This window comes from Jaculus jaculus, chromosome 1 (genome assembly GCF_020740685.1).
Source record: "Jaculus jaculus isolate mJacJac1 chromosome 1, mJacJac1.mat.Y.cur, whole genome shotgun sequence".
Taxonomy (NCBI): domain Eukaryota; kingdom Metazoa; phylum Chordata; class Mammalia; order Rodentia; family Dipodidae; genus Jaculus; species Jaculus jaculus.
Genome location: NC_059102.1, coordinates 91,103,863 through 91,248,041, shown reverse-complemented (window position 1 = coordinate 91,248,041; position 144,179 = coordinate 91,103,863).

Sequence of the window (144,179 nt, the reverse complement as noted above, 5' to 3'; positions counted from 1 at the left end):
TAGGCTTATCTGGAATTCACTATGTAGTCCAGGTTAGCCTTAAAATCAAAGTGATCCTCTTACCTCAGCCTCCTGAGGGTTGGGATTAGAGGTGTGGACCCACTGCACCTGGTGCTATCATTTTTAATGGTATTTTCATTATACTTAGATTTAGTGGAGTCTTTCCCCATCTCTTCCATTCATCCATCTCCTTGCCCACCATTCTCATTTAAATCTTTCCATCTCTAACATTTTCCCCTTTCCCTCTATGTTCTATTATCCTCCTCACCACTCTCACTTGAAGCCTTTTTCCTCCCCTTTCACAGGCCCCTTTCTACTTTCCTGATGTCTATACATAAGCCTCCATATGAATACATGTAGATAAAAATGAGAAACTAAGATGTGCATATGAGAGAACATGTGATTTGTGTTGTTCTAAGCTTGATATTTTCCAGTTCCATCCATTTTCTAGCAAACTTCACAAGTATCTCTTAAATATAGCTATATATATATATATATATATATATATATATATATATAATATTTGTATTTGAAGTATAGTCACTTATTCATTTCTTTTATGTGTATTCTTAACTTTAAGCAAGAATATTAAATTTAATTTCTAAATATTAAATTTAAATATTCTGTACACCAGTATTCATCAGTTACTTATGTCACAAATACTTCACCATCTCTTTCTATACTTAATACTATTTCTCACAGACCTGAAATTGTAATTTTAATGATGTCCAATGTGTGTTTCTTCTATATTTCCTACTTTTTTTGTGGTTTTTCAAGGTAGGTCTCACTCTAGCCCAGGCTGACCTGGAATTCACTATGGAGTCTCAGGGTGGCCTTGATCTCACGGTGATCCTCCTACCTCTGCTTCCCAGGTGCTAGGATTAAAGGCATGTGCCACCACGCCTGGCTTATATACTACTATTTTATATAACTAACAAATCCTTCCCTAATTTATTTTTGTGAAGTGTTTTGGCTGATTTCTTTTTTATTATTATTAATTTACTTTTATTACAATTTCCATAATTGTACACAATAATCCATGGTAATTCCTTCCCTTCCCCCAATTTCCCCTTTGAAACTCCACTCTCTCTCATATCCCCACCCTCTCTCAATCAGTCTGTCTTTTATTTTGATGTCATAATCTTTTCTTTCTACCATAATGGTATTGTGTAGGTAGTGTCAGGCACTAAAAGGCCATGGCTATTCAGGCTATTTTGTGTCTGGAGGAGCACATTGTGAGGAATCTTACCCTTCTTTTGTCTCTTACATTCTTTCCGCCATCTGTTCCGCAATGGACCCTGATCCTTGGAAAATGTAATAGAGATATTTCAGTGCTGAGCATTCACTGCCATCTGAAAAGAGAAGCTTCTCTAACCAAAAGTGAGAGTAGAATTAAGATATGTGTATGAACATTATAAGAAGTGTTTACTGGGCTGTTTGGTAAGCATAGAATATACATTTAGCCAGACACCAGCAGATGTTACACCCCTAGGGCTGATGACTATACCTGTTGCAGATTTTCAGTATCAGGGATGTATTCCCTATTCCCTCCCATTGAAGTTTTTATGTTGTCATAGCTTTAAGATCTAGTTGAGTTGTTTTCTTGTATGATGCAAAAGTATCACTGCCAGAATCCTTCCCAATGATTGTCAAGACCTTGACATATGCATGGGTGATGGGAAACAAAAATTATTTTCTTTAATTTAATTTTTTTCAATTAGTGTTTTTTAAAGATATATAAAAGTGCTCTGTTATATGTAGGCAGTCCCTAACTTGTGGTTGTTTAACTTAAAAATGTTAAACTCCTAATAATGCAAAGCAATCCATTTTTCAGTAGAAAATATACTTTAATTTTAATCTTGACTCCTGTGGGATCTATAATGAGCAGCACCAGAGAAGCACAACTCCCAGTCTTTCAGGTGTCCGAGGGTGAGACATTGTGCTGCTATTGTGTGTATTTATGTAGGTTTGATTTAATATTCATTTTAGGATGGATTTACCTGGACAATATCCAACCAAAAGCCTAGGAACATCTGTATAAAATTCTCTACAATGGGCTGGAGAGATGGCTTAGCAGTTAAGTGTTTTCCTGTGAAGCCTAAGGACTCTGGTTTGAGGCTCAATTCCCCAGAACCCAGGTTAGCCAGATGCACAAGGGGGCGCATGCATCTGGAGTTCCTTTGCAGTGGCTGGAGGCCCTGGAGCACCCATTCTCTGTCTCTCTCTGCCTCTTTCTCTCTCTCTCTCTCTGTCATTCTCAAATAAATAAATTTAAAAAAAATTAAAAATTCTCTACAAATGACCATAAAATTGCAATAAAAAGCTTTATATTGTGATTTGAATGTGAAATGTATCACACAGTGTCATGTATTTGTGACAAGGACTCATACTTAATTCCCATATGGAGCAGCTTTTGGGAGATTGAGGCTTGCTGGAAGAGCTATGGCATTGGGATGGGCCTTAGGGTTTTATTATCCATCCCCTTTGCCAGTGCTAGCTACCTCACTCTTGCTGATAATGTTCCAAGTTATCATACCCAGATATCTGTCTATACCATACCTTTCCCTCCATGATGAAACTTCCCATCAAAACAGAGGAAAAATGGTTGAACCTGAAACAGATCATTCTCAGTGAACTTACCCAATCACGGAAAAAAGTCACCACATAGTCTCATTCATCTACAGCACCTAAGCTGAATCTACCTAAGATGCCTTACATACCCAGCAAGCATCTGGTGGACTAGACAATAGGTGTGGAGGGAGGAGAGGTCAACGAAGGAGGGGGGCACAAATCTAGACCCATATGGCAATGGTACCATAAAATTCTACTTCCTAAAAGGCAGACCAAATGGCTGAACCTTCACAAGGCCCTTAGGGGGAACACCTGAACCACAAGACACTGGAGAGGGTATGATGAAGACTGACTTAAATCTTCTAGGCTTCCCTCCCTCCCTCTCCCTTTCCCTCCCTCTTTCTCTCTCCCTCCCTCCCTCCCTTCCCCCCCCCTCTCTCTCTCCTCTATAACTCTTTTATATTAGTTATCTTTCTCCTCCTTTTCTTAGTGGGCACTGACCTGTAACTTCCAGTACCAGCATGTGGCTATCATCCACACTGAGCTTTTGATCAGAGAGACCTACAAGGTTTCCTAAAAGAAAGACAGATTTATGTCAGAGTACTTGATGACCCACCAAAGGTTAGTGGTAGGACCCTACTGCTGAAGACACCTTATGTGACCCACACATAAAATGGAATGGCATGGCTGGAAGCTAGAAAAGAGTCAGTCCCCAGTCAGTGCATCTAGTGCCAGAAGGTGCTACATGGGTGACTGGGGGAAAATGACCAATATCTGTCCAAGCAACTCATGGTCTAACCTACTTAGCTGCAAATAATCTGTTGTGATGCCCACACAACTGCAATAGTGGCACACAGCCTTGGTGGGGAACCAAGTGCTCTTAATTCAGCTAACTGATCCTCTCAGTGGTACAGGACTCATAGCTGGAGCTGGGAAACAAGTCAGAACTATATCCAAGCATAAGCCCACTGTCCATTATCAAGCTACCACCAATCGTGGGCTGCAAGGGGGCCTACACCTACTAAATTCTCTATAAAAAAAGTTAGGGTTAGGGCTGGAGAGATGGCTTAGCGGTTAAGCGCTTGCCTGTGAAGCCTAAGGACCCCGGTTCGAGGCTCGGTTCCCCAGGTCCCACGTTAGCCAGATGCACAAGGGGGCGCACGCGTCTGGAGTTCGTTTGCAGAGGCTGGAAGCCCTGGCGTGCCCATTCTCTCTCTCTCCCTCTATCTGTCTTTCTCTCTGTGTCTGTCGCTCTCAAATAAATAAATAAATATTTTTTTTAAAAAAAAAAAGTTAGGGTTATCTCATTTGTCCTGGTGCTAACTTACTCTCCCTTGGAGAATCTGCTTCTCTTTTTCAGATAGATGTAGATCCTAAGGAGAGAGCTACCCCATCAGACCTCAAAAGGGCCCCAGCTGAAACTAAAAAAAATTGGCGAAACAAGCAAGGGTGCAGTTTTCCTGGATAATCAGGTACCAGCACAAGGGGAAGGAGATCAACACAGAGAAAAATCAACTCCTACCAAATCAGAGAGCCAGAGACCCAGAGGCCCCCATCCCCTCATCACTGAAGCAGACCACAAATGAACACAACATGGCTCAAGGAAATTTTGTGGAAGAGGGGGCGGAAAGAATGTCAGAGCCAAATGTTGGTCCTGATATGCAGAGACATTTATCCTACCCATAACTGTGGGCTAACTCCACAATGCATGACCCATACACCTCAACAAGGAGGGGCTAAGGGAAGGGGGTAGATCACGGCTGAGCCTAATAATGGTACCAAACTGACTGTATTTGCTGAATACAAAACTAATTAATAAAAAAATTAAAAAAAAAACAACAACAAAAACCTGTTAAGATGAAACAAACCATTTCCTTCCATAAGCTATTTTGTATCAGAATTTTTATCTTAGAAACAACAAAGTAATTGTTGCAATTTAAACCTGAGGCATAAGAGAATAGGCATGTTTCTCTGTTTTCCTTTTGTTATTATTGCTGCTATTAATATTATTATTATTGTTTCTAGAGTATTTATTGTATCGTTCACTGGAACTCACTGTGTATACTGGGCTTGCATTCAGGGCTATTATTCTGCCTCACCATTCCTAGTGCTTGGATTACAGCATGATTTATCATGTCTTGCTTTTTCTTTAATTTATCTATTTTGCCCCATTTCATTTTATTTGTTTTGCAAATGGTGAATCCCCTTTGTTCTCTAAGCAAAAAACATGTCAAGTTAACAAACAGTCTACACTGTATGTCAGTGAACCAAACCTACATTGGCTGTGTCTTTGGCATAGCTGTCATGGTGATGAGAACTTTAGAACAAGGGATAACTTACTGAAATTTAAGTAAAGATAACTCTTCAGCTCAAAAAGTGACTAGTGCTAAAATATATCTGGAATTTTTGGCTACTTCAATGGCACTTTATGGCTGTAATATAACTGTTACATATTGCTGTTTATTTTTATAGATATTCTTATATGATTTTTCTAATTCCAAAATTAATTCAAGATCATTTAAGCTGAAATTTAGCCAACATGTAAATTCCTATTATTCTGAAGTAACTTATATTAACATTTGGTATATGTTATTTAAGAATTTGCCAATATATGTCTAAATATGTATATTTTTCATGATACAATATGGTCATATTCATTTAACGAAAGGAAATACATATGTGTATGTAACCTATATTTGATTTTAATGGATGCTGTTGTTTTATAATAATTTTTATAATTTATAATTTTAGTTATTAGCAACCTTGAAAATGAAAACTTTAGCACTATAAGTCAATAAGAGATAAACCAAAGATACATTTTTCTTCTTAGTAAACACGTGAAGATAGATAATTTTTTAATATTTTATTCTTATTTATTTGAGAAAGAAATAGAGGGGAGAAAAAGACAGAGACCAAGCTGACCAAGACCTCTAGCCATTGCAAACAAACTCCAGATGCATATGCCACCATATGCATATAGTTTGCAAGGGTTCTGGGGAATCAAATCTGGGTCGTTAGGCTTCACAGGCAAACACCTTAATTGCCAAACCATCTCTTCAGCCCAGAGATAGATAATTTTTTAATCACTCTTTCAATAGTTTACAACCCAAATACAGGCTCAGAAATTTCTAGCTAAGTCAAATATTCTATCACTTAATAAAAGTACTTTTTCTATGAGTGTCTTTCTTCTTTGGTTTAGAAATGACTCTGGTAAATAGAGCTTCCTTAACAGTAAGATCATACTAAAGCCTGTCTGAAATGGTGATAGCATATCCCACAGATAGGAATAATTTGATATGTATTAAGATATGTGTTTCCTGCTCATATTTGTAAATAAAGGAGTCTGCTATAGAATAATACATAAAATATAGTTGTACTTTTCCTGATGATGAAATGCTATGCCAATTTTATTGGGGTATAACAGGATTGAGCATCTAGAAATAGGACCTCTCCATTTTCTCTTGCTTTGTTTATCTAGATATATAGATATCTGTAGATCTTTAGATGGGGAGGCTATACAATTTTTTATATTGAATAACAATGTTGAAAAATTCTAATATCATGTTAATTCATTATAAAAAGTTTGCTAATAGTAGTTTCATTTTGTTTTTTAAGATTTTAATTAAGACAAAATTTCTTAAGGTGATATCATATATACATTATATTTACAAAGTATGTATATACTTAATATATGTGTATTATAAAATAATTGTAAATTTATAGTGTTACTTTTTCAGTGGATCAATTTTGAATATAGTGAGGTAACAGATTCACAAAGAAATATGAAAGCAATAACTTTTAAAATTAAAGTGTGTATTTTTTCTCAGGAAAATACCTTATTAAAAATAGAATGCTCCCAGCACTTGGGAGGCAGAGAAAGAAGGATCACCATGAGTTTGAGGCCACCTGAGATTACATAGTGAATTCCAGGTCAGCCTGAGCTACAAAGAGACCCTGCCTTGAAAAAAAAAAAAAGTATACATATTATGGGCTAGAGAAAAATGGATCAGTGGCTTAACTTACTTGTTTTGCACACCTACTCAATGTAGTTAAGATTCCTAGCACCTAAGTAAAAATTCAAGCAAGGTGGTGTTTGCTAAATATTCTTCAAATATTTATTAAGCATCCAATACATACATAGGAATGTGTGCTTTGAGGTTAGAAATTCTGAATGAATAAAACACAATTGGCAATCATTAAGGGATCACTATCAAGTTTGTGTAAAATTCAGTGATAGAGACAGGTAGCTATTATTGAATCATTAAGATAGGTGTCTCCATTCATTTGTATGTGAACAACAGACCTCCCTTTTACATGGTCCAGGTTCTTACATAAAGTTGCATATACATATGGAGAGTTTATTTATTTTGTAAAGGTGCAGAGAATAGTGCAGTTTATTTAGGTAAAAGTTGAATGAGTCAACGGGTGCAATAGTGGCATGTCTGTCATGGTGGAAACCAACTGCCCTCTAATTGGACTTGAGGCCTGCGGGCATATATCCCTGATACTGAAAACTTAAAACAGGGGTAGTCATGAGCCCTAGGGCTATAACATCTGCTGCTGTCTGGATAAATGTATATACTTGCTTATCAAACTTCCCAGTAAGTGCTTCTCTTAATGTTCCGACCCTTATATTAATGCTACTCTCTTTTGGTAGAGAATCTTCTCTTTTCAGATGGCAGTGACCTTGGGATGACTCAGAAGGCATCATGATGCTGGAAGAAGTGACAGGAGTGCTCAGTACTGTCACAACTCCATCACACCTTCCAAGGCTCAGAGTCTAATGTGGAAGAGGTGGCAGAAAGAATGTAAGAGCCAAAGAAAGGGTAGAACTCCTTACAATGTGCTCCTCCCAGACACAAAATGGCCTGGATATCCATGACCTCACAGTGCCTGACACTACATACGCAAGACCATCATAAGAGGAGGAAAAGATCATGACATCAAAATAAAAGAGAGACTGATTGAGATGGGGAGACGATATGATGGAGAATGGAATTTTCAAGGGGAAAGTGGGGAGAGAGAAGATATTACCATGGGACATTTTTTATAATCATGGAAGTTGTTAACAAAAATTTGAAATAAAAATAAAAAATAAATTAATAAAAATATCAAAACTGAAAAAAAAGAAATCACTAAAGCTAAGGTTCTCTCAAAATACAGTATGTACCTATTCAAAGAGTTCATTATCATAATAAATGAGCTGACCTGTGACCATGATACAGTAAGGCATGTACTGAATTTGAGCCCTGCCTTTGGATTCTGTGCTAGGATTCTCCCCAGATACTTGAGTGCAAGCTATTGGTTCACATGATTATGGAGGATAAGAAGCCCCGTGACCTGCCATTTAAAAAATGGTAATGCAAGTGTGCCAGTTGTGTAGTTTGAAGACCTAAGAGCTGGAATGTTGGTGCCATAGATTTGGGTCTAGATCAGAAAATGGAGAACCAGGAATGCTGATGGCAGGAGGCAATTTATGTTCTGCCTGAAGCAGACAAGCACGAGCCCTGAGACTACCTTTCCCCACTTTGTGTAACATTCATGTGCACAAGTGACAAGATGATGCCCATATACACTGTTGAGCATGGACCTTTTGCTCAGGCTGCCAAATCAATTAATTGATTAATTGTTACTTTCCTAGAGGAACATTCTCATATATGCTCACAAATGGTTTTGTGACACAAACAGATATCCCTAGTCCAATTAAATTGACAAGAAAAATTAACACTCACAAGGACACAGTCATTACATTATCAACACACCTACATTTTTCTCAGTCTGATAAAACCTGCTTTTTTTTTTTACTCTTCTACAAAAAGTGTTTTTATCAAATTATAGATTTATATTATAAATCAAGTATGTAGTTTTTACTCTGGCTCTTTTATGCCCTAGTGTACCATTCTATAGGAAAACAAAACAGAACAAAGTATCTCCGACCTACATTTCATTTCCTCATATTCCAAACCAATTTTTCAACTCTGTCACTTCAGAATCTAATTTCCTGATACTTTCTCTCATCTAACAGATAGAGTATCTTCAAAGCAAAAACTAAAAGCAAACATGCATATGTATTCAAATAATAGAGAGCAGCTTGACCTCACAGTACTTAGTGTGTGTGTGTGTGTGTGTGTGTGTGTGTGTGTGTGTATACATAGATTAACACTGAGTAATGTTCATGATTGACTGATGTGTCTAGGAAAAAACTTTAAAATTCAGGAGAATAATAAGTTTTGTATTTCACACTTGAGAATAGGTTACTTTGTTTCTCACATGTAGGGGCGGCACATTCTGATCTTTGTAGTTCTAAGAATCTCTGAAGGTGTAAATTAAATCTTCTTTCAAGTTTTTATTGCTCTACATTTTTTCAGCTAGAAAGCTCAAGGAGAATTTAATCTATTTCCTTCATGGTCCACATAGTTTCCAGAGCTCAAAATTACAACAGAGCTCTGATCATGTTGTGCTAATCTTTACAATCTTTCAATGTATCCATTTAAAGGTAAATTTAATGTAAATTATTTAAGACATTTGTGATGGTATGAATGTAAAATGTTCCCCATAGAGACTATGTTCTGGAATACATAACCCCCAGTTAGTGGAGCTATCTGGTAAGTATGATGGTTAAGTTCTGTTGTTAACTTGATCTGATCAGAAAGCCACAGGCATTCCTCTTGGGTGGGACTCTGAGGTTGCTTCCAGGAAAGACTGATTGAAGGAAGTGGTCTTTCCTCCAGAGTGAGCCTATCTCCCAATGTGGGTGGCACTCCTAGTGGTGGGCTTTATGTAAGGAAGCCTTGAGGAAAAAGGGCCTCCTTTCTCCCACCTGGCTGCTGGTGCTGCTTGCTGTTCAGTGCCTACAGTTGCTAGTGTATCTATTCTGTTCTATTATCCTGTCATGGCATTGGAACAAGGTTTCCTCAGCCTTCCAGTGTGCACTGAAGACCTTCAGCTCTCCAGGAGGCCTTCAGACTTTCAGTGCTGGATTGGAATTGCTGAGGCATAGACTGCTATTGTTGGAGTGTTGTGAGCTAATCCAGTAAATTCCCTTGTTAATGCAATTCATTTAATCAGTTCTGTTCCCCTATAGAACTAATAAGGTAATGTTGTGGAATATATAGGAAGTGGAGGTTTGCTGGAGGAAGTATGTTATTGGTGGTTCAGCCCTTAAAGTGTAATGGCCAAGCCATGCTTTCTCATTTGATTTCCTCCAGTGCTAATATTACTAATGTGACCCAGGCTTCCTGTTTAGGATTTCCATGCCCTCCCTACCATAAAGGACTCTGCCCTCTGGAACTGTAAGCCAAAATGAACTCTTCTTATTAAACCTGTTTCTGGTCAGCTGTTTTGTCCCATCAATGAAAAAGTAACTGATACATTGCTTCTTTCATTCTGAATTTGTCCCATTTATTTCCCCTGTCTAATTTCCATACATGCTCTGACCATTTTCACTAGAGTTATCCAAAAGTGTGCCAGCTTCTTGCTCACTTCCCTTCTTTGTAAGTATTTGCTTTCTGTGAAAAGAACTACAGTATTTTGTATCCATGAAATATATTCAATTTTTTGAGTTTGAACTCTCTTAATTTTGTTTAGCCCACATCTGCAAAATATAAGCTGAGTTTGAAATAAATGAATATTCCCTTTCCAAAGGCTGCACATGGCTTCATATATTTTCATTGCAATAATGTGTTTCTTTTTTATTGCTGCTCAAACAAATGACCTCAAATTCAATGGCTTTACAATAACTCACATTTATTACTATAGTTCTGGAGGCAGCAGTCTGAAATGGGTTCTACTGTGCCAAAATCAACAAGTGACCTGAGCTGTGTTTTGCTAGGGGTTATGGTAGGTTCAGAATATATTTTCTTATCTTTTAGAGTTCACATGTATTTTCTACTTCTGAATCCATCATACCCCTGCAAAGCCAGCGTTGCAGCACCTGTGCATGGCTCTTTGACCCAGACCTTCTGCTTCTTTGCTCACTGTTTCTGTTAGGACACAGTTGTTTCCATTTGACAAAGATTTTTGTGATTATGTTCAGGTCAACCAGCTAATGAAGAACTGTGTTTCCCTCACAAGGATTCAGACACATGGGATTATTATTCAGCTTGCCACTTATAGTATTGACTGAATATTTTTTTCTTTTAAAGTATTTTTCTCCTTCGCTCAACAGTAAAGAATACACAGATCTCTGAGAGCTGCATTCATACTTGGGATTCCTTTGATAATTACTGATTTGTGAGCCAAAGCTCAGATTTATCAGTGAAAATCTCTGGAGATAAGACCTAGAAAACTGAATCATAACAGTTTCTGAAATACCTATTATAGAAAATAGATGGTAAAGTATGAAAAGTCACTATTATAGAAATGAGAGACTAATTCTTATAATTTTTATGAAAATCATAAAGTAATGGATAAATGTCAGAAATTTTTCTCAGAGTCTACTTTTTTTTTGAATGTGAAATGTCCTTTACCAGGTTCATGTGTGTGAATGCTTAGACTCTAGCTGGAAGTGTGGGTTTAGAACGTTCTGGAACCTTTTGGACATGGACCTATCTGACAGACATTTGCCACTAGGGGTAGCCATAGGGGTATAGCCAAGCCTCACTTTCGTCCTGGGCTCTCTGCATTCTGCCTGGCACCACGTGAGAAGTTGCTGTCGCTCATGCTTCTGCTGTCATGAAATCTTCCATGCTCTCCCTGCCAGCATGGACTGAAATGGTGAGACTAATTAGTCCTCCCCACCTTAAACTGCTGTAATTAAAGTAACAGAACATTACTACTGAGACTGTTTTCTTTTTTCAGGATAAATCTGTCATTCAAAGGATTTTGTAATTGGGTTGTGGAAAGAACATGAAAGATTTGGAAACTTCAGCTGGCAAAAATTGGATGATATCAGTTAACAGAACTTTCTAATGGAAATACACAAGACCAGAATTCCAATAGAAACATAAATGTGGACAGTGAAGGCTCAGCTCACAAGGATTCAAAAGAGAGCAAGGAATCTATAGGGAACTAGGTAAGAGGCCATTCATGTTAATGATAACATGTATCTGCCTTTATTCTGCCAGTGTACTTAAAAATGGAGGTAGACTAAATATAAAAGTAGTGGGCTAATTAACTTTGCAGAGAAAATTTCAAGATAGCATAATCAGACTGTGGTATGGTTCTTGCTGGCCTATTTTAGTCAGATTTATTGTAAGATTTGGAAGACAAAGGCAGAACAGATGTGAAAAATGTTCAGTGATGAAAAAAGGAGTATAAGCATGTACATGTTGCAGACAAGTCAGTTGTGGGCATATAGGCTATAACTGCTAAAGATTTCACTGCCAGGTGGGGTGTGGTGGTGCATGCCTTTAATCCTACCAGCACTTGGGAGGCAGAGGTAGGAGGATTACCATGTGTTCAAGGCCACCCTAAGACTACATGGTGGATTTCAGGTCATCCTGGGCTAGAATGAGACACTACCTTAAAAAACACAACAAAACAACAACAACAAAATATAATTTACTGCCATTGAAAAGAAATCTTAAGGATGGAGAGAAGGGTGAGCACTTAGGCACTTGTCTGTGAAGCCTAAGGACCCTGGTTCAAGGCTTGATTCCCCAGTACACACGTAAGCCAAATGCAAAAGGTGGCGCATGCACCTAGAGTTCATTTGCAGTGGCTAGAGGCCCTGATGTGCCCATTCTCTCTCTCTCTCTCTCTCTGCCTCTTTCTCTCTGTGTGTATTGCTCTGAAATAAATAAATAAACGTAAACAAAAAAATTATGAAACAAGTCAGATTTTACAATGGGACAAAAGGTAGGGTAACTTGGTTTTAAGACCCTATCCAACATTGTTTTGAGTAGAGAAAGCCTATAGGAAGTGAGTGGAAGGGACTAGTGGGGGACAGGGAAAAGGGAGGCAAGGAAGAGAGAAGGATATACAAAACTAAATACAGCATGAAATAGTCCTATAGAAATTTACTTTTATTAGTTAATTAGAAGATATATCTCTTGAGACTGGAGAGATTGTTTAGTAGTGAAGGTGCTTGCCTATGAAGCCTAAAGACCCAGGTTCTATTCCACAGAACCCATGAAAGCCAGATACGCACGGTGGTGCACCAGTCTGGAGTTTGTTTGCAGTGGCTAGAGTTCCCTGGCACACTGATTCTCTCTCTCTCTCCCTCTAATAAATAAATAAGTAAATAATTTTTAAAAAGCTGAAAAAGATTAACTCTGGAAAAGAGAAAGAGAAAGAGAAAGATTTTTGGACAGAAGTACACTTCTGGGTGTCGAAATCTTTACTGTAAAACCATAGTAGTTTGCTGGTAAATTACAGTACCAGATTTAGATTGTCACCCCATAGTGTGAACTGTTGGTAATTCAGGTCCATGAGATACCCCCCCCAAAAAAAAATTCAGGCCATTTCCAAGATAACTGATTACCCACTAGAACTGGATGGTAAGATCCTATTCCTGAACATATACAGGTTGCAGTCACTTGACATTGAGACATCAAGCTGGAACTAAGGTAGAAGCCAGTTCACTTCTGGCTAGGTCTCATAGTGCTAGAAAGTACTATGTGAGCTACTGGAAAATGAAAGTTATGAACAATGTGAATGAATTATTGATCCTACAACATACCAAATAAATTGGCCAGGAAAGATGTACCCATGGTGAAATAAATGACACTTAGTTTATAATGCCAATCACCTGCTCTCTTATTGACTACAAGGCATACTCAATGGGATAGAACTCATGCCTGGCACTGAGAACTTACTCAGAAACCTATGGCTTTGAAGGCCATAGACCCTAGAAGGAAGTTATCACTGTTTTTTTTTGTTTGTTTGTTTGTTTGTTTTTGGCTAAGTGGAGATGCTATAGCCATCAAAAAGCCTTTTAAGTGGGTCTAAAGAGATGGCTTAGTGATTAAGTCACTTGCTTGCAAAGCCAAAAGACCCAGGTTTGATTCCCCATGTAAACCAGATGCACAAGGTGGTGCATACATCTGGAGTTTGTTTGCCCTGGCATGCCTATTTTCTTTCTCTCTCTCTCTCTCTCTCTCTCTCTCTCTCTCTCTCTCTCTCTCTCTCTTGACCTCATTCTCTCTCTCTCAAATAAATAAATAGAATATTTAAAAAGAAACATTTGGAGAAAATGTTTGCTTTTTTAAAGAAAAGCCTTCCAAATATATATTTTTTATTGCCTTTTATCAATGTGCTCCCACTTTTGGTTAGAGAATCTGCTCTTTACAGATGGTTGGAAAGCACTCCACACTTAAAGAAGACTTCTAACTCACTCTCCAAAGCTCAGGGAACACTGCAGAAGAGAGAATGGAAATAATGTACAGAGTGGGAAGGAATATCATGAGGTATTTCCCTCCCTATAGAAACTGACTAGTGTATTCATAATCAGACAGTGACTGTGGATGCCCTCATGGAGGATGACTCAGTTGAATGGGAGTGAGGAAATGGGGCAAAAGAGGATAAGCCAATGGGAATATGGCCAATTTATAGTATGTTCATATAGTAAAGTCCCCAATGAAGCTTTTTTTAACAAAGTAAAAAATATGCCAGGTACACACCTTTAATCCCAGCACTTGGGAGGCAGAGGTAGGAGGATTGCCATGGGTTGGAGGCCACCCTGAGACTACATAGTGAATTCCAGTTCAGCCTTAGCTAGAGTGAGACCTCGGAAAAAAAGTTACAAACAAAAAATTGTCTAGATCATTCTGCTTAAACACAGCTACCTGGGGATGTATTTAACCTGTGCCTCAGACATTCATGCACTCCAGATCCATTGCAGTCATGGCCCAAGTGGACCTAGTTATATAACAAGAAGGAAGCATAGCTAGGAATTGTCCACATGTTGTTGATTTTACATGTATAATGAAAGTTATGGGTCATTGGGTCTTGCACCAAGATTCCAGAGAAAAGCCATGTAGTATTGGATTCCCTAAAGGAGTGAAAGTAAAGTGTGACTTCTAATACAGACCTAAATATATTGGAGAGGTCAGGAACTTGGAATGCATGCCAAGGGAACGGTACTGAGAGGATTTGAAGAGAACTCCAAAAGACATCATTTATGCCTCTGCTAGCAGGGCTGTAGGAGTGAGGTCTACCAAGTTTCTTGAGCTCACGATAGTCTCCTGAACCAAGAATGCTAAAAATGGAGCAACAGTGTTGGATGTTTGCCCTGATAGGTTGACATGGTCTTACTTGGATTGAATTTCCCTTGCTGTCCTCAAATTCCTCTCTTTTGGAAGGGAAATATTTATTCTGTGCCATTGTATATTAGAATAATGTAACCTGCATTTATTTATTTAATTACTTAGTTACTATTTATTTATTTATTTATTTTTAATTTAATTTATTAGTTTTCTTTTCAGTAAATACAGGCAGTTTGGTACCATTATTTAGGTTCATCTGTGATCTACCCCCTCCCATTAGACCCTCCTTGTTATTGAAAATGGGTCATGCATTGTGGAGTTAGCCTCCAGTTATTAGTATGATAAATGTCTCTGAAAATCATGACCTAACATGTAACTCTGACATTCTTTCCGCCCCCTCTTCCGCAAGATTTCCCTGAGCCATGTTGGGTTCATTTTTGGTCTGCTTCAGTGCTGAGGTGTTGGGGGCCTCTGAGGCTCTGGCTCTCTGATTTGGTAGGAGTTGATTTTTCTCTGCATTGATCTCCTTCCCCTTTGTGCTGGTATCCAGTTCACAGGAAAACATCACCCTTGCTTATTTCGCCAGTTGTCCTTAGTTTCAGTTGGGCCCCTTCCGAGGTACGTTGGGGCAGCTCTCTTCTTAGGATCTGCATCTATCTGGAAAAGAGAAGCAGATTCTCCAACGGAGAGTAAGTTAGCACCCAGAAAATTGAGATAACACTTACTTTTTTGATAGACAGTTTGATAGGTGTAGGCCCTCTTATACCCCATGATTGATGGTAGCTTGATATTGTAGAGTGGGCTTGTGTTTGGGTATGGTTCTGACTTGTTTCCCACCTCCAGCTAAGGGTCTAGTACCACTGAGTGGATCAGTTAGCCAAATCAAGAGCAATTGACTCCTCACCATGGCTGTGTACCACTATTGCACTTGTGTGGGTAACACATCCGGTTAATTGTTGCTACTTAGGTTAAACAATGTGTTGCTTGGACAGATCTTGGTCACTTCCCCCAGTCGCCTATGTAGCGCCTTCTGGCTCTAGACACGCTGACTGTCTGGGGACTGACTCTCTCCTGGCTTCCAGCCATGTCATTCCATTTTATGTGTCAGCTGCGTATGGAGTCTTCAGCAATAGGGTCTTACCACTGGCCTTTGGTGGGTCATCAATTACTCTGACAGAAGTCTGTCATTGTTTTGGGAAACCTTGTAGGTTTCTCTGATCAAAAGCTCATTGTGGATTGTAGGCCCAAGCTGGAAGTGGGGGTTACAGGTCAGGGTCCACTAAGAAATTGAGGAAAAAGATAACTAATATACAAGAGTTTGAGAGGAGAGAGATAGAGGGGAGAGGGGGAAAGGGAGGGAAGGAAGATGTAGGAGATTTAGGTCAGTCTTGATCCTACCCTCTCCAGTGTCTTGTGGTTCAGGTGTTTCCTGTAAGGGACTAGTGAAGGTTCAGTCATTGGGTCTGTCTTTTAGGAAGTAGAATTTTATGGTACCATTGCCGTTTGGGTCCGGATTACTGTTTTCCACCCTTTGATTCCCTCCCCGCACTCCCATCCATCTTATTGTCTAGTCCATGAGGTACTTGCTGGGTATGTAAGGCATCTTGGGCAAATTCAGGTTAGGTGTTGCAGATGAGTGAGACTATGTGTCGATTTTTTTTCTGTGATTGGGTAAGTTCGCTGAGAATGATCTGTTCCAGATTCAACCATTTTTCCTCAAATGTCTTTATGTCGTTTTTTCTTACTGCTGCATAGAATTCCATTGTGTAGATATACCACATCTTTGTTATCCATTCTTCTGATGATGGACATCTGGCTTGATTCCAGCTTTTAGCTATTACGAATTGAGCTGCTACAAACATGGTTGAGCAAATCTCTCTGGCTTTTGGTTTGAAGGATTTAGGGTACATGCCCAGTAATGGTATAACTGGGTCTGTTGGTATTTCTATAGTCAGCTTTTTCAGGAGTCTCCATATTGCTTTCCAAAGTGGTTGTACCATCCTGCATTCCCACCAACAGTGAATGAGTGTCCCTGCTTCTCCACATCCTCGCCAGCATTTATTTTCATTTGACCTTTTGATGTTGGCTATCCTTATTGGGGTAAGGTGGAATCTCATAGTTGTTTTAATTTGCATTTCTCTGATGATTAGGGATGATGAAAATTTTCTTAGGTGTGTGTTTGCCATTTGTATCTCTTCCTCTGTGAATTGCCTGTTTAACTCTGTGCCCCATTTTGTGAGTGGGGTATTTGTATTCTTATTGTTTAGACTTTTGAGTTCTTTGAAATTCTAGAGATAAGGCCTCTATCAGTTGGATAACCTGCAAATATTTTCTCCCACTCTGTGGGTATTCTATTGGCTTTGTTTATTATATGCTTATCTGTAAAGAAACTCTTCAGCTTCATATGATCCCAATGGTTGAGTGACTGTTTAAGAACTTGAGCCACTGGGGTTTTATTCAGGAAGTCTTTTTCCATTCCTATATCATGGAAAGTACTTCCTAAATTTTCTTCCAGTAGTTTTCAAGTTTCTGGTCTTATGTTGAGGTCTTTGATCCATTTGGATTTGAGTGTTGTGCATGGTGAAATGTGTGGATCAAGTTTTAGTTTCCTGCATGTGGTTATCCAGTTTGTCCAGCACCATTTGTTGAAGATGCTATCTTTTTTCCAGTCTATATTGTTTGGGCCTTTGTCAAATATCAAGTAGCTATAGTTGCTTGGCCCAAAATCCGGGTCCTCAAGTCTATTCCATTGGTCTCTACTCCTGTTTTTATGCCAGTACCATGCTGTTTTTATTACTATGGCTTTGTAGTATAACTTTATATCGGGTATGGTGATGCCACCAGAGGTATTTCTTTTGCTGAGGATATGTTTGGATATGCAAGGCCTTCTGCCTTTCCATATGAAATTTGAGATCATTTTTTCTATGTCTGTGAAGAACATTGTAGGGATTTTAATTGGAATTGCGTTAAATCTATATATTTCCTTTGGTAGGATTGTCATCTTCACAATGTTAATTCTGCCTATCCAGGAGCATGGGAGGTCTTTCCATCTTCTCAAGTCCTCCTCAATTTCTTTTTTGAGAGTTTTTATATTTTCGTTGTATAGATCTTTTACTTCCTTGGTTAACGTTATTCCAAGGTATTTTATTTTATTTTTTGCTATTGAAAATGGGACTATGTCCTTTATTTCTTTTTCTGTGTCTTTGTCATTTGCATACAGAAATGCTTCCGATTTTTGTGCATTGATTTTGTATCCTGCTACTTTGCTATAGGAGTTAATCACCTTCAGGAGTTTTGGGATGGAGTCTCTCGGGTCTCTTACATATACAATCATGTCATCATTGAATAGAGCTAACTTAACTTCTTCCTTTCCAACTTGTATCCCTTTTATTTCCTTCTCCTGCCTTATTGCTTGGGCTAGGACTTCCAGAACTATATTGAAAAGCAGAGGTGAGAGAGGACATCCCTGTCTTGTTCCTGATCTCAATGGGAATTCCTCCAGTCTCTCTCCATTAAGAATTATTTGGGCCTTTGGAACTTTGTATATTGCCTTTATTATATTAAGATGTGAACCGGCCATGCCGATTCTCTCCAATGTTTTGATCATGAAGTGATGTTGTATCTTGTCAAAGGCCTTCTCTGCATCTATCGAAATGATCATGTGATTTTTATGTTTAAGCTTGTTTATGTGGTGTATTACATTGACAGATTTTCGTATGTTGAACCACCCTTGTGTTCCTGGGATAAATCCCACTTGGTCAAGGTGGATAATGCTTTTGATGTGTTGTTGGATTCGGTTTGCGAGAATTTTGTTGAGGATCTTTGCATCTATGTTCATTAGGGAAATAGGCCGATAGTTTTCTTTTCTTGTGGCGTCTCTGCCTGGTTTTGGGATTAGGGTGATACTAGCTTCATAGAAGGAGTTGGGTAGTTTTCCCTGTTCTTCAATTGTGTGGCACAGTTTTAGGAAGATTGGTTTGAGTTCTTCCATGAAGGTTTGATAAAATTCGGCTGGGAATCCATCTGGTCCTGGACTCTTCTTTTTTGGGAGGTTTTTTATTACTTTTTCAATCTCCATGAGTGTGATGGGTTCATTGAGGTGGTTGATCTGCTCTGAGTTTAGCTTTGGTAGATGATATGCATCCAGGAATTTATCCATCTCCTCCATATTTTCCAGTTTTGTGGAGTAGAGGTTTTTGAAATAAGTCCTGATGATTCTGCCGATTTCACTGATGTCTGTTGTAATCTCTCCTTTTTCATTTTGAATTTTGTTAATTTGGAGTCTCTCCTTTTTTTGCTTGATCAAATTGGCCAGAGGTTTGTCAATCTTGTTTATTTTTTCAAAGAACCAGCTCTTTGTTTTGTCAATTGCCTTAATTGTTTCCTTGGTTTCCAATTCATTAATTTCTGCTCTGATTTTAATTATTTCCTTCCTTCTGGAGCTCTTTGGGTTGGATTTTTCTTGTTTTTCCAATGCCTTTAGGTGGATGGTTAAGCTATTGATTTGGGATTTTTCTGTCTTTTTTTTTTTTTTTGGTTTTTTGAGGTAGGGTCTCACTCTGGCCCAGGCTGACCTGGAATTCACTATGTAGTCTCAGGGTGGCCTCGAACTCGTGGCGATCCTCCTACCTCTGCCTCCCGAGTGCTGGGATTAAAGGCGTGCGCCACCACGCCCGGCTCTTTTCTGTCTTTTTTATGAAGGCATTGAGTGCTATGAATTTTCCCCTGAGGACTGCCTTCATTGTGTCCCACAAGTTTTGGTATGATGTGTTCTCATTGTCATTCAATTCCAGGAATTTTGCAATTTCATTTTTTATTTCATCCACTATCCATTTATTGTTTAAGAGTGTGCTATTCAGTTTCCAGTTGCTGTTGGGGCTCTTCTTGGTTTTTTTGTTGTTGATTTCTAGGAATATAGCGTTGTGATCTGATATCATGCAGGGAATTATGTCGATTTTCCTAAATATGTGGAGGCTATCTTTGTGACCCAGTATATGGTCTATTTTAGAGAATGTTCCATGGGCTGCTGAGAAGAATGTGTAGTCTGTGGATTTGGGGTGGAAAGTTCTGTAGATGTCTGTTAGGTCTAAGTGCTCTATGGTTTTGTTGAGCTCTCTTACTTCCCTGTTGAGCTTCTGTTTGGATGATCTGTCTATTACTGATAATGGTGTGTTAAAGTCCCCAGCTATGATGGTGTTGGTGGTTATTTCTGTTTTATTGTCAAGTAGGTTTTGTTTTATGAACTGCGGTGCCCCTGTGTTTGGTGCATACAGATTTATGATTGTAATATCCTCTTGATGGATTGTTCCCTTTACAAGTAGGAAGTAGCCTTCTTTGTCTTTTTTGATTGTTTTTGGTTTGAAGTCAACTTTATCTGATATTAATATAGCTACACCTGCTTGTTTCTTATTCCCATTTGCTTGGAATATTGTTTTCCACCCTTTCACCCTGAGGAGGTTTCTGTCTTTAGTGGTAAGGTGGGTTTCTTGAAGGCAGCAGATTGAGGGGTCTAATTTTTTGATCCACCCTGTTAGCCTGTGTCTCTTGATGGGTGAATTAAGGCCATTAATGTTTAGGGTGATGACTGAGAGATTTGATTTGACCCCTGTCATTTTGTGGTGGTAGAGGTGTGTTGGCATTTCCATGGAATTTTTTTTTTTTTTTTTTTGTATCTACTCTGGGTTTGATTGCTGTGATCTTCTTCTTGTAGGCATTTGTGTTTGGTTATTTGTTTCTTCTCTGTGGAGAATTTCCTGGAGTACTTTCTGTAGGTTTGGTTTTGTGTTCATATAATTGTAAAGCTGAGTTTTATCATGGAAAGTTTTCCTTTCACCATCTATTATAAGGGAGACTTTTGCTGGGTAGAGTAGTTTAGGTTGAAAGCCACAGTTTCTTAGAGTTTGGAGAGTATCATTCCAGGCCTTTCTAGCTTTCAGGGTTTCCATTGAGAAGTCTGAAGTAATTTTGATGGGGTTTCCTTTGAAAGTGGTATGCTGTTTTTCCCTAGCTGCTTTTAGGATTTTTTCCTTGGTGTCAATGTTTAGAGTCTTAATGATAATATGCCTTTGGGAGTTTCTCCTTTGGTCTAGTTGGTTAGGAGTTCTGTTTGCTTCTTGAATCTTGATGGGCCTTTCTTTTAAGAGACGGGGGAAGTTTTCTTCAATTATTGTGTTAAATATGTTCTCCATGCCTTTGGTCTGAAATTCTTCTCCTTCTGGTATTCCAATGATTCTGATATTAGGACGTTTATGTGTATCAGTTACTATTTATTTATTAGGAATTCCGAGTTAAGAGTTTGTCTTGAGTCAGAAATCATGGTCTCTGAAGACTGTTTGGACTATTGAAGCCTATGGGGACTTTCAAATTGGACTGAATGCATTTTGTATTATTAAATAGTCATGAGCTTGTGGGGACTAGCATTGGAATTCCATGGTTTGACCATGAAATGTCCCCTACAAGCTTGTGCTTTCCAGCTAGTAGAACTGTTTGGGGAAATTTTAGAAACTTTTGGATAGTGGACCTCCCTGGAAGACACAGACCACTAGGAATACAGCCCAATTTCACTTTAACCCTGTGTTTCTTTTTCCTAATTAGTACCATGTTAGAAGCCACTGCTCTCATGCTTCTGCCACAGTAAATTCTGTCATGCCTTCCCCACCATGATGGACTGAATCTTTGAGCCCAAACAAACCCTTCTTCCCTTAAATTGCTTTTGTCAGGTATTTTGTCACATTGCTATGAAAAGTAACTACAAAGTCAAATTTCTTTTCTGATTTCTCCGACTCAGAGATGGTCTGATGCTTCTCTCTGAAACTGCTTTAAATGAGGTTTTCTCAGTTCTTTTGTGATAATAGAACATGTTGTTCAAAGAACAGCTGGCAGCTGGCAATGAGAGCACATTTAGTATCCACCACAGCACAGAAATGAATGCCATATTCTTCTGGGGAGACCCTTGGGCAATTACCAACATGGTAGAGTTATTGAAGTATAACTGCTTTCAACCAACATAATAATCTATATGCCTTAATGTTCCTCACTGGTTTGGCTGAGATTTGGTCATATCTGAATTAGAATCCGAATTACATCTTGTCTAATCTTTACTTCCTCTTTTCTTCCACATGGAAAGACCTTCATAATCTGAATTCTCCCTCTATTCAGTCCAGTTTTTCCCACATAATGTTTCATGAGCATTATCTTCCTCCTGTCCTATCTTCATGCCTGTTTCAAAGAGGCACCATAATAATATATTTTCCTACCTGAATATTCCATTCTACTTTCCACACTAACTAATCTGACTCTTCTGTTAATATCTGAATTCTGTTTCATACTGGATCTGTTTCATGAATGTGATTTGTGGGTTTGAACAGGGCTCTGTGCTCAATGATACCATGTGTTTCTGAAGCCATCTAGAAATTGCAATTGATTTTTAAACAAAGAGCCATACATTTTCATTTGAATAGTCTTGTACCATTGCAAACATTTTCTTGTGTAAATCTTAAGTGATAGTCTTTTCTTCTGTCTTATAAATAACTTTTTCCATCGAATCACTCATTTTATATTGGTTTCCAGTTTCCAGTAACATCTCATTTGTGTTAAAGATATATTCGTCTATTCCTGACTATGGGAAGAGTGTCTCCACTTCTCATCTTCTAACCAGCAAATAAACCTGATCACATTTGAGTCACTGTTTATTCACATAAAATTTTCCAGTAAATACACAAATATTTTATGAACAAACATAACAATATCCCTTTAAGGAGATTAGTAGAAACATAACTCTAATGTGCTAATGACATAACATTATTTATACTCAGTAGCTCAAGGGTTCTTCCACTCCATCTTATGAAAACTGTAATTTTCTAAATAGTAAAACTGAAGTGTTTTCCAACTTAAACATTCATTTCCCTTTAAAAGTTTATTTAAAATACATTTTCAGTAACTCAAAATTCTGTCCAAACCTTCATAATTTCCTTTCCAAAAGGGTTTACTATTTTTTATGGAAATAATAGGACAAGCTAATTAATCTAATAATCTTAAATAACAACATAAATATCTACGAACATGTACTATAGCAATTGTTCATTATATGCAATCTAATTTATTATTTATAAATATTCTATTAATGTATAGCTGTTAATTCCCCACGGAAGTGAGTTATGGTGTAGAGAGTTTTAACAATTAGGAGAGACTTGGGAGATGAGACTCAGGTCTAAGTCTAAATCACCATACCTTTACCTGTGACATAATGGTTATCTAATAATCACTTAGCAAAAGGAATATCTCCTAAGAACTTCCCAACAAAGGAAAACATCTTGAAGCTATGCAGTGGAATTCGCAGGTGTGAGGAAGTAAGACATTCTTATGCCATATATTTCAAAGAGAGGCATAAATTAATTGGGTAAGAGATGTTTTCTACTTCAGACCATCAAAAGAACTACATTTTCCCCTTGTGCTCCACACTGCTTGAGACTTATCTACTGAAGACAGACATAATCTGAACAAATGGCCATAGCTTCCACAGCTGATATGCAGAGATGGCTGGAATTTAAAATAGTCAATGCAGATTGTGCTACAGGAAGCGTCTAAAGCACAAATTAGCCGGTCTATTATGTCAAAGATAGCTAAAGTAGCATGTCTGGAGTTGCATAGTATTCATCATGCTTTCCATAAAACACATTTTAGAAACCTTTTGGAGGATTAAAGAAAGCAACCATTCCTACTACTACCAAACTTTGGGGAGGAGTAATATGACTTGTTAATGGGCCTTGCACATTCCAATTTTTAAGTAGGACAAGCCTCTGACAAAAGCAAGCCCTTCTTCCCGTGTCCTCCAGTGGGATTAATTATGCTGCAGCACCTCCCAAAGGCACACTTCCTTAATCAACTATGTTTTAGCAGAAGGCAGCTTCTGGTCACTTATTGCTACCACCAAAAATTACATTCTTTTTCCCGGATCCTATAAAGCAATACCTAAAACTAAGTCAGAATGTGCATTTTTGAAATGAGATGGAATTAGATAAATACAGATCAGGATGATAATCATTCTTTCTTTAAAACATGCTGTGGTTGGCATAGTGGCAGTGAAACCTCACCAAGGTTGTTTCAAGTGTCTTGTTTTTTTTAGATTTATTATGTAAAGTATCTCCAAATTGAATTATTTTTTGAATAATAATGGAAAACAACGAATAATTTTGTTTGATTATATAAAGTATATATTTATAACTTTTTCATTTTTTAAATTTTTTGATGTTTATTGATCTTCAGGAAGAAAAGATTAGAGATGGGCTGTGGGTCCCTGGGTCCTTGGTTTCCCCCTAAGGTGTCCAGCCAACCGCGGAGAGTAAAGCTTTGCATGTGAGGAAAGAAAGAACCATTTTCGGGAGACAGTCTCTGTGAACAGCTCGGTTTAATCAATAGGGCAATGGGTTTATAAGCAGTTGAGGGTCGTAAGGGGACTAGATGTACAAAGTTGTTTACTGAGGCATATGAGGACATACATTCCAGGAAAAAAAATGGCAGGGAGAAGGTATAGTGTACAGGGTATGGGCTATGCAAAAGTTGATGGATGATACCATGTAAGGAGTTTCCTAGGCAACTGGCCAAAGGTCACAGGGCAAAGCCTAAGTTCAGGTGTGCCAAGGGGCTTGGAGAGGGAATGGCCTCCTGTAGCCCAGGACTCCTTAGCCTTGCCTGGAAGCTCAGGCTCATCTACTGAATGCTCCAGCCTGTGCCTGGAAGTCGCTGACAATGCTGAAAGGGAAAAAAGAAAGAAGAGAAGAGGAGAGAGAGAGTGGGCATGTTAGAGACTCTTGTCAATGCAAGTAAACCCTAGACATACATCAATTTGTGCATCTGGTTTTGCATGATCAGTGGGGAATTGAACCTGGGCTAGCAGGCTTCATAAGCAAGCACCTTTAACCAATGAGACATCTTTCCAATCTTGAATTATTTTTTGAGGTAGGGTCTCACTCTCTCTAAGACTAACCTGGAATTCACTATGTAGTCTTAGGGTGGCCTTGAACTCATGGCAATAATCCTACCTCAGCTTCCCAAGTGGTGGGATCAATGGTGTTTGCCACCACACCTGGTCCCTTTGAAATATTTTTGATTCAGTTAAGCAATACACCTATCTAGTGAGTGACAGAGGTTGATTGTAGCCTCTATGAGAATTGAAGATAGTCATCATAGATGCTGAGTAAGTTCTCTACCACTGAAATACTTTTCCACACTTTTAATTCATATTTTTAAATTTTCATTTACTTATTTAATTTTTGGCTATCATACAAAAAGTGAGTTTCATCCTCTCAGCTTCATGCATACACTTTGGTTTCATTTATTTCCCTACATTACTGCCCTCCTCTGTGCCTCTACCTCATTCCACCTTCTCTCACATTTTCTCCCAGAAATTACAACCTTCTGTCTCACTATTATACTATTATAGGTATTCTGTCACCCTATTTCATCACTTCTCATGATCCCATATTCATATGTAAAGCATAAATCTATGATCCACATATGCAAGAGAACATTTGGTATTTTCTTTCAGAGCCTGGTTGATTTGCTTAATGATTTCTAATTGGATTCACTTTCCTGAAAATGTCATGATTTTGTTTTTCTTTACAGCTGAATGACACTTTATTATGTGTGTGTACATTTTCTTTATATATCCCTCTTTTACATAGTACAGCTATACACATCATGTATAACTTCAGTTATATGCCCAAGAGTAGTATACTTGGGTCATTTAGTAGTTCTCTTTTCTATTATATATGGAACTTCAATACTGATCTCCATAGTGACTTCTCGAGTTTATACACCCACAAATAGCAAATAAGGGTTCTTCTTCCCCACATCCTTGTCAGCCTTTGTTGTTATTGGTTTATTTGATGTTAGGCAACCATCTTGACTTGGTGAGATAGAATCTGAAAGCAGTTTCAACATGCCTTTCCCTGGTGCCTAAGGGTGTTGAGTATTTTTTTCCATTATTTATTGGCCATTTGTATTTATCTATTGAGAACTACTTATTCAGTTCATCAGCAGTATATTGTTAGGAGAGGGCTTATGGCTATTATATCCAGTTTCCCTTTGCCAGTGTTTGGAGCACTCCCCTGTTCCTGTTGTCCAGCTGATGGTGGTGGTGGGGTGGTATCTACCCTCTGTTCATACCATTATTACCCTCTGCCATCATGGAGCTTCCCCTTGAGTCTGTAAGCCAAAATAAATCCTTTTTTTTCCCCACAAGCTGTTCTTGGTTGGTGATTTCTGCCAGCAATGGGAACCTGACTGCAACCGATCCCTAATATAATTTGAAGTCAGATATTGTGATGTCTGCAGCTTTATTCTTTCTGTTAAGGATTTATGTAGCCATTCAGGGCCTTTTGTGCTTCCAGGTGAATTTAAAGATTTTTTTTTTTCCAAGTGAAGAATGCCATTGGGATTTTATAGCAATTACATCATAAATTCCAGCTTTGAAGAGATTGTTCACTTTTCCATCCTCTCAAAACTAGAAGCAAGAAATATTTTTCTGAGCAAATTAAACCCTTTATAGTCCAGAGACTATAAGATTAGAATTAAGATACTCTTGAGAAATACTGTTAAGAATTGAGTAGATGCTTAAGTTAGTCTAAATGTCAAAGATCTTGGGTACTATTTTCCTGGGATAAACTATGTCCAGGGGTGTATTCAACAAGTGAAGATATGCACATTTAGACACCATCAAAGCCTTCCCCTGGTAACATGCCTCTCCTAGAAAGTTCTGTTAATAAAATAAAATATAATTTTAAATATAGGAAATACACTCAAGGACTGAACTAAAAGTGAAAATGAAAGTTTCAGGTGTTCTAGCCAGTGCCCCCCTTGCCAGAGATCAGCTCATTCTCTTGCTGCTGTATGCTACCAACTTTGGCAAGAAGTAATGCTCATTATCCTCCTGAGACAATGTTTTCTTTTTTTTTTCTTTTCTTTTCTTTTCTTTTCTTTTCTTTTCTTTTCTTTTCTTTTCTTTTTCTTTTTTTTTTTTTGCCATCATCAAGCTTTTCCTCAAGCCTAGAAGCCAAAATAAATCATCTTGTCCTATTAGCAGGTTTTTTATCAGGTGTTGTGTCCCATCAATACAGAGGTAACTATGACAGAAAATTGGTACCAGAGGAGTGAAAATACAGTAACATGGTGTTTGGTCTTTTGGAAGTTATGTGTAGGAGAAATATGAAAACTTTTGGAAACTTTGAACTAAGACTGAGAGACACTTTGAAATGCTTTAAGCAGAGTGTTACAGTTAGGTTCACATTGCTGGCAGAAATCTGACCAAGAGTAGCTTGTGTGGAAAATTAAAAATAAAAAAGGTTATTTTGGATTACAGACTCAAAGGGAAGCTCCATGATGACAGAGGAAAATGATGGCATGAAGAGAGGGTGGACATCACCTCCTGGTCAACATCAGGTGGACAACAGGAACAGAAGAGTATGCCAAACACTGGCATGGGCAAACTGGTTATAATACTGATAAGCCTGCCTCCAACATTACACCACCCCTAGGAGGTTTTAATTTCCAATTGCCATCAGCTGGGGAGACACGCATTCAGAATACTTAACTTTATGGGACATATCTAAATAAAACCACCACATTCTGCCCCTGGCCTCCATAAATTGATAACCATCCATGATGTAAAATACAGTACATTCAGTCCAACTTTAAAAGTCCCTGTAGTTTTATCATTCTTAATGATATTCGAACATTCCCATAATCCTAGGTCTTTTAACTGAGCTATAATACCAAAAAATACCCCCCCAAAGAAAAAACTCATAATGACAGAGAATAAACATCCACACTGCAAAAGATGGCTTTGGGCATAGCAAAGAAGTATTCAACCAATACAAGATTTAAAACAACCAGGGAAAATATCAGACTCTGTAGCTCCAAATCCAACAACTCTAGTCAGTGTCAAATCTCCATGTCTGATAATTCTAGCCAGCAACAAGTCTCTGGAGTTCAATCATCTAGCTAGGCTATTTGCAATCCTGGAAAAGTTCATCCAGGGCTGGCAGCTCTCCTTGGAATCAGCCATCCTGTGGTCCCAGTATCTCCACTGGGTCTCCACTGCAGCCCATATTCATCCGTGTGACTCCATTGGGTCTCCATGGAGGCATCCAGCAAATCTGCTTCACACTGAAGATAGCCATTTCCAAAACACAAGACTGCATTGCAAACTCAATGACCCACTCTTTACCAAGTTTCTTATAGTCCACCATACCAGGTAGGATGCCAATTTTTTTTAATTCAGGAGGGGAGGTGGATAAAGCAGACTTTGAAGAACAGGACACTCCTTGAGCACTTAGGACCTTTAAAAAGAGTCTACATTCTTCCTCCTGCCCCAGTACAGGTCAGCTAGCCCAATCTCAAAGGCTGTAATCTTTCAATTGCAGCTGAATGGGCAGCAGTTATTTCTGTGCCATATCCCTGTGCTCACACCTATCATATCTACACAATGCAACCCTGCTCAACTTCACAGGACATGGCCATAACAGCAAGCCTCTCACACATAACACAAACTGCTTCTAACCCAGTCTAGGCAAAACTCTTTCTCACTCTCATAAGCCAAACCTCACAGTCTTTAGTTATTTCTTTCAACTCTTACCAGAATAGTCCATCAAGCTGTACTTACAGCACTGAAAAATGTCTCTTATGCCAAGGTTTTATATACTTCCACATTCCTCTTGAAAATCAACTCCAAAAGACCAAAGCCACACAGGTTTCCAGCAGCAATGCTACTCTCAATACCAAAACAAAGCTTAAAGGACCATTTTGTTTAGAGTAGAAAGATGCATATGTGTAAACAAGGGTTTGGTTTATGAGGGGAAAGAGTACTTTGTCAGAGCTGGGATAGTCTGTGTGAGAGGCTATCTAAGTTCTGTCTGTGATCTGAGAACTTGAGCAGGGTTGACTTTTAAAAAAATCAATTGGTGTGAGTAGAAGCATATGGCGCAGAAAGAACTAAAAGTTTCAGGCTAGAGACTAGGGTCCAGTTCAGATGCTATTGTTTCAGAGATTAACATCATTGAGATTGGGTCCCCTATTCTGCATTGGGACACTAAAAAAAGTGCTGGACTAGTTTGCCTTCCTTTCAAAGTAGGCTTATTCCCTCTGGATTAAAAAAATTTGGTATCATATCCAGTAATATGGAAACATAACAAATGCAAGAATTATAGGGTCACTGAATTTTCAACATACAGTTTTTGGAGATGACCACTTGACAATGTTAGGCAGGTTTATTGAAGTCCCTGTATGGAAGCCTTGAAAGCCCATGGCATGGTATGGATTTCAGTGAGACCACAAACTTTGGAGATACCAGGACTATGGGATGTCTGCTAAGGAGAGCTTCTGGATTGGTATGGAATTTTCTGGATTTAATCAGCCCAAAAGGAGGGGTGAAATTTGGAGTCCAAAGGACTTCACCACAGGTCTTAGATGCCTAACAAGGAGCTATAGGATTTTATATTTGTCTCATTCATTTTAGATCTTTCATTGGTTCAATCTCTTTGTCCTTATACCTTTTCCTTTTTGTAATCAGAATGTTTGCTCTGTGCCCGTATGTGTAGGTAACTTGTAGTTTTATTTTACATGCTTGTCTTGAGTGACTGTCTTGAGTCTCAGATGAAACCTTGGACTTTAGACTGTTGAACAGTGTTTGGATTGATGAAGAAAAAAAAAAAAAAAACACATGGGAACTTCTACATTATTAGGTGATCATAACTGTAGGAGTCATGGGCTGAATGTGGTGTTTGAAACATATGTCCCCATCAACTCACATGTTTTGAATGCATGGCCCCCAGATGATCACATTTTGGGAGGTGGAATCTTCCTGCAGGAGCATGTTACTGGGGGCAGGCATTTTGGGGGTGTTCACCTTTGCCAGAACTCACCTCACCCTCATACTGCTATTTACCACCTGCTGTGGTAAGAAGCCAGTCCAGTCTCTGCTCATGCTTGGTTTTCTCTGCCATCCTGAGGCACCCCTCAATAGTATAATCCAAAATAAACACTTCTTTCCCATCAGATGTTTTGTCCCAGCAATGTGAAGATAAGTACCATGAAACTGGAAGCTTATTTGATATATGTTAATGGATCAGTTGAACTTATTTTTATATAATGTCATTTTGTTTTCTGCATGATAATGTTCATCCTAACATAAGTTTTTAAATAAAATCACTGAATAAAAATAAATCCATTATTGATACCAGGTATTTTTCATATTTACAAAAACTTCTTAATAAGAAGAATACAAAAGGAAACTGATTCTTACATGCATGGATTCCCTAATTTTCCAATTGTCCCTTACTTTTGCAACTCCATCATGAATTTTAAAATTAAAATCATTTGCAGGCTGAGTGGGTTGGCATATGCCTCTTATAAAGCTAACACTTGGGAAATGGAGGCAGGAAAAGCATGAGTTCAAGGACACTTCAGCTACACAGCAAGCTTGAGGCCAGCCTGGGTTATAATGACTGTGTCTCCAAAAATGGTTAAATTGTTTTAAATTCCTGAGAAAAACAAACTTGGTTTCTCCCTTCATTTCACTTAAGCGCTTACAAATTTTCCCTTTGTGCTGTATGTTTCATCATTGTCATTTAACTCTTTCCCTTTCTATTCTTTTTGTTTGTTTGTTGTTTTTTTGTTTTTTTGAGGTAGGGTTTCACTCAAGACCAGGCTGACCTTGAATTCACGATGAAGTCTCAGGGTGGCCTCGAACTCACAGCCATCCTCCTACCTTTGCCTCCCAAGTGCTGGGATTAAAGGCATGTGCCACCATACCTGGCCCCTTTCTATTCTTATCCTACTCTTTCTACTTCTTCTTCTACTTAAGTCTGCCCCCAGAGACTTCCTCCCTTTCATTTGAATAATTTTTGTTTTTAACAGGTGTGTGACTTAACAGAAAATTAGAAACCAGTCTCATAGTAATTATGCATTAGAAGCATGTTGACAATTTATGGAATATTTTTTAAATATCTTTGAATTATGCTCAGTTTATTTTTACTTGTCATGTCAGAAGAGAAACATTCACCTCTTCTAAACTATTTTTTTTTAATTTAAAGTCAGTTAACTGTATTGAGAAAATTTGTGTTCTAATTTATTCTTAAAAGTTTTCTCAAAGTTGGGTTCAGTCCTGTAGATTTCTACAGACTTGGTTCCAAAGAGGTTATGATGTGCTGACGTGAACAGAATAGGTTTTGATTACAGGTCCTAGGTTTATATTTTGCCTCTTGATGGAAATGCCCAAGCTTATTATTTTAGATATCATGACTGTATTTCGGTAACATAGCCCTAGTAACATTAATTTCTAAACCAGTTAACTTTTGATTTCACAAAATCTAAGGACTGAGTAAGTGTTTGTTTCCCTTCTGTAATGAACTTGTTTATAATGTTACCACTCAAGTACTCACAATTAAGGAAGTTACAAATTTTACTTATTTATTTGCCCAGCTTGTATAACTTTGCTCTCTGCAGTGGAAAATTATTATTTGGATGCTGTTTCTTATACCAAAAATCATATTATATCTCATAATTCTTACTTTATTATAATGCACCTATAAAGCAGACATGGCAAATATTGCAATTTACAAATGGATAGTGAGTCAAATGGTCACATATCAAAACTACTAACTGATAATCTTAGTCACTTACTTACTAATTGTGTCCTAATATGTAGTCCATTACTATAAATCAGGTATGATTTTGATGCTAATGCATGGTACACGATTCTCTTGCATGGCTATCCACATAGCATTGCTTATAGCATGAATTTTATATAGATTATGAAATGTGTAGGTCTCAGTTTTGCTACTTACCAGTTGAGTAAAGTTGGATCATTAATTTCAGCTTTGTTGTTCCCAGTATTATCACTTGCCAAGTGAGTATAATTATAGTTACTCTCTTACTGAGCTGTGATAAGAACCAAGTAATGTAATAGGTGTAAATTGCTTAGGCTTTCAATTGGCACATAGCAGTTGCAATATATGTTTGTCATTAGCATCATTATATATGTTTTTTAAATATTTTTTATTTATTTATGTGAGAGAGAGAGCAAGCAAGGAAGGCAGATAAAGAGAAATAGAGTAGGCATGCCAGGACCTCCAGTTACTGCAAACTCCAGAACCATGTGCCACCTATGCATGTGGCTTACATGGACCCTGAGGAATTGAACCTGGGTCATTTGGCTTTACAAACAATCACCTTTATTACTACACAATCTCTCCAGTCCCAAGCATCATTATACTTAATCAGAGCTGGAAAACCTTAGAGTAAAATAAACTCAGATGTAAAATAATGAAAATCTACTGAATACCATCAGATATATCAGAATACAAATCAGATAGGGTATAATTAGGTATTTTCTTACTTTATTAATTTATCACAACAACAATAATAATCCTTAAATCCCACTTAAAAATAAGGAAATTGAGCTAGGTGTGGTGGCATACTCCTTTGGTCCCAGTACTTGGGAGACAGAGGTAGGAGAATTGCCATGAGTTCAAGACCAGCCTGAGACTACATAGTGAATTCCAGGCTAGAATGAGATCCAACCTTGTAAACTACCCCCCACCAAAGGGGATATAGATGCTAAAAGAAGTTAAACATAAAAAATCTAATTCCAGCTCTTGACAACAATACATGTCAAACATGATATTAAGCATAAATCTTCCTTCAAAGTTTATGTGTTTTGCACTGTGAAACAGATTTACTGCCCAAAAGTGTAGATAAGAAGAAGTAAGGCACTTGCTTAGCCTGTGTTATGATTTTGACCCCTAGCACTCTACACATTTACAAAGTACTGGGGAAGAGTTAATGAAAGTCCTAGAAATGATGTCCAAAACTAGGACCCAAGACTTCTAAATCAGATTTCTGTGCTTATATGAAAATAGGCTATGACTTAATCTCAGTTTTTTCTACACATTTCTTGATCTTATAATATTGTATGTTCCATATATGTTAAAAACTTATATAGAGAATAAAAACTGAGAAGCATTTTTAAAAAAAATTGAGGCATTTGTGCCCTGTATCTATAAGTCCTAATAGAACATCTAGACTGATACATAATTCATAGAAGATAGCAAATTACAGTGTATTTGCAAAAAATGACCTGCTATTTCATCCTTATTTTCTATGTAGTACATTAATGTCAAAAATAACATAGTGGTAAAAATAGACAGCATGGACCACAAACAACATAGAAACAATGTACTGATATAATGCACACCACAAATGCTAGCAAAGCAATTAGAGGGCACACAGTTTTAAAACGAAGTCATAAAGGTCAAGCAAGCTTTTATTTCACCAGATGTTACTTTATGCTTTCTATTCATTTAAGAGCAAGAATTCAAATCCTTACTCCAAGAAAGACCAAACCAACTCTCAAATTTCAATTTTAAATTCTATCAAATGGAGTTTGTTTAGGCTATCAAGAATCACATAAATACATAGAGAATGTAGTCCTATACCACTGGGTAATGTATGAAGAAAAACCACAAATTACTATGCCACCAAGTGTAACATCCAAAATGGCAAATTTTCAGATCTGCTCATTGCAGTTACCACATTTTGTTAGGGACAATGAGAGCTGACAGATAATAAAAAGCATCCTATCTCAAGGTTAAAGGTACAGTTAGATTATATTAATTGTTTTTCAAATTTAAGATGAGAAATAAGTTTGGTGTAGCTAGCAAGAAATTATCAGTTTTAGACAATAGGGAAAATAGTACAAATAACAATTATATCATAAACAAAAAGTCCACGATAAAATATTTAGAGTTCATGGAAGCATATGTTAATGAATCTTGAAGTGAAGTTTATAATTTTTTAAAATTTTACTCAGATAATATTGGCTTGCATGCTGGGTTGGAGAACCACTCATTGATATTCTGAACTCTGTAGGAGGATCTTTGCACATATAAGGTTCCTAGCACTTATGGATATTTGCTTCACTATTATTCTCCATGAGCGGTACTTATATCATAAATATGCTTTTATACTTACAATAACATTCTTCACAAATCTCATAACTGAGAGTCTCTTCTCATTACAAAAGTATGGTGGCCATACAGTAAATCATAATGCAAATACTAGAAAGAGCAAGTTGAATTTTAGAAATTGCCACTAATTTTCTCCACACAGCCTGCTAGAATACTTGAATAGCATGAAAACTCATCACATAAGATCACTTCTGCTATTATTCTGGGAGAAAAAGAGTTGCACCTGGCACCTTAAACTTCTACCCTGCAGATATATAAAATCAGATTTACATGACTAAGCATACTCTGGATAATTAGACAATTCAAGTAACAAGTATGGAAAATGAGGAGTAGTTATTATGTTTTCAAATTAAAAAAAATGGGATTCCAAAATATGAGATTCTAAGATGTGTAGTCTTATCCAGATTTATAAATGACAACTGCTCAGAATAATACAATTGTTTTCTGTGTTTAAAGTCTGAAATTAGAAGCAGAATTCATATTTAAATATTAATTAGTGGTTTTGATATTGAAGAGAAAGTGCTAGGTGGTGAGAGTACATAGTCACATGGAGTTCCTTCCTCATACTGTGCTATTTCTTTAGAGAAAATGAGATCAATTCATTTTAAAAATTTATGTAAGATCTGCTCAACACTGTACTAGAGACTGGTGCATAAGTACTACGATCTGGATTCTTTTTCCCTTAACCCTGAGGTCACAGAAGAAATGCTACTGAAATTTAAGAACAGCACAAATCCTTTTGTCTTCACCGTGCAGGCACTATATAATATACCATTGGGGTTAGGACTTGCTCTGAGTTCCCACCACTCAGATTCTCTGTAGGAATCCTTGTACCTTCATCATATGGCTCATAGTGATCCAGAATCTCCCTAACCAAGCAGGTGAAAAACCTCTTCAATGAAAACTTTAAAGCATGTAAAAAAGAAATTGAGGAAGATACCAGATGATGCGCATGGATTAGAAAAATTAGTATTGTGAAGATAACCTTCCTACCAAATGCAATATGTAGATTCTGTTCAATTCCAATCAAAATTTGCATGCCATTCTTCACTGAAACAGGAAAAAAATATTATAATTCTCATGGAAGCACAAAAGATGGCAGGTAGTCAAAACTATCCTTAGCCAAAAAAAAAAAAAAAAAAAAAAAATTGCTGCAGGTATCACTATACCTGACTTTAAGTTATACTATAGAGACATAGTAATCAAAACAGCATGGTACTGTCTCAAAAACAGACATGGAGGTCAACAGAATAAAATAGAAGATCCAGATATAAATCTATGTAACTCAAACTATCTGAAATTTGACAGGGGGATAAAAGATAATAGGTGCTAATATAAAGAAGAATGAAACTACACCATTATTTCTCACTATGTACAAAAAAACCCCAATTCCAAATGGATCAAGGACCACATTGTAAGACCTAAAAGTATAAAATAAGTAGAGGGTAAATGTAGGGAAAACACTTCAAAATATAGTCCTAGCTAAGTATTTTTTAAATAGGACCCCAGCAGCCGAAGAAATAAAGAAAGCAATTAACAAATGGGACCTCACAAAGCTGAAAAGCTTATGTATAAGAAGAGAGGATGGCAGGAGATCTAATCAAAAGTAAAAGTATCATGAATAAATAAAAAAACCTATCTCCTGACTAGTTAATAATATATATGTATATATGGTTTGTTTGCTTGTTTGTTTTGGTTTTTTGAAGTAGGGTCTCACTCTATTCCAGGCTGACCTGGAATTCACTATGGAGTTTCAGGGTGTCCTCAGACTTATAGCAATCCTCCTACCTCTGCCTCCTGAGTGCTGGGATTAAAAGTATGCACCACCACACCTGGTAATATATATATTTTGAACAAAACAAATTTGAACTTCTGGGTAAGATGGCAGTGTAGTAGCCATGCCAAAGCAGCCTGGGTGTGGGGGACAGAATAAAAGATAAACACTGAAATACACTCTTCTACCAAAAAGTGAAGGTGTATAAGGAATTATCAACCATAGGAGAGCTCCAGAACTTCTAATATGCAAGAAGCACAAAAAAGCTCCTGCAGTGGAGAGAGTGGCCCCAATCCATGCAACCCCCCGCCCCGATCTGGTGCAGTGCATAGGCAGTGGGCAAAATCCAGGTGAAGGGATTTTCCACTGACATGAAGCTCCTCACAAAGTCAAGAACCCAAAGTGGAAGACAGCAGGGACCAGCTGAGCAGTTGCTGAAGATCACAAATTATACCAGCTGAGAAGATCTGGCACAACTCCAGGCACCCTGAACAAGTTCCTTTACCCTATCTTCCAGTGCCATGAATGCCACAAACCATTTGAGAACTCATGGAGCCCCAATCAATACACATCCAGCATGGCTGATCAGAACACCAGATCCAGTGACCCAAGCAGGATAACTGAATCCATAGCACAACAGACAGGGACCAAGGTAGGCACTCATTGTTGGTGAGATTGGGAGACATTTTAACAGGTAACAAGCCCTACTTACACAAAGCCAGTTACATAGCCCTGCATTGCAAGTGCTAATCTCATCTTCAATTTCAGCACAGGTTATGTGCTATATTTGACAGATTTAATCTTGGTTGGCTTTATTATTCTCAATTAAGCTATATTTTGATGTTGACTATTGTTGCCTTTGACATTTCCTTATTTTAGGGCCTTTGTCTTTTTCTTTTTTCATTATTGGGGGCAAGGTCTCCCTTGGTACCAGGTTGACCTAGAATCCATTTCAGACCAGAAATCACAACATCCTAGGTGAAAGGATTAACAAATGGAGCAACCTAAGGGAATTTGACTTTATTATATTATCTGTTTTAATCCCCACACATGTACAACTACTTGGCTGGTTTTGATTCAGTGTATATATTTCTCAGTTGAATTTTAGAAATTGCCACTAATTTTCTCCACACAGCCTGCTAGAATACTTGAATAGCATGAAAACTCATCACATAAGATCACTTCTGCTATTATTCTGGGAGAAAAAGAGTTGCACCTGGCACCTTAAACTTCTACCCTGCAGATATATAAAATCAGATTTACATGACTAAGCATACTCTGGATAATTAGACAATTCAAGTAACAAATTAACTCAAGATACAAAAATCTACATTATAATACAAGAAAGATAAAAAAATCAATACAATTCTACCAAAAATTACAAATCCATCAGAAATTACTTCCAGTGAGACTGATGTAGATGAAATTTCTGACATAAATTTAAAGAAAGAATGATTATAGCTATGCTCAAAGAAGCAATGAAAGGAATCAAGGAAGAAAATAAACTCTGGAAGGATTCCTCAAATAACAGAGGAAACAGAGGAATTAAAATAAGGAGGTCAATGCAAAACATGAGTAAGGAAATATAAATAATGTAAAAATACCAATCAGTAATATTAGAAGTGAATAACAGAATAAGTCAAATAGAAAACTTGTAGAAAGTCTCAATAGTAGAATGGGTCAAAGAGAGGACAGACTATTTAAACTAGAAGAACAGATGGCATATCTAATACAGTCTAACAATGAAAAGACAAAAAATATGAAGGCATGAATGGGAACTTTAAGATATTCGGGACACTATGAGAAGATCAAACATAAGAATTCAGAGCCTAGTAGGAGTAGAAGAATTTCATTCCAAAAGCATAGCACTTATTTTCAATAAAATTATAGAAGAAAACATCCCCCAAATAGGGAAAGTGATGCCAATGCAGATACAGGAAGCCTTTAAACTGCCAAAGAGACAAAATCAGAAAAGAAACTCCCACTACCTTATTATAATTAAACTACAAAACATACAAACCAAAGAAAATATAATGAAATCAGTTAGATAGGAAAATCAAGTAACATACTAAGGCAAGCCCTTCAGGATAACAGCAGATTACTCAATACAAACTTTAAAACCCAGAAAGGATTGTAAAAAGTCCTTCAGAAACTGGGAAGAGAAAAACATATCAGAACCTAATAAAGGCTATTTATGACAAAACTAAAGGCAACATAATACTAAATGGGGAAAAACTTGAAGCTTTTCCATTGAAATCAGAAATAAGAAAACGATGTCCATTGTTCAAATTTTATTTAGTATAGTACTATAAGTCTTAGCTATAGAAATAAAGCAAGAGATACAGATAAAAGGGATTCAAATTGGAAAGCAAGAGATCAAATTACCCTTATTTGCAGATGATATGATTTTATACATAAAAGACCTTAAAGACTCTACCAGCAACCTGTAAGAGCTGATAAATTCGATTAGCAACATAGCAGGATACAAAATAAAAACAAGAAATCAGTAGCCTACCTACATACTAACAACAAATATGCTGAGGATGGAATCTGGGAATGACTCCCAATCCCAGTTGCCAAAAATATAAAACAAAAAAGTACCTTAGAATAAACCTGACCAAGGAAGTGAGGGATCTCTACATTGCAAACTTTAAAACATTCAAGAGAGAAATTGCAGAAGACAACAAAGAAATGGAAAGATATCTCATGTTCTTGGGTTGGATGAGTCAATATTTTGAAAATGTCTATATTACTAAAAGCAATCTATGCATTTAATGCAATTCTCATCAAAATTCCAATGACATTATTCACAGAAACATAAAAATAATTGCAAAATACATTTGGAAGCACAAAAAAACACAAATAGCCAAAACAATTTTGAGCAACAAAAATAAGGCTGGCAGTAACATCACACCTGATTTTAACCTATAATACTGAGCCATAGTAACAAAACAGCATGGAACTGTCACGAAACAGACATGTAGATCAATGGAATAGAAGAAGAGATCCAGATGTAAGTCTGGACAGCTATAGACATTTGATCTTTGACAAAAATACCAAAAATACTCATTGAGGAAAAGATAGCCTCTTCAACAAATGGCTCTGGGAAAACTGGATACCTATCTATAGAAGGATGAAAATAGATCCTTATCTCCCTCCATGCACAAGAATTAAGTCTAAATAGATCAAAGACCTTAATATTAGACTGGAAACTCTGAAACTGCTACAGGAAAATATAATGGAAATGCTTCAACATATTGGCATAGGCAACAACTTTCTGAATATAACCACAGTTGCTCAGGAAATAAAAGTACTAACAACGGGCTGGAGAAATGGCTTGGCAGTTAAGCGCTTGCCTGTGAAGCCTAAGGACCCCAGTTTGAGGCTCGATTCCCCGGGACCCATGTTAGGCAGATGCACAAGGGGGCACATGCATCTGGAATTTGTTTGCAGTAGCTGGAAGCCCTGGCGTGCCCATTCTCCCCCTCTCTCTCTTTCTCAATCTCTCTCTCTTGCTCTTGCTCTCAAATAAGTAAAGATAAACAAATAAATTAAAAAAAAATAAAAGTACTAAACAAACATTGAGACCCTATGAAATTACAAATCTTTTGTACAGCAAAGGACATTATAAATAGACCAAACGTGCAACCTACAAATGGGAGAAAATTTTTGCCAGCTATACATATGACAGAGGACTAATATCCAGGATATACAAAGAACTCAGAAAACTAAATAATAAGAAATCAAACAACCCAATTACAAAATGGTCTATGAAACTAAATAGAATTCTTAAAAGAAGAACTGTCACAAAAATGAGATGATGGAACTTCCCCTTGATTCTTTAAGACTAAAATAAACCCTTTCCTCCCATAAGCTATTTTTGGTAGGGTGTTTGTCTCAGAAATGAGTAACTCTGAAACATGTCTACAGGTTTTATAAATTATATATAAATTAGTATTAAAATTATCATAAATAGAAGAATGTAAAGATTGTTCTTGTGTTGTGACTTCATAGGAACCACTCAGAAAATAATGTGGTTTATTAAGGTGCAATTTAAAAGGTGACTAGCAGCTTAAAACAATGAGTATTGTAGTCTAAGAAAAACAGGAAAAACTCCAAAGTTTCAGCCTAAGTGTCATATCCATAAAACTTCACACAATTTCAATTAAAAATTGGTAGAAAATGAGATACAATTAGAACCTTGTCAAAAAAACAGACATGTTATCTAGATGAGTAAAAGGGAAAGCAGACCTGGTTGAAAGCTAGTTATTCACTCAGCCTCCTCTGACCCCAAGGTCCAGTTAAAGCTGGACTGAGAATAAAATGACAAGTAGAAAAACATGATGTTTTTAACATGGATCTCATATTCTAACATTTGATTTGTTCCTTAAACATGATAACAATTCAAAATTTACAATTAGTGGGAAAATATTAAGTCACTGAGAATTTTTATGCAGAAGCAGAACATGAGGAGATTTGTGTTTTAAAAAGATCACTGTATTTGAGTATGGATTTAGTGTGTTCAGGTAAAAACCTTGTCTTTAGTCAGAAATAGAACTCAGGCACTGTCCATGACCTAGATTTCACCTAGAGTTTTGAAATTATATGAGATAGAACTTATAGAATCTTAAGAGTAGATATGAGGAGCGTAAGAAAGGAGCAATGAAGGCTAGAATTAGGATGCATAGATGAACGGAAGTGTTCTTTAATCAGAGAGCAAAAACAAAATGTGTGTGTGTGTGTGTGTGTGTGTGTGTGTGTGTGTGTGTATACACACTATATATAGGAAATATAGAGAGAGAGCTGGGTCACAGAATAGGTGTTGAAATCTAGTTACATTGTTAGAAGGTAGTTTACATCTTACTCCATGGTATTAGGATAAATCACTAAGGAAAGCATTGATGGAGAGGAGTAAGGAGAGATTTTTATAGACCTAAATACTTAAAAATTATCAGAATGGTTCCATGATGAAAGACCTCAACATAAGACCTGAAACATTACATTGCCTGGAAGGAATAATAGGGGGAACTCCCCATGATATAGGAGTGGGGAAAAACCTCAAAATTAAATAATTACTGAACCAGTAGGATCTCATGAAGCTTAAAAGCTTTTGTACAGACAAAAATACCATCAACAGAATCAACAGGTTACCCACAGAATGGGAGAAAATCTTCACTAGCTATACCATTGACAAACGCCTAATGTTTAAATAAACAACAACAAAAAAAACTAAACAATAGAAAATCAAACATTCTACTCAAACAAAAAAAAAAAAATGAGGGCAGAGACCTGAGTAGGGAGTTCTCAATGGAAAAATTATAAATGGCTAATATTCACTTAAGAAAGTGTTCAAAATCCTTAATCATCAGGGAAATGCAAATTAAAACAACTATGAGATTCTACCTTACTCCAGTCAAGATGGAAATCATTAAAAATATCAAATGACAATAAATGTTGGCGAGGATATGAGGCAAGAGGAGCCCTCATTCACTGCTGGTGGGAGTGCAAACTCGTACAATCAATATGGAGACTTCTGTAAAAGATAAAAACAGAGCTACGAACTGACTCAACTATTGCTATGTTTGGCATCTACCCTAAAGACTCCACTCTTCACTGCAGAGATATTTGCTCCACCATGTTTATAGCTATTCAATTCACAATAGCTAAAAACTGGAATAAACCCAGATGCCCATCGTTTGATGACTGGCTAATGAAGATGTGATATATATGCACAATGGAATTCTGCTCAGCTGTAAGGAAATGTGATGCAATGAAATCTGTAGAAAAATGGATGGACTTGGAAGAGATCACACTAAGAAAACTCACACAAACACTGAACAACAAATGTCACATGTTCTCCCTAATTTATGGTTCCTAACCTGGAACACCTTGAGTTGAAGATGTACCTGACACGCAACTTGAGGGTCATTTAATAGGTATGGAAGTTTGTCAGGAAGGGTAATGAGAGAGCAGGAGAAATACACACAAAAGCCCATCCCAAATGAATTTGTTCCATAGAAACCTTTCTCCTGGATAGCAGACTAAATGATACAACTCTCAACAGGAGTTGTATCATTGGATAAATTGGATAAGAAGGGACCTGGAGAGGGTGGGATGAAGCCCACCCCAAGAATATTTGGCTGTGGCTGGTAGCTCCCAGTACCAGAAATTGGTTATAATCCACATTGAGCTATTGATTGAAGAAACCTATGAGGTCCCCTTAATAAGACAGGCTTCTACCAAGCACTCTATTACCCACCTGAGGTAAAAAATAAGACCTCATTCCAGAAGACCTCACATGTTGCCAACATAGAAACATTGAGAGATCCAGCTGGAATCTGGAAGAAATCCAGTTTTCAGATGGTCTCACCATGTAGTGCTGGAAAGTGCTCCATGAGCTGCTGAGGGGAAAATGGCCAGCAATCTTGTTTGCTAACAGAAGACACTGCCACACAAAGGCAACCAACCTGACAAATGGACATGCCTGTATAATAGTGGCAGCCAGTCTTGGTGGGTCTCTGGTTGGCTACAAAATCTGCCCAATGGAAAGGAACCCTTATCTGGAATTGGGAACCAAGCCAGAATCCAATGAAGACCAAAATCATGGACTCCAAAAAGAAGCTCCCACTAGTCTTTAGCCAAAAGAAATAGTATACCCACAAAATCTCTCTTAATGAATAATGCTTATCCTATTAAATCTATGATGATTCAGTCTCCTTTGGAGAATCTGTTTTATTTTTTTAAATTTTTCAGAAGGCCGCTAGGATGAGATTTAACCATGGAGGAATTGATGACATGAGAAAGAGCACTGCTTCAATACTGAGCCTATCAACCACTATCAGGGTCATGGAAACAAACACAGGATACTCAAAATGTACCACAGAAGAAATCCAGAATCTTCTAAGAGCACAACACTAGACTTATAACACACCCACCAAAGCTCAGGGAATTTTGCAGAACAGGGTGTGGAAAGATTTTAAAAGCCACAGAGTGGAAAGAAATGTTCGGAGCCACTTCCCCCTCTTTTACAAAGACTAATTGATGTTCTCACATGTCATAACCAGCAACCCCAGGGAGGAATACCAACAATCCCACTGAGGAGGACCCCCAGCAGCATTAAGGCAGGAAGAAGGGAAATTATAGTACTAATACACAATGTATCCATACAACTTTATATTAGATAAAAAGAAGAAAAGAATGTGTTACATGGAAACTTTTGTAATGACATGGGAGTGATCATATATACTTGTATAATTGAATTGAAAAGAGTATTGAGATAAAGTGATTGACAGCATATCCTACAGATCACACAAGACAAGATGGAGAAAAGTAATGAAATATTTCTGTTAGCATCAATTGATGCTGTAGAATAGTGAGGGTGGTTGCCTTTGAAGGAATGAAAATTGGCAACTGCTATGAGAGAACAGGTGTATGGGATTTTTTTTTTAAGTAGAGAGTAACTGATAAGCAACCATTTTATCTTTGTGAAGAATAATATGACTATTGAATTAAAGGTTTAAATGAAGTGGGTACATAAGTAGAGATGGGAGTAAAAAGGCAAGATGTAGTTTTGGCCTAAATATTCCTTTGCATAGTTTTGTTTTGTTTTGTTTTCACAGGAGAAATGTATCATAAATGACTCTTAAACTTTTAAAACCGAGTCCAATTGATTGTTCACAGTAGAACTCAAGAGCTTTCCACATAAATTTTTCGTTCTCTTCTCCTCACTTGTAACCACCAAGGACAATTAACATAAACAGGCCAGGATACTCCTGACTTTGCAAGGTAATTAACACAGCAGGAAAAGCATTCAGGGGCAGACAGTTCCAAAAAGAGTGGGTGGAATCTTAATGGGAGACTAAGGAAGAGTAAGAAAGTTAGTAATTCCTGACTGTATATAGCTCTCACATCATTATAGTCTCAAAGTTATTTTTAAAAGGCCAATATCCTGGAGAGAAATCTTTACCTTTCCTTCAGTTTCATCAGGGGTCTATGTTTTCATTATTATTGTTTTGTCTGTAGTAGTGTTTAGACAGCCTTTCTAAAATTGTCTAAAAGTCAATCTAATTGCTCGCCTTGTGTAACATCCCAAGGCATTATTTAAGCAGCAGTGACCTTCAGATTAGATATATTCTTGGCATTAATGACCAGTTTCAAAGCATTGATGGTCTCAGGTGAAGTTAGGAACCTTTAATGGAGCCTGATATTAATGGCCAGAGAATACCTAACTGCGAGGTCATTAGTGAGAGTACAAATCATATCAATGCAAATAAAAAGCAGAATTTTCAAAAGTTACAAGTTGCACATCAAGTTGCTATGGATACTGTATTTCCCTAGATATATCCACTCAGACCACTAAGAGAGGGAAGAGAATTCTCAACTCTTCCATTTCCACTTAGGGGTAATAATTGCTGTGTGGACATAAATATTGATCCATTGACTCTGAACTATCTAAGTTCCTTCTGAAATGAGGTAGGAAGAATCCTTGTACTCAGAGGGGCTGGTGGAGATTGTTGGTTCCAGGCTTTATTACCTCAATTACAAGAGACAGTGTGAACTCCTGCAGCATCCTCCTGCACTTAAACTATACAAAACAAATATAGAGAAACATCTGTAAGGGTAAATACATTTTTTGTGAAGCCTGAAAAGGCTTACAGAATTTTAGGGGTCCTTAACAATGAAAAATGAATCCAAATTATTAAAATAAAAATATTCATTTCTTCAGTGCTCCAAATTCAAAGGGAAATGAAACAATGACAACTATTTTCTATCACAATTATGTTTTGTTTCTTTTTCAACATCTATAAAAATCCTATTACATATCATATTACATGGGTATTCCATAAAATATAAAGTGAATTGATTCATTTCAAAGTAAATTCTCTTTTGCTGTCTTGACAAAATTGTGAGAGTTTTGACAAAGAGAGAGAAGTTACTCAGTGTAAACACCCTCACTTTAAATGACCGAGGTAATGATCTAGTGATTCAGGTTCAGAATGAATTTTGATGTTTAAGTTCTGTTGTTGACTTGAGAAGATTAGGAATCAAGTAAGAAAAATAGGTGGCTTTTTGTGTGAGTTTCTGGGAAGGATTAAATCAGGGAGAAAATTCTTCCTCCAGAGTGGGAAAATTTTCCAATGTGGGACTCTGTAATAAAGAAGCTCTGAGAAAATAGCCTTTGATCTGGATACTTACTGGTACCTGGATGCCCTTGTTTCTTGCTTGGATATGAATCTACCATGTTCCTCATGGACACTTAAATCCAATTTCATCAGTCTTTCTACATGGATTGAAGACCAGTTGCTGTCCAGGCATCCTCAAGGCCTCCATTGCCAAATTGTAACTACCAAGGGATCCAGCCTTTTTAACTGAAGAGCTAATGGGTTCTCCGATTTGCTATTGTTGGGATCTTACATAGTGTTCTGTAATCTAATCTAATAAGTCTCATTTATAATGCATACTTGTTCTGTCAGTTCTGTTCTTGGGGAGAATCCTAACTAATGTAGGATTGTACATGGGTGAAGGTTCTGGAAGAGCTAAATTATCTTCAAGAAAATAGACCATTAATTTAAAAAATAAAAATGAATTGCATGATAGCAAATACTAGCTATTAAAATAGATACTGTGAACTACAGTTCCTGAAAAGCAGCTGTTCCTACTTAAAAAATGCTGATTGAATGAATAGATTGTGTAGAAATGGAATGTTACAGGTTCAGAGCCAAATTATCGCAGGCTATCTTTAGTCCCTTTAATAGTCATTTATTGCCCACCTCTGTGTTGGACTTAGCATCCTTGTAAAAAGCAGGTGAAACCTTTTTGGAATGCATGAATAGAACATGAACTTCCACCAAGCAAAAGGGTAAGAATGTCAGCAGACTGCATCTGAAATCTGTAATGGAGACCTCCTCCCTTTTGCTAAAACCCACTTACCTGATGCTTCCACCAATGTATTTGAAGTGCCTTCATTTATGACTCCTTTGTTCTGTTGTCATAAGACCTTCATGAAACTGTTACCATGTCGGAATATAGAATTTGGGGCAACCTATACCTGTTTTCCTGAGCCGTAGTCTCTCATATCTCTGGCACTAGAATAACTACATAGGGCTGGAGGGAAGGCTTAGCAGCTAAGGCACTTATCCTTCTTTCACTTTCCTTTGTCTCCCCTCACCAATTCCCCTCAACCGAATTCCCTTTTCTCTTCTACTATTCCCTCTTTTACTTTAATATATTTTTTCCTATCCTGTCATCAAGAAAACTTGTTGACGGACCCAATACAGTGCTGCTCCTGTCATATAACAATACCACTATGATGTCGTGATACAATGACCACTTTGTGTCTGAAAGATAGCATTCAGAAGCCTACCTCTCTGTCATTTTGCTTATATTTTTCTAGCACTTCTTCTGATATAGTATTAATATATCCATGGAGCCAAGAAACAGGAAGTGGTAGCATTTCCTTAGAGCTTATGACTCTCATAGCCATAATTGTTTTATCAGAGTATCAGTATCAGGAATGAATTCCCTCCTGTGCAGTGGGCCTCAAATCAAATCTGAGAGCTGCTGGTTATCCCTCTCAACAGACATGACCCTGGTGAACTAGTGGGGACATCTGGTCCAGATAAATGTCAATTTAGTCTTTGTTTAAAGTTGTTAAATAATTGATCATATCATTGGTCATTAGAGCATGATTGGTATGTGAATGCCCAAGGGCATTAACTGAAACACCAGGAGTGTCTAATAAAAATTAACCTCTGTAATTACAAATAAATCTTTCCTGGTTAACTTTTTGAAAGTCTTCACTTTTAGTTCTTATATGAACACATCAATCTTGATATAATTTATTAGTAAAAGGGCAAGTTGGAAATACTTTTACATAACATTGTCACATCTAGTAAGATGTGACAAGTATAAAAGTATATAAAAGTATAAAAGATATGAAAAGAAGAAACAAAGTTCATGGCTTGCCACTTAGAATAGGCAGTAGATGGAGAACAAGTTTAAACAAGGAAAAATGTTACTTGGAAAGCTAGTAAGCCTTAAGAAAAAGATGGATAAAGGCTATTACCAACCAGAACAATCTTAGGGGTACAGGTACAAGGCTATTTCATAGTTGTGGAGAGGTATCCCAGATAACTAGGTACCAAGGTAGTTAGAAACTCCAGAGCTACAAACTTCAGAGCAGGCACAGATTTTACTTTTTCCACATGTAATTAACTGATGTTCTGGTTTCTATTAATATAAACATAAATTATGATTTGAAAGTCTTATGATCAATGTCTTTTTAGTTCCTTTTTGCAGGACTAGATAACAATGCAGTTAATTTGAGGATACAGAAGGAATTTTCCCCCTTGCAGAGAAGGTAAAGATAGTGAAAGATGTGAGGAGATAACAATTTTGCTGGAGAACAAGTTTCAGTGCTTTAGTAGGTAAGTGATGTCATCTGCAGCAAATCCAGTGAGAGACTAATAATGCGTTGTCCAGCTGCAAGACTTCCAAAATCAGTGAGTTGTTTTATTTTTTTTAAAGTCAAGTAAGATCAAGTGAAGCTAGAAGGTTTTAGTTTTTTGCTTCAAGGGCAGAATGATGAATATATGATCATTTGACTAACATCCATAAAATTATTTTTATTATTTTATTTTATCAGGTATGTAACTGATATCAGTGAATATGCACACACAATATTTTTTTTCTTTTAACTTATTGGACAGCAATGAATTTGCTAAAGCCACATTTCTCTTTTAAATATATTTCTGATATTGACAAGGAACAAAAGTCAGTACCTGCAAATAGACCTTCAACTACAGAAACCAAATATTCAGACTTCTGTCTGCAATACACCATAATACTAGCATGGATTCCCACGAGATTGGCAGCTCTACAGAGCTTGTTTGCAGAATAAATAGTATCTGAGGAAAAAGTAAAAATTAGTGTGCAAAAGCTGAATCTCAGATATTTAAGTAGGTCCCTAATGACTGAAGAAACACAATTATGATGTTCAAAGGAGGGATTTCAACAAGTTTCAGTTTCTGCTCCTTTATTGGCTTTATCCTAGTTCTGATGGTGTAGAACCTGGGTAATTTTTTAGGCAACTTTTCATGAGACCAGACTTTTAGAGAAACAGTTAGCTTGTACCTTTGTACCTTCTCAGTTTTATATTCTAATCTAATTTATTATCTCTTTCACTACCTTGTTTCAGATATGAGGTAATAACCACAGGACTCAGATCAAAAGAATATTTTTCACCCACAAATTCATCAGACTTAAAAGTCATATTTTGCACAAAATAGTTCCTTTGAACATAATAAGTTTTTACTTATTTTTGGATTAGTATGAACACTAGAAGTAGCTCTGTTGCAGTCCGGTTCGCATTGCTGTTAGAAATCACCCAACCAAGAGCAGCTTCTGGGAAAAAGAGGTTTATTTTGGCTTACAGGCTCGAGGGGAAGCTTCACGATGGCAGGGGAAAACGATGGCATGAGCAGAGGGTGGACATCACTCCCTGGCCAACATAAGGTGGACTACAGCAACAGGAGGGTGTGCCAAACACTGGCATGGGGAAACTGGCTATAAAGCCCATAAGCCCACCCCCAACAATACACTCCCTCCAGGAGGCATTAATTCCCAAATATCCATCAGAACATTCAGAACACCTAAGTTTATGGGGGACACCTGAATCAAACCACCACAAGCTCCTACTGATGAGATTGTAACTTTTGATCACTTTTCTTAAAATTGCAATGACATTTTGTAAAGTTCTAACACCAAAGACACTCACTTGTGACTGATGGGCTCTGAGAATGCACAACACATGACATGGATAGAAGGAAACACATTGGCCTGGTTAATGCTGAGAGTGAGGCAATGCCTTCTCAGCCTAAGGATCTGGGCTTACAACCAGCTCAGCTCTTGCTGTAAAGAGGCTAAGGTCGGTCCTTGCCTATTTTCCACATACTGAAAGCCACACCATTACTAAGAATAATTGACAAGTTACTTCTGCAAGGGGACTATGCACTAGAATTCTTCCAAAATTTTAAAAAACAATCTCAAACACCCACATAATTCTGATAGATTTTGGTGCTAACTATAAAATACAGAATATATATATAATTTTCAGTATTACTTGGCTTTTAAAGATTTTACACAGCATAAAAACAATTAAAAACACTGAGAAGTATGTTTCTGTTGTATTTGTTGACATATGAACACTTCCAAACACTTGAAAACATTGTCATTTGGATCTTTATGGAACTGATTATGAACATATGAGAATACAAAATCATAAAAAAGTTTAGTTTGTAGAACTATTTACCAGAACTTGTTAAAGAAAAATATTACTATTTATGCCATGCTAAATGAAAAAGTCATTGAAGATATTAGTCTTGGAAAACAAACTTTGATTATAATTATATCAAAGATAGTAAATCATAATACAAAATGCATGTTTTGACTGAAAGAATATACATGGCAAATTTGGGGATGTTATAATCAAACAAATTAGTTGTCTATACTTCTAGCTGCATGTATTTCATACAACTAACTACCACATATTTCTAAATGTAATCTTTACAGTGTATTTTTTGGAGAGAATACTCTGGTTCCTATGCATATTTGGTACAGTGGCTAAATAGTTTGTTCAAGATGTATTTTCTTTACTAGCAACATTGTATTGATGGCATTTTGTTATTTGTTTCATATCCTTAATGGAATTTGTTGATTGTCCACTAATGCTTTATTTAAATATTTCCCCGCTACCCATATCTTCAACTTGTAATCATGTTTAAATGGTGCAACAAATGGTGTAATCTTGTATTATGTACTTTTTTATGTTTTTTAGAGTAAATATATGGCAAAAATTAAGTTTAAGAAGGTGTTTATTTTGGCTTAAAGTCCAGCTTATAGTCCATTACGTAAGAAGGCATAATGACAAAAACAGGAAACAGATATGGTCCCATTGTGTCTACAAAGAGAGCAAAGAGTGCTGGTGCTCAGCTCATTTTCTCTGACCAGAAGCAGCTAATGGAAGGAAAGGGTTCATTTTGCTTATAGTTTCAAAGGGAAGCTTCGTCATGGTTGGCAAAACATGGTAGAAGAGCTCATTAAGACATCACATCTTGTAATATCAACCAGAAATAGCCAAAGTGAGCCAGCTCTGAATACCTTGTGAGCTAGACTAGTAGATCTTAAGGTCTGCTCCTAGGGACACACGTCCTCAAGCAAGGTTCTACCTCCCAAAGTTTCTATCAGACTGGACTTTAAGTGTGAATCTTAATCCTAAATGTATTAGGTTATGGAGGACATTTTAAATTCAAACTAGCACAAAGCCCCATTGTGATAACTAAGAATGACTCTAGATATACAATTTCCTAGCTGAGATTCACTGACAGTATATATTCTCTTTTTGGTTAAAATTTACTCTTCCCTGACCTTCCCCAGCTGTCTATTATTTTTACAGGTCTTGAAGTTACCTTTAAGTGCCACTTCCACTTTGAGGGTTTAATTGAATCACCTAGGAAAAGTTAAGTGTTTTATTTTCTTCTTTCATTAGTATGAGTTCATGTCTATTCAATTTCTTAGCACAATATATTATCTTTTTCTGTCATAGTACTTTTCTCATCCCTTACTATAGTTCTCAAGTGGATAATTAATGTTTGTGATACCTCTCCTATGATACATAATTCCTAGGGCATAGTAATGAAATTAAATATTTAAGGAAAAATTAAGACAAATGTATAAGTTGGGACAGAAAGTTTATGGGGCTCAAACATATGATGGCCATTTTACAGATATTTAGCTAGAAAAAATGGCTCTCAAATTATTTTCACATATTCTATACAATGGAAATTTTGAGGGAAAGAATAAAATTTAAGGTATAGAGTTTGAGTGAAATGTTCTTAGAGATTTTGTAAATGAAAAAGGAGACTATCCATCAAATTTTCAGAAGTGTTATTTGATTGATTTATCACTTACACCAAAGCCTCTGGTAACTTGTAGGAGACTATAGTTATTACCTGACATTTCTTTGTTGGGGAAACAAGCTATTTGTTCAGAAGAAATGCTGTGTAGGATACTATAATCTAAGTCTATGGGTGGTGGTATTGACAAAGAGCTCTGTGTAAATAAGGAAAATCTATAACTATGATAAGTGCTTGTTATGAGAAGAACAAAATGATACCCCTTCCATGATGTAAACAGTCTATTGACAGGAAACTATCACTAGATACCTTGTTTATAATCACAGATAAGAGGAATATATTATCAGGTACTTTTGGGTTTTGGCTTGTAATTTATTAAGAAGAGATGTTAATATAGATTTAAGAAGGGGTATTGATAGGGAAATAAGCATCTAGGAAAGGAACAGTATAAGTAAGTGTGTGTGTTCCTCAAGAGTGAGTAACCTGTCAGGGTGCCTCCCTAGGTCACCATAGCCTAATTGGCTTTGGCAACTGGAAGCCCATGTTTCAGAATTCACACAGGGCCTCATTTCTGCAACACTGTCATTTGGTTTATGACAAGAGTATCTGGACAAAGAGGCTACTGGTATCTATCTGGTGGTCAAAATGATTCTTTGCAAGTTAATCCTTTGGTGAGAATGCATACAGAAAAAAAAAGTGCCTACGCTATTTCATCCATTTTGAAACATGTGCCATGTAGGGCTACTTCTCTTAATTTGTCACTAACTGTATTATCAAGTTCCCTCCAAGTCCCTGGCCATCTAGCTAAATCATTAGTTATAGTCTATGAATCCCATATCTGGGCATTTTCCTAACAAGAAAAGTATATAACAAGATGCACAGATCAAAATTACCCCTACTTGAAAGATTTTCTTTCCCCACTGACCTTATTGGGTGTTCTGAGAAGTACAGTGCTTATCCTTTACTTATGCTAGATTGAGCCATTTAGAGACTAATTCTGATCTTCCTCTGTCAGTGGACTTCAGGGAACTCCTCATGAAACCACAGGTAGAGGTGGGATGGAGGTAACGTGGATAAGTAAGGGTCATGGGCATCTAGGTCCTGCTCATTTCTGATTATATAGTGCCACTTTCACTTGATGACGAAGCACGCTGTACATGACTACATTATGGATTTTAGGTCAACCCACACATATCTAACCCTATGCAAGTAGCAGCTCATATCATATGATCACTTAGCCCCAGGCCAAACATCCATTAAGTGATGGTTTTACTTTGGTCCAGTATCATATTTGTCTGCAGATGATACTAAAATCATGCTCTGAAAACATAAAGGCCTCTCTGGGATTTATTGGTAGGGGTTTAGATCTCCACAGCACTCCTTTTTGTCACTAGAACTGCCCCCAACATTGGATTTTCTGATATGTATGGCCCCATGTGGCACAGTAGCCTTTACTAAGGGAACAGGATCTATTGCAGATTTTTTTCTCATCCTGTTCCCTAATGATAATTATTAGTTTTTTAGTTCACTCAGTAAATTACATTCAGTAATACATATATAAAAAAGGAATATATTACCTCTAAAACTCAAAAGAGCCCACTGGGCATTGTGTGTCTTTCTTCTTTGTAGAAGGGACCAGATATCATTCATCAAAGTTATCTAACAATGTTGAAAATATATATACAAATTGTTATGGTTATTATTGTCAACTTGACAGGACCTAGAATCACCTAGGAGACAAATCGCTGGTTATGTTTGTGAGGGAGTTTCCAGATTAGGTTAATTGAGGTATGGCAACCCACCATTACAGGAGGTGGTACCATTCAACGGACTGTGGTCCTAGACAGAATAAAAAGGAGAAAGCAAGTTGAGCACTAGTGTTTCTTACTTTCTGCTTCCAGAATGTGAAATCAGTGTGACGAGAAGCCTCTCCTTTTTGATGTCATGCCTTCCTTGCCATGATGGACTGTAATCCCCTGAAACTAGAAGCCAAATTAAACCCTTTGCCCTCAAGCTGATTTTTGCCAGGTGTTTTTTGATATAGCAGCCCTAACATTAAATAATATACATTATTACTTAAATGCTTACCCCTATGAGAGGTAAATCAGGGTCATCCAATGTAGCTATTTTGTATCTCTCTATAAATGGTTCAAACCATGAACACAAGTGTTTTCTTTATGGAAAAATTCATTAGCTTATTCATTCTATTCCCATTAAAGAGCCAAATTCTACAAATCCCCAAACCAACTCAGAAGACTCATCCTTTAATGTTCCTCTGGAGCCATTTGAAAAATATGACACAGTATTTCATCCATAAGTGAGAGAGAAAGAAGTAAGTCATAAGCTTATAAGATATTTAAATACAGATATTTAAATATGGATAAAATACTTTCCTAAGGGCTAGACCAATAAAAATTTTAAAGAAATTTTCCCTGATGGGGCTGGAGAGATTGCTCAGCGGTTAAGGCACTTGCTTGAAATGCCTAACAATTTGTGTTTGATCTGGAGTCGGTTTGCAGAGGCTGGAGATGCTGGTGCATCATTCTCTCTGTCTCTATCTCTCTCTGCTTGCAAGTAAACAAAAATATTAAAAAATATTAAAAAGAAATGTGCCCTGAGACTCTGTCACTGTTTGCAGAAATGGAATAAAACAACAGTCATTAGGAATGGTAGCAAAAGTGGGAGGAAAGCCACAATGAAAGAATATCTTTGAGACAAAGTATAGGAAAGAGTTCAAGAAGAAATGTTTCTCAATGTCCAGATATACTGTGTGTGTGTGTGTGTGTGTGTGTGTGTGTGTGTGTGTGTGTGTTTACACATTATTTCAATAAATATCTTATATCACAGCATACTGCATTTACAATCATCTTTTCTAGAAGTAGAATTTTGAGAACGAAATTTTGAAAATTTGATTGATATTATATAATTGCCATCAAAAGAAGGATTATACAAATCTACCTGTTTATCTGCAATGTATGAGAACACACATGGAGAACATTTAAATGTATTTGTTTCTAAATGGGTTCTTAAAGGATTATAGGAGGGTGAACTGAAAAGTGAACCTGTGTTGTAAATTGCCATAGAGGGAATGGTTTATGCAGAACAGAGACCCAGACAATTAACAAAAGAAAAACAAATTTTAGCTTCTACTTTTCTGTCAGAATTGTAGTTGCTATTGGACGCGTTAGTAACATAATTTGAGCAAATATCAATGTCCATGGCATGAAACCATAACAGGGATTTGGGTCTAGGAGGAGCTATCAGTCAGGTTTTTTCCAAATCTGTACCTCCAAAAATCAATGATGATAACCTCAGTTTTGAGAACGGGAACCAATCTGTGAACTTGGTAGAAACCTAGAGGGAAAGAACCATACACAGTGAATCTGTTCAGTGAGCAAGCATTTTTCTGGACATATGATTCTATTTGGTAACATCTGTTTTCTTTATTATTTCAAAGACTTAGAAAAATCTACTTTGGGTTTTTAATTTCTTTAAAATAGAGTGGGCAGATGATCACATACTTGTATGGATTATGCAGAGAATTCCCTCATGGAAAATTATAACTGCTAGGCACCATGGCTTAAAGATTATATAAAAGCTCAGAGAACAGAGGGACAAAAAAGAAAAACCCAGAAGGAAATGATTGAGCATGCAAACTATTATGTTTTTGCACATACATATGTCCTCTTTCATTCCCTGATACACTGGTTCATTGCTTCAAAACATAGTTTCCTGTGTGTGTTTACACGTGTTAAATTGTATAGAGAAGTTAAAAAATAACTCTGAAAACATTTGTTCTTTCTTTAGTATTTTAAGCATATTTAATATGTGTTCATTATGTTGTAAATTGTTCTGTGTACTGAGCCAACCTATGTTCCAGTGATGGAATCAGGAAGGTGAGTAGTAAATCAACATTTTCTATTAACTTCACCATTTGGTGAATGGAGAAGGAATTGTCAAAACTGCTCACGTTGTGCCATCAACAAATCACCTGAAGCAGGCTCCATTGGCTTTGAGAACAAGGAACTGAAAAAGCACAATGTAGGAGAAACAATTCTAATTTAAATAAAGTCCCCTTTTGCTCATATCTTGTACTCTGATATTTTTAAGTTTGTTTTACCTTAACCTTATGCCAGATTGATAAACAGCTAAGATGGAGCTGCATTATAACAATGACTTCTGCCCCTAGAGTGTCCCCTAATCTTTCAAATTCCACACTGTAGCAAATGAAGCTAAAACTAAGTAAGCAAAACAACACCCATGAGAATTGTTTTATACCTGTGAGCATGAAAATATCTCTTTTGAAGGCTGATCTATATTTACAAGGTCAGGAATATGCAGTCTTCGCGTTTATGAGGACAAGCAAGTGCCATATCCCCTACTGCAAGTAGCACTTCAACACGGATGAAGCTGCGTGTTGAAGGGCAACCTCTTGGATCACTGTTCTGCTTGAATACTGTGTTTTATTTACAGTTGCCCTCTCTATTCAAAGTGAATAATTTCGCTCCAGAAAAAAAGGGCAGTTAAAAATAGAAGGATTTTGTGTAAGCAGTCAATAATAAAAAACAAAAAAAGAAAATAAATAGAAGGATCTTATATTTTTTCATACATCTGCAAACAGTTTCAGTTCTTGTAGTTTACTCCTTACTGTGGAAAATAGCACAGAACATCCAAACTAAACTTGTACTATAGGGACCAGGATTGATTCTAAATAATACTAAAAATAACATACTAACATAAAAGACTGAGTACAGATGAACCAACTTTTATATAGGATCAAGGTAGAAAGCCAAGTTCCTGTGGAAAATTTTTTTTCGAAACTGCTCAACCTTAAAACCAAAGAAGAGCTGAGAAATGTACATAGCAAGTACTGCTTGAGCTTCCGTCTATCAGTGAAAAATCTACTTTTATTTTTATTTTTGGTGCCAATCACCAATTAGTAATATCTATGAAGGACAAATTATTCTTATTAATGGTTATCTAGGGGAGAATATTGTCATTACTGACTTTATGCCTTGAATGTTGAAAATATTTTAATTATTTAGCAACAAAGCCTTTAGATATTTAAAGATTCCCAAATACAGGCTATAAAATATATTCTACATTACATCAATTATGTTAATGTCTAATGTACTAAATGTATATAAACATTTGTGATCCCATTGGTTGAGTGATTGTTTTAAGATCGTGAGCTGAAGAGTTTCTTTACAAACAAGAATACAGTAAGCAAAGCCATTTGCTGGGCCCCACTGGTGGGGCCAGGTAGTGCCAGGGAAGGACCAGGCCTGCTGGTGCCTTGCTAGGAGTTGAGGGGCTGATGAGCGTGGGATGACCCCAAAACCTCTCCTGGCAACCTGAGTCAGGAGTCATTTCAAAGCAGGAACTCACTTTATTGTTACAGGCGGGTGTTTATATAATGTTGAGAACAAGGGCATAGACTTTAGGGTGGGGTGAGATGTAAGGGCCAATAGCATACCGTGACCTCTGAGATGATTGGTTCTAAGCGTGTACCAGCAGGGGACTCTAACTTCCTGTGTGGAAGTGGCAGGCCAGAGGCCATTTTGCCCCCTGCTGAGTTCTAAGTGGGCACAGGAGGGAACTCTAATTACCTGTGCAGAAGTAGCAGGCCAGAGGCCATTTGGCCCCCTGCTGAGTCATAGCTGGGTAGAGGCAGTTCGCCAAACTTTAGCTAGGCTCAGGAAGTTCCACGAGGCCTCATGTCCAGTCCTCTAAAGGCCCAACAGCCAATAGATTATCCACAGAATGGGAGAAAATATTTTCGGGTTATCCAACTGATAGAGGCCTAATCTCTAGAATCTACAAAGAACTCAAAAATCTAAACAGTAAAAAGTCAAACTCCCACTCACTTAATGGGGCAAAGAGCTGAACAGGCAGTTCACAGAGGAAGAACTACAAATGGCAAACACATACTTAAGAAAATGTTCATCATCCCTAATCATCAGAGAAATGCAAATTAAAACAACAATGAGATTCCACCTTACCCCAATACGGATAGCAAACATAAAAAAATCAAATGAAAATAAATGTGGGCAAGGATGTGGAGAAGTAGGAACACTCGTCCACTGTTGGTGGGAATGTAGGATGGTACAACCACTTTGGAAAGCAATATGGAAACTCCTGAAAAAGCTGATGAAGGAACCCCAGGAGGGAGACCCCACGCTCTGCCCGGATATGGCGACAACCCAAATCACTCACGAGAAGCAGTCTTGATGCAAACTGCAAGAGGATTTTATTCCAAGCGCGCTGGGGCCCACAGTCGTACACTGCACAGGGGTAGAGGACTGCAGAGCCCCGAATGGGTTTCTAACAAAGCCTGAGCATTAGACCAATCATTTTTTTAATATCAGGAGCCCGCAGGGTGCAAGCCAGTCAGTTTGTGCCACCCCATAGTTTCTAAGCCAATTAGTTTAATTTGTTCATGCCCCTCGTGGACCAATCATTCTCTTATGACCTTGGTGGTCAGCATTTGCGCAGGTCCTTGGGTGGGAGTATCAGAGTGTGATATCAGTCTCCTATGACCTTGGAGGTCAGCATTTGCACAGGTCCTTAGGTGGGGGTAGCAGAGTATGGTATCAGCCTCCTATGACCTTGGTAGTCTGAGGCAGGCTGCTACAGCTTATGGTGCGAGCTACTAAGGCTTACAGTGTGGGCTATTAAGGCTTATGGTGCAGGCTATTTACAGAAACCAAATAAGTGGTTCACTTCATTACTCATTTCCCATCCTTGAGGGCTATCTCATGCCCTTTTAACCTAGTTTTATATTAGGAGTGGACTCTGATATAATGAGAAGAGGGATTCTTTACTTGCTTCCAACAGAGAGTAAAGCCTGGAGTTTGATGTATGCAGGGGCCCACTTAAGCTCCCTTTGGAGCGTGATAGTATTTCTGGGCTTCTGAATTCTTGGGCCTTTCACTGACTATAGAGATACCAACAGACCCAGTTATTCCCTTACTGGGCATCTATCCTAAAACCTTCAAACCACAGGCCAGAGAGATTTGCTCAAACATGTTTATAGCAGCTCAATTTGTAATAGCTAAGAGCTGGAATCAGTACAGATGTCCATCACTAGAAGAATGGAAAACTAAAATGTGGTATATCTACACAATGGAATTCTATACAGCAGTAAGAAAAAATGACACAATGAAATTTGAGGAAAAAATGGTTGAACCTGGAACATATCATTCTCAGTGAACTTACCAATCACATAAAAAAAAAAAAATCACCACATAGTCTCACTCATCTGTAGCACCTAACCTGAATCTACCCAATGTACCTTACATACCCAGCAAGCATCTCATGGACTAGACATTAGGATGGATAGAGAGGGAGGGGAGGGCATCGAAGGGGTGGGAAACCCTAATCTACACCCAAATGGCAATGGTACCATAAAATTCTACTTCCTAAAAGGCAGACCAAATGGGTGAACCTTCATCAGGACTTTACAGGAAACACCTAAACCACAAGACACTGGAGAGGGTAGGATCAAGTCTAACCTAAATCTTCTACATCTTTCCTCCGTCCCTCTCCCTCCCACTTTCCCTCTCTCTCTCGTCTCTCTAACTCTTGTATATTAGTTATCTTTTTCCTCATTTTCTTAGAGGGCACTGACCTGTAACTCCCAGTACCAGCATGGTGCTATCCTCCACAATGAGCTTTTGATCAGAGAGACCTACAAGGTTTCCCAAAAGAAAGAGAAATTTCTGTCAGAGTACTTGATAACCCACCAAAGGTTAGTGGAAAAACCCTACTGCTGAAGACACTATATGCAGTTGACACATAACATGGAGTGACATGGCTGGAAGCTAGAAGAGAGTCCCCAGACAGTCAGCACATCTAGTGCCAGAAGGTGCTACATGAGCAACTGGGGGAAAATGACTAATATCTGTCCAAGCAACTCATGGTCTAATCTACTTAGTAGCAATAACCTGTTGTGATGCTCACACAAGTGCAAAGTTGGCACACAGTCATGTTGAGGAACCAACTGCTCTTGATTTGGCTAACTGGTCCACTCAGTGGTACAGGACCCATAGCTGGAGCTGGGAAACAAGTCAGAACCATATCCAAACATAAGCCCACTGTCCATTATCAAGCTACCACCAACTGTGGGCTACAAGAGGGCCTACATCTATTAAATTCTCTATAAAAAAAAAAAGTAAGGGTTATCTCATTTGTCCTGGTGTTAACTTACTCTCTGTTGGAGAATCTGCTTCTCTCTTTCAGATATATGTAGATCCTAAGGAGAGAGCCACCCCATCATACCTCAAGAGGGCCCTGGCTGAAACTAAGAACAATCGGAGAAACAAGCAAGAGTGCTGTTTTCCTGAGGAACCAGATACCAGCACAAGGGGGAAGGAGACCAACACAGAGAAAAATCAACTCTACCAAATCAGAGAGCCAGAGCCTCAGAGGCCCCCAACACCTCATGACTGAAGCAGACCACAAATGAACCCAAAATGGCTCAGAGAAATTTTGCAGAAGAGGGGGCAGAAAGAATGTCAGAGCCACATATTGGGTCATGATATGCAGAGACATTTATCTTACCCATAACTTTGGGCTAACTCCACAATGCACGACCCATATACCTCAAAAAGGAGGGGCCAATGGGGAGGAGTAAGTCATGGATGAGCCTAGTAATGGTACCAAACTGCCTGTATTTGCTGAATACAAACCTAATTTTAAAAAATTAATTCTAATAAACAACTGATTCTAAAAAATAAATAAATAAATAAATAAATAAATTAGTGCTTCCATCTCAAAAAAATATATATATATTTTACATTATATCAATTATGTTAATGTCTAATGTACTAAATGTATATAGACATATTTACATAAATATACACAAACACATATATATACATAACATATATATATATATATATATATATATATATATATATATATATATATATACACAAACATACATGCATACATACACACACATAGGAGAGACATTAATCATGGTGTGATAAGATATCGAGTCCTTTTTTTTTTTTAATTTTTATTAACATTTTCCATGATTATAAAATATATCCCATGGTAATTCCCTCCCTCCCCACCCCCACACTTTCCCGTTTGAAATTCCATTCTCAATCATATTACCTCCCCATTACAATCATTGTAATTACATATATACAATATCAACCTATTAAGTATCCTCCTCCCTTCCTTTCTCCACCCTTTATGTCTCCTTTTCAACTTACTGGCCTCTGCTACTAAGTATTTTCATTCTCACACAGAAGCCCAGTCATCTGTAGCTAGGATCCCCATATGAGGGAGAACATGTGGCGCTTGGCTTTCTGGGCCTGGGTTACCTGACTTAGTATAATACTTTCCAGGTCCATCCATTTTTCTGCAAATTTCATAACTTCATTTTTCTTTACCGCTGAGTAGAACTCCATTGTATAAATGTACCACATCTTCATTATCCACTCATCTGTTGAGGGACATCTAGGCTGGTTCCATTTCCCAGCTATTATAAATTGAGCAGCAATAAACATGGTTGAGCATGTACTTCTAAGGAAATGAGATGAGTCCTTTGGATATATGCCTAGGAGTGCTATAGCTGGGTCATATGGTAGATCAATCTCTAGCTGCTTTAGGAACCTCCACACTGTTTTCCACAATGGCTGGACCAGATTGCATTCCCACCAGCAGTGCAGAAGGGTTCCTTTTTTTCCACATCCCCGCCAACATTTATGATCATTTGTTTTCATGATGGTGGCCAATCTGACAGGAGTGAGATGGAATCTCAATGTAGTTTTAATCTGCATTTCCCTGATGACTAGTGACGTAGAACATTTTTTTAGGTGCTTATATGCCATTCGTATTTCTTCCTTTGAGAACTCTCTGTTTAGCTCCTTGGCCCATTTTTTGATTGGCTTGTTTGATTCCTTATTAGTTAACTTTTTGAGTTCTTTGTATATTCTAGATATTAATCCTCTATCAGATATATAGCTGGCAAAGATTTTTTCCCATTCTGTAGGTTGCCTCTTTGCTTTTTTCACTGTGTCCTTTGCGGTGCAAAATCTTTGTAATTTCATTAGGTCCCAGTGGTTAATCTGTGGTTTTATTGCCTGAGCAATTGGGGTTGTATTCAGAAAGTCTTTGCCAAGACCAATATGTTGAAGGGTTTCCCCTACTTTTTCCTCTAGCAGTTTCAAAGTTTCCGGTCTGATGTTAAGGTCTTTAATCCATTTGGACTTAATTCTTGTGCATGGCGAGAGAGAAGAATCTATTTTCATCCTTCTGCAGATATTTATCCAGTTTTCAAAACACCATTTGCTGAAGAGGCTGTCTCTTCTCCAATGAGTATTTTTGGCATTTTTATCGAATATCAGGTGGCTATAGCTACTTGGGCTTATATCTGGGTCCTCTATTCTGTTCCACTGATCTACATGTCTGTTTTTGTGCCAGTACCATGCTGTTTTTGTTACTATGGCTCTGTAGTATAGGTTAAAATCAGGTATGGTGATACCACCAGCCTCTTTTTTGTTGCTCAGTATTATTTTAGATATTCGAGGTTTTTTATGATTCCAAATGAATTTTTGGATTGTTTTTTCTATTTCCATGAAGAAAGCCTTTGGAATTTTGATAGGGATTGCATTAAATGTGTAGATTGCTTTAGGTAAGATTGCCATTTTCACGATATTGATTCTTCCAATCCAGGAACAAGGGATGTTTCTCCACTTTCTAGTGTCTTCTGCAATTTCTCGCTTGAGTGTTTTAAAGTTCTCATTGTATAGATTCTTTACTTCCTTAGTTAGGTTTATTCCAAGGTATTTTATTTTTTTTGATGCAATTGTGAATGGGAGTGATTCTCTGATTTCATCCTCTGTGTGTTTGTTGTTAGCATATACGAAGGCTACTGATTTCTGTGTATTTACTTTGTATCCTGCTACATTGCTGTAGGTTTTGATCAGCTCTAACAGCTTGCTAGTAGAGTCTTTAGGGTCCTTTATGTATAGAATCATGTCATCTGCAAATAATGATAACTTGATTTCTTCCTTTCCAATTTGTATCCCTTTTATGTGTGTCTCTTGCCTTATTGCTATGGCTAAGACTTCCAAAACTATATTAAATAGAAGTGGGGACAGTGGACACCCTTGTCTTGTTCCTGATTTTAGTGGAAAAGCTTCCAGTTTTTCCCCATTTAGTAATATGTTGGCTGTAGGCTTGTCATAAATAGCCTTTATTATATTGAGATATGTTCCTTCTATTCCCAGTCTCTGTAGGACTTTTATCATGAAGGGATGTTGGATTTTGTCAAATGCTTTCTCTGCATCTAATGAGATGATCATGTGATTTTTGTCCTTCAACCCATTTATGTAATGTATTACATTTATAGATTTGCGTATGTTGAACCATCCCTGCATCTCTGGGATAAAGCCTACTTGGTCAGGGTGAATGATCTTTTTGATATACTCTTGTATTCTGTTTGCCAATATTTTGTTGAGAATTTTTGCATCTATGTTCATGAGGGAGATTGGTCTGTAATTTTCTTTTTTTGTTCTATCTTTGCCTGGTTTTGGTATCAGGGTGATGCTGGCCTCATAGAAGGAGTTTGGTATGATTCCTTCTTTTTCTATTTCCTGGAAAAGCTTAAGAAGCAATGGTGTTAGCTCTTCCTTAAAAGTCTGGTAAAATTCAGCAGTGAATCCATCCGGGCCTGGGTTTTTTTTAGTTGGGAGATTATTGATAACTGCTCGGATCTCCATGTTTGTTATAGGTCTATTTAAGTGATTAATCTCATTTTGATTTAATTTAGGTAGGTCATATAGATCAAGGAAATCATCCATTTCTTTCAGATTTTCATACTTTGTGGAGTATATGCTTTTATAGTATGTCCCTATAATTTTTTGAATTTCTCTGGAATCTGTTGTGATGTTACCTTGTTCATCTCTGATTTTATTAGTTTGTGTCTCTTCTCTCTTTCTTTTGGTCAGATTTGCTAAGGGTTTATCAATCTTGTTTATCCTTTCAAAGAACCAACTCTTTGTTTCATTAATTCTTTGGATTGTTCTTTTTGTTTCTATTTCATTAATTTCTGCCCTAATCTTTATTATTTCTTCCCGTCTACTACTTTTTGGTTTGCCTTGTTCTTCTTTTTCCAAGGCTTTAAGGCGAAGCATTAGGTCGTTTACTTGCGACCTTTCTAATTTCTTAATATAGGCACTTAAGGCTATAAATTTACCTCTTAGAACTGCCTTCATTGTGTCCCAGAGATTTTGGTATGATGTGTTCTCATTATCATTTGACTCTATAAATTTTTTGATTTCCTTTTTGATTTCTTCATTGACCCACTCATCATTTAGTAGTGTATTGTTTAGTTTCCATGATTTTGTGTATGCTCTATAGCCTTTCTTGCTACTGATTTGTAGTTTAATTCCATTGTGGTCAGATAGAATGCAAGGAATTATTTCAATTTTCCTGAATTTGTTAAGATTTGCTTTGTGTCCTAATATATGGTCTATTTTAGAGAATGTTCCATGTGCTGCTGAAAAGAGTGTATATTCTGCAGCCTTTGGATGAAATGTCCTGTATATATCTGTTAGGTCCATTCCTTCTATGACCTCATTTAGTACAGATGCCTCTCTGTTTATTCTTTCCCTGGATGACCTGTCAATTGATGAGAGTGGGGTGTTAAAGTCACCCACCACCACTGTGTTTGGTGTTATCTGTGACCTTAGTTCTAATAGTGTTTGTTTGACGAATTTGGGAGCCCCCATGTTAGGTGCATATATGTTTAGGATTGTAATGTCCTCCTGTTGTAGTGTGCCCTTAATCAATATAAAGTGACCTTCCTTATCTTTTTTGACAAACTTCAGACTAAAGTCCACCCTGTCTGATATTAGGATAGCAACCCCTGCTTGTTTTCTAGGCCCATTTGCTTGAAACACCGTCTTCCAACCTTTCACCCTAAGATAATGTCTATCCTTTGTAGAAAGGTGAGTTTCTTGGAGACAACAAATTGTAGGATCCTGCTTTTTAACCCAGTCTGCAAATCTATGTCTTTTCTTTGGGGCATTGAGACCGTTGATATTAAGAGATATTATTGAAAGGTGTGTATTTATGTTTGCCATTTGTGTGTGTGTGTGTGTGTTACTTGTTCTACCTGTGCTCTCTTCTGTTAACTGGTATTTGAGTATGGCTGGTTTTTTCTAGGTTCCTTATATGTGTGCTTTTCCTTTTGTTCAGCATGGAGGATTCTATCAAGTATTTTCTGTAGAGCTGGTTTTGTCTTCAGATACTCCTTTAACCTGCTTTTGTCATGGAATGTCTTTATTTCTCCATCTATTTGGATGGATAACTTTGCAGGATAAAGTAACCTTGGTTGACAGTTGTTATCTTTCAGAACTTGGAATATATCACTCCAAGCCCTTCTGGCTTTAAAAGTTTGTGTTGAATAATCTGCTGTAATCCTGATGGGCTTGCTTTTGTAGGTAACTTGATTTTTCTCTCTAACTGCTTTCAATATTTTTTCTTTGGTTTGTGTGTTTGGAAGTTTGAGTATAATGTGGCGAGGAGAGTTTCTTTCTGGGTTTTGTCTGGCTGGGGTTCTAAAGGCTTCCTGTATCTGTATTGGCACCTCTTTCCCAATTTGGGGAAAATTTTCCTCTATGATTTTGTTGAAGATGCCTACTATGCCTCTGGAGTGGAGTTCTTCTCCTTCTACTATGCCCTGAATTCTTATATTGGATCTTTTCATAGTGTCCCGAATATCTTGAAATTCCCACTCATACTTTTCTATAAGTTTGTCTTTCTCTTTGTTGGACTGCATTAGGTCTGCCACCTGATCTTCTAGCTTAGATATTCTGTCCTCTCCCTCATCCATCCTACTGGTGAGATTTTCTACAGAGTTTTTTATTTCATTAACTGTGTTCTTCATTGCTAGTAATTCTGACTGGTTTTTCTTTATTATTTCTATTTCTCTATTTATGTCTTGTATTGCCTTCTTTATTTCATTAAATTGGTGTCCTGCCTCTTCTTTGATTCCTTTGATTTCCTCTTTGATTTCCTCTTTGATTTCTTCTTTGATTGTTTTCATGTGTTCTTTGACCTCTTTGAACATATTTATAATTATTATTTTGAACTCTTTCTCAGGCATTTCCTCTAACTCTTTCTCACTGGAGGACATTTCTGATGCATTAATACTTTTAGGTGGATTTATATCGTCTTGCTTTTTAGTGTTTCTTGTGTTATAATGTATATATTTTTGCATCTTGGATTAAGTAAATGCTTGGATTTTCTAGCTAGCTGTGTATTCTTAGCTGTATCAATTGATTTGATGTAATATATTTTCAGGGTAGGACCTTAAGGTATTAGGTGTGGCTCTTAAGACTCTCAGAGTATCTACAAAGATGTTCTTAGGGGTTGAGTTTCCCTGCTATAGGAGTATTCAAGCAGGCTGAGTGGAATAAAATACTGGTAGATTCTAAAATTTAACTAAACACTGTACACATTCCATCAAAAACAGCCCCGAGTATGTATGCAAGAGTAGTTATTATAATGACCAGATCCTCTATCAACAAAGAGGTTTAGATTTCTGGTCTGTTGAGGTATCCAAGTCAGCTTGTGACCAAGTGAGACCCTTCCCTGGTGCAATCCCAGTTACCTTGGGTGATTGTGGTCTCAGTCAAGTTGCTGCCTGGGTCGTCGGGCTGCTGTTCTGATTTCTGGAGCTGGGCACTTGCTTTTCCTACGGGGCAAACTGAGCCGCTGCTGCAGCCTCTGCTGCTGTTGTAGCTGCCACCCCCAGAGCCACCACCGCTGCTGAAGCTGCCGTTGCCGTGTCCACCGCCGCTGTTCACCCCGAAGCCGCTGCTGCGGGATCTGCCACCGCTGCCGCTCCTGGGTCCGCTGCTGCTGGGGCCACTGGTACCGGTGCTGGAGCCGCTGAAGTTGCTGCCGAATTCTGCTCCTGCTTGGGTCCCGCCGTCAGCCCAAGTTGGCATGGCCGGTCCCGGGCCGCTGCTGTGTTCGCTGGAGCTGGGTTCAGGCGGCGGGGGAGGGGAGGGAGCTGCGGCTGCTCTGGTTGTATCGCTTCTCCACGTGTGCTTTTACCTCGCGGTCTGCTCCTCCCTCCGTTGCTTGCTGCCGTTCTCCCCTCACGTTTCCCGAGTTGCGGAGAGCGCGGTGTGAGGGGAAAATCCCGCACCTGGCTTGTCCTGCGGCTCGAGCCGAGAGTCCGGCGGTTTTCTGCCGCTCTGCGGCTGCGGCGGGTGTCCGAGCCGTCCCGGAGCCGCTGTTCCCGCCTGTGCAGGCTCTGGATGCTCTATAACTCTTCCACTTCTCCGCTGCCGCCTCAATTTCCTATACACCTCACTTTTTAGTAAAAGTGTGTATTTTGCTGAGTTTTTTTTGGTCTTTTTCCCCCCTAGGCTGCTTTGGCGTGGTACCTACGCCGCCATCTTAACCGGAAGTCCCCTCGAGTCCTTTTTAAATATTTGCTGACAAAATTTTGAACAAGAGAAATATTTACCTATGAATTTCATATTGAACTATTTCATTCCATATTTTTGTTATCTTTAAGAAGAAGTATAATTCACTCATAAAGGTGGATGATTTATTTCCTAAAAGTATAAGACACATATTTACAGATTATCCCAACACTTATCATATATGGGATACTATGGAAAGTTTGAGAATTGTATTTGTAATTGATGACAGTTTTGTTGTTTCCTAAGTCCATATATAACAAATGGTACATTTCATTGTGCATGGCAATACATGAGGCCTATGTTTCCTTCAGAGGCTCTGTCATATTTCCTTGATTTGCTTTGTACAGAGTCCACTGAGAGGGATCTTCATAGAATGAGGGTTGGCACCAAGTAACTTCATTAACATATGTTTTCTCCCAACAACATTTCAGTTCTCTGACAATTGTCATACTGCATTTCATTAACTTGCTCACCAAGAATGTAAACACCTTGGATATTGTCCTCAGTCCTTTCCTTTCACACCTTTCTTTTCTCCCTCTCTTCGGAGGATCACACTTTAGGTTTTAGAGAGGGAATCTATGCTACTTTCCAACTGAGTTTCTGTGGTCCACATAGTGGTCTCCAGTGGTTTTGTGAATTGTCCTTTTAAACATTTTACACAGAAGACTATGAAAACCTATAAATAAAAAACATGCTCAACTGGGTACCTACCTGAGTTCTTCTAAACCTGTGCACAATGAATTGCTAACTATGTCAGCTCACTGGATTTCTTGCCCCCTTTCAAACATTGCTAACTCAGCCAGCCATTGATCCTTCACTCTAAGGAATCTGCAGTCTATCCAGGATTTTCTATCTTCATCATCATTCCCTAAATTCCATCTTCAATCATTTCTTTCATAGATTACAAAAGTAGACTTCCAAGAATCTCTCCACATCTTTTCTTCTACTTGACTTTCAGAGATGCAAATTCATCTTATAGCTCTCTATGGAACTGGATGATTAAGTCTCCATAACCTCAGAATAATTCTAAGATAGAAAGCAGGGGATTACACAGTATGGTGCAGATTCTATGAACCTCCCTTTCCAGCTTCATCATCAAACTCTGTGCATATTTCTGTCTAAATCTCAGCCTTGATGGACTCCTTTACATTGTAAATATACCACATTCTAATAGATTACAAAGTTTTACCTGTAGGCTTTATATTTCTGATTGTTCACACACTATCAATTTAATTAAACCATCCACGTTTGATAGAGCTAAATTCGCATACTCACTTATTTGTGCTAAAATGGCCAAGCACCTTGCATATGCCAGGCACTGCAATAAAGTGCTGGGAAAGCAGTTTATCAAAAAGAAAAATGCAGTCCCTGTTCATGACAAATACCTTGTTATGAAAATTATATTTATGAAGTACTAAAATAAATTAATCATTACTGTATTTTCCATGAAATAAGAGTTCCATGGAGAAAATCATTCAATTAATATTTTTGACAGACAAGTACTAGCAAACTTAAGGCATACCCCCAGGATAATATCCAAGCTCATGCTATCACACATAAGGGCACTAAAAATGCAATATATTATAGTTTCTTCTCTAAGTAATTCAATTTTAGCAGTAATACATAACTTCTAGTTTTTTAAAACACTTTTGTTTTCACAAAATGGCTTTACACATATGGCTTTCTCTCTTTTGTGTACCCTTTCCCATCATGTTTGCTTGATAAGCTTGTCTTCTGTCATTAACCGCTTCATGCATAAATTCATAAAGCAATCCATGAATGGTGACTCTAAATTGTCGTAGAAGCCACAGAGGATAGTTCCAAACACTGAGCACAGTAGAATGGAACAATAAGGAAACAATGAGTGCTTGATATTTCATCATATCCTAATCCATGGCACACAACTCTGAGGAGAATTGGAAGGCTGATATGGATAGAGGAAGATGTCAGAAATGGTGTCTGGCAAGGTGAGGGAAGAATGCAAAAATTATCTGTGAATTATCTATTTTCCCTTAGAAAGACAGAGAGGCTAATATGCCCTTAATATTTTTAAAAGATTCAAGTCCTCATTCAGATATATGTATCAAGAATGTTTTGTGAATCTAGGGTTTGATTTTTTGAAATTTCTTACTATTTTATGGGTCATGCATTTTAGTGAAGAATCACATAGCCTTTTCATTTTATATTTGATAATTTCTTGCCTTATCAAAATTTCCCTAAAAGATTAATATATTCTCTATGTTCTCAACAGCCATGCACATTTCAAGTGGTTATTTTTGTTTTTATTTTGTGTATAATCTTTCCCAGATGTTCATGTATGATGATATAGATAGCCATTTTTTTTTTTAAGAATGGTTATGTAGGCAGTGGTTCAAGAAGTGTCCTGAAGGGACTGGTGTGATGGCTTAGTGGTTAAGACAGTTTTTTATGAATCCTAAGGACCCAGGTTTGATTACCCAATATCCATGTTAGAGAGATACACAAGGTGGCACATGTGTCTGGAGTATGCTTGCTGTGGTTGGAGGCGCTGGCATACTATTCTCTCTCTCTCTCTCTCTCTCCTCTCTTCCTTAAATAGATGAATAAGAAGTTTCCTGAAAAAAAAAAAAATCTAGTCTCTATTGTAATGTCTTAGACAATTTTCAAGAGATCCATGCTGTAAGTAAGTAAAGTTATTTCTAGATGCTGTTTTGTCTTATTGATCTAACATCCAACATAATTTTGATGTACTTAATAATAGCTAATAGAAAGGTTATGTTTCAATTTTGATTTTTTTATAACCTTAAATTTATTTAAAAAAATGGGCACCATTAAGGAAACCTTTCTGGGGCTAAAGAGATTGCTAAGTGGATTAGGTGCTTGCCTGCAAAATCTAATGACTTGCGTTTGATTCCCCTGTACCCATATAAAGCCAGATGCACAAGTGGCACATGCATTTGGAGTTTGTTTGAAGCAGCTAGAAGCCTTATAGTGCCCATTCTCTCTCTGTTTCTCTCTCTCTCTCTCCTTGCAAATAATTAAAAATATCAAAAAAGAAAACCTATTAGAAAAGGAATTCCAAGTATCTAATTTAAATAAATAAGTATTTTCTATCGATGGTCTCTTTAGTGTTTGGACAACTAACATAAAGGTTTTTTTTTTTTTTATTTCAGTAGTTCTGTTTGTTTTTGCCATTTTAAGTGTGTGGGGACAGCATGTTGCACTTTTAGTTTGTATTTCTTTGATGTTAATAGGCACTGAATGATTTTCATATGGCTATTTCCACCTAGATATCTTTTTCAGTGAGCTATCTGCATATCTGCTTGTTCTTATTAGGTTTTAAGGAGGAAAGGGTTTCAGAAAGACATGGAGTCAGCCTGACTTTAAGGCAAAGGGTAGGGAATCAACAAAGCAGAGGGGTCTGAAAGGGAGCTTCAGCCCACCCAGGAGAATGATGCTTGGTCTTTTAAACATTTGTTACAGAGTGAAAGTGGGGAGGTTCCTCAAGGTACTTCGAGAAAATGAGATCAAGGTCAGCTGACATCACCTAATGAACCTTAAGAGACATGGTCTTTTAGGATTTCTAGCTGAAGCAGATGTTTGAAAGGTCCCAAGGACATTCCTGAATAAGAAGTTTCTGTAGGATGAATAGGGCCTTGTTAGGACCAGGGATTCACTATTCTGATAAAACCCTTCTTCATTTAGGGTCTTGCCATGCAGCAGAGGCTGTGTAGAAAGGCATTCCCCTACAAACATGGCTGTGGGAAGGGAGGGTAGAAGGGGGAAAAGGAGGCTTGTCTGAGTCAGTGAGGGAGCAACACCTTAAAGGAGAAATATGGCAGGGCAGTGTGGCTGGATAAGTTAGGCTATAACAACTGAGTGTGCGATTGCTGATTATTAATGAGCTTTGAGAGCTCTTTATAATATTCATCCTTTGTTAGAGATATGATCTTCAAATATCTTCTTTGTGGCTTGTCTTTTCATCACCTTCACAAGTTTGTTAGAACAATCTCTATTTCTAATGTAGTCAAATTTATCATTTCTTTTTCTTTCTTTATTCTTAATTTTTATTATTAAATATGGACATATTTTGTATATAAATAGCACATGTTGGTAACATCATTTCCTTCCTCCCTGCCCCTTTTCTGAAGAGGCCTTCCTCATTGGGGCTGCAGGTCAACCTCATGGGGATTGTTGGTCATGAATTATGGGGGCAGCAGTCAGTTATGGGGGAAGAGACAATGTTTCTGTGCAAAATTTCCTAACTTGTGGCTCTAATAATCTTTCTTCCCCCTCTTCCACAAAAGTCCCTGAGCCATGCTGGGAGAATTTTAAGTCTACTACAGTGATGGTCACTTAGGATTATCTGAATCTCTGGTTTGGTAGGTGGTGAGTGTCCTCAGTATCTTTCTCCATCACCCTTGTGCTAATATCGGCTTAACTAAGAAAGCAGCATTCTTTCTCATTTCCCCAATTCCTCTGTGGTTTCAGCTGGAGCGTGGGAGTGCACTGGGTCGTTTATCTCCTCAAGTCCAGTTCCCATCTGAAAAAGAGAAGCAGATTCTCCAATGGAGAGTGAAGTCAGCACCAGTTTAATGGGATAGTCATTAGTAATTTAGAGAGAATTAAAAGGGTTGAGATACTCTTTCAGTCTAAGATTAGTGGGAGCTTGACAATGGAAAGCAGAATCATTCCCTGGATATGATTCTGACTTGTTTCTCAGTTCCATTTAGGGTTTCCTTTACACTGATTGGATCTGTTAGCCAACCTAAGAGAAATTGGTTATCCACCATGGCTGTGTGCCACTACTGTACTTGTGTGATTATCATGCCAGTTTGTTTGCATTTGAGTCACCTAGACTTGGAGTTGCTGGGATAGATGTTGACCACTTTTCCCTGGTAGCTCATGTAACACTTTCCAGCACTAGATAGGATAATTATCTGGGGACTGGCTATCCTCTGGATTCCAACCAGTTCTCTCCATTGTCTGTGCCCACAGTGTTTGGTGTTTTCAGCAATAGGGTCTTACCATTAACTTCTTGTGGGTAATCAAGTGCTCTGACAGAAGTCTGTCTTGTTTGTTTTTGGAAATCTAGTAGGTCGCTCTGATCAACAGCTCATTGTGGATGTAGACCACATCCTGGCACAGGGAATTACAGGCCAGCACCAAGGGAAAAGAAAAAGCCAGAGAAGAAAGAGAAACAGGAGAAATTTGAGGTTAGGTTTTGTCTCTCTAGGGCCCCTTGGTTCAGGTGCGCCCTCTAAGGTCCACTTGACGGTTCCACCTTTTAGTCTGATTTCCAGTACTTAGGTTTCTATGGTACCAGTTCAATTTTGGTTTGCCTTTGTGTCCCCCCCTCTCGTTCCCATCCCCCAAGCACTACCCTCCCTATTTTCCAAGCCTCAAGGTGCTATTCAGTTATGTCAGCAACTTGGGCTGGAGGAACATTGCGAGTTGGGTCAAGTTCAGGGACTTTGCCTATTCTTAGATCCTGAATATTTTCCAAATTTTTCTAAAATTGTTTTTCAAAGGTGAAAACATTTCAAATGTATTATTCTAAAGCACTGTAATTTAAAAGTCTACAAATAAATCTTCTTAATCACTATGGAAAACAGGATAGCCTTGAGTCTGTATTTGTTTTTCCTGACTTTGTATTCCTAGTGCTGGAATCATAGTTCCCATGGTATGGTCTCCATGTATGGCTCAGTTTGATTTTGGTTGCACTGTAAGAGAATTGCTGTGCTTGTCAGGGTTGTGCAAGGGGAGGACTTAGGAGGAATGAGGCTATTCCATTTTGATGAGCATTGAAGTTTTTCACACATTATTAAGTAATAGAATTTATATTGTTAATATATTATTATGGCTGGTATATAATCAATGTGATAAAGTTTTTTAAATCAATTTAAAATATTTATTTGAGAGAGAATATGTACACCATATTTTTACTTATAATAAATTTATCTGTTATCCTAAGATTTCAAGTATGGATTCAGATTGGCATGGACTATAATATTTCTGCTATAAATTCATGATTCTTCTGGTGCGTACAAATTTTCTGACAAGCTTACATTCATATGACCTGATTGTTTTACAACCCAAGATTACTGCTGAGGAACTAATAGTCATGAATTTCACATGAACATACATTTTATATTCTAAATTATCTTCTAGTTCATTTTTCTTTGAAATACTTTGGGAAGCAATCACATGCACACAAATGAGAATATTAGATCAGAGTTTTCCATATTAGCATTTCAATATGTAGATTCATTTTCCATTTTAAACTTTGTATTTATACCAAATTAGTATTTTGCAGTTTTCTGATCTTTTAAAATGAATTTTTTTGCCATGATATTTTTCTTCCTGTGAGGATATATACATCTGCTATATAATTGTTTTTGCACTCTGTTGCTCTATTTTTAGTGCATTGCCACAAAAATTGGCAATCCTTAAAATAATCTAACATTTGCAATCTCAGTGATATATTTGCAATGATGCTATTGTATGAAGCAATGAAAAATAGCTAGATTAGTAAGCTGTAAATGGTTACAAACTCTCCATGGACCTGATATGAGATAGGGAATATCTAAGGCTACATTTAGGGTCCAAGACTGGCTTAAGGATTGAAGTTATAGAAGTTATAGGACTTGCTTCCTTCTTCTTTGAAACTGCTGATAATAGGTTCTTTTTAATATAAAGGCTTTACCTCTAATCACTAATGGAAATCATTAGAGGACAATATCAAATTTACATAACCCCTTTCTACCTCATATCTCCTTTGTCTTGTCTTTTTTTTTTTCTATTTTTTTTTTAATTTATTTGAGAGTGACAGACACAGAGAGAAGGACAGATAGAGGGAGAGAGAGAATGGGCGCACCAGGGCTTCCAGCCTCTGCAAATGAACTCCAGGCGCGTGCGCCCCCTTGTGCATCTGGCTAACGTGGGACCTGGGGAACCGAGCCTTGAACCGGGGTCCTTAGGCTTCACAGGCAAGCGCTTAACCGCTAAGCCATCTCTCCAGCCTCTTTGTCTTGTCTTTGAAAAAGATTTCCTCCATTCTATAACTATGAGAAAAATTTGCTTCTGCTTTTTTCTCCCTAAACCCTCCACAACTTTGGTTTTCCTTTTCTAATTAACTTTTCAAAAGTTACTGAAAAACTTACCAATGCCTCTGTTCAGAGTAGACCATAACTGTAGAAAACAGAAGTATTTTTTTTCAATAACTTAGCTGTACTCCATTAAATAATGTAGAAGATGTGTAGCTACTTTAGAAAATGAGGACATTAGAAATACATAGGAAAATTATCAAATATAATTAAATTGTTGCCTAAACTTAGAACTTTAATTTAAAACTAATTACAATTACAGTTAAGTGTAAAACTAGTAAGAGGGCTGGAGAGATGATTTAATGGTTAAGGAACTTGCCCGAGAAGCCCAAGAACCCATGTTCAAATCTCCAGGTCCCAAGTATAGCCAGATGAAAAAGTGACTCAAGTATGCAATACTGCACATGAGCACAAGTGGGCACAAGTGCCTGGAGTTTGTTCACAGTGGCTAAAGGCCCTGGCAAGCCCATTCTCACTCTGTCTCTGCCTCTGCCTCCTGGCAAGCCCATTCTCACTCTGTCTCTGCCTCTGCCTCCTGGCAAGCCCATTCTCATTCTGTCTCTGCCTCTGCCTCCTTTTCCCTCTCTCTGTCTCAAAAATAAAATAAAAAATAAAGGTTTCTTTGCCTTAAAAAATAGACCAATAAAACTAGTAAGAGTTATGGAGAAAACTTTTTAAAAAATCATTGGAAGTGAGGTCAAAAAGAGTTTCTAAACTCAGCAATAGTGGATATTCCTAAATGGGAAAAAAAAAATAGGAATAACAAAAAACACTATAAGTAGCTTGATATGTGGAGGAAGAGACAAGATATAGGATAAAAGAAAATATTTGTGAAGTAGTGTTCTAATAAAGAACCATTATCTAGAATATGTAAAGGGCAAACAAAACTCAGGGATAAAAGTAAACCATTAGAAAATGGATAATTGCATAAAAGAGAAATTACAGAAAATGATACACATTAAAGAGGCATATGAAAAAAATGTTCAACACCATTAGCCATTATAAAAGTACAATGGAAACCACAGTGAGATATCCCTAAACATAAACAGTTCCTGATACAAAAATGACGACAAATTTGGGAGATGAGCAAGAGAACTGCTTCCATGGTGAGCCTGGCAACCTGAGCTAGGGTGATAGAGACAGACAATGAGGACACTTAAAATGCACCAAAGCAGAAATCCAGAGCTCAACACTATAGTAGACCTAAAGCACACTCACCAAGTATAAGGAAATTTTTTGGAAGATGGGGTGGAAAGAATGTAAGAGCCACAGGGTGGGAGAGACCAGCCAGAGGCAATGCCCCAACCACACTTACTATGACTGATGGGTGCTCTCACAACTCATAACCCACAACTCATGGTGAATACCAGCAATCCCACTAAGGGGGACTCTTAGTGGAGTGGGAGAGGGAGGACATGAATGATGATATCAATGCTTAATTTATCCAAAGTTTCAATTTCATACAAAAATGAAAACATCAAATGCTGACACAGATTTGGAGAAACTAGGTGGTAGGGTTGCAAAGTGGAATATCAGCTCTATAGCAAAGTAATGCCACTTTCATGCAAAACAATTTCATAAGACATAGCAATTGTGCATTGCACATTGTGTGTGCTTGTGTGCATTCATTATAATTAAATCAAAGGTTATGTTTGCACATATATCTCTAAAATATTTATGCTGTGATAATCAAAGACAATATAGTCATGTTTTCTTGAGTTAATGATAGAACAAAGCTAAGGTACCTGTATAATAGAAAACTAGTCAGAAATTAAACAGAAACTCAATTATTCCTCTACAACATGCTGATGACAATGATATAGAGAAATTATGCTGAAATTGCCACATACATGATTTCATGTTATATGAAAGAACTATAATAACAAAAATAGTAGTTCACTGGCACAATGGACATTTGAATCAATGGAAGAGAATGGAAGACCTAGATATAAACCCATGCAACTATAGCCATCTGATTTTTTTTTTCCATCTGATTTTGAAAAAGATGACAAAAATATACATTGGATAAAAGTTTTTTTTACTAATAATTCTGGGAAGCTTACATACGGATGTTCACATGTAGAAGAATAAAACCAGATCTCTTGCTCATCCTACGTAACATTCAACTCCAAATGCATCAAAGACTTCATTGGTTTAGTATAAAGTCTGAAATTGCTGAAGAAAAAGTATACAGAAAACAGCTCAAGACATAAACAATGATAAGGACTTTTTGATAAGGACTCCAATCACTCAGGGAACAATATCAATATTCTATTTTAACCTAAAGGTGAATGGGAAATCATGTGTCACAAGAATTCTAGAAGCAACTGCTCCTGCAGGGTTGAACTTTGCGCTATTAGGGGCCTATAAACAGCACAATGACCTGAAAAGTAAAAATAGTGAAAACCTTTGGGATAAGTTGTGCTTCTGAGGCACATCTGAGTATTATGGGGCTTATTATTATCTTGTAGCTAAGGTATTCTCTAGGCTATTGAGGCCTAGGGATATGCTTTATATAGTAACACTTGGCAAATAAATGTGAGTCTTGCTATTTTATATTTGGTATTTTCCCATCTCTCTATCAATAATTGATGGATAATTTGTTCTGGAGACTACTTAAGAAACTATTTTTATCTTTAGTAACATTTGCTATATACGTTAAGAAATATTCTAAGTAAAGGTAATTAGGGAGATAGAGAAAAGCAAACAGAATTCACTGTAATAAGAGTTACAACCACATGATTATTAGGTAGTATATAATACACATGTGTATATATTACACATTATTATCATGAAACATGTGTTCTCATATGAAACATAAACTACCCATATTAATGTTGCCTCAGTTTTCCTGTTCATGTTTTGTCTTACATGGTATTTTCCATGTAATTTCAGAACTCCTGCCATAATATTTTACTTGTGGTTCTCAATACAATGAGGCATTTATCACTTCTTAAAGGAAAGAAGTCACTGTAATCAATAGCAAATAAACAAATGACATTCGGTATGCAAATAAACAAGAATATGGTTGACAAGCAAATTAAAATTGTGCAGTTTCTGAAGGTTCACATCAGAAAGGCAAACATAAGTGACTACTAACTACATGAGAAGAGAAGCAATACAGTTAAGAATGAGAAGTTTTCAACTATCAGATCATCAAAGTCAAATTTATTTTGTTTTGAGAAAAAAATGAATAAATTTATTGCAATTTATTTTGAATAAGATTGAAGAAAATATTAAGGTATATATTCATTGAATTATATTTCCAGCAGAATTTTGGATACAGTCTCGAACTACTAAAGTAAATTTTTCTGGAATAGGAATGCACACCCACTAAGGAGGCTGTGGTAGGAGGATCACCATGAGGTTGATGCCACCCTGGACGAGAGTTGTAAGTGTCAGCTATAGTGAGACTCTGAGTCAAAACACAGCATACACACATACATACACACACACACACACATACACACGCACACACACACACACACAGAAAGAAAGAGAAAGAGAGAGAGGAAAGTTTATCTGTGAATTTAGAAATATGGCAGTAGTTTAGCAGTGAGACAATTATTGAGACCTTCAAAATATTTTTATGATTACTAACTATGTCAATACGGCCTCCCACATATCCTGTTATTTCTGTCTCCATATGTATTGTGGCTTTTTATTGTGATGGCATTAAATTCAGTTTATCTTTTATTTGAAAAAATATATAACAGATTTGTCTCTTTTATTTTACGTGCCTTTGTAAAACACAGTCTTAACCATAATTTAATATATTATCACAAGACCAAATTCTTTTGTTTGACATTCAAGTCTTTTTGTAGCTTGAATTTGATTTTCTTCCATAAAGCCTGTTCTTGAGTGGTGTGATTCCTAGAAAGGACATCTTACTTGCCTATCTCAATTTTGCAGTTACCTTCTCAGTGCTGGTACAAAACACTCAACTAAAAGCAGATTATTGGAGAAAAGGGTTTATTTCAGATTACAGTTTTAAGGGAAAATTTTGCCATGGTAGGGAAAGTAGAGGCTGGGCATCTCATCATGCTACAGCAAGTGATATTAAGTGGCAGGAGAGTGAGGTGAGCTCTGGCGGGGGAAGCTGGGTTATAACACATACAGACTATCCCCAGCAACACAACTCCAGTAAGGCTTGACTTCCTAAACTTCCATCATCTGGGGATCAGGCATTCAAAACACATGAGGTTATGCGTGGTCATCTGACTCAAACCAGTACAATGCTTGACATATTGTACGGTCTATAATTACTGAGTCAAAATTATCCCTCTCTTCAATCTCCATCTATAATTTGGCATATGTTGTCAGTATCATAACTTCATTCATGCTTCCACACCCCACTCTGAGATCCTTGAGCTGAATTATATTTTACTTATATCTCCTTTGTGATATAAATATTTGATCAATAAATAAAATTTGAAAAGCAGGTACCAGCTTTGTTTTATTATTTTTTTATTCCTTAGCTTATGGCTATATAGTCTTTGTACATTTAACATATATGGTTTGAAGAGTTTTGACACATGTATGAACTACTGAAGCCCTTGACATAATCAAGATAATGAACATGTTCACCCCATAAATTTCCCTATCCTCTTCTCTAATCCTAATTCATTTAGACTACTTATATTTTCTTTTTCTTTTTATTAGTTTTATAATCAGTGAATATAGTCAAGTTAGTACTATTGTTATCCCCTTCCTTGTCCTTCTCCTTCTGCAGAGACACTCATTGCTGGGGTATATGGGTCGTGCATTGTGGGATTAGCCATCAGTTATGGATAAGAGGCAATGTCTCTGTGTATCATGACCCAATGTGTGGCTCTGACATTCTTTTTGCCCCCTCTTCTACCAATTTCTGCGAGCTTTTTAATAAAGGATTCATATAATAATGTAACTTGTGTTTTCTTAAAACAATAGAATATACATTTTAAACAGCAAATAAGTTTAGTATTTCTGCTGTGCCCAACATGTTTGAGCCACCTTAAAAGTGGTATGTTGAAATTCTAACCTCCAAGGTACAGATTTCAGCAAGAGAATAATCATTATGTAGGCAAACAGGTCATTAGGGATAAGGTCATATGAATGGGGTTAATGTTTTTAAGCTGCTTATTGAAAATGTTCATGTATTCATAATTGTGTTAATTATAATCTCCTCCCATTACTTTATTTTGACCCCTCACGCTATCCCCCTTCCACTTAGGCCCCTATTTAAGTTTATCCCTCTTCTATCTTGGTATTTTTGTTTTGTTTTCTGTCTCCTCCATTATCCGTAATAACATTGATGGACCCAATATTGTGCAAAACTTGGTTTTGGTAAAATAACAACAAACACTGTGAGGTCATAAATGAAATGACCATTGTATTAGTCAGGGTTCTCTAGAGGAACAGAATTACTAGAATGAATTATTTTATAAAGGGAATTTATTGGATTAGCTTACAGTAGTCCAAAGCAGTTGCAGGCCTGAGAATCACCGAACCTGGTAGCTGCTCAGTCCACGTGGCCAGATGCCTCAGCAGTCCTGACCCGTCACTGCAGATGGTGCCGGAAAGCCTGGAGGCTTGCTGAGGAGCCACTGGGTTTCGATCCACGTGGGTCTTTAGTTGATGTTGGTCTTTAGTCCGTACTGGTCTTCAATCCACGCTAGAAGGTAGGGAGCAGCTCTGGCAGCCAAGTGGAAGGAAGGAAGGAAAAAAGGGAACTCTTCTACCCAGAGCTTCCTTATATCAAGTCCCTCTCTGAGCGGGGCTGCCCACTCTGGGGGAAGGGCTCACCCTGGGAGAAAGACCTCCTCCTTTAGTTGATCCTTCCTAGAAGCAGCCTGTGGATTACTAAACAGATCAAGTTGAAAACACCTTAACTATCACAAGTCCACCCCTTGTCAACTTGGCATCAAATCATGTCTCCTTACATCATACTTAATTTCCAAATGAAAACAGTAACAAGCTCATAATTCCGCCTAACATCGCATAACTATCCCACGTACAACCAGAACCGCAAAATCTTCCCTCCAACACAAGCTTAGTCTCTAATACAATGGGTCTAATATAAATTCAACAGTTTAGCTAATGATACAATCTTAATATTGGTGTAGATACAAACACTCTGTTATCAAGGCAGGACAGAAACATTGCAATCACAGTCCTCGTTTCTGTAACTGATCACGTGGCCTTAGCTGATATTTGTAACTGCCTTCTTCTACTACCCATTCTGTATTCCCTCCACCTTCAGCAAGCACCTCGGCAGGTCTTGGTTCTTTACCTGGAGGGGTAACCCATACCTTCATTCCTGAAGGATCTGGGCCATTTATCACACTACTTCTATTGTGTTGTTGCAGTCGTCCATTGACTTTGACAACAGGACATGGTAACACTAACAGACGCCCTAAAGGATCTCTTGCCCTCCAGGCATACTCTTCCTTACCGCCATTGTGGAAGAGCAGCCCAATTTCCCCCTGGTAATCTGGATCAATCACCCCTGCAATCACTGTAACTCCTTTCTCAGCCTGTTCACTCAAGGGCATTAGGAGCCCAAAGTGACCAGAGGGAAGTCTTAGCTTCCAGTTCAATAGAATGTTCTTTGTGTCTCCTGGCAAAAGCACTCCCCCCTCTGGGACCAAGACTTGTAGTCCAGCAGAGCATAAGGTTGTGGGAACAGGGAGCAAAAATCTAGCTAACGAGTCACTTGGGGTGATGGCAAGTGGGACCATTCCCATTTCCACCCCTTGATTCCTGGACCCATGATTCCGGGCTATAGGAGAAACAGTTCCATATATAGGATGCTGATTCAGAGCATATACAGCCTGCTGGAGGACACTCCCCCAGCCCTCCAAGCTGTTGCCACCTAGTTGGCGCTGTAGCTGTTTCTTCAAATGGCCATTCCACAGTTCTATCAAGCCAGCTGCTTCAGGATGGTGGGGCACATGGTAAGACCAGTGAATTCCATGATCATGAGCCCACTGCCATACTTCCTTGGTGGTGAAGTGAGTTCCTTGGTCAGAAGCAATGCTGTGTGGAATGCCATGATGGTGGATAAGGCATTCTGTAAGCCCACGGATGGTAGTTTTGGCAGAAGCGCTACGTGCAGGAAAGGCAAATGCATACCCAGAATAAGTGTCTATTCCAGTAAGGACGAAACACTGCCCTTTCCATGATGGAAGAGGTCCAATGTAGTCAACCTGCCACCAGGTTGCTGGCTGGTCACCCCGAGGAATACTACCATATCGGGGGCTCAGAGTCAGCCTCTGCTGTTGGCAAATTTGGCACTCAGCAGTAGCCGTAGCCAGGTCAGCCTTAGTTAGTGGAAGTCCATGTTGTTGGGCCCATGCATAGCCTGCATCTCTGCCACCATGGCCACTTTGTTCATGGGCCCATTGGGCAATGACAGGGGTGGCTGAGGAAGGAGGTTGACCACTATCCACAGAACGGGTCAGCTTGTCTACTTGATTATTAAAGTCATCCTCCAGTGAGGTCACCTTCTGATGAGCACTGACATGGGACACAAGTATCCTTATATCCTTTGCCCATTCAGAGAGGTCTATCCACATACACCTTCCCCAAATGTCCTTTTCACCAATTTTCCAACTGTGCTCCTTCCAAGTCCCAGACCATCCAGCCAAACCATTGGCCACAGCCCATGAGTCAGTGTATAACCGCACATCTGGCCATTTTTTCTTCCAAGCAAAATGCACAACAATATGCACTGCCCAAAGTTCTGCCCATTGTGAAGACTTCCCTTCACCACAGTCCTTCAGAGTTGTCCCAGAAAGGGGCTGTAATGCTGCAGCTGTCCACTTCTGGGCAGTGCCGACATAACGTGCTGAACCATCTGTAAACCATGCCCTAGATCTCTCCTCCTCAGTCAGTTGATCATAGGGCACACCCCATGATGCCATAGGTGCATGCTTGGGGACAGAAGGCATTGCAACAGGAGTAGCAACCATAGGCATTTGGGAAACTTCCTCATGTAACTTACTCGTACCTTCAGGGCCTGCTCGAGCCCGATCACATATATACCACTTCCACTTGATGATGGACTGCTGCTGTGCACGTCCAACTTTATGGCCTGGTGGGTCAGACAACACCCAGCTCATAATAGGCAGCTAGGGTCGCATAGTAACTTGATGGCCCATTGTCAAACGTTCAGTTTCCACTAAGGCCCAATAACAGGCCAAGAGCTGTCTCTCAAAGGGAGAATAATTGTCTGCAGATGATGGCAGAGCCTTCCTCCAAAATCCCAAGGGCCTCCGCTGTGATTCACCTATGGGGGCCTGCCAAAGGCTCCAAACAGCGTCCCTGTCTGCCACTGAAACCTCAAGTACCATCGGATCTGCTGGATCATATGGCCCAAGGGGTAGAGCATCCTGCACAGCAGCCTGCACCTGTTGAAGAGCCTTCTCTTGTTCTGGGCCCCAATAAAAACTAGCAGCTTTCCGAGTCACTTGGTATATGGGATGGAGTAAGACACCCAAGTGAGGAATGTGCTGTCTCCAAAATCCAAATAGGCCCACTAGACGTTGTGCTTCTTTCTTAGTGGTAGGAGGGGCCAAATGCAACAACTTGTCCTTCACCTTAGAAGGAATATCCCTGCATGCCCCACACCACTGAACTCCTAGAAATTTCACTGAGGTGGAAGGTCCTTGAATTTTGGATGGATTTATTTCCCATCCCCTGATGCGCATATGCTGTACCAGCAACTCCAGAGTGGTTGCCACCTACTGCTCAGTTGATCCAATTAGCATTATGTCATCAATATAATGGACCAATGTGACACCCTGTGGAAGGGACAGGCCATCAAGGTCCCTGCGAACTAAGCTATGACACAGGACTGGAGAGTTAATATAACCTTGAGGTAAAACAGTAAATGTGTACTGCTGACCTTGCCAGCTGAAGGCAAATTGCTTCTGGTGGTCCTTATGGACAGGTATGGAGAAGAAAGCATTTGCAAGATCAATAGCTGCATACCAGGTACCAGGAAATGTGTTAATCTGCTCAAGTAAAGAAACCACATCTGGTACAGCAGCTGCAATTGGAGTCACCACCTGATTAAGTTTCCGATAATCCACTGTCATTCTCCAGGATCCATCTGTCTTCTGAACAGGCCAAATAGGAGAGTTAAAGGGAGATGTGGTGGGAACCATCACCCCTGCATCCTTCAAGTCCTTTATAGTGGCATTAATTTCTGAAATACCTCCAGGGATGTGATATTGTTTTTGATTCACTATTTTTCCTGGTGGTGGGAGCCTCAGTGGCTTCCATTTGGCCTTTCCAACCATAATAGCCCTTACTCCACAATTCAGGGAACCAATGTGGGGGTTCTGCCAACTGCTAAGTATATCTATCCCAATTATGTATTCTGGGACTGAGGAAATAACCACAGGATGTGTTCGGGGACCCAGTGGACCCACTATCAGTCTAACATTCACCAAAACTCCATTGATCACCTGACCTCTGTAAGCACCTACTTTAACTGAAGGGCCATGGTGCTTTTTGGGGTCTCCTGGAATCAATGTCAATTCAGAGCCAGTGTCCAGTAGGTCCTGAAAGGTCTGTTTATTTCCTTTCCCCCAGTGTACAGTTACCCTAGCAAAAGGCCGCAGGTCCCTCTGAGGAAGGATAGGTGTAAGTTTAATATTGAAACTTTTGGCAATTGTAGGGGGGTCCTTCCCCGAGGGAACCCGGCTAACCCTTCAATCAAGGGGCTCAGGATCTGTAAACTGGCTCAAGTCTGGAAACTGATTAAGAGGCCTTGATTCTTTGTTGCTATAATTCAAAGTGGCTTTATGTCCCCTTGCTGTGGAACTTTTCTGCTTATACAGATCAAGAAGAAACTCAGTAGGCTTCTTATCTATTTGACTTCTGGGAATACCATGATTAATCAGCCAACGCCAAAGGTCCATACAAGTCATACCTTTATGTGCATAATTTTGCCTACGCTGTCTATTATGAAAAACACATTCACCCCGCCTTTGGCAATTCAGCGTTGCCACTTGGCCCTTGTTACCCCGAGATCCAGTTATGCCCATTGCATCTAAATCACCTAATGCAGCAACTGCAGCTCCCACTGTGAGGTCTTCTTTACATAAAAGAGCAATGATAGAGGACTTTAAGTATGCTGGTGCTCCCCTCACAAATCTGTTTCTTATGGTCTTAGTGAAGGGCACATCTTCTGGTCGCTCCCATTGTGGGGGCAAAGATGAGTTTACATGACAAATCCACTCCAGCATTCCAAGTTCTCTGAGCTTTTTAACCCCTTCATCAACATTAAGCCAAGGGATATCAGGCAGCTCAAGCTCATTCACAGTAGGCCATCTTTGGAGCCATACTTCAGTCAACCAATCAAATAAACTCTTGGCACCCCTTCCAACTGCACGAGCTGCATTATTAAATCTAAAATCTCTGCTCAATGGGCCCATTTCAGTAAATTCAGCCTGATCTAATCTTATGTTCCTTCCTCCATCATCCCATACCCTTAAAATCCATTCCCACACATATTCCCCATGCTTTTGCCTGTACAAGTTAGAAAACTCCTGAAGTTCTTTAGCAGTGTACCTCACCTCCTCCTGTGTCACACTTTCTATCTCACCTTTAGGAGCCTGCCTAGCCTTTCATCTGGTTATAGGCCTAGAGGCAAAGATGGGTGGGAACTGAGAATCACCAGCATTTTCTGCTGATTCCTCAGACAAAGAGGGATGAATTCCCCCAGGCAAGGGTGGGGAGGATAATCCTTCAGGATGTGGGGGTGGGGATACAACTGGTGCTAAGGGGGGGCAGGTCATATTTTCATCCAAAACATCTTCTTCAGAATCTAACACTTCAATGTCCCCAGGTTCTTCAGGGTCTTCCCACACATCACCATCCCAAGTCATAGGATCCCACTCTTTTCCAATCTGTGCCCTCACTTTAACTTCTGATAGTTGGTGAGGCTGGGATTTAAGCTTACGTTGCAAGTTAGCTAATCTCACAATGAGAGCTTGGGTTTGGTTTTCTGCAATTTGAGCCCTGTTCTGGCAAGAGAGGAGACTCTCCTCCAGAGCACCTTTAGAAACCTTGAGATCATGTATGTGGGTCTTAAGCTTGGAATTTTCCTTTTTGAGCTTCTGCTGTTCCCTCAGTAGTTTGTCTAGAGATGCTAAAAGCAACCAACCAGCCTCATCATTGGTCTTACTTTTCCACAAATATTCAAATGTTTTAAATACAGAGTCACTAAATTCCTTGCTCCTCACAAGACATGAGTCAGGGTTACCAAATACATCTATCTCATGGAGTTCTTTAAATAGTGCACACCATGGATTATTAGTGCCCTCTTTATTTCCAGTACAGCACTCTCCTTATCACCAGTAGGGCCTTTGGTACCACTGAAATTGGAGAACCAACCCCAGATAGCACTAAGCCCATTAGAGAAATCCATCCTTACAATCAAACCACCACAACCATATCATGTCAGGGAGACAGTGTTCAAAGCCATTCTCCTTATCCCTTGACTATTATGTTCATTCTTCCACCTACCCTACAATGTTCCCTGAAATACCTTATTTAACCTGAGAACTCAATAGTCACTTATTCTTAGCTCTTTGATAAGATTTGAGTTTCTCCAGTAGTCACCACCATCTGCAAAAATAAAATTTTCTGAACAAAAGTGGTGACAGCACCACTCTATGGGCATAAACATAAATATTTACAGGGAAATTTGATTGGCACAATATGTCAATTTGGATAAACAGTAGTAGTTCCCAACTTAGGGCGTATGAATTCCCCAGCCACAGATTTTTGACAAGTTGTTCAGAACCAGCTATGAACTGTCTCATATGATGGTTAGCTCTTATGGAAAGGGGCTTGAGACAGATTCTAATCTGTGAAGACACAAACAAATTATGGTCAGCCACAAAATGGCCTGGATATCTATGACCTCACAGTGCCTGACACTACCTACACATGACCATCATAATAAGAGGCAAAGATTATGACTTAAAAATAAAAGAGGGACTGAATGAGAGAGGGAAGGTATATAATGGAGAGTGGAGTTTCAAAGGGCAAAGTGGGGGAAGGAGGGAATTACCATGGGTTATTGTCTATGATTATGGAAGTTGTTAATAAAAAAATTACTTTTACTTTTTGATTTTTTTATTAGCTTTGTACTTTTTGTACTGTGTATACAGTCAAGTTAGTACCATCATTAGCCTCCTCCCTGTTCTCTCCCCTCCACAGGGACCCTTATCATTGGGGAATATGGCTGTGCACTGTGAGGCTAGCCATCAGTTATGGATAGGAGGCAATGTCTCTGTGTATCATGAGCCAATAAATTTAAAAAAAAAATTATGGCTATCTATGAATCAGGAAATGGACTCTAACCAGACATGGAATATGCTAGTTCTAATCTTTGACATCCTAAACTCCAGAACCGTGAGAAATAAATTTCTGTGGTGTATAACGTATCTACCCCATTTACAACATATTTCAATAGTCAGCATTTTCATACCAAGAAAGATAATTCAGACTGAAAAATGGTGCTATTTTCATAGCAAATTTGTAAAAATATGGAATTATACTTCAAATTGAGTACTGGGTCAAGGCCTTCAAAGTTTTGATGTGTATGCTGGAAGTTTACATTGCTGTGAATGAACTGCTAAGAGAAGTTATAGTAAATCCTCAGGAGAGGAGACTACAGAGAGGGTTTCAGTACTGGGGATATATCTAGACAGTGGAGCACTTTTGTAGGTATTGCCTCTAGGGTTTGATCACTAGAACTGGAATAAACAATATCAAACCATTTTGAGAGAGTTCCAACCTTTTTAGCAAACACAGAAATAGTCATCATGAACTACATGCTTGTAGAAATATTGTCAGTAACAGCCAAACTGAAGGAGTTATAAGAGAAATGACGAGCCTGATCTTGAAAAGATTTTTTGTTGTTGTTGTTATAAAGTGACAAAGAACTTACCTGAATTGTGAATAGCATTTGGTGAGAAATGGAAATCATAAACAATAGATCAGATATATATCTGAAGCAATTTCTAACCAAAGCTAAAAGTATATGTGCATGTATTCTGCTTGAATTCTCTTAGTACTACAGAAGAAAAAATAAATATTAAAGTTATTTGACAATGTCAAATAAAACTTGAAATCATGGAAAATTTTCAGTGTATCCATATTGGGAAACTGGAAAATGGTATTTGAGATACAATAAGGATGCGGTCAAATTTATTAAGATGTCTATATGTATCAACCATGTCAACAGGAGTTAGTGACTGAACCAAATAATAGTGAGATTACTCAGACATCTGAACTGAAACTAGGATCTCTTTATTGACCTGCTGCAAGTCAATGAATGAAGGATGATTCATAAGGCCTTCCAGAATTTATCAGGACTGCTGCTGCCATTGTAGACGTGGCTTGTCAGAACTCATAGGCCATTATTGTATATACTATATGCATTATTTAGGGTTGCCTGTTGAAAAAGAACTAATAGAATGAATATATGTATTATAAATGGAGATTTGCTGAGTTTCCTTGCACCATGTGGGCTGAGTAATCTAAGAATGGCCGTTTGCAAACTAGAAATCAGAGAACCCAGTAGCTGCTCAGTCCATGAAGTTAGATGTATCAGCAGTCCCAATGTGTCACTAAAGGACTGCAGAATTCCTGCAAAACTTGGAAGTTAATCCATATTGCAAGGCTGATGAAATAACAGGACAGCAATTAGCAAGGTAGGTCATATAGGCAAAAGGCAAGGCATTCTCTTGAAGTTTCTTTTAGATAAGAAGGACTGTACACTGGTGTAAAGATCTTTCTCTCTCCAATAACCCTTCTTAAGAAATGTCCTTATAGACCTGTCCAGGAGGCATGTCCCTTACTTGACTCCTGATATGATCAAATTGATAATTGAAATCAGCCATTAAAAGTCCTCTTTTTATCAACTTGTCAACAAACAACATCTCTTTTTAAAAATTTTTTTACAGAAACATTTTTTTTTAATTAGTTTTCTATTCAGCAAGTACAGGCAGTTTGGTACCATTATTAGGCTCATCCATGACCTACACCCTCTCCATTGGTCCCTCCTTGTTGAGGTATATGGGTCATGCATTGTGTAGTTAGCCCTCAGTTATGGGTAGGATAAATGTCTCTGCATACCATGACCCAACATGTAGCTATGACATTCTTTCTGCCCCCTCTTCCACAAAACTTCCCTGAGCCATGTTGGGTTCATTTTTGGTCTGCTTCAGTGATGAGGTGTTGGAGGCCTCTGAGCCTCTGGCTCTCTGGTTTGGTAGGAGTTGATTTTTCTCTGTGTTGGTCTCCTTCACCCTTGTGCTGGTATCTGGTTCCTCAGGAAAACAGCACCCTTGCTTGTTTTGCCAATTTTCCTTAGTTTCAGCCAGGGCCCTTTTGAGGTATGATGGGGTGGCTCTCTCCTTAGGATCTGTATCTAACTGAAAAAAAGAAGAAGATTCTCCAATGGAGAGTAACTTAGCACCTGGACAAATGAGATAACCCTTACCTTTTTTTAGAGAGAGTTTAATAGGTGTAGGCCCTATTGTAGCCCACAATTGATGGTAGCTTGATATTGGGGAGTGGGCTTATGTTTGGATATAGTTCTGACTTGTTTCCCAGCTCTAGCTATGGGTCTCGTACCACTGAGGGGATCAGTTAGCCAAATCAAGAGCAGTTGGTTCCCCACCATGGCTGTGTGCCACTATTGCACTTGTGTGATCATCACAACAGGTTATTTGTTGCTAAGTAGGTTGGACCATGAGTTGCTTGGACAGATATTGGTAGTTTCCCCCAGTCACCCATGTAGCACCCACTCCTCACAAGAGACCTGATTTCTTTTTTTAATTTTTTTTCCAAACAACATCTATGCCATGCTTAATTTTCAAATGCAGCCAATAAAGTTTTCATAGCTCCATAAAACATTAAATAAATGTTCCACGCACAGCCAGGAGAACACTATTCTTTATTACAAATACATGGCAAAATCCCTAGAGAAATGCTGGTCACCAGTATACAATAATTTAAATATGATTATATTAGGTAAAACAACACTGACCACTGATATTATGCCAATTGATATTAATAATAATGAAATAGAGGAATAAAAATACAGATATCTTCTTTTTTGAAGAATTTTATTTTTATTTATTTGAGAGAGAGAAAGAGAGAGAATGGGCGTGCCACTGCAAATGAACTCCAGCTGTATGTGTATGTGGCGTATGTGGGTTTGGAGGAACTAAATGTGAGTCAAGCAAGTACCTTAACCACTAATCCATCTCTCCAGCCCCAGATATCTTCTTAATAATGTGTACATACACACAAAAATTCTTGATAGGACAGAAACACTATTGGTAATTACAATCCTCATTTCTTTGGTATATTTGTAACTGCCTTCAAGTACACATTTTGTTTTTTCTTTACCCTCAGTAAAGCACCTAAATAAGCCTTTGTTCTTTAACTAGAAGACAATTACACACTTTCATTTCTGAAGGGTCTGGGCTATTAATTGCCCTGTCTTGATAGGGTTGTTGTAGTTTCCCACTAACTTTGATCATAAGATACAGTAACACTAAGAGGCACTCTAAATGATCTCCTGTAATCCAGACATACTCCTCCTTACATCTATTGTCAAGTAGCAGTAGTCTAGTGTCACCCTGGTAGTCTGGATCAATAACCACTGATAACCCTACTATTAGACTGTTGATTTAAGGATACCAGTATCCCAGAATGACCTGGGAGAAGTCTTAGCTTCCAGATCAATTGAATATTTTTTTGTCTCTCCCAAAAGAATCACTGCCTACTCTGAAACCAAAATTTATAGGCCAGCAGAACATAAGATTTAAGAGAACATGGAGCAAAAATCCCCCTAGCAAGTCATTTGGGGAGATGGTGAGTGTCACCATTTGTATTTTCACTCTGTTATTCCTGAAATCATGAATCCTGGCTATGGGAGAAGCAGTACCTCATGTTGGGCACTGACCCAGAGTACATACAGCTTTTACTAGAACTCAACCTCAGCCTATCTACCTATATGAATCTGTAACTCCCTTTAAAGGGCAATTTTATGGTTCTATCAAGCCAGCTGTTTCATGATGATAGGAAACATGGTAAAACTAGAGAATTCCATGAGCATCAATCCACTGTCACACTTCTTTGGCTATGAAGTGAGATTTTTTTAATTTTTTTGTTGTTAGAAGCAATGCTTTTCGGAATACCATAATATTGGATAAGACAGTCTATAAATCAACAGATGATATTTTTGTCAGAGGTATTGTATACAAAAAATGATCCATACCCAGAATAAGTATCTATTCCAGTAAAGATAGAAAACTACTTTTTTCATGGTAAAGTGGTCCAATGTAGTCAACTTGCTACCCGGTTGTTGGCTCATAACTAGGGAATGTGGCCTTATTGTGGTCTCAGTGTTATCAGCAGATATAGTCATGTCTGTCTTTGTTAGTTAAATTCCCTGGTGTTAAGACCATACTTAATCTCCACACTTACCTTCATGGCAATTTGTTCACAGTGGCATATGGCAATAGCACCAATGGCCAACGAAAGGGGTTGAATGCTATCCACAAAACAGGTAATCACATGTACTTGCTTACTAAAATCATCCTTTGCTGATGATACCTTTTGGTGAGCATTTATAAGAGACACAAGTATCTTCACATCTTCTATAAGTTCTGAGAGAACTGTCCATGTAGCTTTCCCAAATTTATCTCAACAATTTTACAATTGTGTTCCTTCCAAGTTCCAATCATCCAGCCAAACCACTGCATACATTTTTCCTTCAAAACAAAATGTACATCCCTGTGAGCTGCCAAAAAAAAAAAAAAAAAAAAAGGAATGTTCTGCTTATTTTGAAAGACCTTCATCTCTGCCCAACTGGGTTGTCCCAGAAAGCAGCTGTGATGCTATAGTTTTCCACCACTGGTTTGTGTCTGCATAGTTTGAAGATTGAACTGAAAACACTCCTGGTCTTCTCTTCTAGGGTCAATGGATCATAGGACATACCCCATGATGTCACAGCTACATGTTTGAATACAGAAGGCCCAAAGTGTTTCCAGGAGGAGGAACCATAGGCACATAGGCAATTTTTCTTCATGTAATTTACTTGTGCCTTTATATCCTGTTGTGTTTGAGCATGTTTGTACCACTTCCATTTGATGATGAACTATTGTGAGATATTTATATATATATTTAATGTTATGGCTTGATGGGTCAAAAAATATCTATCTCATTTCTAGCTCAGTGGCATGATGAATTGTTGGTCCATTGCCAAGCATTCAGTTTCCATCATGATCCAATAGTGTGCCAAGAGCCATCTCTCAAAGGGAGAAGAGTTATATACAGATGACAGCAGGGCCTTGCTTCCAAATCCTAAGGGCCTGTGATTCGTCTGTGATGGCCTGCCAATGGCTTCCTGCAACTGACACTTCAAGTATCATGAGATCTGATGTATCATATGACCCAAGTAGACAGAACAACCTGTACAGCAGTCTGGACCTCTTGTAGAACCTCCTCTTGTTCTGGGCCCCAAACAAAACTAAAAATTTTCTGAGGTATTTTTCATGTGGAGCAAAGTAACACTCAAATGAGGAATGTGTTGCCTAGAAAATCCAAATATGTCCACTAAGTTTTATGCTTCTTTCTTGTAGTAGCACTGACAAAGTGCAACAACTTTTTTCTTTCCTTAGAAGCAACATCACTTTATTTACCACACTATCTGACCTCTAGTAATTATACTGAAGTAGAGGACCCTTGAATTTTGATTTGTTTCTCATCCTCTGATGTGCACATGCAGTATAACAACTCCAGAGTTGTTGCTATCTTGTCTCTTGCTCACTTGATAAACAACCATAATATGGTGTGTGTGTGTGTGTGTGTGTGTGTGTGTATAGAGAGACAGAGAGAGATCAAAACACTTCTGTGAGGAACAAGATGATTAAGACCTATGCAAATTAACTTATGACACAGTGTGAGAGAACTAACACAAATTTGAAGTAAAACATTAAAAGTAATTGCTGAGCTCAGCAGCTGGAAGCACAATGCTTCTGATAATCCTTACCAATGGGTATGGAGAAGAAAACATTTGCAAGATTAGGAGCTATATACTGAGTATCAGGAGATGTGTTGATTTGCTCTAGTAAGGAAATCATGTATTATAATATGGCAGCTGTAATTGCAGTCACTACTTGATTAAGTTTCCAATAAACAACTGTTACTTTCCAAGATTCACTCATCTTCTGAACAGGTCACATAGGAGAGGTAAAGGAAAACATGGTGGAAACTACCACCCGTGAATCTTTTCAGTCCTTGACAGTATCATCCATGCCTGTAATTCATCCAGCAATATGTTAGTACTGTTTTGAGTTCACTATTTTCCTTGGTACAAGCAGCTCAAAGACTACAATTTGGCCTTTCCAAGCATAATATCCCTTGTTCTACAGGTCATGGAACTAATGTGGAAATTCTGCCAACTTCTAAGCACATCTATCCCATTTATAAATCCTGGGACTGGGAAAATAACCACATGATGAGTTCAGGGACCCACTATACCCACAGTGAGTCAAAATTTGGCTAAAACTCTATTTATCACTTGTACTCCGTAAGCACCTGCTGAAGGGTCAAAGTGATGTTTAGTGTCTCCTCCAATTAATGTTGATTCAGAGCTGGCTTCCAGGAGGGTCCAAAAGGCCTGGTTGTTTCTTTTCCCTCAACATATAGGACGTGAGAAAGACTAATATTAAAGCTTTTTAAAATTCCACCAAGGCCTATTGTATGGTGACTTGGCTTCCCCTTCAGCCAAGGGAGTCTGGGTCTATGAACTAGATTATGTCTGGACATTGGACAAGGCGTTGGGCTTCTCTATTGCTGTGATTCAAAGTTTCCTTTAATTCATTTGCTCTGAAACTTTTGTGTTTATACAAACAGAGCAAGAATTCAGCATGCTTCCTAAGTATTTCAATCCTGGATGCACAATAATCAATTAGCCAGTGCCAAAGGATTGCATGAGTCAGATAATGGTGAGTGTTGCTTTGCCTATGATGCCCATTATAGAAAATACACTCACCTTGTCTTGGTGATTCAGTGATGTCACTTGACTCATGCTACTCCTGGATCTAATTGCACTCCCTGAATATAAGTCAGCTAATTCAGAAATTCAGGCTACCACTGTGGACATATTTCTTTAAGTATGCTGGTTCTCCCCTTGTAAGTCTATTTTTTATGGTCATAGTAAAGGACATGTTTTTTGGATCCTATCATGGTGGAGGATTAGGTTTTATATGGCCACTATATTCCAGCATCTGATTTTCTCTGTGCCTTTTAATCTTTTCACCAATATTAAGCCAATGACAGCTCCAGCTCATTCAAATTAGGCCTTCTTTTTGTCACACATTTAGCCAATCAGTCAATTAAATGTGCAGCAACTTTTTAAACAGTGTTAAAAGCATTATTAAATCAAGAATCTCTGCTCTAGAGTCCCATATTAATCAGCTTAGCCTTAACTTGTTTTATGTTATGTCTCACATCATCACACACATATTCTCCAAATTTCTGCTTGAATAAGTTAGAAAGCTCAAGATGATTTTTTAGGGGTTTATTGCACTCCTCATAGATCACACGTTCTATTTCACTTCTAGGGGCTTGCATAGCCTTCTGTTGGGTTATAGGTACAGAATAAAGACAAGTGGTCACTGACAGGTATCAGCATTGTTTCATTCAGTATACCCTTCAAGTATGTGCCGTTTCTATGGACAAAGCAGGATTAATTTCTTCAGACAAAGGTGGAGAAGGTAATACTTAGGGAGGATATATGCGCTGATAAGGGTGTGGAGACTAGTTCCCACAGCAAAATAAACCTATTGGAATCTGCCTCAGCTTTATCAAAGTCTACTCACATATTTCCTTCCCAAAGCATAGGATCCAAGTATTTTCTAATCACTGCCTTCAGTTTAACTGCTGACAGGACACTGTTTGAGGATAGAATGTGAACTTGAGTCAAAGAGATTTGGGGCTTGGTTTCTGTAACTTGAGCATTATAGCTGCTAGAGAGAAGGTTCTTTATGCTACAAGTAAATACCAAACATCATAATAATTATACTTTTCCAGAAATATTTAATAGTTTTAAAAAAAGAGTTATTAAATTGCTTGCTCCTCACAAGAAGTAAATCAGGATCATTAAACATATCTACTGTGCATAATTCTTTGCATAGTTCACATCATGGATTATCAGTGCTCCCCTTACTTTTAGGAAAGTGTTTAGTAAAAGGTGAAAGATTTGTATGATCTAAAAAGAATCTAACATATAGGAGATTACTTAATAGTTGTAGTTTTAGTTGGGGTTTAAAGTCAGTTCCATATAATTCCAATCCTACTAAAATTTGTTTTTTTTTTTTTCCTCAAACCACTCTGGTACCACATCTATACTAGGATAGGATTCTTTAGAATAACAGAATACAAGATTTATTAGATTGACTACAGTAGTTGTCTGTAGGATGGAGAATCTAAGCACCTGGTAGCTTCTCAATCTAATAGACACAATGTAGTGCTGAATGTCTGGAAAATTCCTGGATAGCCACTGCTCTTAATAAAATGTGGGAAGGCTAAAGAAATTGGCTCCATTTTCCATGAAGGTGGAAGCTACATGGCTCAGCCAATTACAAGAACCTCTAGGCAAAAGGTACTGGATTGTCTTGAAGCTTCTTCACATAATCTGCCACTAGAATGGCTGGTCAATCTAAGTGAAGGTATTCCTCTCCAAGAAGGTCATTCCTGAAAAGTCCTTCACAGACCCACCCAATAGACATGTTTATTATTTAATCCCAGATCTGATCAAGTTGAAAATATAAATTAAGCATCATACTACTATTATTAATGATTGTGTTCACCAAAACTCCAAATGTTGAATCCAGGGTATTGACTTCCAAAGCTAGAGGCTTTAAATTTTTTTTAATCTTTTTTTTGTTTATTTATACATATTTTTCATTTTATTTTATTTTATTATATCTTTTCACAATTTTTATTAGCATTTTCCAGGATTATAAAAAATATCCCAGGGTAACACCCTCCCTCCCCCACCACACTTTCCCCTTTGAAATTCCATTCTCCATCATATTACCTCCCCATCTCAATCATTGTACTTACATATATACAATACCAACCTATTAAGTACCCTCCTCCCTTCCTTTCTCTTCCCTTTATATCTCCTTTTTAACTTACTGGCCTCTGCTACTGAGTTTTTTCCTTCTCACATAGAAGCCCAATCATCTGTAGCTAGGATCCACATATGAGAGAGAACATGCAGCGCTTGGCTTTCTGGGCCTGGGTTATCTCACTTAGTATAATACTTTCCAGATCCATCCATTTTTCTGCAAATTTCATAACTTCATTTTTCTTTACCACTGAGTAGAACTCCATTGTATAAATGTGCCACATCTTCATTATCCACTCATTCAGATGAGGGACATCTAGGCTGGTTCCATTTCCCAGTTATTATAAATTGAGCAGCAATAAACATGGTTGAGCATGTACTTCTAAGGAAATGAGTCCTTAGGATATATGCCTAGGACTGCTATAGCTGGGTCATTTGGTACATCAGTCTTTAGCTGTTTTAAGAACCTCCACACTGATTTCCACAATGGCTGGACCAGATTGCATTCCCTCCAGCAGTGTAGAAGGGTTCCTCTTTTTCCACATACCCACCAACATTTATGATCATTTGTTTTCATAATGGTAGCCAATCTGACAAGAGTGAGATGGAATCTCAATGTAGTTTTAATGTGCATTTCCCTGATGACTAGTGAAGTAGAACTTTTTTTAGATGCTTATATGCCATTCGTACTGCTCCCTTTGAGAATACTCCATTTAGCTCCATAGCCAATGTTTTGATTGGCTTGATCGGTTGCTTATTATTTAACTTTTTAAGTTCTTTGTATATCATACATATTAATCCTCTATCCGATATATCGCTGGTGAAGATTTTTTTCCCATTCCTTGAATTTTTGGATATAATAGGCCCTTGATTAATATGCTTTTTCAATTCTCTACCATGAAAGGTAATAACTATGGCTACAAATTTGTTACTATTCACTCCCTAAACAGAACTGAATATTTAGGACATATTTAATTTTTCTTAAGAGGAACTTTTTACTGCACAACTGAAGTGCAAGTACATTCTTTTGCATGCTGGTATGAATGGTACAAACATCAGTAATATCCCAATATGTTTATTTCCCTTGAATCATAGTGGCAATGCTTCAGCTGGATATTGCAACAGGTTAAGCTTTCAGTAGTGAATTATCCTGTGTACACACGATACCTATTGGATATAAAGGAAACTGTGATTCCACATTCTTTCTTACATTAGTTGATATCTAGCTTGTTACACAAAGTGCTCCTTATAGGGGCAAACAGAGGTTAAGAATAAGAGACATTTAAAGTAGTCTTTAGAAAAGGAGCTTTCACAATGAAGCCTGTGTAGCTGATCTTAACACTAAAATATATGGCTACAATAATGAAGGACAGAGTGAAGCAACTGAGTACAGTACACCATCTTCCAACAGAAAAACTATAAGCTTCTTCAATATCTGATACTTTAACCTTCACTCAATGTCTTCCCTCAGTTTACAAAATGCTGCTTATAACTTATTCATCCTTCAGACAAATAACGATCTCAAAATAAATAGATTGTTTGAGGGAAAAGATAGCAGCAATCAACTTATTAAACTAGCTTGCAAAGCAGTGCTTTCATGATTGTCACCATATTAAACTCTCAAGGACATGCTGGCTTATTTGTGAAGATATTAAAGAATACATATAAGTATAATCAGAATATTTCAGTTTCAGTAATTGACTGTCTTGTTTCTTCCACAGTTTAGTTATGGTTCTACTGAAAAGTCATGACTGATTTACCTTGTTCAACATCTCTATCAATATAACACAAAGGATACATTCCAAAGTACCCAAATTATTTCAAGAGGAGAAGCCTCAAACATAGGTTTCTGTTTAGACTCTGGGAGGAAATAATGAATAGATTGACTCTGGAATAATCTAAGTAACCGAAGAAGACTCTATCATCCATAGTGATTCCAAAATGAATATTCCAGAATATCTAGTCTGCTACCTTCATGTACCCAAGACCAACATATACACTGTGATCTCATATTTGCTGATATCTTTGAATTTGCCTCTTGTCTGGGCCATACATATATTCTGCAGTTTCTAAATATCTCCAGTTCCCAGACTCCAACTTCTTTAGACAATTTTTATTGAAATGCTCCCAAGCTCATTCATTTCCTTCATTTGGCATTTTACAACAAAGCCTATATATTTCCTCTGAGATATCCACCAAATCCCATCCCTGAAGTACCTTTGATAACTTAATTTTGTGATGTACCTTACCTTTGGCTTAGCCAAACAGTAACTGAGTCATTTGCTTGCAGTATTCTCTGTCTGTGGTAGTTGAATAGAGGACCCCCAATATAGTCAGTGTTTCATTAGTTTGTAATTTGCATCTGCAGCCACCTGGCTGGAGGCAGTGTCACTGGGCAGATCTTAAGGTGTGGTGATGGGTTTGAGATTTCAATCTAGACATATGCAAAGTGTGCCTCACTGGAGTTCCTGAAGTGTGCTATGCTGTGTGGCTTTTGGCTTTTTGGCTTGTGCTTCTCTCTGTATTTGGTCCTGTGAAAGAAGGCCAATTCTTCTGCCATTATGGAACTTTATCTGGATCTGTAAGCTTCAATAAACCCCTTCCTCCATAACTGTGCCTGATCTGGAAGTTTACCTCAGTGAACCTGAAGCTCTCTGTTACATCATCTGATGTGATCTTAATAGTTAATAATATCATATCAAAAAACTGGCTAAAAGTGAATCTATGAATAGCAGAAAAAAAGATTTTTATGTTATTATTATTACTATTATTATTAATTCTTATCAAGACATTTCATGTGAATTCATCATGTGTTGGTACCCTCTTTTCCCTTGTCCCTGCCCCCATTCTGTTGGGGACACTCCTCAGTGTAGCTGCAGGTATTCTCCATAGGGTTCTGGTTTATGCATTGTGAGAACAGTAATCAGTTACTTTGGGTGGAGGGGAATACCTCTGAGCATGATATATCAACCTATGGCTCTTACAATGTTTCTGCCCCCTCTTCTACAAAATTCCTGAGCCTTTCTGGGCAAATTTTAAGTCTACCTCACTGATGAACTTTTAGGAGCCTCTGGATCTCTGCTAAGTGTTGATTAATTCTCAGGGTCTGTCTCCTACACCCTGGCACTGATTAGCAGGAACAGCATGGAAGCTTCACTTTTAATAGTCTCCCCAAATCCTGAATGGATTCAGCCATGGCTTGCCTGAAGTACGAGGGGTAGTTTGTCTCCTCCAATCTTGCTAACTTCTGAAAAAGAACAGATTCTTCAATTCATTTATATTTCTTTTGACAGTTCTAACATTTTCTTCAACCAAGTTAAGCCTACTGTCAAAAGCTGAAAGCTCTGAGAGACGATTTTGTTCAATTTGATTGATATGATTGTTGGTTTTTGATGGTTTGCTTCCAGTTCAGCAACTCTTCTGTTCACCATCTCATTCGTTGTTGTATTTTCTTTTTGGGATTGAAATTCTGTTGATTTCTCTATGATTTTATTGGTGGTTTCCATTGAGTGATTAGGTATCCTTGTTGGAGATCTCTCAGTTTTCTGACTTTTGTTGCCTTTTTTGCATTGTGGTTTTGACATCTTGGGGAGACATTTTAATATATTGAGGAGGAAGCAAGTTTTTGTCGTTGTAGGATCTTCAGATTAAATGTGATGTGCTAGTGTATGATAGAGTTATAACCACATATGGATAGACTGTGGAGATTGCAGGTACATCAAAGGTACCTGGAGAAATAGGAGCTCTGGCCTGCTCACTCCACTTGCAGGTACTCTTCAGCACACAGGGATCATGGGTTGGGGAACCAGGAGCCAGGAAGCTATAGAGACAGAGGCAAGTGGCCAGCTCTTACAGTGGCCAGTGTACTCTAACTCAGAAATAGCAATGTTGTTATCCAGGGCTAGTCAGGATAGTAGAGCAAAAGGCCTGCTTCCACAGACCCAACGCAGAGGCCAGACCTCCCCAAGCCAGCCGGTCAGGGACCTACTGGGACCAGGGAACTGGGTGGAGCCAGGGAACAGATATGCCACCATTCACTCCACGCTGCATACAACTTCTTGAACAGGGTATCCAGGAATTGGGGACCCACAGAACTTTAATTAGGAAGGAGGAGAAAGGAGCCTCCTTCCCCAGCAAGCTCACAGGGTCCAATCAGGCCTAAGCCAGCCCCCAAGCTAGCCATATAGGGACTTACCAGGACCAGAGAACCAGAGAAATTAAATAGATAGATAGATAGATAGATAGATAGATAGATAGATAGATAGATAGATAGATACATAGATACATAGATACATAGATACATAGATACATAGATACATAGATACATAGATACATAGATAGATGATAGATAGAAGTAAATAGACGAAGAGAGACAATGAGCACAACAGAGCCTCCAGCCCTGCCAAATGAACTCCAGTCACATGTTCTACCTTGTACTTCTGGCTTTTATGGGTCTGGGAGGAATACATCTGGGTCCTTTGGCTTTGCAGACCACCACTTTAACCATTAGGCAATCTTTGCAGCCCCACAAGAAATTTTTAATTAAAAAAACTGAGCTGTTATTATACCAACTGCATAACCATAGGTGTTTCTCCGGGTGACCTGTCATACAGAATAAGGTAAGAGAAAACAGTTTATATATTCCATACCGCTGCTCTGATTTACCTTTATCCTTAGGAAAGAGAACAACTGTGAAATATCCAAAGGGCTTAATGGTATCTTGTAATAACTAGTCAGAGATCCCCTTGTTGAAGAAAAACATACTTTAGAGTGTCTCCTTTTGAGTTATCTGGTTTCAAGTTGATATTATTGTTTGAATTGAAGAACAGTCTGAAATAAAAAAAAAACACTCAGTGGAGATTTTTGCATAAATGTTGTCTTGTATTGATAGTGAAACATTCCAATAGTCTTTCACTAAGGTTATTTATTTTTCTTTTCACAATTTTTATTAACATTTTCCACGATTTAAAAAAATATCCCATGGTAATACCCACCCTCCCTCCCACACTTTCCCCTTTGAAATTCCATTCTCTATCATATTACCTCCCCATCTCAATCATTGTAGTTACATATATACAATACCACCTATTAAGTACCCTCCTCCCTTTCTTTCTCTTCCCTTTATATCTCCTTTTTGGCTTACTGGCCTCTGCTACTGAGTTTTTTCCTTCTCATGCAGAAGCCCAATCATCTGTAGCTAGGATCCACATATGAGGGAGAACATGTGGCGCTTGGCTTTCTGGGCCTGAGTTACCTCATTTAGTATAATCCTTTCCAGATCCATCCATTTATCTGCAAATCTCATAAACTTCATTTTCTTTACTGCTGAGAAGAACCTCATTGTATGAATGTGCCACATCTTCATTTTCCGCTCATCAGTTGACGGACATCTAGGCTGGTTCCATTTCCCAGCTATTATAAATTGAGCAGCAATAAACATGATTGACCATGTACTTCTAAGGAAATGAGTCCTTAGGATATATGCCTAGGAGTGCTAAAGCTGGGTAATATTGTAGATCAATCTTTAGCTGTTTTAGGAACCTTCACACTGATTTCTGCAATGTCTGGACTAGATTGCATTCCCACCAGCAGTGTAGAAGGGTTCCTCTTTTTCTACATCCCTGCCAGCATTTATGATAATTTGTTTTCATGATGGTAGCCAATCTGACAGGAGTGAGATGGAATCTCAACGTAGTTTAAATATGCATTTCCCTGATGACTAGTGACCTAGAACATTTTTTTAGAAGCTTATATGCCATTCGTATTTCTTCCTTTGAGAATGCTCTATTTAGCTCCTTAGCCAATTTTTTATTGGCTTGTTTGGTTCCTTATTATTTAACTTTTGGAGTTCATTGTATATCCTAGATATTAATCCTCTATCAGATATATAGCTGGCAAAGAAATTTTCCCATTCTGTAGGTTGCCTCTTTGCTGTTTTCAATGTGTCCTTTGCAGTGCAAAATCTTTGTAATTTCATGAGGTCCCAGTGATTAATCTGTGGTTTTATTGCCTGAGCAATTGGGGTTATATTCAGAAAGTCTTTGCCAAGACCAATATTTTGAAGGGTTTCCCCTAATTTTTCTTCTAGTAGTTTCAGTGATTCAGGTCTGATGTTAAGGTCTTTAATCAATTTGGACTTAATTCTTGTGCATGGAGAGAGAGGAGAATCTATTTTCATCCTTCTACAGATATATAACCAGTTTTCACAACACCATTTGCTGAAGAGGCTGTCTTTTCTCCAATGAGTATTTTTGGCATTTTTATCGAATATCAGGTGGCTATAGCTATCTGGACTTACGTCTGGGTCCTCCATTCTGTTCCACTGATCTACATGTCTGTTTTTGTGCCAGTACCATGCTGTTTTTGTTACTATGGCTCTGAAGTATAGGTTAAAATCAGGTATGGTGAATCCACCAGCCTTATTTTTGTTTCTCTGTATTATTTTAGATATTTGAGGTTTTTGTGATTCCAAATGAATTTTTGGATTGTTTTTTCTATTTCTATGAAGTTTGCCTTTGGAATTTTGAAAAGAGAAAATTCTCTAAACAAAAGTGAGACTAGCATGAATATATAGACCTTAATATAAGTATTTAGAGAGCAGTTCAGTGGTTAAAATACAGACATTTATCCACATAGCAGTATTTGTTTATTCCCCAATGCTTATGACTCCCTAGCCATAATTTTTCACTCCCAGGCATGAATTCTTTCCTATGAAGCCTCAAGTCCAATCAGAGAGCAGCTGTTTTCCATATAACAGATAAGCCACCATTGCACCAGTTAGTCTATATGATGTGGCTATCCAGTCATAAAGCTGTCCACTGCTGGTTAAGACCAATGATGATTTTTCTCCCAAAACAGGCTGCATAGGACTTTCCAGCATCCTGAGAGCTAGTTAACAGTGAGGAGGCTCCTGGCTAAGCTCCAGTTTGATTTCTCAGGGACCTGTGCCCAAACATATGGTATTTTCAGCAATAGGGTCTTGGTCTGGTGAGAAACCTAGAACCTTGGAAATAGCCTACACTGTTACAGGGCATCAGGTAACACCTTGACAAACAAACCATTGGAATGCATCCAACTCCTAACACTGAAATTTTCTTTTAACATCCTTTGGCTTCTGGGAACAGCATTATCCAAGCCCACAAGGAACTTCTGCCTAAAACTCTCTCTTTTGAAAAACATTAAAACTCTTAAGTTTATGTGTCCTCTTAGAGATGGAATGAAGATGGATAGGAGATGCACTTATGTATTAAATTGGCAAAGGGTGGACTTAAGATCATGATTCTTGTCAATGTGGTTGGAAATAGAAGAACCAGGAAATAAAGAAATCACTCCTTTAAGTGTGTTTGTGAGGACATTTTCAGACAGGATTAACAAAGAGGGGATGACTCATCCTGAACGTGGGTGGCATCGTTCTATAGGGTGGAGATTGGGGTGGAATGAAAGAGTAGGGAAAAAAAGAAAAAAGAAAACTACTTCCTGACCATATGGAGGTGAGAGAACTTAGCTCTGTTATGATTTTCTACTTCAGTGTTCAACCTCAGCACAGGCCTATATAAAGTGACCCGACCATGGACTGAAACCTGAAATTGTGAGTCAATAATCCTTTTCTCTTTCCTTCAAAAAGAAAAAGACAGAAATATAGAAGCAGTGGCCAAGGAGATGGATCAAAGTTCAAATGCACTTGCTTGCAAAATTTGCTGGCCCAGGTTCAATTCTCCAGCTACTTATGAAAAGCCAGATGCAAAAGAAATAAAGAAAAAGCCCAAAAGCAGGGAGGCTTGCTTTGATTTAGATTTTAGAGAGACAGAGGAGATTCAAGAGAAAAATGTATACTCAGATTGTCCTTCAGGTGGATGATTTATCAATGCCCACAGCACTATGGGTTTGAGGTAAAGCTTTAGCCCACAGAGACAGATCAAAGCTCTTCTTTTAAGTTCCCTGGAAGAAGAGGTTAGGGGTGAGGAGTGTTGCACCATAGGGAATAAAAGTCCTTTAGCATGAGACTTTTATGAAATTAGGCTAAAAGGCACTATGGGCTCTGTGGTCTATGCTAGGGGCAGGTACCTGGAAAGAAGACCAAAGTACATGTTTTGATAATAGTCAAATGGAGATTTTCACACAGAACAATGGGCCCATGTAGTAAGTAATTAATTTCTTATTGTTGGGACAAAGCATCTGACCAGAATCAGCTTATGAAAGGATTGGTTTATTTTGACTTACAATTTCTAGGGGAATGTTCATCATGGTGTGGAAAGTATGGCAGGTCTGAGTAGGAGGCATGGGCCATATCTGAGTACTAGGCTTGGACTTGGGCTATAGTACCCCACACCTTGTCCCTAGCAACGCACCTCCTCCAGTACAACTTAGCCTCCCAAAGACCTCAAACTTTCCAAAAGTGCCACTAGATGAAAATCAAGGATTCAAAACATATGCACCTATGAGGGTCATTTCATGCATACCACTACAGCCTGGTTAACATATGACCTGTAACAGAGAAAGTGGTCAGCTATCTTTGTTTGCCTAGTCACCTGGAAGGCCTGTTTCCAGGCATGATAGGTTTTCTGCTTATGTACATGACATTTTATCCCTAACATCATAAAGGGCATTGTCTATGAAGAGTCTCACTGGAATCTGGATCTGTAAGCCCTGATTTAGGATGTCTTAGTCTCTAGAACTGACAAATTCACCCATATCATGATTTTTTTTTTATTACAGTTTAAATGGATAAAAATGATAACTTCACTTTCATGTATCTATCTCTTCCTTGGGCTGGCCCAAATGGTAGACTTGTACCTCAAGTTCCTTCATTTTCTGGAGCTTGTTTACAGGGTGTTTGTTTCTCAGCTTCCACATTTCTTTCTCTGTGTGGATTCTAGTGGTCTCTCACAGTTTATCTATATGTATTAGTCACAGCATGATGCAGGACCAAGAATAGATTCAAAGGCTGTGAGTAAGAGAAATGTTTGGTGTGACTAGAACCTGGTATCCCAGAGCCTGGTCTAGAAACCTGTGGGAGACTTAGAATGGGATTAACACATACATCTTTATCATGTTTTCACTTCTGGTGAAAGAAGGTGGTGCCAAAAGCATAAAAGCATGAAATAAGTTTACTTTATGTGGTATATCTGTGGAACTAGCATTGTTATCAGTACCTTTTAATTAGACTTCTTTCTGAAGACATTGTGTGAATGGTGGTAGCTAGGGGATAGTTTAATTCTTATCTAGTAGCAGTCCTTTATAGACTACTGGGCTATCTAAAGGAACTATGCTACAAAGCCCATATTCACAAAAAAAGGCAAGGGATATGGAACAAATGAAATTCATTCAGAGTAAATACCTGAAGTATGGACCTGAAAAAATATGTGTTAAATCAAATTTAATGAATAGTATTTGCATTTTGAAGAACTTGAATAAACTTTTCAGGCTGAAATTTCATGATAGTTTTGTTGTTGTTGTTGTTTTATTTTCTGATTTGTCTTTAACTTTCAAGCAGAGTTCTAAGACCATGGAAGCAGAAGGGCCTCTCAAGGTAAGCATGGTGTTCTTCCATATCCTGTATGGAGCCCTGAACTGACAAACATGCTCGTTTAGGTTTAAATGTTCCATGCAAAGAATATTCATATACTTCATTTACCCATGGGTGAAATTTTGAGTAAGCACCAAATTTAAAACCCTTGGAGAAATGCCCATCCATACAAAAGGCAAAAATTATTGGCATATAGAAGATAAAAATTTGCAAGATGGCACAATGCCTAGAGAAAAATAGAAATCTGGGCTCATCCCCAACTCCATTGCTGATTTTCTGAATAACCCGTAAGCTTCTCATTTAACTCTTTCAAAATCATGTTTTCCCCAACTCTATAATGTGATCTTTAAAAGCCAGTGCACTTTATTTTATTCATAAGTACCTAAAATATATAGAAGATATTTTTATGCATACATAAAAACATGGTTACTGCTGGGACTCTGGAGAAGGTTACCTGGTTGGTAGGTAACAGTAATGTATAGAAGATATATTTTTCACTGTACCCTCTTGATTTCTTTTCCATTTTTGGCAAAACATGAGGAGGAGAAAGAAGACGAGAGTGGAGAATGGGAAGGAAGGAAGAAGGTAGAAAAAAATGGGAAGGAGAGAGGGATGGAAGGAGGGAAGTGAATGGAGAGAGGGAAGGAAGAAGAGAAGAAAGAAATGTTGGAGAATAGGAAGAAAGGAAGAAAATTTTTGACTTATTTACATTTATGGCTAATTTCAAGGCTGTTTCTATGACTACATATTTAGGAAAGAAAATGTTTATGTCATAATGAATTATCCTTGGGTGTGGCATCATTTATATGTCATTTTAAATACTGTCTTGCTGGTTTTACCAGTGTATTTTTTATTCATCATATCACCCATTCTTGATGCAAGGAACTGTATGAGGAGGTGAATAGTACTCTACAAAATGATTACTATGCAATGAACAAAACCAATATTCGAAGGCCTACTATCTCCTAGTGCAGAAGCAGCCATCATTTGTGGATATGGTGAACAGACATTCTTTGGAATGCACAAGCTTAAATAGAAAATTGCAGTATTTTATTAACCTCACAAGTTCATCTGATCATTCCTGTTTTAAGTACAAGGTGACCAATTTTTACTATTTTAACTGTGAAAGAACAGGTATGAGCATTAAGAGATATTAAAAGGTGCACATGACTAATAACAGCAAATGAAGAGGCAATGTACCTGCTTTTGATGAGAAGGATGAAGAGGTACATACCATCAGTAATGAGGAAAACTCATGCATCTTATTATGCAAATTTCTGCTTATTACCTCTAAATATACCTATGTATGGGCATCATATGGTACTTGGCATGACTGTAAGAAAACAATTCTTTTGGGAGCAAGAATTTAATATGCATAAACCATGGCACTTTAAATATGAGTACCAAATTTGAAATTGTGCTGCATTGAGGTTCACATGTAGCTATGAGATCCAAGCTCAGTCATCCCCAGGCTTTTGAAAAGGAAGCAACAGGGGGCAAATCAAGAAACACATCAAAGTGCCTTTCCTCAATTGCCTGGGAAAGGTGAAGCTGTGAGTGGCTCTGTTAATGGTGCTCTGTGCAGCAAGGCCACAGCCAGTGGATTGCTTGGAACACAAAGGGCTCTTCTCATTAACTTTCTGTTTCTTCTTTTGAAACCTCCCAGTGGGCACCCAAGTTCTGTCAATGAGTCTGCACCTTTATCTCTGCACTGAGCACCACTGACTGTGCAGTGACTACAAATTCATATGTTGACACTTTACCAGGAGAAATAGTCTGAATATTTTTCATGAAACTCCTTAAGAAATTTTCAAAATTATTTAGACATTTTTTGCATCAAATGTCCTGAGAGAAAGTCCAAACTCTTCCTTCATCTGTGACATACAATTAATAAAATTAAATCAGTACTGTTATTTATAAATTCTTAGCATCTATAGTACATGTTCAAATATGCCTTTAAATGTAACATCCAATCTAGAGCCTCTGAAGAAAATGTGGAACAGTTGACACTTAAAATTTCTTATGGGAGAAAGAGTGCATCTTTCTTAAAGCCTATTAGGTGTTTTTCATGAAACTATATATGTAGTCGAGACAAGGTTTCATGTAGTCCAGTCAAAGTATGAAGTTTCTTGTAGCTAGGGCTTCTCTTGAGCTCCTAGTTTTCCAGTCTCCACCTCCCAAGACTTAGGATTATAAGTGAGAACCACCATAATCATCCCACATGGTATAGTTTATTGTTAATACATTAGTGAATAAATGTAAACATAGACTCTTCAAAGAATCTGCAGAAGAAGTTTTGATTTACTGGGACTGAATACTCACAATGCTGAATTTGCTATTTCTATCAAGGGTGTGGATATCCTCTTCTTGGTCATTGTATCTTTAGTTAATTATTCCCTTAGTTAATATTCCCATTCTTTCTCATAGATTTTATAAATATCTGTGATTGTTCTGTACCCATAGTTGCAAACAGAAAACCAGTAAGTCTCCATTTGCTATAGGGTGAAATGCAAATGTTCTGACTTTGACGGAAAGTCCAATGGGATTAGGGATTACTACTCTAGAATTTTTCAGGAACAATGGAATATTTTTTTTTCCTCTCCTTTTTCATTACCTTTGTTAAGACAGTATCGCTTTCTGGAACAATCTACCCTGCCCTGATCTATGTGATACAATCTTTAATCACCTGGTAATGCCCAGTTCTCATTATTGTTTCTTCTTCATAACTTTCAAAATATCTTTATTTATTCCTTAACTAAATGTATTATTCTTGCACATATTTTCCAATGTCTCTTTAAAAGATAAGGTCATATGTGTGTTCATTCTATATATACTTATTTTCTTGCCAGTTTTACTCTTTCCATACTGAGCAATTAAAATGTCATGAACCCATGGAGAACACTAATCATCCAACTGAGGAGCTACTTCAGTGGATTGAGGGAGGAGGAGAGAGGATACAAGAAATAAGAGTACAACTTGATGGGAATATGACCAACCTCTGATAGAGTCATTCAATAAAACTTATAATAAAAAAATAAGAAGAGTTTAAGTGGAGGGGGTTTGAGGAGGGGGAAAGTGAGGGTGATAGGAAAGAATTATGATCATGTCATATTGTTTACCTTATGGATGTTGTCAATAAAAAATAATAAAAGAGGCTTTGGGTTAAGATGGTGACTGCCTAACTGGGCCACATCTCCCTGTGAAAGAAAAGCAAGACATTCAGTGTTCATTGGGTCTTTTATGGGAGAGCAATTGCTAATATATTGCCAGAGGGAGGGTGCAGAGGAGGAAAAAAAGGGGAATCACTGATTCCCTCACTCGCAAGTAGCCCACCCGTCCCCACTTCCCCCAGGCAGCCATGGTAGCCATAGTCCCAGGCTCAGGATACTCCCACACTTACTGTAGGAAAGGGGACCCAGGTCAGTGTAGTTCCACTTGCCTAACTGAGCAGTGGCAATCGCCCTGCTACCCACACATGACCTCTGGCAGGCTCCATCCACAAGAGCTCAGGCTCAATCTGTCCTTCTGTGCACTGCACCCCATCCACCTGTGCAAGCTCAGCCTGCTCTGCCCATTTGCTCAATTGCTGCACCAGCTGCCCAAATGCCCACACTTGAGGTGAGGCCCATTCCACCTGCCCATGTAAGCTCAGACTCACTTTGCCCATATGCCCATGCCAGCTCAGGCCCAATCCCTCATTTGTCACACCAGCTGCTTGCCCATCAGCCCTTTGCTGGTGGCCTACCAGGTGCAAGCTCAGGACTGCTCTGCCTGAGTGCTTGCCTGCCTGCTAGCTGAATCCAGCTCCCCCAAGAAGCAACACTTCCCTGCCCATGGAGACCACAGTCCTAATGTCCTTTCCCATACACTGTGGTGGGTAGACCACAGTGAAAAAGATACAACATGAAAAATCAAATGTAAGTAAGATCACTCATTGCTACAATGAATGCCTCTAATCAAAACACAGAAGAGACATTAGGATCAGAACACCAAAATGAAGCTAAGAACAATGCAACCCTGACCAATCTCCTCGTAGAACTAGCAGAAAAGCAACAAAAGACCAGTAATCATGTGGATGCTACCATCACTAGATTAGACCTAATAGATAAGAAAATGGAAGGAGTTCAAACACAGTTAAGAGATATAAATGAGAGTGACAAAAAAAAGGACCTCACAAATCAGCTGGCGAAGCTAAATGAAGACATAAAGAAATGCAAGGTTGAATTCCAAGAAGCATCAAGAAAATCAGAAAATGATGTGAATAGGGAGCATGACAGAGAGATGAAAACTATACATAGAAAAGTAGTAGAAAATGCAAACCTAATTGAACAACCTCAAAACTCTTTAGAAGCTCTCAAGAATAGAGTCAGCCATGTGGATGATAGAAATTCCAATGTGGCAGACAAGACAGAAGAAACAGTTTGAGAGTTCAGAAGTTTCAATAAGTTCAAAAATTTCTTGGAGCAGAACATGAGGGAGCTGTGGGATACCCTTAAATGTCCTAACATCCGGATCATGGGAATACCAGAAGGGGAATAAATTCAGACCAAAGCCATGGAGAACTTATTTAACAAAATAATTGAAGGAAACTTTCCCACTCTCTCAAAAGAAAGCCCCATCAAGATACAAGAAGCTAACAGAACACCAAACAGATTGAACCAAAGGAGAAACACTCCAAGACATATTATCATTAAGACTCTAAACATTGACACCAAAGGGAAAATCCAAAAAGTAGCTAGGGAAAAACCACATATCAGTTTTAAAGGTAACCCTATCAGAATTACTTCATACTTCTCTATGGAAACCCTGAAAGCCAGAAGGGCCTGGAATGAAACACTGCAAAATCTAAGAACCTATGGATTCCAACCCAAACTACTTTACCCAGCAAAAGTATCCCTCATAATAGATGGTGAAAGAAAAGCTTTTCATGACAAAACTCAGCTTTACAATGATATGAACACAAAACCAAACCTACAGAGAGCATTTCAGGAAATTCTCCACACAGAAGAATTAAATAATCTATCTCAAATGCCTACAAGAAGCAGTTCACAATTACCAAGCTCAGAAAAGGCACAAAAATCTTCAAAGTCCATGAAAACACTAAGCCACATTATACCAACACAATATGGCAGGGATCAAATCAAATCTCACAGTCATTACCCTAAATATTAATGGCCTTAATTTACCCACCAAGAGACACATGCTAACTGGGTGGATCAGAAAATTAGACCAATCTGTTGTATTCAAGATACCCAACACATCACTAAAGACAGACACCTCCTCGGGGTGAAAGGGTGGAAAACAATATTTCAAGCAAATGGTAATAAGAAACAAGGAGATGTAGCTATACTAATATTGGATAAAATAGACTTCAAAACAAAAATAATCCAAAAGACAAAGAAGGCCATGTCCTTCTTATCAAGGGAATGATCCATCAAGAGGATATCACAATCATAAATCTTTATGTACCACAGGGGCACCACAGTTCATAAAACAAAACCTACTTGACAATGAAAAAGAAATAACCACCAACTCCATCATAGCTGGGGACTTAAATACACCATTATCAGTAATAGATAGACCATCCAAACAAAAACTAAACAGGGAAGCAAGAAACCTCAACAAAACCATAGATCATTTAGACCTAACAGACATCTACAAAACATTCCATGTCAAATCCATAGACTACACATTCTTCAGCAGCCCATGGACCATTCCCTAAAATAGACCATGTACTAGGTCACAAAGCCTGCCTCCATATATTTAGGAAGATAGACATAATTCCCTGCATGGTATTAGATCACAATGCTATATTGCTAGAAATTAACAACAAAAGACCCACCAAGAATCCCAACAGCTCCTGGAAACTGACCAGCACACTTTTAACAATAAATGGGTAGAGAATGAAATAAAAAATGAAATTTTGAGATTTCTAGAAATGAATGATGATGAGAACACATGATACCAAAACTTATGGGACACAACGAAGGTGGTCATCAGGGGAAAATTCATAGCACTACGTGACTTCATAACAAAGACAGAGAGATCCCAAATCAACAACCTAACCATCCACCTAAAGGCAGTGGAAAAGCAAGAAGAATCCAACTCAAAAAGCTCTAGACAGAAAGAAATAATTAAGATCAGAGCAGAAATTAATGAATGGACACTAAAAAAAAAAAACAAATTTAAGAATTGACAAAACAAAGAGCTGGTTCTATGAAAAACTAAACAAGATTGACAAACCCCTGGCCAATTTGATCAAGCAAAAAAAAAAAAAAAAAAAAAAAAGAAGAAGATACCTCAAATTAACAAAATTAGAAATAAAAAAGGAGAGATCACAATGGACATAAATGAAATTAAATTGGGAGGATCATCAGGACTTATTTCAAAAACTTCTCTTCCACAAAACTGGATAATATGGAGGAAATGGATAAATTCCTGGACCCATACCATCTACCAAAGCTAAACTCAGAGCAGATTAATCTCCTAAACAAACCTATCACACTCATTGAGATTGAAAAGGTGATAAAATTCCTCCCCAAAAAGAAGAGTCCAGGGCCAGATGGCTTGTCAGCTGAATTCTATCAAACCTTCATGGAAGAACTCAAACCAATCTTTCTCAAACTGTGCCACACAATTGGAGAACAGGGAAAGATACCCAATTCCTTCTATGAAGCTAGTATCACCTTAATTCTAAAATCAGGCAGAGATGCCACAAGAAAAAAACAAAACAAAACAAAACAAAACAAAAAAACTAACAGCCTATTTCCCTAATGAACTTAGATACAAAGATCCTGAACAAAGTCCTCAGAAACCAAATCGAACAAAAAGCATTATCCAATTTGATCAATTGGGATTCATCTCAGGAATGCAGGGGTGGTTTAACATATGGAAAATCTGTCAATGTAATACACCATATAAACAAGGTTAAACACAAAAGCCACATGATCATTTCGATAGATGCAGAAAAGGTTTTTGACAAAATAATACATCACTTCATTATTAAAACATTGGAGAGAATTGGCCTAGTTGGTTCATATCTTAACATAATAAAGGCTATATACAAAGCTCCTAAAGCCTAAATACTTAATGGAGAGAACTGGAGGAAATCCCATTGAGATCAGGAACAAGACATGGGTGTCCATTCTCACCTCTGCTCTTCAAGGTAGTACTGAAGTCCTAGATCAAGCAGTAAGACAGGTGAAAGAAATAAAAGGGATAAAATTAGGAAAGGAAGAAGTTAAGTTATCTCTATTCACAGACAACATGACTCTATATGTAAGAGACCCAAGAGACTCCATCCCAATACTCTTGAAGGTGATTAACTCCTTTAGCAAATTAGCACGATACAAAATCAATGCACAGAATCAGTAGCCATTATACATGAAAATGACAAAGATACAGAGAAAGAAATAAGGGACGTGATCCCATTTTCATTGGCAACAACAACAAAAAATTAAATACCTTGCAATAAAGTTAGCCAGGGAAGTGAAAGATCTATACAATAAAAACATAAAAGCACTGAAAAAACAATTTGTGGAGGACTTGAGAAAATGGAAAGATCTCCCATGCTCTTGGATGGGCAGAATTAACACTGAAAATGGCGATCCTACCAAGGCAATATACAGATTTAATGCAATTACAATTAAAATCCCAACATGGTTCTTCACAGAGATAGAGAAAATGATCTCAAAATTCATATGGAATGGCAGAAGGCCTCAGATAGCCAAGCATATCCTCAGCAAAGAAAATACCTCTAGTGGCATCACCATACCTGATCTAAAGCTATATTCCAAAGCCTTAGTAGCAAGAACAGCATGGTATTCTCATAAAAAACAGGAGTATATAACAATGGACTAGAGTTGAGGACCCAGACTTTGGGTCAAGCAACTACATATACTTGATATTTGACAAAGTCCCTAACAATATAGGCTAGAAAAAAGATAGCATCTTCAACAAATGATGCTGGACACACTGGATAACCATATGCAGTAAATTAAAACTTGATCCACACATCTTGCCATGCACAAAACTCAAGTCCAAATGGATCAAAGATCTCAATATAAGACTGGAAACATTAATAAAGAAATAAAATATCTAAAATGAGAGAAGGTACTAGAAGGGTAGGGATTATATTAAAAATACAATAAACACATATATAAAATTGTCAATAAAAATTTTAAAAAGGGGGCTGGAGAGATGGCTTAGTGGTTAATTGCTTAATGGCCTAAGGACCCAGGTTTGAGGCTCCATTCCCCAGGATCCACGTTAGCTAGATGCACAAGGGGCGCAGGTGTCTGGAGTTCACTTGCAGTGGCTGGAGGCCCTGGCGTGCCCATTCTCTCCCTCTCCTTCCCCCCTCCCTCTCTCTCCCTTTTTCTCTGTCTGTCATTCTCAAATAAATAAATAAAAATAAAAATAAAAAAATAACAAACTTAAAAATGTCAACAGTCATAGTTCTTACTATGATTGTTTGAATAGATGTCCCCAATAAATTCAGTTTTATTTAAAATTCTTGGATTCCCAGGTGCCTGGCTGGAAGAGGTAACACTGTGAGCAGATCCTAGGGTCCAGACTGAAGTTGTTGGTGCAGCTCTGAATTCCAATGTAAAGATAAACAACGTGCTTGAGTCCTGCTTGGGGGGGAGAGGGCTTCCTGGATTGTGCTTGTTTGTGCTGGTGGCAGTTGCTTCTATCTCTGTGTGGACCTGTGAAAAGAGGCCAGCTTCTTCCACTATTAGGGAAATTCCCCTTGATCAATAAGCTCCAATAAATCCCTTCTCCCATAAACTGTGCCATGTTCGGAAATTTATCCCAGCAACATGAAGCTGTCTTCTACACTTACTTTTGTATAAAACAGATATATATTGGATTAGATAGATTTTTCTTTTATTGACTATAACTGTAGTTTAAAAATTCAGTCTGGATCAATATCATTTATAACTAAAATCTGTAAGTTTTATTTACATTAGCTAATGTTATGTAGAGCAAAGAAGAATAAACTAATACATTTAAGAAGCTGTACAAAAGGTGAGTGAGTATAATCAACTGCTCCCAAAAAGGCTATTCTATGATTGTTTCTCCACATCAAAAATTCATCATTGAGAATATAAGCAAAAGAGTTTCTAAGTTGTCACTTGAAGGGTAACATAGGCTGATTCGAAGTAGGAACAACAAGGCTTTCCTAGGCTCAGGGCTCAGGATATCATCACAGGGAAAGTTTAGAGGGAGTGCTATGGATGTATAAGTTTATCGACTCCCTTTCTTTATTTTTTCCTTCATATAGCAGATAGATCTTTGCATATCATTGATTTATAAATAAAAAGAAGCCTTCTGTTTCCAAAACTCACTGATAAAAATTTAATCTACAACTGGATTTCTCTTCGGTTTATTTTTTTCTTCCTTTCAACTTGGAGTAGAAACATATGTTCAGTTCTTCCAACCTCTTTGCTATCCTGTTTTTGCATACTTCTTAGTTTTCTTCAAGGTGTTTCTTGAGTTCTAATTCAGTTAAAAGAAGCCGCTGAGGATGGAGAAATGGGTTAGTCGTTAAAGCACTTGCCTACGAAGCCAATGGACCAGGGTTCATTTCCCCAAGACCCATGTAAGCCAGACACACAAGGGGTTTCATGCATCTGGAGGCCCTGGCATGCCCATTCTCTCCCTCCTCTCTCTCAAATAAAAATAAAAGAAAAAGAAGTTTTAAAAAGAAGCCTCTGCAGAACACACTACAGCTGCGCATCCATGATGGAAACAGTAAAGATTTCCTGGTGTTGGCATGGAATCTACCTAAAAGTTCTACACTGACCCAGAATACAGTATATAATTATTCCTTTGAAATACAAGGACATATTAGTAGGTAAATTCCATATTTACTCTACTGCCAACTACCTATACATATTTTAAAATTCTATACAAAACAGAGTATGTGGGCTGGGGAGATGGCTTAGTGATTAAGCGCTTGCCTGTGAAGCCTAAGGACCCTGGTTCGAGGCTCGGTTCCCCAGGTCCCACATTAGCCAGATGCATAAGGGGGCACACACGTCTGGAGTTCATTTGCAGAGGCTGGAAGCCCTAGCGTGCCCATTCTCTCTCTCTCCCTCTATCTGTCTTTCTCTCTTTGTCTGTCACTCTCAAATAAATAAATAAAAATTAAAAAAAAATAGAGTATGCAATTGTAAAGATTTGGTTTCTTTCTCCAAGTGTATAGTTAATAAATATTTGCAAAGCTGATGTAAAATGCATACTATTTTGACTTCTAAAAGATTATCTTTAATGTTATCCACATAAAATTTAACACTATTATAGATTGTGGTTGAATATATACACACTTCATTGTCAACAGTTTCACAGTTGATTATTTAGAATTTCTTCAATAATTTCTTTCAATAATAATCTTCAATAATTTAATAGACATAAGGTAATTTCTCCAAAATTTTTAGTGCTGCATGAACACACAAGCAGCAACATGAAGTGAGGCTATGATACATAAAACTCTTATTAGACTGCAATGACTAAAACCTTAGGATACATCTGAAGATATTGTTGTAAGAGAAAGAAAGGCAAAGGACCTGAATCATGATGAAATCTTAGTACTCTTAGTACTAAGAAATCTTAGTACTCAGTCATGCCTTCTTACTGGATTTTCTGCATCTCATTTCTAACTATGACACATTAAACTTAATGAGTGTCAATGAGATGGAAAAATCTTTTGCAGACAGTCATGTAAATTTTCTGATAGAAATATTAGCAGTATAAAAACCAATACTTTTTCAAATACATATTCTTTGTAGATTGGTTTACCTATTTTCCATAGTATTTTGATGGTAACCATGACTACACTGTGTGGGTTGAATTTCCCAATATCTGTTCATCTCTTTTCATTCTATTCTTATTTACCTCAAGGAGATACAAAAAGCCATTTTGCTAGGGCAGTTAAAGTAACAGAACACTAGAATCACAGAGATTACAAAAAAAGGACACCCTTCAATTTTATGCATCCCAGGATTAATAAAGGCTCTTGACTTTCAGAAATGATATAAAATTTTAGGGAAAAAAGCAATAAACATTACAGAAACCAAATGAGGAATAAATTGACACAAAGTATGAGAGAAAATAAGAAAGACACGAAAGTTAGGAAGCAACACCCACAAAAATAAATTGAACTAATATCACTTGAAGCAAATAAAATCTCTCATAGGGCCTCTCAACACATTGCAAAGGAATAACTTGATTTAAAAAGACAAAACATAAAATCACATATCTGAAACTGGGAACCAAGTCAATATCCTATGGAAACCAAGAATATGGACCACAAGGAGAAGCTCCCACTAGTCTGTAGCTAAAAGAAAGTCTCCATCCATCAAAATCTCTCTAAATTAAGAATGCTTATCCCCTTTAGTCTATGCTGATCTCATTCTCCATTGGAGAATCTAATCTTTTTCAGATGGCACTCAGAATCAAGGACAAGGACAATATATCAAGACAAGAAAAGATTGCTGACTCCCTATCAGGGAATGACACACCCCTCATACATCAGCTAGGGCCCAGGTGAAATCGTGGAGGAATTTGGTAACAAGACCAAGAGTTCTGCTTCCATGGTGAGCCTAACAACTTCTGCCAGGGTGATGGAGACAGATAATGAGGATAATCAAAATGTACCAAAGCAGAAATCCACAAGCTGCAGACAGAGAGCACAACACTGAAGTGAACTTAAAACATACCCACCATAGGTCAGGGAATTTTGCAGAAGAGGGGACAAGATGGTAAAAGTGGCAGAATGGAAGGGAATATCCAGAGGATATGCCTGCCCCCCCCCCCACCAAAGACTGACTGCTGCTCTTATGATTCCTAACCCACAACTCCATGGTGAACACCAGGAATCACACTGAAGAGGGCCCTCAGTAGAATGAGGACAGAGAGAAGGAAAATGATGGCACCAACATACGATGTGCCAATACAAAGTGTCTACTTAATTAAAAAATCATAAAAATCAACCAATAACTTTAAAGAACAAATTTCACATAAGTCAGCATGATATAATGCAGACCCCACTTCATGGAAAGAGCTCCTTGGAGAATGATACAATATTTTTGCAGAATTCTTTGTGCATGTCATAGTTCATCATAACCATAGTAAATGAAGACAAGGACTATTTTTGGCATTTCTGCCCCTGTGGTATGAAACTACTCATCCCTTTCCCTCCCTTAGTTCTTAAAATTTCAGACAGCTTTTCTCATTCTGTGTTTGGCTTCTTCCATTGAACAAATACACTCAAAGTTCATCTATATTGTCAAAAATGGTAGAACTTCCTTAGAAAAATAGAAAGGTAGGAAGGGGAGACTTAAGTGGATAGTACTATATATGTGCAAGTAGAAGAACAGATTAATGGTGATGAAAAGGCCTAAGTAAGGTCAGGAGAAGAGATTGAGCAAAGGAAAGGGGGAAGGAGGGCTAATCAAAATCTAAGAGGATATAATTAAGTCATATTGAAAAATACTTTTTTGGACAATTGAACACATAGGAGCCAAATATTGTTACTATGAAATTTTCAGTGCCAGGGATGGGATACCTTCCAGTGAGTTGTTGTCCAGGGACATGTCTGATGCTGAGGCCCTTGGTTTCCCACCAGGAATAGATGGTAAGACTCTATTGCTGTAGACTCCACATACTTGGTCTGTAAGGTCCCTGAGAAGTCCTGTTGGAGCTGAGCTGAAAACCTCCTCCATGTAGATCAGCTGACAGAAACCTGGAAAAATCTGTGCTACATGCAGTTCAATAGTAGAGAGAGAAATCATAAGAAGACATGCTCAACAGTAGACACTGAAAGCCTTATATTTGGCCAGCCAGGCTAAATGAGCCAATAGGTGCAATAGTGGCTCGCCTGTTATGGGGAAAACCAACTGCCCTATAATTTGACTGGAGGTGCACTCCATCACAGTAGGGAATATCCTGATACTGAAAATCTACAACAGAGGTAGTCATGAGCACTAGAGGTGTAACATCTGCTGCTGTCTGGCTAAATGTATATACTATGCTCACCAAACTGCTCAGTAAGCACTTCTTTTAATTTTCATACTAATGTATTTATGCTACTCTCACTTTTGGTTAGAGAGCCTTCTCTTTTCAGATAGCAGTGACCTTGGGATGACTCAGAAAGCACCATGGTGCTGAGAAAAAGTGACAGATGAGTGCTCAGCAATGAAATATCTTTATCACACCTTCCAAAGCTCAGGATCCATTGCAGAAGAGGTGTTAGAAAGGATGTAAGGGCCAAAGGAAGGGTAGGACTCCTTACAATGTGCACCTCCCAGACACAAAATGGCCTGGATATCCATGGCCTGACACTCGCAACACAAGACCATCATAATAGGATGAAAAAATCATGACATCAAAATAACAGAGAGACTGACTGAGAGGGGTAGTTGATATGATGGAGAGTGGAGTTTCAAAGGGGAAAGTGGGGGGAGGGAGGGAATCACCATGGGATATTATTTACAATCATGGAAGTTGTCAATAAAAAATAAAAATAATAAAATATAATATATTATTAATCTACTCAATTACATGCCTTAAATGAATGAATTTAATGGTATGCATACTGTATTATAAGGTTGTTAATAAAAAAACATTAGTAACCTTTCTAATATTTTGAAAATTATGTATGCAGATGCATACTGTGTGTATGGAGTTTGGGTGGGGTCCAGAAAGGCACACATTAGTAAACTGAAAGTATTCCGTATATATGCCTGATAGAGATTAAAAGTATCAAGGAACATTATGAGACAGTTAGAAGGGCACTTAGATTGTCAACTGGCTTCTCAAAGATAATAATAGGAAATATAATAATAGGAATTGAAGACAATGAAATAGTATTTTCAACATTCTAAGAGAAGTAACTGTCATACTTGGCTTCTATATAAACTTATTTATCTAAAGTAAAGATGTGGCAGGAAATACATAATTTCAGTAAAATTTGCTTCTCATCCTTGGTGGATAGAATATTTTTTCCCTCACTTGCTCAAAAAATGGTGGGATTCTGTTTGTATTTTAAATAATGGAATGTGGTTAGGACATGACTAACAGCTCCTGGCTTAACATATAGTTAAATAATCTTTTTTATTTCTTTTCACTCACATGGTTATATGAACTAAAAAACCTGGATGTTTTATTAGGTTCACAAAATATGAGATAAGAATGAATATCCTGCCAGTAATGGTGGCACACAGATTTAATCCTAGCACTTGGGAGGCAGAGGTAAAATGATCACTGTGAGTTCAGAGCCAGCCTTAGGCAACATAGTGAATTCCATGCGTCAGTGTGTTCTAGAATGAGACCTTACCTCATACACACACACACACACACACACACACACACACACACACACACACACACACACAGAGAGGGGGGGGGAATGAATATCCAATCCAAACCAATAAAATGTATGGCTGCCTGCTAAGTACTAAATTCTATTTAGAATAAATGAGAAGTAAATATCTATGGTATTAACCACTGAAATTTGTTAGTTTTGTTTGGCATGGAAGCAGAAAGAATAAAAGAATTTTAGAACAAAAGATATGTATATGTACAAAAGATCCATGAGAAAAAAATTTAAAGATTTCATTTCATCATTATGCAAAAATTAGCTAAAAGAAAGAATATATTAATAGATGAAACATTTTTGTTTATCTCTACAATGACTTACAAAACAATACTCCACAATAAAGCATGAATACTTCAATTAAAAAGTAGATGAAATGTCACATACAAGAAAGGATTAATATTAGAATAAAATCATTTGAAAATCTATATTACTTAAATACAGGGTAATATTATGAATATACAATGTGATCTATCATGTTGAAACATCTTGATGACAAGAAGAATAACAGATGTGGTATTAAAAAAGCATGAAATAATGAGTAGAAAAGGACATAAAGGACTCAAGAATATTCTGTATCACTTAGATTTTAGAATAATATGCATGCATGAGAATAACACAGGAAATTAGAAAAAATATCGTTCATGGTTGATATGTACCTTTTCATTAATTTGAGTTTTCTTGAATATCTTTTAAATGTAATTTTCTTGACAAAGACAATAAATATCTTTTGAAAACTTATTCTAGAGTATTCTGGATAGTTAAAAATATATGTTTTAGGCTGAAGAGATAGGTTAGCAGTTATGGTATTTGTCTGCAAAACCAAAGGACCCAGATTCAACTCCCCAGGACTCATGTAAGTCAGATGCACAAGGTGGAACATGAGGCTGGAGTTCATTTGCAGTGGCTTTAGGCCCTGGCATGCCTATTCTCTCTCTACCTGCCTCTTTCTCACTCCTCTCCTTCTCTTAAATAAATAAAAAAAATAGAGTATTAAAAATATTTTAAATGTGTGTTTTAAAATTTATAATATGTTTTAAACTTTTTATAATGCTTGATTTTAAGCATAAAAAGGGCTTTAATAAAATGCAAAGTAATCAAAAACAACTGAGTAGAAATAAAATATCTGTGGAGGACAAACAACAATAGAAATTCTAAAAGCACAATTAAAGGATTGAGACTTCTAGCCAGATTTACATGAATATAATTGACATTTTCCCAACACACTGCAACATCAAAATGTTCTATATTGTTAAAATGTTGATCTTCTAGCATTGATATGTATCTGTAACTCTGTTTTAATCAAACTCAGCAGGGTTTTGCAAAATAATTCTTTTGGTTAATCTTCATTTTTTTACTAAATATAGAACATGAAATAAAACAAAAAAATTAAAAGGAAAAGAACCATATGGATACAAAACTATTGGAGAAAATAAAAAAGTTTATTAATGGCAAAAAGCAGTAAGCAGTCCTGCCAATAAGTCAATTGAGATTATCCAGTCTCCAAAACAATAAAAATAAAACAAACAAAACAAAACAAAAAGAAACTATACCATGGCCTCAATGGGCTATATGCCACCATCAAGGAACAGCACACGGCACAGAGTGCTGAAGAACATGGCATAGAGACTATGAGAGCAAATGTGTAATGAAGTGTGATTAAAACTTCCTAAGTTTGATGGCAAGCACTGATCTCTGCAACAAAAGGTTAATAATCTTAAAATACTATAAAATTAAAGAGAGATGCATATAAGAACATTATGATCAAACTGGTAGAAGTTAAAAGCCAAAAGAGAATCTTGACAACATCAAAAGGAAAATGAATTTGAGACCATCTGTTGAAACAGTAGCAGACATCTCCAAAGGCCACAGCAGCTATAAGATTGTAGGAGGCATTTCAACAAGCTAAAAGAAAAAAGACTGCCAAATCCATCCTTCACAAATTAATGAGGAATTAAGCCATTTATAGACAAACACAAACTAAGAAATTTGTTATTATCAGACCTGTTCCTTTCTCCTGTGATAAGGAAGCATGCAAGTATCACAACTTTACCACTGCTATTCACAGTTATTTTTAGGGACCCTAATACATCAATTCTAAAGAAAAAGAAAAAAAAAAGCCATTGCACTTAGATTTGAGGAAGAAAATACTAGTTTGTTCCATATTGTTCTTTAGATAGAAACATTTGAAGAATTTGCAAGTTATGAGACACAGTAAACAAATTGTATAAAAATTATTTCTGGATACAAAATCAATACACAAAAGTTAGCTATAGTGTATGAATTAATAATGGTTATATGAAAAAATTAAAAGTAGTTTATAATTTATAATCACCATATAAATATTAACTATTCATGCATAAATTTATCCTAAGGTACACATGATTTTAATGCTGAAAACTAAAACATATTAGCTAAAATTTTAAAGGGCAAATATCTTTCCCTTCCTTGATCCCCCTAGTGGTCCAGTCTGAGGTCTGGAAATTCCCCTTTCTTTACTATACAGTGTGAGAATCAGTCACCTCCCCCACATGTCACTGGACACCAGGGCAAAATCAGCTAAAGTAAGTAGACACCCAAGGGGTTCACATATTGTAAAAAGAAAAGACTATCATATACTCACACATGCTAATATAGTTAATGAAAGATTAATATATTTAATTAGGTAATATACTATTATTAATGAAAATTAAGAATATAAATCAAATTATATATATATTATATACATAAATAATTCAATGATTTTAATTTTTCCAAATTGAGATGTGAATTCAACACAGAATGACTTTGACTGTTATTTTAGAAGTAATATCTGTCAGCATTAATTTTTTTCAATTAAGTTGGCAAAAAGCATAAGAGAGGAATGGGGGTTAGAAAAGAAGGCAGAGATGCCATTGCATAACACTATATGTCTGTTTAAAAACTTTAGGCAAAAAGAAACTGCTGGTATAAAGAAGTATTCACACACTATCTGTGAAATTCCCATAGGAATACCAAAAACATTATGAAAAATTTGAGAATGGGACAAAGATTTTAAAGTACCATCTACATATCTTGCTGTTCCATTGACAAGTTAAAAATCTCTATTTATAAATTCCATCTACATTAAAAAAAAACAACTCATCTTTGACCACTTCACTTATTTTGTTTTAAGACACCCAATACTGTGTCAAAACTTTAACAGGAACAGATAAACTTGATATGTTATAGAATCTAAGTCTTTCTATTCACATCTGTGAATAGGTAAGAAATTTTTTAAAAGATTAAAAAATCTATGATGTATACAATCTAAACACTATGAGCTTCATTTCTAAGACAGAGCAGTACATTGAGCAAATTGCTAAGAGAAGAGCCAGATGATCTGCTTCTGAAATGTATTTGTACCTTTACATTATCTAACACTGCTTCTTGTTTTTTTTGTTGTTGTTATTTTTTTTTTAATAACTTTCAAGTCAAGAGTGTCTTACTAGCTGTGGTTTTATTGCTCACAAATTTCTATTTTTCAAACGTTCATATGTAGATATTGCTTTAATTTTTCACTACAAGGTATGTGCACTCTACTTTTGTAAAAACGGTTTGTATCTGGGCATGGTGGCACACAACTTTAATCCAAGCACTCAGCAAGCAGAGATAGGGGGATGGCTGTGAGTTCTCGACCATTCTAAGACTACATTGTGAATTCTAGGTCAGCCTGGGCTAGAGTGAGAACCTACCTCAAAAAATAAAAAAGAAGAAGAAGAAGAAGAAAGGTTTGTAATTTAAAATCACTAAATTCAGTACATTATCTCTCTCAGAAATTTTGTAGGGGTCAAACATAAATTGTAAAAGTTAATCCAAAGTAATTTTTATATTATTTCAATATGTTTTTCAGTGTTTAAAATCTGGGGCTTGGTTTAGCAGTGCCTGCCTATAAACCAGTAATGTCAGGACTTGGAAGAAAAAGGCAGGAAGATCATGGGTTAAAAGGCAACCCTGAAAAAAAAAGAAAAAGGAAAAAAAAAAAAAAAGGCAACCCTGATTACATAGTGAGACCTTGCCTCTAAGAAAAGTAAAACACAGTCTTAAGTAGGATGATGGTTGAGCATATTAATAACAAAGTTATTTTAAGGTAGTGATAATTATGGGTTTATATTCATATAGAACCCTTTAATAAATCATATGTAATTTACTCAAGATTATAATCTACAAGGTACTTTCTTATATGCTTGCTCCTTGAATTCTGACCTTGTGAAGTAAATTTTATTATATAAATATGCAGAAAACAAATCTCAGCAAAATTTAATGGCTTTTTGTAATATCACATCACTTTTGAAGCCAAGTTTCAAAACTTAAGTTTTATTCTAAAATTATTTCATATCATATTTCTATGACATAATGAAGTTATTGAGCAGGTATTTTAATTGGATTTTCTTTTTTAAAAGATTTTATTTTTATTTGTTCATTAGAGACAGAGAGGGAGAGACAGAGAGAGAATGAGCACACCAGGGCTTCCAGCCACTGGAAACAAACTCCAGATGCATGTGTCACCATGTGCATCTAGCTTATGTGGGACCAGGGGAATTGAACCAGGATCCTTTGGCTTTGCAGGCAAATGCCTTAACTGCTAAGCCGTCACTTCAGCCCTCAATTTGACTTTCTAACACACTAATACTGTTGTGTCAACATGCTAAACTTTTAACTGTTATTTTCATCAAAAAATACTGTTGCAGGGTTTAGATGGGTTGCTAATGATGGCATATTCTCTCCATTTTATGATTTGAACAGTCACAATAGCTCTGGCCCTATATCATTACTAATACACTAAAATATCCTAATACTCTTGAGATGTGATCAAGTTTAAATGGAAGGAGAAAACACATTTTTGTGATTCTATGATTCACAATGCTCTTTGTAAAAAGAGCCTCAGTGAGGACTTCCAGTTAAGATGGTGGTGTAGGTACCATGCCAAAGCAGCCTAGGGATGAAAAAGACCAAAAAAACTCAGCAAAACACACTTTTACTAAAAGGTGAGGTGTATAGGAAATTGAAGCAGCAGTGGATAAGAAAAGATCCAGAGCATCCAGAGCTGGCACAGGCCAGCAAAAGCAGTCCCGGCAGCTCCACCAACCAAGGCGGCAGCGGCAGTGGCAGCACACCAGAAAGCCGCCAGGTTCAGCTCGAGCTGCAGGAAAATCCAGGTGAGGGGAGCTTCCACTCATACTGCAGCTCCCTGCAACTCAAGAAACGTGAAGGGAGAGTGGCAGTGAACAACAGAGGAGCAGATCACAAGGTAGAAGAACACGTGGAACAGCCAGAGAACTAGAGCTTAATCAGCTCCCTCCCCTCCCCCACCACATGTGCCCAGCTCCAGTGAATAGAGCAGCAGTCCAGGGACCTGGCCACGCCAACTTGAGCCTACAGCAGGACACAAGCAGGAGCAGAGACCGGCAGCAACATCAGAGGCTCTGGCACCAGCAAGAGCGGCACCAGCAGTGGCAGATCCAGCAGCAGCAGCTTCAGTGGCAGCAGCAGAGGCTCCAGCAGTGGAAATTACAGCAGCAGCAGCAGTGGAAGCAGCAGCAGTGGATCCAGCACCAGGAGCTTCAGCAGCAGTGGTTACAGACCCAGCAGCAGTAGCTTTAGCAGTAGTGGCAACAGATCCAGCAGAGGCAGTAGCAGTTCCAGCAGCGGGGTTGCCATTCTGCAGGGCCACACTTGCCAGGCTTGGTTTGCCACACAGTGCCCAGTTCCAGAAATCAGAACATCAGCCCAACGACCCAGCCAGCAACTTGACTGAGACCAAAATCATCCAAAGTAACTGGGATTGCACCAAGTAACGGTCTCACTTGGTCACAATCTGACTTGGATTGCTCAACAGAAAAGAAATCTTAACCTCTTTGTTCATAGAGGATCTTGTTGTTATAATAACTACTCTTGCATAAGTACTCGGTGCTGTTTTTGATTGAATGTGTAGTGTTTAGTTAAATTTTAGAATCTACCTGTATTTTATTCCACTCAGCCTATTGAATACTCCCATAGTAGGGAACCTCAACCTCTAGGAACACCTATGTAGATACTCTGAGAGTCTTAAGAACCCCAACTAATACCTTAAGCTCCTACCCTGAAGATATATAACATCAAATCAATTGATACAGCTAAGAATACCCAGCGAGCTAGAAAATCCAAGAATTAACTTAATCCAAGATGCAAAAATATATACATCATAACACAAGAAACACTAAAAAGCAAGACAATATAAATCCAGCTAAAAGTATTAATGCATCAGAAATGACCTCCAGTGAGAACGAGTTAGGGGAAATACCTGAGAAAGATTTCAAAAGAATGATTGTAAATATGTTCAAAGAAGTCAAAGAACAAATCAAAGGAATCAAAGAAGATATCAAAGGAATCAAAGAGGAAATCAAAGAAGACACAGGACACCAATTTAATGAAATATAAAAGGCAATACAAGACATAAATAAGGAAATAGAAATAATAAAGAAAAACCAGTCAGAATTACTAGCAATGAAGAACACAGTTAATGAAATCAAAAACTCTGTAGAAAATCTCACCAGTAGAATGGATGAAGGAGAGGACAGAATATCTAAGCTAGAAGACCAGGTGGCAGATCTAACACAGTCCAACAAAGAGAAAGACAAACTTATATAAAAGTATGAGTGGGAATTTCAAGATATTCAGGACACTGAAAAAAATCAAATATAAGAATTCAGGGCATAGTAGAAGGAGAATAATTCCATTCCAAAGGCATAGTAGGCATCTTCAACAAAATCATGGAAGAAAACTTCCCCCAAATTGGGAAAGAAGTCAATGCAGATAAAGGAAGCATTTAGAACCCAGCCAAACAAAACCTGGAAAGAACCTCTCCTCGCCATATCATATTCAAACTACAAAACACACAAACCAAAGAAAAAATATTGAAAGCAGATAGAGAGAAAAATCAAGTTACCTACAAAAGCAAGCCCATCAGGATCACAGCAGATTATTCAACACAAACTTTAAAAGCCAGAAGGGCTTGGAGTGATGTATTCCAAGTTCTGAAAGATAACAACTGTCAATCAAGGTTACTTTATCCTGCAAAACTATCCATTCAAATAGATGGAGATAAAAGGACATTCCATGACAAAAGCAGGTTAAAGGAGTATTTTAAGACAAAACCAGCTCTACAGAAAATACTTGATAGCCTCCTCCATGCTGAAGAAAAGGAAAAGAACACATATAAAGAACCTGGATAAAACAAGCAATACTCAAATACTAATTAACACAACAGAGCAAAGGTAGAACTGGAACCACACACACACACACAAAAATGGCAAACATAAATACACACCTTTCAATAAATCTCACAGATAAAACAAAACAAAGTGGTGGTAGGTGACATTAACACCCCACTCTCATCAATTGGCAAGTCATCCGGGAAAAAATAAACAGAAAGGCATCTGGACTAAATGAGGTCATAGAAGGAATGGACCTAACAGATATATACAGCACATTTCATTCAAATGCTGCAGAATATAAATTCACCTTAAAGCCTTGGAAAAAGAAGAAGAAGACAAACCAAAAATCAGTAGAAAGGAAGAAATAATAAAGATTAGGGGAAAAAATTAATGAAATAGAAACAAACAACAACAACAAAAAAATCCAAAGAATTTAAGAAACAATGAGTTGGCTCTTAGAAAAGGATAGACAAGATTGAGAAACCCTTAGCAAATCTGACCAAAAGAAAGACAGAAGAGACACAAATTAATAAAATCAGAGATGAAAAAGGTAACATCACAACAGAGTGTAGAGAAATTCAAAAAGTCATACGGACATACTATAAGAGGGTATACTCCACAAAGTATGAAAATCTGAAAGAAATGGATTATTTCCTTGATTTATATGACCTACCTAAATTAAATCAAGATGAGATTAATCACGTAAATAGGCCTATAACAAGCATGGAGATCCAAACAATTATCAATAATCTCCCAACTAAAAAAAGCCCAGGCCCAAATGGATTCACTGCTGAATTTTACCAGACTTCCAAGGAAGAGCTAACACCATTGCTTCTTAAGATTTTCCAGGAAATAGAAAAAGAAGGAATTCTACCAAACTATATCTATGAATCCAGCATCACCCTGATACAAAAACTAGGCAAAGATAGAACAAAAAAAGAAAATTACAGACCAATCTCCCTCATGAACATAGATGTAAAAATTCTCAACAAAATATTGGCAAACAGAATACAAGAATATTTCAAAAAGATCATTCAGCCTTACCAAGTAGGCTTTATCCCAGAGATGCAGGGATTGTTAAATATACACAAATCTATAAATGTAATACATTATATAAATGGGTTGAAGGGCAAAAGGCACATGATCATCTCATTAGACACAGAGAAAACATTCGAAAAAATCCAACATCCCTACATGATAAACGTCCTACAGAGACTGTGAATAGAAGGAACATATCTCAATATAATAAAAGCTATTTATGACAAACCTACAGCCAACATATTACTAAATGTGGAAAAACAGGAAGCTTTTCCACTAAAATCAGGAACAAGACAAGGGTGTCCACTGTCCCCACTTTTATTTAATATAGTTTTGGAAGTCTTACCCATAGCAATAAGGCAAGAGACACACATAAAAGGGATACAAATTGGAAAGGAAGATATCAGGTTATCATTATTTGCAGATGACATGATTCTATACATAAAGGATCCTAAAGACTCTACTAGCATACTGTTAGAGCTGATCAAAACCTACAGCCATGTAGCAGGGTACAAAATAAATACACAGAAATCAGTAGCCTTCATATATGCTAGCAACAAACACACAGAGGATGAAATCAGAGAATCACTCCCATTCACAATTGCATGAAAACAATAAAGTACCTTGGTATAAACCTAACCAAGGAAGTGAAGCATTTCCACAATGAGAACTTTAAAAACACTCAAGCAGGAAATTTCAGAAGTCACTAGAAAGTGGAGAAACATCCCTTGTTCCTGGATGGAAAGAAACAATATTGTGAAAATGGCAATCTTACCTAAAGCAATCTACACATTTAATGCAATCCCTATCAAAAATTCCAAAGGCATTCTTCATGGAAATAGAAAAAACAATGCAAAAATTCATTTGGAATCACAAAAAAAACCTCAAATATCTAAAATAATACAGAGCAGCACAAATAGAGCTGGTAGTATCACCATACCTGATTTTATCCTATACTACAGAACAATAGTAACAAAAACAGCATGGTACTGGCACAAAAACAGACATGTAGATCAGTGGAACAGAATAGAGGACTGAGATGTAAGTCCAGGTAGCTAAAGCCACCTGACATTCAAAAAAAAAAAAGCCAAAAATTCTCATAGGAGAAAAGACAGCCTCTTCCGCAAATAGAGTTGAGAAAACTGGAATATATCTGTAGAAGGATGAAAATAGATTCTCCTTTTAATCCATGCACAAGAATTAAGTACAAATAGTTTAAAGACCTTAACATCAGACCTGAATCTCTGAAACTGCTAGAGGAAAAATTAGGGGAAACCCTTCAACATATTGGTCTTGGCAAAGACATTGTGAATACAAGCCCAATTGCTCAGGCAATAAAACCACAGATTAATCACTGGGACCTCATGAAATTACAAAGATTTTGCACTGCAAAGGACACAATGAAAACAGCAAAGAGGCAACCTACAGAATGGGAAAATTTCTTCACCAGCTATATATCTGATAGAGGATTAATATCTAGGATATACAAAGAACTCCAAAAGTTAAATAATAAGGAACCAAACAAGCCAATCAAAAAAATGGGCTATGGAGCTAAATAGAGCATTCTCAAAGGAAGAAATACAAATAACTTATAAGCATCTAAAAAAAAGTTCTAGGTCACTAGTCATCAGGGAAATGCATATTTAAACTACATTGAGATTCCATCTCACTCCTGTCAGATTGGCTACCATCATGAAAACAAATGATCATAAATGCTGGCAGGGATATATAAAAGAGGAACCCTTCTACACTGCTGGTGGGAATGCAATCTAGTCCAACAATTGCAGAAATCAGTGTGAAGGTTCCAAAAACAGCTAAAGATTGATCTATATTATGACCCAGCTATAGCACTCCTAGGCATATATCCTAAGGACTCATTTCCTTAGAAGTACATGGTCAATCATGTTTATTGCTGCTCAATTTATAATAGCTTGGAAATGGAACCAGCCTAGATGTCCCTCAACTGATGAGTGGATAATGAAGATGCGGCACAATTATACAATGGAGTTCTACTCAGAGGTAAAGAAATTAAGTCATGAAATTTGCAGAAAAATGGATGGATCTTGAAAGGATTATACTAAGTGAGGTAACCTAGGCCCAGAAAGCCAAGCGCCACATGTTCTCCCTCATATGTGGATCCTAGCTGCAGATGATTGGGCTTCTGCTGAGAAGGAAAATATTTAGTAGCAGAGGCCAGTATGTCAAAAAGGAGAATTAAATGGAAGAGAAATGAAGGGAGGAGGGTATTTAATAGGTTGGTATTGTATATATGTAAGTATAATGAATGACATGGGGAAGTAATATGATGGATAATGGAATTTCAAAGGGGAAAGTGTGGGGGGAGGGTGAGGGAGGGTGGGTATTACCATGGGATATTTTGTACAATCACGGAAAATGTTAATAAAAATTGCGAAAAGAAAAAAAATAACCTCAGAAAGAAAATCAGAATGTTTAACTATCAATACAAGACAACATTTATGCAAAAATCTCCACTGAATTTTTTTTTATTTCAGACTGTTCTTCAATTCAAACAACAATAATATCAACTTGAAACCAGATAACTCAAAAGAATTAACTCTAAAGTATGTTTTTCTTCAACAGGGGATCTCTGACTAGTTATTACAAGATACCATTAAACCCTTTGGATACTTCACAGTTGTTCTCCTTCCTAAAGATAAAGGTAAATCAGAGCAGCGGTATGGAATATATAAAATGTTTTTCTCTTACCTCATTCTGTATGACAGGTCAGCCAAAGAAGCACCTATGGTACTGCAGTTAGCATAACAACAGCTCGGTTTTTTATAAAAAATTTCTTATGGGGCTGCAAAGATTGCCTAATGGTTATGGTGGCGGTCTGCAAAGCCAAAGGACCAAGATGCATTCCTCCCGGACCCATAAAAGCCAGAAGTACAAGGTAGAACATGTGTCTGGAGTTCATTTGGCAGGGCTGGAGGCTCTGTTATGCTCATTGTCTCCCTTTCTCTATTTACTTCTATCATCTATCTCTCTATCTCTCTATCTATCTATCTATCTATCTATCTATCTATCTATCTATCTATCTATCTATAAATATATATACATATATATATTTAATTTTTCTGGTTCCCTGGTCCTGGTAAGTCCCTATATGGCTAGCTTGGGGGCCTGCTTGTGGCTGATTGGACCCTTTGAGCTTGCTGGGGAAGGAGGCTCCTTTCTCCTCCTTCCTAATTAAAGTTCTGTGGGTCCCCAATTCCTGGATACCCTGTACAAGAAGTTGTATGCAGCGTGGAGTGAATAGGTGGCATACCTGTTCCCTGGCTCCACCCAGTTCCCTGGTCCCAGTAGGTCCCTCACTGGCTGGCTTTGGAGATCTGTCCTCTGTGTTGGGTCTGTGGAAGCAGGCCTTTTGCTCTACTATCCTGACTAGCCCTGGATAAGAACATTGCTATTTCTGAGTTAGAGTACACTGGCCACTGTAAGAGCTGGCCACTTGCCTCTGTCTTTATAGCTTCCTGGCTCCTGGTTCCCCAACCCATGATCCCTGTGTGCTGAAGAGTACCTGCAAGTGGAGTGAGCAGGCCAGAGCTCCTAGTTCCCCAGGTACCTTTGATGTACCTGCAATCTCCACAGTCTATCCATATGTGGTTATAACTCTATCATACACTAGCACATCACATTTAATCTGAAGATCCTACAACGCCAAAAACTTGCTTCCTCCTCAATATATTAAAGTGTCTCCCCAAGATGTCTAAACCACAATGCAAAAAAGGCAACAAAAGTCAGAAAACTGAGAGATCTCCAACAAGGATACCTAGTCACACAATGGAAACCTCCAATAAAATCACAGAGAAATCAACAGAATTTCAATCCCAAAATGAAAATACAACAATGAATGAGATGGTGAACAGAAGAGTTGCTGAACTGGAAGCAAACCATCAAAAACCAACAATCATATCAATCAAATTGAACAAAATCGTCTCTCAGAGCATTCAGCTTTTGACAGTAGGCTTAACTTGGTTGAAGAAAATGTTAGAACTGTCAAAAGAAATATAAATGAATTGAAGAATCTGTTCTTTTTCAGAAGTTAGAGAGATTGGAGGAGACAAATTACCCCTCACACTTCAGGCAAGCCATGGCTGAATCCATTCAGGAGTTGGGGAGACTATTAAAAGTGAATCTTCCATGCTGTTCCTGCTAATCAGTGCCAGGGTGTAGGAGACAGACCCTGAGAATTAATCAACACTTAGCAGAGATCCAGAGGCTCCTAAGAGTTCATCAGTGAGGTAGACATAAAATTTGCCCACAAAGGCTCAGGAATTTTGTAGAAGAAGGGGCAGAAACATTGTAAGAGCCATAGGTTGATATATCATGCTCAGAGGTATTCTCTTCCCCCCAAAGTAACTTATTACTGTTCTCACAATGCATAAACCAGAACCCTATGGAGAATACCTGCAGCTCCACTGAAGAGTGTCCCCAACAGAATGGGGCAAGGACAAGGGAAAGGAGGGTACCAACACATGATGAATCCACATGAAACATCTTAATAAGCATTAATAATAATAATAATAATAACATAAAAAACTTTTATCTGTTATTCATAGATTCATTTTTAGCCAGTTTTTTGATATGATATTATTAATTATTAAGATGACCTCAGATGATGTAACAGAGAGCTTCAGGTTCACTGAGGTAAACTTCCAGATCAGGCACAGTTATGGAGGAAGGGGTTTATTGAAGCTTACAGATCCAGATAAAGTTCCATAATGGCAGAAGAATTGGCCTTCTTTCACAGGACCAAATACAGAGAGAAGCACAAGCCAAAAAGCCAAAAGCCACACAGCATAGCACACTTCAGGAACTCCAGTGAGGCACACTTTGCATATGTTTAGATTGAAATCTCAAACCCATCACCACACCTTAAGATCTGCCCAGTGACACTGCCTCCAGCCAGGTGGCTGCAGATGCAAATTACAAACTAATGAAACACTGAATATATTGGGGGTCCTCTATTCAACTACCACCGACAGAGAATACTGCAAGCAAATGACTCAGTTACTGTTTGGCTAAGCCAAAGGTAAGGTACATCACAAAATTAAGTTATCAAAGGTACTTCAGGGATGGGATTTGGTGGATATCTCAGAGGAAATATATAGGCTTTGTTATAAAATGCCAAATGAAGGAAATGAATGAGCTTGGGAGCATTTCAATAAAAATTGTCTAAAGAAGTTGGAGTCTGGGAACTGGAGATATTTAGAAACTGCAGAATATATGTATGGCCCAGACAAGAGGCAAATTCAAAGATATCAGCAAATATGAGATCACAGTGTATATGTTGGTCTTGGGTACATGAAGGTAGCAGACTAGATATTCTGGAATATTCATTTTGGAATCACTATGGATGATAGAGTCTTCTTCAGTTACTTAGATCATTCCAGAGTCAATCTATTCATTATTTCCTCCCAGAGGCTAAACAGAAACCTAAGTTTGAGGCTTCTCCTCTTGTGATAATTTGGGTACTTTGGAATGTATCCTTTGTGTTATATTGATAGAGATGTCGAACAAGGTAAATCAGTCATGACTTTTCAGTACAACCATAACTAAACTGTGGAAGAAACAAGACAGTCAATTACTGAAACTGAAATATTCTGATTATACTTATATGTATTCTTTAATATCTTCACAAATAAGCCAGCATGTCCTTGAGAGTTTAATATGGTGACAATCATGAAAGCACTGCTTTGCAAGCTAGTTTAATACGTTGATTGCTGCTATCTTTTCCCTCAAACAATCTATTTATTTTGAGATCGCTATTTGTCTGAAGGATGAATAAGTTATAAGCAGAATTTTGTAAACTGAGGGAAGACATTGAGTGAAGGTTAAAGTATCAGATATTGAAGAAGCTCATAGTTTTTCTGTTGGAAGATGGTGTACTGTACTCAGTTGCTTCGCTCTGTCCTTCATTATTGTAGCCATATATTTTAGTGTTAAGATCAGCTACACAGGCTTCATTGTGAAAGCTCCTTTTCTAAAGATTACTTTAAATGTCTCTTATTCTTAACCTCTGTTTGCCCCTATAAGGAGCTCTTTGTGTAACAAGCTAGATATCAACTAATGTAAGAAAGAATGTGGAATCACAGTTTCCTTTATATCCAATAGGTATCGTGTGTACACAGGATAATTCACTACTGAAAGCTTAACCTGTTGCAATATCCAGCTGAAGCATTGCCACTATGATTCAAGGGAAATAAACATATTGGGATATTACTGATGTTTGTACCATTCATACCAGCATGCAAAAGAATGTACTTGCACTTCAGTTGTGCAGTAAAAAGTTCCTCTTAAGAAAAATTAAATATGTCCTAAATATTCAGTTCTGTTTAGGGAGTGAATAGTAACAAATTTGTAGCCATAGTTATTACCTTTCATGGTAGAGAAAGGAAATAGCATATTAATCAAGGGCCTATTGTATTCAAGAAATTCTTGGGAAAGCTATTATCCTTAGATTATGAAAGAGGGAATACTAGAAATAAATATTATTTTAAAGTTGCCCAAAAAAATCAAGGCTGCGAGATTTGAAATGTGTGAAACTGCAAGTCCATGTCTGTTCATCTTTAGAAGACTTGTGTCAGTGCCAGCCTTGTGAATGTGTCCTGTTTAGTTTCTAGCTACTATTTCTTGTGACCTGCCTCATAATGTCTTCATTCTGAACTGCCCACCTTGTTCTTTAATACCATTTAGCCTAATCAGATGCTTGGCCTGTTACCTCCAGAGATCTGGAGTTTTGGAGGAAGTATTATTGTAGCTTTGTTGTCAAAGCTTTATTGTTGTTGTCCCTAGTCATGGAAGATTTAGTATAACTTCCTCTGAAGTAATGCATGTCCTGAGTTGATAAAGTCATGCTGCATTACAATGTATAAACTAAGTGTCTATCCTCAGCTATCTAAGACAATACATAAGAGAAAATAAATATGAAGTCCAGAAGTCAAAAGCATTTCTATATACTTACTAAATTAAATAGTAAAGCAAATAGTATGCTATCTAATATATAATCCTTCATGGGAAAAAGAGTTGCTTTATTAAGATAATTGTTTTTTGTTCTTGTTCTTTGTGTTACTATAACAAAATACCTGAAAATATGTTTTAAATGGAGGTTAAATTTAGTTTTTACAGTTCTATAGGCTGAGAAATCCAAGATCAATCACATCCAGCTCCATTATCTGAGAAGGCTCCTTCTCTGCTTGCTGTATAGTACCATTGCAGCCTTCTCAGATGGCAGAAGCTATGAGTATTTAATCCACGTGTGGCAGAGGAAGAACTTCATAATGGACTGAACTGCTTTCCTCAGACCCTCTTGGAAGAATAATCTTATCAATGAGGTGCAACAATCATAATCTAATCTCTTCTAAAGGACCCATCTCTCAACACTGTAGCATCAGAATTAAATTTCATCAATTTTAGATTCAACAAACATTCAGACTTAGCATTTTAACCATGGATCCCCTCAAATGCTCACTTACAAAGTAGATTAATGTCATCCAATCTCTAAGACTCATGACTTATTCCATCATCAAAAAAAAAAAAAAAAACTGGGAAGATGGCTCACTGGACAAAAAGTTATCAATAATCCCAGCAGACATGACTAGAGCAAGAGGGAAGGAAAATCACCTACAAGATTGCAGCGCAGCTAATGTGGAAATTTCAGTAGTGTACAATGAGAACCCCTGCCTCAAACAAGGTAGAAAGTGTGCATTAGTACCTGAGGTTGTCTACTGACCTCTATATAAACACTGTGGCACATATATACCACATTCATGAGCATACACCCACCTCAAATTTGTTTTAAGTCTCAACTACAGTTCATCTAAATAAAATAAAAGTAAGATTGAAGGTATGATTCACACTGAGGAAAGTTCTTTGCTGAGTTCCCACTGTACAATCAGACAAATTATGTTCTTCCCAAATGCAAGGTGGTACAGTAGAAGAATATATAATTATATAATATCAAATGCAATGGGAGTACAGTAGTAGGATATATAATTATGTATTACCAAATGCAGTGGTGGTAAAGTAGAAGGACATGTAATTATCTACTTCCCAAATGCAGTGGTGGTACAGAAGTAGGATATATTGTCACGCTAAAATGGAAACTAGAAACCTATGGGGAGGCTGATTTACTTTCGCATTTTGGGCACTCTATCTGCTTACAGAGTCAGCAACACATGGATGCCACTAATGTTTATCCCTCATGCGCTCTGGATTGGTGAATCAATCACATCTGAGCTCACTCACATCACACATGGAGGACATTGTCCTAGAATGTTTAGCATAGAAACTCTAGCCAGCCCTGGACAGAGAGCCCCAAGCTTCAGGGGCACCCAGGAAAGCACTGTGTGTCCTCAGTCCTTTTGCAGTTTGACTGGTGATGACATTGTAAACATCAGAGTTCTCTTTCCCCTTTTCCTGATTAAAGCATCTATCATTCTGTTAAAAAAAATTATATATTTGAAAGAAAGGAAGAGAAAAAGAGAAAGAAAGGAAGAGAAATAATGGGTGTGCCAGGGCATGTAGCCTGCAAATGAACTCCAGACACATGCACCACTTTATGCATTTGGCTTACTTGGGTACTGGGGAATAGAACCTGGTTCCTTTTGCTTCACAGACTAGCACCTTACCTGCTAAGTCATCTCTTCTTCCCCCACATATCTGTCTTTCTTATCTTCATGTTAACCTCTGTTAATATTCACTTGCCGCAGTGCTACTGTCTCCTGAATATGCATTGTTGTTACTAAGACTGACCAGGATAATAATTTTCTGAATCTTTAAGTTCTGATTTCCTTTCTCTAATAAAGCCATCATGAAATTATTTCTTTTTTTGTGTTGTACTGTGAGTAATCTTGTTAGCACCTTCAACATTTGGGGGAGGCACTTTTTTTTCCACCAAGTCTCTCAATCATTCCTCACGAGATGTCTTCCACAAAACATTTGTATACATTCATAAATGACCCAAAGCTGTTGTTACTTTATTACAAGATGACCATTCCTTTAGGTTCCAATCTCTTTTTTTTTTTTTCTCATTTCTGCCTAAGACCTTATCACAATTGTCTTCACTGTCTGTATTTATAATAACAGTCTCATTGTCACAATATAATTCATTTCTAAGAAGATTTATTTTTCTGACATCTTCCCTCCTCTTTTGTGCCATTAGCAGAATAGCTATTTATGGGGCAATCTCTATACATCCACCAACCTTGAAATTTCTACCAAAATAATAATATCTTGTAGCGATTCCACACTTAATAATACCAATGTTAGCTTCAATGTGTTTGTACTGCTTTAACAAAATGCCAAGATTAACTAGTTTATAAATAATGAAAAGTTAAGAGGCTGAAAGTTCAAGATCAATGTATTGCAAGGTTAAGTGCCTAGTGAAAGCCTGATCTGTGCTTCCAACATGGTGTGCCTTGTTGCTGGTCATACATAGCAGAATGGGTGAATGCTGTGTCCTCTTAGGACAGAAGGCAGAAGGGAGAAGAAGTGGAATTCACCCCTCAAGCTCATCTAGGAAGAGCTAAATTTAAATGTAAAGGTAGACCCGCCTCTTGAGGGCTCACCTCTTACTACTGTTGTGCTGGGGATTGAGTTTCAGCATGAATTTGAAGGGCTCACAATTGTAATGTTAGAGCACCAAGGGACGTAGCATATACTGCTTTTCCAAATAAATGTAGAAAAATAAATATCTATATAAATGGACTGTGAGTTTATTTATTTTAAATATCTAAGTAAACTTTTATTGAAAGCAATGAACTGAATTTTAAGCCCACTCAAAATTAATTAAGCAAACTGTTGATCACTTGTACTCCATTGAAAGCATGCATGATCTTCAGGGATTTGCAAATTCATTAGAGATCCAGGAGAGTCATGATGAATGCACTTGATAAAAGATAATTAAAGTGTAAGAGAAAAAAAAATGACCCATTTCACTGTGAAATTAAACTTATCAATTATTTGAAATGGTTTAATTTTATTTAATTATGAGGTAGACAATCATAACTTTATTTTAATATTGACTCAACTTATTTTTATTTAGTCTTTAAATTATTTACTAAATATCTGACATTTGACAAATTTTTGTTTCCTCTGTGTCAGGAATGGTGTCAGGAGTTAGAAATGCACAGTGAGTAAAATGGACATGGTGTTCACCCTTGCAAAGATGGGAGTCTAGCTGAAGAGGGACATTAAACAAATGATGATAATACTAAGCATGGTGATTCATGCCTATGCTAACAGTACTGATGCAGGAGGATTATTGAAAGTTCAAAGGTAGCCTAGGTTACAGAGTGAGTTCCATGTCAGCCTAGGGTTGTAGCATGAGATCCTGCCTCACAAACAATCAAACAAACATACCCACCAAGGCTCAGGGAGTTTTGCAGAAGAGAGGCAGAAAGATTGTAAGAGCCACAAGGTGGTAAGGAATATGCAGGGGCATTGTCCCTCTCTACAATGACCAACTACTGCTCTCACAACACCTAACCCACAACCCCATGGTGAATGCCAGCAATCCCACTGGGAGAGCCCGTAGTGGATTGGGGACAGGGAGGGGGGAAACAATGGTACCAACACGTTATGTGTTCATACAAAGTTTCTACTTAATAATAAATAAATATGCCAGACGTGGTCTCAGCCCTCAACAGGCAGAGGTAGGATGACTGCTATGACTTTGAGAGCACCCTGAGACAACATAGTAATTTCTAAGTCAGCCTGGGCTACAGCGAGACCCTACCTCAAAAAACCGAAAAGGGCAAAAATGAATACATACATATATACATACACACATACTATATGGAATTTTGTTTAAAAGTTACATAATTATACTTGTTAGAAATGACATGTTAAGATAATTCCTGGATGATGTGAGACTGCATAACAGGGGAAAAAAAATCTAAACTAAGGCAGGTGAATTAGTCAGGATAATGGAACACATCTGGAATACCTGCACACAAGTAGCTAAGAGGCAGAAGGATACAAGTTCTAGGTCAGCTTGGCGGTAGAAGAGGACCCTGCCTCAAAGAATTAACAAAAAGAAGAAATGAACAAGACTAGTGAGTTTGAAATGATTTTGCAGCAAAGCTGTGATGGGTGCTGAGAGTTAAAATATATCAATCCTTAGCCAATTCTTAGTATAACTGAGGATGTTGGTAGAATGTAAGCATTGGGGTGAGGCAAATGTAAGATTATTCAGATAGTTATATGAGGAACACCTAATTGAGATTAAGAGGAATAGGATCCTTTATGGAATCTCAAATCATGAGAACCAGAAAGTGATTTGAAGGGGTTTGAAGACTTTCCTCACTGTGGATATCAGATGCTCTGGGGTTTGCCAAATAGAGTTGTATCATTTGTGTTCCAATAGATGGGATTCCAGGAGGAACTTAAAGGCTTTCTTTATTTTTCCACCGTGTTTCTGAATTCCCTAGCATATTGAGTCTTACTAGACACTTTGGTAGAGCAGAGACTTCATTTCATGAGGCTGTAAGTCACTTGCCGGGTCTTTCTCTTAATGTAACAGCTACTTACTGCCACCCTGTGGAAGCCTTTAAGTTTTAATAAACATTGATGCCCAACATGTACTATGTGGATTCTTTCAGACCTACAACAGCAATGCTGATTTATGAAGAAGTAGGGAAAAATGGTTTGCAGTGAGGATAACCTCTGACTTCTATTCTTAGAATTAAATCTGGCATTATATTTCACATTGGCTATTCCTAATTCTGTTCACAAATGAGTTGTGTTTAATGTTGAATTTGATTTTTTTCAACTATCTTATTTAATTTTTTTATAATGCTGAGTTCCTCAATATATTGACAATCCTTTAATTTCATATCCTACCATGCTTTTCTTTCACGTGTGAACTGGTTTTCCTTTTCTCTAATATAGCTTCAGTAGTGATATTTTCCTATAAATAGTAAACTATTACCCATTATTAAAACTATTCAATGGAAAAGACATAGATAATTGAATTGAAGGCACTGTAGAGCAAAAGTTTTATTGAATTGAAATGTACTAAAAATAATGAGGATAACTGTAACTTTAAAAGCAAATGTGTCTAAATAAACACAGAGAAGGTTTAATGCTATCGACCTTATGACCATTTTACTCTGGGAAACATGACACACATTAAAATTACTAGCAGCATTAAAAAGTCAAATATGTAGTCCCTTCCTAGGTAAATTAAGTCAAAATTCTGTTGCTGGTATTAGACATTTCTAAATGCTGACAAATAACTGTAATATGTGGTCAGAGAAACATTACTTGATATCAGAAAGATTCCTTAATTTAGGATATTATACAACATCATAGGGGTAAAAAAATTCAATAAAAATATTGAATGATATTATGTGAAGCTTAGCATTCAGGGAACAGAAGTCTATAAATGTAAGATGCAATAAAAGATAAATTTTTATGCCTTGCCTTCCACTAAAGTGGAAAATCTCCTGGGTAATAGGAGCTATATTCCAGGTTTATCTTATAATATTGTTGTCCAGGTTATGCTGTATCTGTTCTTTGAGTTTTGAGATATTTCAGTGGCATGGTAATTTAAAATTACAGGATTAATTCTTCATATATCAGGGTTCTTGTTTCTATTTATATATATATATTAATATATACATAATATATATTAAATATATATATAAATAATTTATATTAATATTTATATATTTAAATAGGGACATATATATATATATATATTCTATATTCACTAATCTTTAATACACAAAAAAGGGAATCATAATATTTATCCCTTTTAAATAACCATTAAATCTCATATTGAAATTAAATCCTCTGTCAGACCCACAGGCTAAAAGATGGTTGCTGAGATGGTATCTGTGTTTTATAATTTTGGGTCACTCATGACTAGAGATATGCAAAGTCACATCTTAAGGTTATCCAGATGAGCATAGAATAGCCACTAGGTCAATTATTAAAATATTAAAAATTATTAAAATTGAAATAATGTGTTATCTTTGAATATTTGCCTTTCTCCTTTCAACACTCTAATTTCTCATGTATTTGTGACACACTCCAGCTGAACTTAATTTTTCACACAGTTCTAGTAAACTGATTCTAAAATATTAGGGGATTTTGTAATCATTTCTGCTTCTGTTTGTAGAGTAGACATTAATGGACAAATAAAACTTTGATTAACAATGGAAGGAGACTTCTGGTTAAGATGGTGGCATAGGAACCACACAAAAACAGCCAAAGGGAGAACGCCCCCCCCCCAAAAAAAAAACAAAAACAGAAAAATACACACTTTTACTAAAACGTGGGGTGTAAAAGAAATTAAAACAGCAGCAGGGAAATAGGAGGCATCCAGCGCATCCAGAGCCCAAGTAGGCAGGCCAAAGCAGCTCCAGCAGTGCCATCTTCAGCAGAGGCTGCCCCAGCAGTGGCAGCTCCAGCAGTGGCAGCACCAGGTCCGTGGGGCCACAGCTGCCAGGCTCGGCTTGAGCCACAGGAAAAGCCAGTGCCAAGCTCCAGCAAACAGAGCAGGGGTCCAGAGGCCCAGCAAGCCAACAGTGCAACAAAAAGGGACCCAAGCAGAAGCACAGCATAACTGAGCCCACAACCATCCCGAAAGGTAACTAGGATTACACCAGGTCAGTACCTGCCTAATAAACCTGGTATAGAGCCCTGAATCGGAAATGCTATTTGCACCTTCCATAGAGGATAAATTATATGTTAAATTTGATGGGCGGTCAGATTTGCCATTCTTTAATAAGCTATATTTTGGGCTTGTTATTTGTTGCTTCTTGATTTATAGTGGCTTTGTTTCCTTTTCGGTTATACAATAGGGAAGGGTCTCACTTGGTCACAAGCTGACTTGGAGCACTCAACAGACCAGAAATCTTAACCTCCTTATCAATAGAGGATCTGGTTGTCATAATATCTACTATTGCATAAATACTCTGTGCTGTTTTTCATCCAATGTGTACATTGTTTAGTGAAATTTAAGAATATAGCTGTATTATGTTCCACTCAGCCTACTTGAATACTCCCATAGCAGGCAAACCCAACACATAGGTTCACTATTGTAGATACTCTCAGTGTCTTAAGAGCTACACCTAGCACCTTAAGCTCCTACCTTGAAGACATATAACATCAGATTGATTGATACATCTAATAATACCCAGCTAACTAGAAAATCCAAGCACAAAGTTAATCCAAGAGGCGAAAATATATACATTATAACAAAAGAAACACCAAAAATCAAGAAAATATAATTCCATCAGAAAGTACTAATGCATCAGAAATGACCTCCAGTGAGAATGAGTTAGAAGAAATGCCTGAGAAAGATTTCAAAGTAATGATTGAATATGTTCAAAGAAGAAATCAAAGGAATAAAAGAGGACATCAAAGGAGTCAAAGAAGACACAGGAAACCAATTTAATGAAATAAAGATGTTATACAAGGCATAAATAAGGAAATAGAAATAATAAAGAAAAAACAGTTAGAATTACTAGCAATAAAAAACACAGTTAATGAAATGAAAAGTTCTGTAGAAAATGTCACCAGTAGAATGGACTAAGGAGAGGACAAAATATCTAAGGTAGCAGACCAGGTAGCAGACCTAATATAGTCCAACAAAGAGAAAGACAAACTAATAGACAAGTATGAATGGGAAATTAAAGATATTTGGGACACTATGAAATGATCAAACATAAGAATTCAGGATATAGTAGAAGGAGAATAATTTCACTCCAAAGGCATAGTAGGCATCTTTAACAAAATCATAGAAGAAAACTTCCTCCAAATTGGGAAAGAGGTGCCAGTGCAGACACAGGAATCCTTTAGAACACCAAACAGACAAAACCTGGAAAGAACCTCTCCTTGCCATATTATAATCAAACTACCAAACACACAAACCCAAGAAAAAATATTGAAAGCAGTTAGAGAGAAAAATCACTTTACCTACAAAGGCAAGTCCATCAGGATCACAGCAGATTACTCAATACAAACTTTAAAAGCCAGAGGGGCTTGGAGTGACATATTCCAAGTTCTGAAAGAGAACAACTGTCAACAAAGCTATCCATTCAAATAGATGGAGAAATAAGGACATTCCATGACAAAAGCAGGCTAAAGGAATATTTGAAGACAAAACCAACTCTACAGAAGATACTTGAAAGAATCGTCCATGCTGAAGAGAAAGAAAAGCACACATATAAGGAACCTGGACCAAAGAAAAAAATACTCAAATACTACTAACACAAGAGAGCAAAGGTAGAAATGTAAGAACTATAAAAAAATGGCAAACATAAATACACACCTTTCAAAAATATCTCTTAATATCAATGGCCTCAATGCCCCAAACAAAGGCATAGGTTTGAAGACTAGGTTACAAAGCAGGATCCTACAATTTGTTGCCTCCAAGAAACCCACCTTTCTGCAAAGAATGGACATTATCTTAGGGTGAAGGTTGGAAAACTGTGTTTCAAACAAATAGGCCAAGAAAACAAGCAGGAGTTGCTATCCTAATATCTGACAAGGTTGACTTCAGTCCAATGTTAGTTAAGAAAGATAAGGAAAGATACATACACAAAATCATGGAAACTAAACAATACACTACTAAATGATGAATGGGTCAATGAAATCAAGAAGGAAATTAAAAAAACTCATACAGTCAAATGATAATGAGAACACAACATATCAAAATCTCTGGGACACAATGAAGGTAGTCCTAAGAGGTAAATTTATAACTTTAAGTGCCTATATTAAGAAATTAGACAGGTCGCGAGTAAGCGACGTAATGCTCATCTTAAAGCCTTGGAAAAAGAAGAACAAGCAAACCAAAACTCAGTAGACAGGAAGAAATAATAAAGATTAGGGCAGAAAATAATGAAATAGAAACCAAAAAAAAAAAAAAAATCCAAAGAATCAGTGAAACAAAGAGTTGTTTCTTTCAAAGGATAAACAAGATTGATAAACCCTTTGCAAATCTGACCAAATGAAAGAGAGAAGAAATGCAAATTAATAAAATTAGAGATGAAAAAGGCAACATCACAACAGATACCAGATAAATTCAAAAAATCATAGGTACATACTATAAAAGCATATACTCCATTAAGTATGAAAATCTGAAAGATATGGATGATTTCCTTGATCTATATAACCTACCTAAATTAAACTGAGATGAGATTAATCACTTAAATAGACCTATAACAAGTATGGAGATCCAAGGAGTTATCAAAAATCTCCCAACTAAAAAAAGTCCAGGTCCCGATGGATTCACTGCTGAATTTTACCAGACCTTCAGGAAAGAACTAAAACCATTGCTTCTTAGCTTTTCCATAAAATAGAAAAAGAAGGAATCCTACCAGACTCCTTCTGTGAAGCCAGCATCATCCAGATACCAAAACCAATCAAAGATAGAACAAGAAAAGAAAATTACAGTCCAATTTCCCTCATGAACATAGATGCAAAAATTCTCAATAAATAATGGCAAACATAACACAAGAATATATCAGAAAGATCATTCACCCTGACCAACTAGGCTTTATCCCAGAGATTCAGGGATGGTTCAACATAGGAAAATCAATAAATGTAATACATTATATAAATGGACTGAAGGACAAAAATAATATCACCATCTCATTAGATACAGAAAAAGCAGTTGACCAAGTCCAACATCCCTTCATGATAAAAATCTACAGAGACTGGGAATAGAAGGAACATATCTCAATATAATAAAGGCTATTTATGACAAACCTACAGCCAACATATTACTAAATGGGGAAAAACTGGAAGCTTTTCCACTAAAACCAGGAACAAGACAAGGGTGTCCACTGTCCCCACTTTTATTTAATATAGTACTGGAAGTCTTAGCCATAGCAATAAGGCAATAGACACACATAAAAGGGATACAAATTGGGAAGGAAGAGATCAAGGTATCATTATTTGCAGATGACATGATGCTGTATATAAAGGACATGAAAGACTCTACCAGGAAACTGTTAGAGCTGATAAACACCTATAGCCAAGTAGCAGGATACAAAATAAATACACAGAAATCAGTAGCCTTCATATATGCTAACAACAAACACACAGAGGATGAAATCAGAGAATCACTCCAATTCACAATTGCATCAAAGAAAATAAAGTACCTTGGATAAACCTAACCAAGGAAGTAAAGGATCTCTACAATGAAAACTTTAAAACACTCAATAAGGAAATAGAAGAAGACACTAGGAAATGGAAAAACATCCCTTATTCCTGGATTGGAAGAATCAATATTGTGAAAATGGCAATATTACCAAAAGCAATCTACACATTTAATGCAATCCCCATCAAAATTCAAGGGCATACTTCACAGAAATAGAAAAAAAAAATCCAAAAATTCATTTGGAATCCCCAAAATCTCGAATATCTAAAATAATACTGAGCAGCAAAAATAAGGCTGGTGGTATCACCATACCTGATTTTAACCTATACTACAGAGCCATAGTAACAAAAACAACATGGTACTGGCACAAAAGCAGACATGTACATCAATGGAACAGAATAGAGGACCCAGATGTAAGTCCAGGTAGCTATAGCCACCTGATATTCGATAAAAATGCCAAAAGTACTCACTGGAGAAAAGACAGCCTCTTCAGCAAATGGTGCTGGGAAAACTGGCTATTTATCTGTAAAAATATGAAAATAGAATATTTTCTCTCTCCATGCACAAGAATTAAGTCCAAATGGATTAAAGATCTTAACATCAGACTCTCAAACTGCTAGAGGAAAAATTAGGGGAACCCCCTCAACATATTGGTCTTAGCAAAGACTTTTGGAATGTAACCCCAATTGCTCCGGCAATAAAACCACAGATTAACTGCTGGTACCTCATGAAGTTCCAAAGAGTTTGTAGGGC